The sequence below is a fragment of the Mobula hypostoma genome, chromosome 22, assembly GCF_963921235.1.
Source record: "Mobula hypostoma chromosome 22, sMobHyp1.1, whole genome shotgun sequence".
Lineage (NCBI taxonomy): Eukaryota > Metazoa > Chordata > Chondrichthyes > Myliobatiformes > Myliobatidae > Mobula > Mobula hypostoma.
The window spans coordinates 52306516-52441804 of NC_086118.1; the positions used below are offsets into that span (position 1 = coordinate 52306516).

Consider the following 135289-nt stretch of genomic DNA (forward strand, 5'->3'; position numbering starts at 1 on the left):
TTTCTGTGAACTGGACTCTGGCAAATGTAGAGGTATGGCTGGGGTGGCCATTGCTGAGGGTGGGTGCTGCATCGAGGCCTGATAGCAGGAGGTGAACCCATGGTTGGCAGTATTTCACTGCACCTATTAAATCATTGAGCAAGATTAAAATCGTCAAGGATGAGAGCAAAAAACAGACAGGTGTCCAGTGTCCTGCCTGCGTTTGACTGGCCTCCCTCTCTTGTCACTGCTACCATTGGATGGGAGGTGCAGGAGTCTTGGGTATCACACCGCCAGGTTCAGGGGCAGTTGTTGCCCCCCCCCAGCCATCGGCCTTGCGTCGCCCCAGCACTGGAACAGGCTCCGCGGCTGTGGACTCATTTTTTGGGACTCGAGTCCGTGTGCCTTGTGTTTTTGTTGACATTTTTTTCCCAACTATTTGCGCAATTTTTCCTCTTCCAGAAGGAGCCATCTTGTGTGTGTGTTGAATTGTATTATGTTTGTTTTGTGGGTGCCTGCAAGAAGATGAATGTCTAGGTTGTATAAGATGTACTTACTGTACCCTGAGAATAAATTTGAACTTTGACTCACCATGGGGAAACACAATCTGCCAGAGGAACTCAGCAAGACAAGAAGCTCGGTCAGGGGAACTAAATCATCAGTCGTTTTGTGTTGAAACATGTCCTGCAAACTCCCATCATCCTGTCCACTTACTTGTAAAGTGTTTTTAACGTACAGGGCCTCAACCACTTCCTCTGGCAGTTGGCTCCATATATTTATCACCCACTGTGTACAGCACTTGTATTTCAGGTTTTGCAGCAGCCTTTCAACCGGAAATGGAGATGATTTCTTTCTTCTCACTGATGGTGCTTGACCTGCTGAGTTCTTCCAGCAGATCGTGTGTTGCTCCATATCCCGGCATCGGCCGTCTCTCCAGCGTGGGGAGACCTCTCCTGGGTCAACCCGTACAACCCAGGAGCAGAATTAGGTCGATCGGACTATTGCGTCTGCTCCGCCTCCCATCGTGGCTGATTTATTTTCCCGATCAGCCTCGACTTTAAATGCACCCAGTGACCCGGCCTCCACAGCCGTGTTCGGCAACAAATTTCACACATTCACCACCCTCTGCTCAGAAGTTCTTCCTCATCTCTGTTCTAACTGAGTGTGCCTCTATTCTGAGATTGTGCCCTCTGGTCCTAGACTCCCCCACTTTAGGAAACATCCTCCCCAATTTCACCTAGAGAGAGAAGGGGGTGCTGGAGGGAGTAGGGAGTGTGCATGTAACTTCTAGACCAGTCCCACTGTATGGACATAGAAAGACTTGTCAGAGAGACTCGCTCTGACCTTCGACCCTGCTTCAGAGAAAAACAAGTTTCCACTCCATCTGAGGAAGGGGTGTGGGAGCAGATTCAACTATCCTCAGCCAATAGGGAGTGATACCCCAGAGAGAAATTCTCCTAGAACGGAGGGGGAGGGTTTCTTTTGACCAACTTCTCCCTACCGAGATAGTCAAATGTAAATTGGGTGAAGATTAGACTACAAGTTTACATACAGCTGTGCACATCTATCTCAAGGCTGCTGAGACATTTGCTTTTTTTTAAAATACAAAACTTGCAAACAAGAGAGGAAGTCGAAAATGCTGAAAGTTGAAAGATGGGTTTTGGTTTGATCTGTCACTGGAAGTGGGGACTAGTTGGGGAAGCCCCTTTAAGGGTTTAACCAAAACAAACACAAGCGGCAGAACTAGAAGAAGGTGTGGTGAAAGTATGAGAACAGTTGCCGAAAGTAATCATCTGCGCACGGTAACTGCACAGAGCTGGGCTGTGAAACGGCGTCCATTTCTGGGCCTTGGGTTTCACCTGAGACATTTGAACGAAACAGTTCCTCCATCATAAAAGCTTTCTCCACAGAGTATCAATTGGATCAGTCACTTACCTTGCTTCATTATCACAGGTGCGCGTGGGTTGAGACGTAAATAAGTTTCCTGATTCACAGTCCACACGTTGCTGTCAAACATCACTCCTTTTTGCTGAATACCATGGCAGGACTTTCATACGATGAAAGACTGGATTGACTAGGCTTATACTCACTGAAATTTAGAAGATTGAGGGAGGATCTTATTGAAACGTATAAAATCCTAAAGGGATTGGACAGGTTAGATGCAGGAAGATTGTTCCTGATGTTGGGGAAGTCCAGAACGAGGGGTCACAGTTTGAGGATAAAGGGGAAGCCTTTTAGGACCGAGATGAGGAAAAACTTCTTCACACAGAGAGTGGTGAATCTGTGGAATTCTCTGCCACAGGAAACAGTTGAGGCCAGTTCATTGGCTATGTTTAATAGGGAGTTAGATATGGGCCTTGTGGATAAAGGAATCGGGGGTATGGAGAGAAGGCAGGTACAGGGTTCTGAGTTGGATGATTAGCCATGATCATACTGAATGGCGGTGCAGGCTCGAAGGGCCGAATGGCCTACTCCTGCACCTATTTTATATGCTTCTATATTAACATAAAGTGAGCCTGCTTCCCACTTTTGAACAATGATGAACTATTCTCCCTACTACCAGCCTCCTTAACGCTACTCCACTCCGCTCATTCAGATCATCCATGGTTACAGCCCTCGACCTTGCCTTTGGCAAATGCAGTGGATCAATGCTCCTCTCGCCTGCATCGTTACTGATGACTCAGAAAATGTGAAAATGTTGATAGAACTTCATTGGCCCAGAACGTTAACTCCATTTCTCTTGCAGCAGTATTGCCTTGACCCACTGAGGATCTGCAACATTTAAGATGAAGATCTCAAGATTAGCTTTATTTGTCACGTGTACATCAAAATATACAGGGAAATGCGTTGTTTGCATCAAATCAAATCAGCAAGGATTGTGCTGGGGCAGCCCACAAGTGCCACTCCAGTTCCATCTTGAACATAGCATGGCCACAACTTACTAACCCCAACCTGTACGCCTTTGGACTGTGGCAGGAACCCAGAGCACCCGGGGAAATCCGGCACGGTCATTGGGAGAAATGTACAAAATCCTTACCGACAGTGGTGGGAATCGAACCCTGATTAGCTACTGTACTAACTGTTATGCTAATGTGCAAACCGTTAGTAAGCGCCAAATTCTGAAAAACTCTATGTTGCCTAAGAGGAAATTCACAAACACGTTGTGATAGGAATATCAACGGTTAAAGAGAATCAAAATCGGCTTTAATATCACCGGCACGTGTTGCGAAATTGTTAACTTAGCAGCAGCAGTTCGATACATGAAATATAGAAAAAAAGTAAATCAATTACAGTAAGTATATGTACATTAAATAGTTAAATTAAAAATAGTGCAAAAACAAAAATTTAATGAGTGAGGTAGTGTCCATGGGTTCAATGTCCATTTAGAAACGGGATGGCTGAGGGGAAGAAGCTGTTCCTGAATTGTTGAGTGTGCACTTTCAGGCTTCTGTACCTCCTTCCTGATGGTAACAGTGAGAAGAAGGCATGTCCTGGGTGATGGGGGTCCTTAATAATGGACACCACTGTTCTGAGGCACCGCTCCTTGAAGATGTCTTGGGTATTACAGAGCTGACTAACAACTTTCTGTAGCTCCTTTCGATCCTGTGCCGTAGCTCCTCACCCCCTGCCCCCATATCAGACAGTGATGTAGTCAGTCAGAATACTCCCCACGGTACATCTATAGAAGTTCTTGAGTGTTTTGGGCAACAAACCAATCTCCTTAAACTCCTAATGAAATATAGCTGCTGTCTTGCCTTCTTTATAGCTGCATTGATATGTTGGAACCAGGTTAGATCCTCGGAGATTCCCAGGAGCTTGAGATTACTCACTCTCTCCACCTCTGATCCCTCTATGAGGATTGGTTCATGTTCCCTCATCGTACCCTTTCTGAAATCAGCTCTTTGGTCTTATGGACATTGAGTGCCAGGTTGTTGCTGCGACACCACTCAACTGGCTGTCATATCTCGCTCCTGTACGCCCTCTCGGCGCCATCTGAGATTTTGCCAGTAATGGTTGTATCATCAGCAAATTTATGGATGGCATTTGAGCTATTCCTAGCCACACAGTCATGGGTATAGAGGGAGTAGAGCAGAGGGCTAGGCACACACCCCTGAGGTGCGCCAGTGTTGATCGTCAGCAAAGAGGAGATATTATCACCAATCTGCACAGATTGTGGTCTTCTGGTTCAGAAGTCGAGGATGCAGTTGCAGGGGGAGGTACAGAAGCCCAAGTTCTGTAGCTTACCAATCAGGACTGTAGGGATGATTGTATTAAACGCTGAACTATAGTCAATGAACTCCATCCTGACATAGGTCAAGATGATTTAAGGCCATGTGAAGAGGCATTGAGTTTGCATCTACCAGAGACCTATTGTGGCAATATGCATATTGCAGTGGGTCCAGATCCTTGCTGAGGCAGGAATTGATTCTGGCCATGACCAACCTCTCAAAGCATTTCATCACATAGATGTGAGTTACTGGGCAATAGTCATTACAGCAGCTCAGTCCATTCTTCCTGGGCACTGGTATAATTGTTGCCTTTTTGAAACAGGTGGGAACTTCCACCCATAGCAGTAAGAGGTGGAAAATGTCCTTGAATACTCCCGCCAGTTGGCTGGCACAAGTTTTCATAGCCTTACCGGGTACTCCATCGGGGCCTGCTGGAAGACTGCCAGACATCGGCCTCCAAGACAGAGATCACAGTGTCACCTGGTGCAGCAGGGATCTTCTGTAGCTATATTTTCCATTTCAAAGCGGGTATAGGGGGCGTTGAGCTCATCTGGTAGTGAAGCATCGCTGCCTTTCATCCTATTGGGTTTTGCATTGTAAAAAGTAATGTTCTGCAAATCCTGCCAAAGTTGACGTGCACTTGATGTTTCATCTCTTGGCCATCAGCAGCCCACCTCTCTTCCCCTTCCAGTCCCTCATGGTTATCACTGCTCCACTGTCCCTTTCCCTCACCTGTATGCCTTGCTCACCTAATCTCCCCGTATCAATGTCAATTTGCCTATGACTCTGGCAGGAAGGCAGAAATAGCTTACCTTTGCAGCACGCCTCTTTGTTTTATTCAAATCCTGATCTGGAGGTGAACCTAAGCATGTTATCTTCAGGGACACAGCTACCACGCAGCTCCACTGGTCCAGTTTCAACACCACCCTCCAGTGCTGCCTGCGTGAAGTTTGCACGTTCCCCCTGTGACAGTGAGGACTGCCTCTGGATGCTCCAGTTTCTTCCTGCATCCTAAAGAAGAGTGGGTAGATAGGTCAGTTGCCCCCTAATGAGTTCTTACTTATTTATTGGGATACAGTGTGGAATAGACCCTTCTGGCTTGTCAAGCTGCACCACTCAACAAATCCCGATTTAGCTTTAGCCTATTTACAACAACCAATTAACTTAGTAACTGGTACATCGTTGGACTGTGGGATGAAATTCGCCCGTTCACAAGGAGGGCATACAAACTCCTTATAGATGACATTAGAATTGGACTCGGAAATCTGGCGCCCCGACCTGTGACAGTGTTGTGCTAACTGCTATGCTATTGTGGCGCCCCGAGTAGGGTGGGGCGTAGAGACCCCACCCAGCCTGAACATTCTCTCCTCTCCCCTCTGCCATCAGTCAGCAGGCACAAAGCCTGAAATCAAGTACCACAAGGCTCCATCCCAGTGTTGCTTTGCTTCTTCAGATGGCCCCACGGATCCCTGTTGTGACCTTCCCTCCCTGGGAAGTCTGGATGTCCAGCTTCTTCCCCTTTACCATCAGTCTCCTGATCCAGTTACCTCTGAGGTGCTGCCGCATTAACTCTAACATCTGTAAGGGGGTTTCGTCTCTTATGTTACTGTGTAGGCTAATTAAAATGGCTTCTTTGTTATGTTATACTTGGGAATGCTTCTTTGTTATGTTAAACGCTGAGAAAGTTTTTGCGCTAGCAGCTTGTTTTGGGTTAGGCGGTGATAAGAAGATGTTACGAACCAATTGGGATAGTTGTTATGTTTTTGGTGTATTTGAAGATACTGTATGCGTGGGGTTTTGGGGCAGAAGGCGGGAGAGCGAGACAGAGGATGGACCAGGTGCTGTGATGTCCGCTAACGGGGTCAGACCCCGAGGAGGGCGTTCGGCGAGGAGACGAAGACGGACTCATGTGGAGCGTCCGGTCGACCACCGTTGTTGATCCCAGGCAGCCAGTTGAGGTGGTCCGAGGGGTCGCAGGGTGAAGAAGAAGGTCCTGAGCTCCAACTGTTTGTGCATGAAGAGATTGAACTTTGATAAGTGTGGCGCCTTTTATCTTCCTTTTATATTTTATTCTCTATTAATTATATAGTTCCAGTAATATCTATAAACCGTAAATCATTTAAACGTATCCGGTGTATTGTCTGTTATTTGGGCGGGGTCACACAGCATCCACACAAACTATTACCCAGTTTGCCGGGGCCAAAGGCTATTTCCCTAGACGTCAGCGAGCCGAGCGACCCTGAGGTTGGCCGGGGGGCTACACATCTCTCAGTTATTCCATTACAGTCACTTCAGCATTTCTTTATTTTTAAATTTATTTATTGAGATAATCATGCCCCTCCAGCCCTTTGAGCCTCGCCGCTCAGCAGTCTTCCAATTGTTAATCCTAGTCTAATCGATTAATCTGCCAATTGAAAGGTCTTTGGACTGTGGGAGGAAACCAGAGCACCCGGAGGAAACCCACACGTACAGAAGAACATGCAAACTGCTTACAGACAGCGGTGGGAATCGAACCCAGGTCGCCCGAACTGTAAAGCATTTTGCTAACCACTAGGCTACCATGTCGCCACATATTTTTGTCACGACTTCAGACTGCACTACAGTCCTCGCATTATCCTACTGAACTATGCACCATTCTGTCGTCTTGTGCTCCGCTTCGTATTTAACATTACTTCATACACTGCTTACCCTGGTCTTCACGGGAGCAAGGAATTTCATGCCGGTCTAAGCTAATCTGAATCCAGAGAATTCCAAACATTCGTGTCCTTCTGAGTGGGAAGATACCATTCCACACCTCTGCCTAAAATGGCAACCCCTCATTCCGAAGTGGTGCCCTACCCCTGAGTGTAGATACCCCCCACCAGAGGAAACATCCTCCCAGAAACTACCTGTCAATCTCCACGCAACTGCTCAAAGCTGCAGGAAACTGAAGAGAGTTGTGGACCCAGCTCAGCACTTCATGCAAACCAGCTTCCCCTTCATTATCTCTATTTTTATTTTATTTAGAGATACAGACTCATTCCAGCCCAACGAGCCCAGCAACCCACCTACTTACCACTAACCTAGTCACGGGACAATTTACAACGACCAATTAACCTACCAACCCATATGTCCTTTGGATAATGGGGGGAAACCTGAGCACCCAGAGGAAACCCACATGGTCACGGGGAGAACATACAAACTCCTTAGAGACGAAGCCGGACTTGAACCCGGGAGAGAGGCGTTGGAGTCGGCACGCTCTATCGGAGTGCCGGGGCTGGTGTGGCATGGCGTCCAGTGCTGCCCCCCACTGTTCACTTGGCAGAAGACAAGTCTGATTGTGTTCGACTGCAGACTGCTGCAACGTTCACGGACCCAGGGTCCAGGGCTAGGTTCATTTTACCAATATCCACGTGCTTGTTATGTAATGTGCACCTTGAGCTGTGTGTGACTGTTGGTAATGAGTTTTGCACTTTGGCCCCAGAGTAACGCTATATTCATGGGTACTTACGTATGGTTGGATGACAATTAAGCTTGAACTCTGATCTACTTTGTCCTGATCTGTGATAGTGTTGTACTAACTGCAACATTACCATGGTGCCACGTGGCATCTAGACTTCCCGTTGCCTCAGGAAAGCAGCCAGAATAATCATGGACCCCTCCCACCCCAGTTATTTTTACTTCTGCTCCCCTCCCATCAGGCAGGAGATACAAATGCCTAAGAATACATACCACCAGGCTCAACGACTGCTTCTATCCCGCTGTTATCAGATTATTGAACACTAAAAGACGAACTCTTGATCCCCCTGCACTGTCAGACAAAATATTAAACTGAATCCACCTGCTCCTGTGCCCACAGCCCAACTCTCTCACACTTTTGTTACACTGTGAATGCAAATATCATTTGAAAACAAGAGGCAGTTTTATGAGGAAATAATGTTGAAGTTCACAATATAAAATGCGACTTCATTTAAAGCCATTCTGATTTATTGATCCTCTCTCTGTTTGAGTTAACCATGTTTCACTTGCTGGTCACCAAGGCACCTGCTTATTGCAATACTATACCATTTCTGTATGTAGTAACCTCTTGTGTAATCTATAGCAGTAGTGATTATTTTAAGAATTTTGTTAACATTACATTAATATTTCATTGCATTAAGTGTTCAATACTCAAAGATCAAAGTAAATTTATTATCAAAGTACATATTAGATTAGATTAGATTCGACTTTATTGTCATTGTGCCAAGTACAGATACAAAGCCAATGAAATGCAGTTAGCATCTGACCAGAAATGCAAAGAATAGTGTTATTTACAAAATAACTGAGAATAAAAAGTGCTACAGCACACAAATATAAAAGTACTGAGACAGTACAATATGGGTGCAATACTGCTTAGCGCTGTGATGTGAGGTTCAGCAGTGTCACAACCTCGGGGAAGGAGCTCTTCCTGTGCCTGCTGGTGCGGGAGCGGAGGCTCCTGTAGCACCTACCAGATGGGAGGAGGGTAAAAAGTCCATGGTTAGGGTGAGATGCATCCTTGATGCTTTTCGCCCTGCCCAGGCAGCGTTTATGGTAAATGTTCTCAATGGTGGGCAATTAGCTGCCGATAATCTGCTGGGCAGTTTTCACCATACCGCTTTACAGTCCGATATGGGACAATTGCCATACCACACTGAGATGCAGTTGGTGAGTATGCTCTCAATGGTACAGCGGTAAAAGTCCATCAGTATCCTGGGACAGAGGTGAGCTTTCTTGGTGCTCCCCCCAGGAAATAAAGGTGCTGTTGCACCTTTTTGATCAGGATGGAGGAGTTCAGGGACCAGGTGAGATCATCGGAAATGTGGACACCAAGGAATTTGAAGCTTGATACACGCTCCACTACAGCTCTGTTGATGTAGATGGGGACATGAGTGTGGCTCCTAGCATGCCTGAAGTCCACAATGATCTCCTTGGTCTTCTGGGTGTTATGGGCCAGGTTGTTGTTGGCACACCACATGGCCAGGTGCTGGAACTCGCCCCTGTAGGCCGTCTCGTCATCCCCTCTGATCAGGCCAACCACTGTGGTGTCGTCTGCGAACTTGATTATGGAGTTAGAACCATGTACAGGAACGCAGCCATAGGTGAAAAGGGAGTACAGAAGAGGGCTCAGCACACAGCCTTGAGGGTGAGAGTGGAGGAGGACGGGTTGTATAACCCTGAGGTTCATTTTCTTCTGGGCATGCTCAATAAATCTATAGAATAAAAACCATAATAGAATCAATGAAAGACCACACAGTAATGTAGTTGTTAGCACAATGCTTTACAGTCCAGGCAGCCTGAGTTCAGTTCCTGACGCTGCCTGTAGGAGTTTGTCGTTCACCCCGTGACCACATGGGTTTCCTCCGGGTGCTCTGGTTTCCTCCCACAGTCTAAAGCCATACCAGTTGGTAGGTGAATTGGCTTTGTAAATTGTCCCGTGATTGGGCTAGGATTAAATCGGGGGATCGGTGGCTGGCACAGCTCGAAGGGCCGTTTGAGCTGTAATTTGCTCTCAATAAATAAAATAAAGAACTTGGGTGTTCAACCAGTGCACAATAAAACAACAAATTGCGCAAATACAAAAAGAAAATAATAATAATAAATAAGCAACAAATATCAAGAGCATGAGATGGAGAGTCCTTGAAAGTGAATCTATTGGTTGTGGGAACATTTGGAAGATTGGCCAAGTGAAGTTATCCCCCCTGGTTCAAGAGCCTGATGGTTGAGCAGTGATAACTGTTCCTGAACCTGGTGATGCACATCCTGAGGCTCCTGTACTGTCTTCCTGATGGCAGCAGTGAGAAGAGAGCATGTCCTGGGTGGTGATGGGGTCTCTGATGATGGATGCTGCTTTCCTGCTGCAGCATTTCATGTAGATACAAGGTTACAATAATATGTTTAGCTAAAATTTAAGACCACAAAACTTCTAAGCAGAATTGGGCCATTTGGCCCATCGAGTCTTCTTCATCACTCACAACACGCTGGAGGAACTCAACAGGTCGGGCAGCATCCGTGGAAAAGATCGGTCGACGTTTCGGGCCGGAACCCTTCGTCAGGTCTGTAGAGGGAAGGGACAGAGCCCCTATAAAGAAGGTGGGGGGAGGGTGGGAAGGAGAAAGCTGGTAGGTTCCAGGTGAAAAACCAGTAAGGGGAAAGATAAAGGGGTGGGGGAGGGGAAGCAGGGAGGGGATAGGCAGGAAAGGTGAAGAAAGAATAGGGGAAAACACAATGGGTAGTAGAAGGAGGCGGAACCATGAGGGAGGTGATAGGCAGCTGGGGAAGGGGGCAGAGTGACATAGGGACAGAGGAAGGGAGGGGGAGGGAATTACCGGAAGTTGGAGAATTCTACGTTCATACCAAGGGGCTGGAGACTACCTAGACGGTATATGAGGTGTTGCTCCTCCAACCATTTCATCATGGCTAATATATTTTTCCTCAAAATCCCACTCTCCTGCCTTCTCCCCATAACCTTTGACACTCTTACTAATCAAGAACCTATCGACGTCTGCTGTAAATACACCCAGTGACTTTTCCTCCACAGCAGTTTGTGCCATTAATTCCACAGATTCAGAATCACATTCATTATCGCTGACATACACTCAGTGGCCACTTTATTATGAACTTCCTGTACCTAATAAAGTGGCCTCTGGGTGCTTCTTCCTGGTCTTTTGCTGCCGTAGCCCATCCACTTCGAGGTTTGACGTGTTGTCTGTTCAGAGAAGCTCTTCTGCACACCGCTGTGGTTATTTGAGTTCCTGTCACCTTCCTGTCAGCTTGAACCAGTCAGGCCATTCTCCTCTGACCTCTCTCATTAACAAGGCATTCTTGCCCACAGAACTGCTGTTCATTTGGATTTTTTTGTTTCTTGCACCATTCTCTGTAGACTCCAGGGACTGTTGTGCGTGAAAATTCCAGGAGATCAGCAGGTTCTTCGATACTCAAACCACCCCGTCTGGCACCAACAATCATTCCACAATCAAAGTGATTTAGAATCACATTTCTTCCCCATTCTGATGTTTGCTCTGAACAACAACACAACCTCTTGGCCATGTCTGCATGTTTTTATGTATTGAGTGGCTGTCACATCATTGGCTGATTAGATACTTGCATTAACGTGCAGATGTACTGGTGTACCTCACGAAGAGGCCACAGAGAGTTCGTCGTGCGATATGCTGCTTTGGAGCAGCAGCAGGGTGTAGTACAACAAATATTACCGATAGTTAGAATAAGAAATGCAAAATAAATGTACGGTGCAGAGATAGAGCAAAATAGGGAGGTAGTGTTCATGGGTTCATTGTCTGTTCAGAAATCTGATAGCAGAAGGAAAAAAGCTTTTCCTAAACCATTGAGTGTGTGTTTCCAGGCTTCTGTACCTCACCACCCTCTACCTAAAGAAATTCCTCCTTATCTCTATTCTAAAGGGACGTCCCTCTATTCTGAGGCCGTGCCCCCTGGTCCTTTTAAAGTAGTTACATTAAAAGATGAGTAAATACTGTTCAGAATTATGTGTGCTTTAGTGGGCTGCGTTGTTAATTTGACTATCGGGAACACAATAAATCCATCCAGACTTGATAAAACAATAGAGTCTTACACAATTACACACTGTTAACATGGTATAAAATTCCAAGGAACATTGTGGGAAGCTTATCTAAACAAATTTGACCTTGAGCGACAAACGGACTGAGCAAAGAGGGGGTGCAAGGTGATGGTTGTCTGTCATATCGGACAGTGGCGGGAGACCGGTGCGGGAGGGCTTTTAAAGAGGAAAAGCCGCTGCACTGGGGCAGTTCCACTCTCGCGACCTTGGAGGTGTGGTCCAGTGGTACGAACAAGCGTCACAAACTGGGGCCTTCCTTGGTTGCGGTGGATGACCGTTTCTGCTACCGTCACAAAGAGTTTGCACTTTCTCCCCGTGACCGCATGGGTTTCCTCCGGGTGCCCTGGTTTCCTCCCAAAGAAAGACTTAAGGGGAACCAGAGGGGGAGCTTCTTCACTCAGAACGTGGAACGGGTGTGGTGAACGCGGGTTTGATCGCAACATCTACTGTAGGAGAAGTTTGGATAGGTACGCTCATCAGAGGGGTCTGGAGAGCTGTGGTCCAAGCGCAGTCGATGGGAATAAGGGTTTGGCACGAACTAGATCGTGGCTGCTGGACAGCACAGCACAAAGGGCCGATTCCCTGCTCTGTCTCAATAAATAAAGTGAAACAGGTGATGATATGAGAACGGTCAAGCAAGGTCCCTGCAGACCTGCAGTCGGAAGTACGAATTCAGCTGCAGCAACTCAGCACATTAAATTCACTCTAGTCACAGAATCGTAGAACACCACAGCACAGAAACAGGCCCTCTGGCCCTTCTAGTTCATGCCAAACTATTCATCTTCCTAGTCCCATTGACCTCTACCCAAATCATAGCCCTCCATACCCTACCCATCCATGTACCTATCCAAATTTCTCTTCGATGTTGAAATTGAACCCACACCCACCACTTCAGCTGGCAGCTCGTTCCACACTCTGAGTGGAAAACGTTCCCCCTCAGGTTCCCCTTGAACATTTCACCTTTCACCTTCAACCCATCACCTCTAGTTCTATTCTCACCCAACCTGAGCGGAAAAAGCCTGTTTGCGTTTACCTGTCATAATTTTGTATATCTCTTTCAGATCTCCCCTCATTTTCCTACACTCCAAGGAACAAAGTCCAAACCTATTCAACCTTCCCTCAATTAAATCAAAATTTAAGCTTTTGAAATGAAAATCTCCTATTGGTAAAGATGGGTGAATGGTTTTAGGGAAGGAAAGTGGTATTAATAATTGGTTTATTATAAAGATAAAGATTATCTTTGGAATTTCCTGAGGTCGAGACAGTTGTAATGGAGACACAACTCTGTCATCCTTTTTCTGGTCCCCGGGGAGAGTGCGGATAATGATCCCAGGAATGAAAGGGTTAATATATGAGGAGAGTCTGATGAAAACCCACTTGGTCACAGGGAGTGTCTGTGGAATTCATTACTTTGACAGCTGTGGAGGCCAAGTCACTGGATATTTTTAAAACAGGGGTTGAAAAGTTCTTGATTAGTAAGAGTGTCAAAGGTTACAAAGAGAAAGCGGAAGAATGGGGTTGAGAAGGATAATAAATCAGCCATGATAGAATGGCAGAACAGATTCAATGGGCTGAATGGCCTCACTCTGCTTCTATGTCTTATGTTCTTTCCATGGTTCTCCTTGGCAATGTCGCAACAAAGAAACCAACGTGAACGGATTGCAGACTTCTCATCAACATATTCCTAATTCCATTTAATCAGGACCCTGCTTTTCCTTCCCACGTCCTCTTTAAACACAGGTCTCTGTCGACACCATCCTTACAGGTTGACAATAGCTAATCCAGACTGTGCCCATTGGCATCTGCCAGTCTCTGCCCCACACTTCTTGATCAGAATCCGATTTGATATCACTGGCATTTGTCGTGGAATTTGTTAACCTTGCGGCAGCAGTACAATGCGATACATGATAATAGAAGGAAAAACTGTGGATTACAGTAAGTATATATATATAGTAGTTAAATTAAATAAGTAGTGCAAAAATATAAATTTAAAAAATAGTGAGGTAATGTTCACGTGTTCAACATCCATTCAGAAAATAGAGAGCAGGGGGAAAAAGCTGTTCCAGAATCATTGAGTGTGTGACTTCAGACTTCTGTACCTCCTTCCTGATGGTAGCAATGAGAACAGGGCATGACCTGGGTGATGGGGGTCCTTAATGATGGATGCCACCTTTCTGAGGCATCGCTCCTTGAGGCTGACCTGGATACTACAGAGGCCAGTGTCCATGATGGAGCTGACTAAGTTTACACCTGTCTGCAGCTTATTTCGATCCTGTGCAGTAGCACCCCCCCACCACCTCTCCCCAGCACCAAATGGTAATGCAGCCAGTCAGAATGCTCTCCACCATACATCTGTCGAAACTTTCAAGTGTTTTCTGGAGACATACCAAATCTTTTCAAGCTCTTAATGAAATATAGCCACTGTTGTGCCTTCTTTGTAGCTACATCAATATATTGGGTCCAAGTTAGATTCTCAGAGATATTGACACCCAGGAATTTGAAATTGCAAATTCTTTCCACCTCTGATCCCCCTACGAGGACTGATGCGTGTTTCCTCATCTGACCCCTTCTGAAGTCCACAATCAGTTCTTACTGACGTTGAGGTAAGGTTATTGCTACGACACCACTCCACTAGCTAGTGTATCTCGCTCCTGTACACCCTCCCGTCACCGTCTGAAATTCTGCCAACAGTGGTTGTAACATCTGCCAATTTATAGATGGTATTTGAGCTATGCCTAGCCACACTGTCATGGGTGTAGAGCAGGTTGGGCAGTGGGCAAAGCACACATTCCTGAGGTGCGTCAGTGTTCACTGTTAGCGAAGTGGAGATGTTGTTTCTGGTCCACGTAGATGTGGTCTTCTGGTTAGGAAGTCGAGAATCAAGTTGCAGACAGAGGAACAGAGGCCCATAATAAGATAATAACCAGAATAGAATCAATGAAAGACCACACCAACTGGGTGTTTAACCAGTGTGTAAAGACACAAACCGTACAAATACTGAAAAGAGATAACAATAATAATAAATAAATAAGAATAAATATTGAGAACATGAGATGAAGAGTTTTTGAAAGTGAGTCAAAACTTTGTGACTACAGGGACACCTCCCCCCACTCCACCTGGTGCTTTGGCGTCCTCCCACATCTGAAAGACATGTGGGGCGGAGGCTTAACTGGCCACCATAAGTTGCCCCAGAGTGTGGGTGAGTGGTGGCTAACAGGAATGTAAAGTCAAACTCAGATTCAGATTCAGATTTACTTATCACGTGGACGTCGAAACACACAGTGAAATGTGCCGTTTGCGTTAGCAACCAGCAAAGAGTTCGCCGGGGGGGGCAGCCCGCAAGCGTTGCCACACGTTCTGTCGGCCACATAGCGTGCCGACGATGCTGGGCAGGGCTGCACAGAACACAACAAGCAACAAAACAACAACAGCAAAACAAGCCTTGTTCCTCCCTCCATCCTTCACAGTCAGTGTAGGAATGGGGGGGCAGGGGTCAGCACGGACTGGGTGGGCTGAATGGTCTGTTTCCCTGCTGTATTCATCATTCTGAGACACAGTCTGATACTGACATGTCAGATATGAGTTGTAAGACAAACAGTGCAGCAAAAGGAGGCATTTGTTCTCTCGAAGCTGCGTGAGTGAAATACTCCTGTGCACATAGCCTTTATTGTGCAACTGGAATGCTCTTTTTATATAATATTAATATAATTTAGAAACTATGCTAATATTTGCCAGCTATGTTAATATAATTGTGAAAAACCCTGGTCATAAATTTTCTATATAATAAACATGTCACAACCTTTACTTTGAAACAGTTTAGAGCTTCAACATATTTACATCATCAGTGTTTCAAGTTACAACTCTGTTACAAATTGTAACAATAAACACAGAATGGAAGTCGATAGCTCATTGTTATTAAACCGTCAGCCCGCTAAACACCGACGCTGTCTAGTCAAAACATTTTCCTTTTGCCATTGGACATTGTCGATTGTTTTGACAGCCTGACATTGTTTACTTGTGTGGCGAGTTGTGGTTTGTGTTTGTTTGATGTGTATTTTACAAAAAAATACATTTAAAATGCTGTGCAGTGTTCAGGCCACGTGAAAATTTCCTGGTCAGAGCAATGGTTGGTCCGTACAGCTGTAAAGAAAAATTAGAGGAATGTTGGAAGGATATCTCTGCTGGGAGAGGATCCAGCAAGTGAGCTGCCCTGAGAAGCAGAAGACTCTGGAACTGGATCAGAATTCTCAGGAGCTGGATAGACCGTTTGATTAATGTGCTACTGATCTGAGTCTTGAAAGTTAACGAAAACTGTCCTGTAACTGCCAAGTTGCATAGCTGGTCCAATCAGTCCTCACCAGCTCAGCACTCTGTGTGAGTGGAGCCTTATCTGATTCAGACGTCCTGATTGTAGCTCAGCAGGGATGTTGGGGAACGCAGATGCAGCTTGTCAGGAGTGTTTTAACTTCAAAGATGATTGCAGTGTCAGCTGTGCCTGGCCAGGAGACAGTGCAGTCGGCTCCAAAGCAGTGGGTCTGCCCTGGCAGTTTCAGATTCAGGTTTATCTATCACACGTACATTGAAACATACAGAGGAATGCGTCGTTTGCATTAACAACCAACACATTCATGGGGCGCGCCCGCAATATCGCCACACATTCTGGTGCCAACATAGCACACCCACGGTGTTCAGCAGAACACAAAATGACAACGGAACAAGCCCCAAGTTATGTATTGATGTATATTTTGACCCTTAGGGGTTGCTGCTTCCCTGGGTGTTTCGTACTGAACATACTGGGGAGGGCGTTCTGGCTGGATGACTTACAAGTAAGATACTCTGCGCATGTTTGTTCCTCGCCTCTCTGTCTCTCGTGTGTGTTACTCACGGCCGCCTGGCTTCCCAGTAACACAAACTTAACACCACTTTCCTCCCTCCCACCTCCTTACGCACACCAGGCATACCTCCAACCCCAGCACAGGCTAGTCCAGGCTTCCAACGTCCAGCCCCTGGCCCGGACTCGCAGACATTGGGCCTCTGACTTCTGGACACGCCCATCCAGGAGCTTCGCCCCCTGGGCCTCGACTTCCTGTCTTGCTCGCTTTGGTCTGTGACCGTCAGCCTCCAGTGTCGACCCCAGGACTCGCCGACCATGGGGCTTCAAACTCCAGAGTTGCACGGACCTCTGACCTCAGGACTTGCCAGCCCGGGCTGTCCCCGGCCTTTGTGCCTCCTGGCCGAGGGGACCTCCGACCCTGAAACTGGGGGACCTTGCCAACCTTGGGGGAGGGCAGCTCACCAGCCCTTGTCCTCAGAGCCCGCTGACCTGGGGTGTGTGTGGGGGTGGGGGGGGGCGCGGTCACTGGCATTTGTGCCTCCTGTTCGTGAGGACTTCTGATCCCAGAACTGGGGGATCTTTCTTTGGAGGAGGGTGGGGTAGCAAGTCGCTGGTCCTTGTCCACATGGTCAACATCTGCTGTCCATAGAGATCATGGCCTCCTACTCCAGAGAACTCTGAAATCGACTTCAGCTCCCACCCTGGCTCTTCATTTACTGCCCCTGACCTCCAATTCCATCCAATCCGGATAAGATCCAGTGCATCTGTAAACTCTATTGAGGGTGTTGGGGACTTGCCAAATCTCCTCAGCTTTCTAGGAAGTAGAGGCAGTGGTGTCGAAATGCAGCAGTGATACAACTGAACCCAGGACTCCTGGTAAGATCATTAACTCAAGAGATTCTGCAGATATTGGAAACCTCGAGGATCACACACAAAATGCTGGAGGAACTCAGCAGGTCCGGCAGCATTTATGGAGAGGAAGAAACAGAGACCTTTCATCAGGTCCAAAACATCAACTGTTTATTCCCCTTCATAGATGCTGCCTGACCTGCTGAGTTCCTCCAGCGTTTTGTGTGTGAGATCTTCAAGATTTCCAGCATAGAACGTGGAAGATAGAACCTAGAAATCATTACAGGCCCTTTGTCCCACAATGTTGTGCCGACCATGTACCCTACTCTAGAAACCGCCTAGAATTTCCCTACCACATAGCCCTCTGTTCTTCTAAGCTGCATGTGCCTATCCAAGAGTCTTTTAAAAGACCCTTTTGTATCCACCTCTAACACCACTGCAGGCAATGTATTCCACGCAGCCACCACTCTCCATCTGAAAAATTTACCCCTGACGTCCCCTTGGTATCTATTCCCAAGCACCTTAAAACTATGCCCCCTCGTGTCAGCCATTTCAGCCCTGGGAAAAAGCCTCTGGCTATCCACAAGATCAATGACCCTCGTCATCTTATACACCTCTGTCAGGTCACCTCTCATCCTCAGTCGCTCCAAGGAGAAAAGGCCGAGTTCACTCAATCTATTCTCATAAGGTACGCCTTCCAATCCAGGATCCTCGTAAATCTCCTCTGCACTCTCTATAGTATCCACATCTTTCCTGTAGTGAGGTGACCAGAACTGAGCACAGGACTCCAAGTGGGGTCTGACCAAGATCTTTATAGCTAAATACAGCTTATATAGCAGAATCTCTTGCGTTTATGATGGTAACACAGAATCTTTCAGGTGGCGTGATGTGCTCTGGAGCATAAACCAGAAATAACACTGCAACTGGGGCAAGGAGGAAGGATGGAAGGAGCTCCCCACAAAGGGAGGGGAGGATGGGAGGTGGGCTTGGGAGGGAACTCCATCACACAAGGGTGGGACTAGAGTGAGGGAGAGTGAGTGGAATAGATGTTACAATGGGAATCCAACAATGAACAGGCATGGGGTACCTTGTCCTTTCTGTAGGTCAGACTCTCACCTTCACAACACCACCTTCAGGACTCAGGCACCTGGGAAAGTTTATAGTCTGATTAGTGAACATGCAGACTGGTTAATCAGTGTTTATCATTGGAGCCAGTGCTTTAACAGAGCACAGGAGTCAGGAGATTGTGCTACCGGCTGGGAAGGACATGACGATTTTTGGAGAGGAGGAGGAAGAGAGTTATTGGAAGGATCTCGGCCGCAGGGATTCCGGTTACACAGTCGAGAAGTCAAACTGTTCTCCTTAGAGCAAAGAAGGTTACCAGGAGATTTGATAGAAGTACTTAATAGCCTAAAGACTGAAGATAAAGTAAATAAAGATAAAGGGCTGATAATCAGAGAGCGGAGACTTAAGGTAAAGGAAAATATTTGTTTCATCACCTAAACTACAGAGGAAGGTTGAACAAGTTGGGTCTTTATTCTTTGGAACGTAGAAGGTTGAGGGGGGACTTGACAGAGGTATTTAAGATTATGAGGGGGATAGATAGAGTTGATGTGGATAGGCTTTTTCCATTGAGAATGGGGGAGATTCAAACAAGAGGACATGAGTTGAGAGTTAAAGGGCAAAAGTTTAGGGGTAACATGAGGGGGAACTTCTTTACTCAGAGAGTGGTGATTGTGTGGAACGAGCTTCCAGCAGAAGTGGTTGAGGCAGGTTCGATGTTGTCATTTAAAGTTAAATTGGATAGATATATGGACAGGAAAGGAATGGAGGGTTATGAGCTGAGTGCAGGTCGGTGGGACTAGGTGAGAGTAAGAGTTCAGCATGGACTAGAAGGGCCGAGATGGCCTGTTTCCGTGCTGTAATTGTTATATGGTTATATGGATTATGGTTCGATTGCTCTCCCTGAAGTGGTGGAGGATAGAGATTCAACTTTAGAGCTTAAATTGTAGGTGGGGAAGTGATAAGAGGGCTGTGAGATGGAGTTAGAAGGAACGATTAAGGGCTGATAATCAGAGGGCAGAGATTGAAGATAAAGGAAATTATTAACACGTTGAGCGTTCTGATCACACTCCTAAAAGTGGTGGACAGAGATTCGACTTTCAAGCATAAATCGGGCAGATGCAGAATCTGAGGATGTATCAAGGAGTGGTGACAGAAGCTGGAGGGTGGGGTGAATGGTGTTTCACTGGATGGGCTTCCATAGTCACTATGTTGTGTATTTAATGAGCCAGTTATGAAATACAGTTCCTTAAGGTTGTCACAGCCAGGGTGTGGGGTGGGGGGAGGAAGTGGGGATAAGCTCCCAATACCTATTAAATGCTCCCAGTGGTGTGTGTCTCAAATAGCCTCTGACATCTAAGTCTTGCTCCTGGTCTTGATGTGTGGCTTAGCTACCAAGCCTAGTGGAACTGCTTCTACTGCTAGACGGGGCTTTGGGCAGACTGGGCTCATCAGCTGTGGCTAGAAGTAAACTCTGATCTCAAACCCCTGCTGCCTTGTAGCTATACTGTACCCATTCATGGGAGAGGCTTTGGGAGCAAAACCTGAGGAAAAATCCAGACTGTCCTGACGAAGGGTCCCGGCCTGAAACATGGACTGTACCTCTTCCTAGAGATGCTGCCTGGCCTGCTGCGTTCACCAGCAACTTTGATGTGTGTTGCTGGAAAAATCCAGAGTTAGATTCCCTAAGACAGACCTATTTTTTGTTTGGTAGAAAAATTCAAGTTGGGATTGGATCAGAATGATCAAATCAGTACATAGTGGGAAATGGCACACCTCAAGATAGTGTGATTAGCCCGTTACTTTTCATCATTATGATCAATGATGTCTTCACAAAGGTACCAGTGGATATAGGTAGGTCACTGTTTGCGGATGATGGGGCCTTGTAGAAAAGAGGCAGGAACTTGGAGCATATACAGTAATCAGGAAACTACAAGGAGCAATTGATGATGTGGTGGAGTGGGGTTATGATTGGGGATGTAGATTTTCAGCAGAAAAAACTCAAACTGTATTTTTCACCAGGAAAGGAATTGAGGTAGGGAAGAAGTTAAGGATGTATGGGATTGAATTAGAAAGGGTTGGCTCATTTAGATTTCTGGGAGTTATATTTGATTCACGATTAAAATCGGCAGACCATATCAGAAAAGTTGAGGAGAAATGTAAAAAAGTAATAAATGTGATGAGATGTTTGACTGGTAGGGAATGGGGAGCAAGTTGTTCAGCTTTTAAGAGAATGTATGTGGCTTTAGTGAGATCTGTGTCGGACTATGGAAATATAGTATATGGATCAGCAGCTAGGTCTCTTATAAGGAAACTGGATGTGATTCAGGCTCAGGCTTTCAGAGTGTGCAGTGGGGCTTTTAAAACATCACCAGTGTCAGCCCTACAGGTAGAAGTGGGAGTAATGCCTTTGGAACTAAGTTGATGGCAAACTACTGGGCTAATTTGCAGGGGCACAATGATTCTCACCCTACTAAAGGAGTGTTGCAGGAGTGCTGGAAAAATGGGAGGTTTCAGAGGAATAACTTTAGTCGGGTAGGGAATGATATTGCTAAAGAATGTGGAGTGTTTGATTTAAGGATAAGTCCTTCAGTAGTTTATCCGGTTGTAGCTCCATGGAAGCTTGTATGGCCTGACGTAGACTGGCATTTGTTTGAGGTAAAAAGGAAAGAAAGATATAAAACAGATTTGGTAAATGCATTTAACTGTCATGTGATGAAAAAGTATAGTGATTATACTCAGATTTATACGGATGGTGCTAAGGAACCTGAAACAGGAGTGGCAGGGTTTGGGGTGACTATACCAACAAAAGAAATTGGAATCAGCAGAAGAACATCTAATAAGTTAGGGGTGTTTACAGTGGAGATGCTGGCAGTGTTGGTTGCGTTGCGATAGGTGGAGAAAGCTAGACAAGTCAAAGTGTTGATATGCTCAGATTCATCCTCAGTTCTAGCAAGTTTAAGGTCTTTTCACTCAAACAGTTGGCAAAATGTACTTTATGAAGTCCTTCAGTCAGTCACAAGAATTGCAAATCAGGGAGGTCAGGTAAAATTTCTATGGGTTCCAGCACATGTAGGGGTGAAGGGGAATGAGACGGTGGATGAGTTGGCAAAGAGGGCGTTAAAGAAAGAAAATATAGAAATGCACATTAGTATCAGTAAAGCAGAGGTTAAGTGTGTAATTTGGGAAAAAATCAACCGAATGTGGCAATAAAGATTGGACAGGGAAGGGAAAGGGAGGCATTTATATCAAATACAAAAGAGTATTGCAGGTACTAGGGTAGGTAGTGGATACAGAAGAGAGGAAATTGTGTGGACTAGGTTAAAGCTGGGGCACTGTGCATTAAACACAACATTGAAAATGATAGGGAAACACCAGACAGGATTGTGTGAGGAATGTCAGGAAGAGGAGTCAGTAGAACATGTAGTTCTGAGTTGCAGGAAATATGGGATACAGAGAGAGATGATGAGAATTAATCTAAGGGAATTGGGGATGCAGGAATTTACATTAAAAGGGTTGCTGGGCATGGGTGAGAAAGCACAGGTCAGGGTATTTTTAGCTTTCTTAAGGGATACAGGAGTTTTTTTTATAGAATATGATGGATAAGCAGGGATAGGGTACCGGGATGGCCAAAGATGGGAGGATAAAGTGTAGGTTAGGGTATGTGTGTGTGTGTATGTGTGTGTGTGTGTGTGTGTGTGTGTGTGTGTGTGTGTGTGTGTGTGTGTGTATGTGTGTGTAATTGGGTGAAGGGATTTAGAATGTAAGTCTATTGCACACTCTGGAGCAGAAGGTGGTGGTAATGCACCACTAAGCTGGGTGCCAACTGCCGTAAAACAAGATGGAGGAGAAGAAGAAGACCTATGTTAAGTTCAACACTGACTGGCAACTCCTGCGACCCGCTGGTGCCAAGTGGTATCAATCTTTGCTTTTCCTTTGGGCTCAGCAGCTGTGTGGAGAGAGGAAGCCTGCTGCATGGGCAACAGTTTGCCCTCCACATCGCACTTCACTGGGTTGCATATCAGCATTTAGGGCACAACGTCCATGGTCGACAAACCAACGGAGGCCATCTATCAAATACGGAAGTGGAAGTTGTTCTGGAAGTCCATTTGAAGTGGGACATTGGAAAATTTACATCTGTGGGACTCGTTGAAGACCCCTTGCAACACCATCTGGTATGGAGGGTCCACTGCACAGGACCAGGAAAAAGCTTCAGAGGGTTGCAAACTCAACCAGCTCCATCAGGGGCTCTAGCCTCCCAGCACCGAGGACATCTTCAAAAGACAATGCCTGAAGAAGGTGGTATCCATCATGAGGATCCTCACTATCCAGGACACGCCCTCAAGCCCTCTTCTCCCTACTACTCATCAAGGAGGAGGTACAGGAGCCTGAAGACACGCACTCAACAATTTAGTCTGTCCTGAGCCTAATAGGCTCATTAGGCCGGTGCTTCTGCCGGTTTCCGTGGCGTGAAGCGACTAAGAGTACGAGACTCCCCCCCCCCCCCGGAGAGGACGCCAGTCTATCGCGAGATTAACCCCCAGCATCTGCTGGTACCCATTTTCAGCTAGGTGGACTGGAGCAGGGTGTGGTGAAGTGCCTTGCTCAAGGACACAACCCGCTGCCTCGGCCGTGGCTCGAACTCACGACCTGCAGATCGCTAGTCCAATGCCTTAACCACTTGGCCACACACCGCTCAACAATTTCGGGGCAACTTTTTCCCCTCCGCCATCAGAATTCTGAATGGACAAAAGGACAATGAACGAACCCGTGAAAACAACCTCACTATTTTTTGATTCTTGTTTTGCACTACTTATTTGTTTTAATTATATATATATTTTTAAAATTGTAATTTATAATACATTTTACGTATTGTACTGTATTGGTGGCGTAAAACAACAAATTTCCTGGCGTATGCCAGTGGTGCGGAGCCAGTGGGCAAAGGAGTGGCCATGGTACTGCCCGTGTTCAAGGACCCATCTGTGAATCTGAACGAACATAACATGGCTGTCACGGGCTTTATATAAACAGCTGTGGATGAGTGTGTCCCCACACAATCATTCAGAGTCTTTGTCAGCTAGAAGCCCTGGACAAACCATGACACCCACAATCTGCTGAGGGCCAGGTCAGAGGCATTCAAGTCTGGTAACCAAGAAAATTACAAGACCTCTAGATATGATGTGAAATGGCAATTCTGGGCTAAACTCCAATCAACGAAGGATACTTGACAGCTGTGTCAGGGCTTGACTGCTATCACCTCTTATAAATTAAAATCGAGCCACATAGTCAACAACAGGGCTTCGCTTCCAGATGAGCTCAACACCTTCTATGCTCGCTTTGACCATCAAAATATAGAGGAACCATCATGAACTCCCGCAGCCCCTGATGACCCTGTGATTTCAGTCTAAGGCCAACATGTGAGCGCCCTTCAGGAGGATGAACAGGTGAAAAAGCATCTGGCCCAGATGGGGTACACGGTCAAGTACTAAAGAGCTGAGCTGATCAACTATCTGGGGAGTTCACTGAGATCTTTAACCTCTCGCTTCGGCAGTCTGAGGTACCCAGCAGCTTCAATGATACAGCACGGGACCATAGAGGGAGGGAAGGTAGGAAGAATGCCCAGGAGAGAGGTGTCAGAGTCAGTGTACTCCATAAAGAGCTGTGTGGCGCGGCGTCCAAGCTGGAGTCAGTGCTGCCCCCCGGTGTTCACTCAGCAGAAAACAAGCTGTGTTGTGTTCGACTGCAGACTGCGCAACATTCATGGACTGGGGTCTTGGACGATATTATTCCTGTGTGACTGTATTTTACTGATACTACGCTATATGTGCATTGTGCTGTTTGTGACTGCTGGTTCTGCGTTTTGCACCTTGGCCCCGGAGCAATGCTGTTTTGTTTGCTCTACTCATGGGTATTCACATATGGTTGAATAACAAGTAAACTTGAACTTGAACAATGGCGGCAATTGTCAATCATTACCTGAAGCGTGATCACCTTGGCATCTACAAAGTACAGTCAGTCCAAAGTGTAAACACACAGTGATAAGAGCAAGGTGTAATTAAACAGTCCTCTTATACAAAGTCCATTTATTACTAATAAGCCTCGTATCAGTACCAGGCAGTGGGTGAACACTGATTGAAGCCCTGTCCAGGACCATACCCAGTCAAGCTCTGATGATGAGGCCACCCTCAGGGTGGAGGAGCAACACCTTATATTCAATCTGTGTACCCTCCAGCCCGATGGCATGAATATCGATTCCTCCTTCCAGGGAACAAATTTCCCCTGCCTTCCTCTATTCCCCACTCTTTCTACTTCTCACCTGCTATTACTTCCCCCTGAAAGTAATCTTTCTCCTCCTCCTTCCCGTTCTCCCATGTCCACTCTTCTCTTTTATCAGATTCCTTCTTCTCCAGCCCTTGACCTTTCTCACCCACCTGGCTTCACCCATCACCTTCCAGCTCGCCCCTTTCCCTCCCCCCACTTTTTATTCTGGCATCTTCCCCCCTCACAAATAGAGAAAGCTTGGACACAGTGCGAGAGGGAGGATAGGCAGGTGACAGAGAAGGGACGCGCTCAGACCGGAGGTTTGAGATGTGTCCATTTTAATGCGAGGAGTATTATGAACAAAGCTGATGAGTTTAGAGCGTAGATCAGCACTTGGAGCTATGATGTTGTGGCCATTACAGAGACTTGGATGGTTCAGGGGCAGGAATGGCTACTTCAAGTGCCAGGCTTTAGATGTTTCAGAAAGAACAGGGAGGGAGGCAAAAGAGGTGGGGGCGTGGTACTGTTGATCAGAGATAGTGTCACAGCTGCAGAAAAGGAGGAAGTCATGAAGGGGTTGTCTACGGAGTCTCTGTGGTTGGAAGTTAGGAACAGGAGGAGGTCAATAACTCTACTGGGTGTTTTTCACAGACCACCCAATAGTAACAGGGATATCGAGGAGCAGATAGGGAGACAGATTCTGGAAAGGTGTTGTGGTGGGAGATTTTAATTTCCCAAATATTGATTGGCAATATTTGAGGGTTTAGATGGGGTGAAATTTGATAGGTGTGTTCAGGAAGGTTTCTTGACACAATATGTAGATAAGCCTACAAGAGGAGTGGCTGTACTTGATCTGGTATTGGGAAATGAACCTGGTCAAGTGTCAGATCTCTCAGTAGGAGAGCATTTTGGAGATAATGATCACAATTCTATCTCCTTTACCATAGCATTGGAGAGGGATAGGAACAGACAAGTTAGGGAAACGTTTAATTGGAGTAAGAGGAATATGAGGCTGTCAGGCAGGAACTTTGAAGCGTAAATTGGAAACAGATGCTCTTGGGGAAATGTACGGAAGAAATGAAGCAAATATTTAGGGGATATTTGCGTGGGGTTCTGCGTAGATATGTTCCAATGAGACAAGGAAAGGATAGTAGGGTACAGGAACTGTGGTGTACACAGGCTGTTGTAAATCTAGTCAAGAAGAAAAGAAGAGCTTATGAAAGGTTCAAAAAACTAGGTAGTTATAGAGATCTAGAAGATTATTAGGCTGACAGGAAGGAGCTTAAGAAGGAAATTAGGAGAGCCAGAAGGGGCCATGAGAAGGCCTTGGTGGACAGGATTAAGGAAAACCCCAAGGCATTCTACAAGTATGTGAAGAGCAAGAGGATAAGACGTAAGAATAGGACCAATCATGTGTGACATTGGAAAAGTGTGTGGGACTGGAGGAGATGGCAGAGGTACTTAATGAATACTTTGTTTCAGTATTCACTATGGAAAAGGATCTTGCTGATTGTAGTGATGACTTGCAGCGGACTGAAAAGCTTGAGCATGTAAATATTAAGGAAGAGGATGTGCAGGAGCTTTTGGAAAGCATCAAGTTGGATAAGTCACTGGGACCAGATGAGATGTACCCCAGGTTACTGTGGGAAGGGAGGGAGGAGATTGCTGAGCCTCTGGCGATGATCTTTGCATCATCAATGGGGACGGGAGAGGTTCCAGAGGTTTGGAGGGTTGCGGATGCTGTTCCCTTATTCAAAAAAGGGAGGAGGGATTGCCCAGGAAATTATAGACCAGTGAGTCTTACTTCAGTGGTCGATAAGTTGACGGAGAAGATCCTAAGAGGCAGGATTTGTGAACATTTGGAGAAGCATAATATGATTAGGAATAGTCAGCATGGCTTTGTCAAAGGCAGGTCGTGACTTACGAGCCTGATTGAATTTTTTGAGGATGTGACTAAACACATTGATGAGGGTAGAGCCGTAGATGTAGTGTATATGGATTTTAGCACGGCATTTGATAAGGTACCCCATGCAAGGCTTATTGAGAAAGTAAGGAGGCATGGGATCCAAGGGGTCATTGCTTTGTGGATCCAGAACTGGCTTGCCCACAGAAGGCAAAGAATGGTTGTAGGTGGGTCATATTCTGCATGGAGGCCGGTGACCTGTGGTGTGCCTCTGACTATCCACACGATCAATGCCTCTCATCATCTTATACACCTCTATCAGGTCACCTCTCATCCTCCATCGCTCCAAGGAGAAAAGGCCGAGTTCACTCAACCTATTCTCATAAGGCATGCTCACCAATCCAGGCATCATCCTTGTAAATCTCCTCTGCACCCATTCTATGGTTTCCACGTCCTTCCTGTAGTGAAGTGGGATTTGTTCTGGGACCCCTACTCTTTGTGATTTTTATAAATGATCTGGATGAGGAAGTGGAGGGATGGGTTAGTAAATTTGCTGATGACTCAAAGGTTGAGGGTGTTGTGGATAGTGTGGAGGGCTGTCAGAGGTTACAGCGGGACATCGATAGGATGCAAAACTGGGCTGAGTAGTGGCAGATGGAATTCAACCCAGATAAGTGTGAGGTGGTTCATTTTGGTAGGCCAGATATGATGGCAGAATATAGCATTAGTGGCAAGACTCTTGGCAGTGTGGAGGATCAGAGGGATCTTGAGGTCCGAGTCCATAAGACACTCAAAGCTGCTGTGCAGGTTGACTCTGTGGTTAAGAAGAAAAACAGTGCATTGGCCTTCATCAATCGTGGGATTGAGTTTAAGAGCCGAGAGGTAATGTTACAGCTATATAGGACCCTGGTCAGACCCCACTTGGAGTACTGTGCTCAATTCTGGTCACCTCACTACAGGAAGGACGTGGAAACCATAGAATGGGTGCAGAGGAGATTTACAAGGATGATGCCTGGATTGGGGAGCATGCCTTATGAGAATAGGTTGAGTGAACTCGGCCTTTTCTCCTTGGAGCGATGGAGGATGAGAGGTGACCTGATAGAGGTGTATAAGATGATGAGAGGCATTGATCGTGTGGATAGTCAGAGGCTTTTTCCCAGGGCTGAAATGGCTAGCATGAGAGGGCACAGTTTTAAGGTGCTTGGAAGTAGGCGCAGAGGAGATGTCGGGGTAAGTTTTTTACGCAGAGAGTGGTGAGTGCGTGGAATGGGCTGCCGGCGGCGGTGGTGGAGGTGGAAACGATGGGGTCTTTTAAGAGACTCCTGGATGGATACATGGAGCTTAGAAAAATAGACGGCTTTGGGTAAGCCTAGGTAGTTCTAAGGTAAGGACATGTTCTGCATAGCTTTGTGGGCCGAAGGGCCTGTATTGTGCTGTAAGTTTTCTATGTTTCTGTGTTTCCTTCTCAGAAGGGTCTTGGCCTGAAACATCAACTGTTTACTCTTTTCCATAGATGCTGCCTGACCTGCAGAGTACCTCCAGTGTTTTTGTGTGTGTTGCTTAAGATTTCCAGCATCTGCAGAATCTCTTGTGTTAAGGATGTGCTGCTGAGGCTTTATAAGATGTCGATCAGACCGCATCTGGAATAACTGAGCAATTGTGGGCCCCTGGAGATTCACTGGCCCTGGAGAAGGTCCAGAGGAGGTTCACAGGAAGGATCCAGGGAATGAGGAATGTTTCATATCTCTGGGCCTGGCGTTCTTATTTAATTTTTCATTGAGGTACAACGTGGAGTGGGCCCTTCTGGCTCTTTGAGCCATGCTACCCAGGAACCCACCAATTTAGTGCTAGCCTAATCACAGGACAATTTACAACAAGCAGTTAACCTACGTCATTGGGCTGTGGGAGGAAACCAGAGGAAACTGGCATGTGTCCTGATCCAGTCCGTGAACTCCGCATTCCGGTTCACGGTCTGGTCCGTCAATTCCTTATTCCGGGTTTTCCTGTTTTCCCTTGTTCCATTGGATGCCTTAATTGAGGCACCTGATTCTCATTTTGGGCTGGCACATAAGTACCTCTCAAACCAAGGATTCCCTACTGGACTGTTCCCTTCCCCTTCCTTCTGAAGCCTCGCCTGCATCCCTGTCAAGTTCAACCGCTGGAGTGAGACCAGAACCTTGCCACACCATGATAAGGAACTATCTATCGTTGAGTTTGGAACTATCCCTTTATGTCCCCGTGTTTAGTGTCCGTGTCAAAGAAGAGTCCCGGCCCTAGGTCCTGTTCCCAAGGAGGGGTCCTGACTCTGTGTAAAGCCCTGGCCCTAAGTCCTGTTCCCAAGGAGGGGTCCCGGCTCTGTGTACTGTGTTTCTGTGTTCCAAGTTCCAGGCGCCATGTTCCAGTCCTGTCCAAGTCAAGGCTTCGTGTTCTCGTCCAGTCCAGGAGTCCCTCGGCAGTTTACCTCGGCAAGTGTCCTCGGCCGTCATCCCAGCCCTGCGTCCTAGAAGGGGTCCCAGCCCTGTGCTCCAAGGAGGAGTCCTGGCTCCGTAGCCAAGAGCCTAACCAAACCTAATCCAAGAGCCTCGTCCTGCCCTGGAGTACCTTGTCCAGTCCATGTCCAAGGCTCTGTGTTCCAAGACCAAGTCCAGGTGCTGTGTTCCAGTCCTGTCCAAATCTGAGCTTTGTGTCCTCATCTAGTTCCGGTGCCTCGGCCAGCCTGGTGCTGGAGTACCTCGTCCTGTCCTGTAGCCACGTCTTGTCCTTGCCAAGATCCTAGTCCCGAGTCCTCGCCTAGATCTGGGGTCCGAGCCCAAGTCAAGACCCAGGTTCCGGGTCCCTGTCCAGTCTCTGGTTTGGAGTCCTAGCCCAGGCTCCTAGTTCCAAGTTCCTTGTCCTGGTCCTGCTTTCCTAGTCTTAGTCCTAGCCCAGGCCCAGTGTCCTTGTCTCATCCAGGGCCTGTGTCAATGTCCAGCGTAGTTTCTTCCTTACTCACCTTGCTATCTCAATAAACCTAGTCCTGTTCCTAGTACTTCAGTGTCTGTGTCTTGTATTTGGGTCCGCCATCAACGCCCCCTTATGACAACACGGTCACGGGGAGAATGTACAAACTCCTTGCAGGCAGTGGTGGGAATTGAACCCGGGGTTGCTTGTACTGTAAAGCGCTGTGCTAACCACTACACTACCATGCTGCCTCAGAACTCAGAGGGATGGGCAGAGGGTTCTCATTGAAACCTACTGGATATAGAAAGGCTTAGGAAAGAATAATAGCTTATTATAGAGCACCTTTCATACAGGCAATATAGTTCAAAGTGTTTTACAAATGGGATAAAGCGCAAACATAAAAATAAGAGACAAACAGATGTTCGTCGAAAGCAAGGTTTAAAAAAGTCAGTATTGAGTTGCTGTTTAAAAGTGTCAACTGGGTCTGCATCCCTTATAGTTTTAAGTATTGAACTCTGCAGTTTAGGAGCATAGTTCAATAAAACTGACCTGCCATTTGTAGGAGAGTCTTGGACCTGAAGAGGCGGCCACAGAATTAAGGGAGGTCCTACAGGACACAGATGAGGAGGAATTTCTTCAGCTTGTGGAATTCAGATAGCTGTGGAGGCCAGGTCATTGGGTGTATGTAAGGCAAATATTAATAGGTTTTTGATCGGTAAGTGGGTGAAGGATTGCTGGGAGAAGGCGGGAGAATGAGGTTAAAAGAATTCAGCCACGGTTGAATGGTAGGACAGATTTGATGGGCTGAATAGTCTAATTTAACTCCAAGATATGTTGGGCACCTCCAAGAGGACCACAACCTTGTCTAGGGTTTGGAGGCTTGTGTGCCTCAATGACCTGCACAGCTATGCTGGCTGGGGTCAGGGCCTTGTGCTTTGATTACTGGTAGGGTCACCCATGCCAAACAGGTCAAAGGGTAGAGGCCACAGTAAGAGGGGTCCACCGGTCCTCCAGGTTCGGGGGTTCAGCTCAGGGCTAACAACCCTGACTGGTAAAACAAAACTGTTTACAGAAACAGCAATGAAGAATCCTACATCTGAGGGCGATGGTATTCCCCAGTCTCCACCTGGGATTTGCGTGACTCACCAAGAGGTTGCGACCGACACGATGATCACCGCCAGGGGAGGGAGACTTTCATTGCTGCGCTGCACACTGGAAGCCCGAGGAGTGTTTATTTGTCATATACGCCGGGAAAGCACGAGATCCTTCTTAAATTGGCAGCAGCTTCGCAGGAGGTTGAGTCAGAAATAAAGTGCGTTTGAATGGCTCCAAAACCGAGCTGTTAGATTTGGAATTCTGGCTGCAGAATTCAGCCTTAAAAGGTCAGAACATGAATTAAAAAAGGAGTTCTCCCGCGAGTTGTCTGCAAAAGGTCACCTCCCTGTAGCGCCTCTCCGGTAACTCCACCAATCCACAACTAAGAAAGGTTATGAATCATGTGTCAGAACTGGGATTTGGTGACAGAGATCGGTGCGTGCTGGGTCAGCTGGCCTTTGGCTCGGGGAATAGAGGGTCAGGGGACGGGGAAACAGGACAGGATGAGTGTTACTCAGTGGGAGCCGTGAGTGTGTGTGGTCTATTGTCTGTGAATGTGTATGTCTGAGACTATGTATGTGTGTACGGTGTGCGTGTGTGTGTCTCTATATCTCTATGTGTATGTGTGTGTTTGTCTGTGTGTGTTGTGTCTGTATTGTTTGTGTTCCGGCACGGTCTAGAAGGGCCGAGATGGCCTGTTTCCGTGTTGTAATTGTTAATATGGTTAAATGTATGTGTCTGTGTCTGTGTGCGCGCTGTCAAAATTCGTATCACAGCGCCACCTGAAGACTATACCTGCAATTACAACCGAAGCCGCAGATTTTATCACTGGAGTTTTCTAAAAATGTAAATTTAATCAAAAAATTCATGGAAACCTCAGCCCCAGTGTCTATTGTTAATACGCTGCAGGTTGTTTCTGCGCACTCATTTCTGTTTTGGTTCCCAGGTCGGTCTCAGAGCCACTGAAAGCCACTTCAGAAAGGCACTAAAGCACGGGCCAGGAGGGGGAGACTCTCCACATGCTGAGCGCCCTTTGACAGACGCCGGGGTGTCCCAGGCTTGAGGATCAGCGGCTGCAGCGTGCCCTCTGGCTCCAGACAATAACCTGTCGTTCACCAGCCTAATCTGGCAAAATATGCGCTTCTTTTGTCGAGGTCATCTTTCATTCTTCTAAACTCTGGGGGCCATAAACACATTCATCTTAATCTCGTTTCAAACTGTTCACAGGAATAAATCTCGGTTGTTTCCCCCTCTACTGTAGGCAGGTCCTTCCTCAGGGAGAGAGACCAGCCCGGAAACGCCGCTCCAGCTGGCGTATCTCTACCCGAATTCACATTCCAGTTATTCTCAATATTATTTATTTACTGTTGGTTAAACTTGCACAGTTTGTATTCTTTTGCATATCCGTTGTTTCTCAGTCTTTATGTATAGTTTTCTTCATAAATTATATTGTATTTCTATTGTTTTTCTGTAAATGCCTGCCAGAAAATGAATTTCAAGGTCGTATATGGTGACCTACACCCTGTGGCCACTTTATTAGGTACACCTATCCATCTGCTCATTAATGTAAATGTCTAATTGGCCAATCATGTGGCAGCAACTCAATCTATAAACGCATGCAGACATGGTCAAGAGGTTCAGTTGTTGTCCAGAGCAAACATCAGAGCAGGGAAGAAACGTGTTTTGGATCACATTGACCCTGGAATGATGGTCGGTGCCAGATGGGGTGGTGTGAGTATCTCAGAAATTGTTGACCTCCTGGGATTTTCACACACATCAGTTTCTAGAGTTTACCGAGAGTGGTGCAAAAAGCAAAGTTAAAAAATCATCCAGTGAGCAGCGGTTATGTGTGTGAAATGCCTTGTTAATGAGAGAGGTCAGAGGAGAATGGCCAGTCTGGTTCAAGCTGACAGGAGGGTGACAGTAACTCAGATAACCACACGTTACAACAGTGGTGTGCAGAAGAGCATCTTGAAGTGGATGGGTTACAACAGCAGAAGGCTACACCGGGTTCCACTCCTGTACCTGATAAAGTGGCCACTGGGTGTATATGTACTTGGATAATAAATTTATTTTGAACTTCAAAATTTGTGGTTGAGGCAATAGGAGAGTGGAACCTGTGAAGTTACTGAGGAGATGCAGGTAGGATGTAGTGGCACTGAAAATTCTCTGGAAGGACAAGTGCTTGTCTTCAGCCCAAGTGACCAGCCTTGTCCAAAATACCTCCACTAACAGGAGTGCTGCTGACAGGCCACTGGCAGAACCAGCCATGGAAGGGTTAATTCAGGTGCTGAAGGAAGCATATTCCTGTGGCCCTCTGGGGACAGAGGTTGCTGAAGTAGAGGACTGTCAGTTGTAGAGCTGCTTTCCCATACCAGCAGGGTGCGGTTAAGCTGCCAAACCAGCGGAAATGGGCAAGGTGTGAACAGCGAGGCTGATTCATCTGACGCGGGTAGAGGCCAGATACACAAGTGTGAATTGTCCGGGCCTCCTTTGCAATGGTGTGCTTTCACCAGGAAACACCCTCACTGATAAATACAGCTCTTTGCAATCTGCTTGCTGAGGGCAACCCGCTAAAGTTCCTTTGCTCCAGGAGTCAGTCATTCAGCCAGACTCTCAGCCCACCTGCACAGAATCAGACTCAGGCTCAGGACTTTAACACTGGCATATGTTGTGTGATGTGTTGTTTTGTGGCAATACATAAAATATACTATAAAATGCAATAAATATATATTTAAAAGATTAAATAGCACAAAAAGAACAGAAGTAATGAAGTAGTGTTCATATGTTCATAGACCATTCAGAAATCTGATGGCAGAGAAGGAATTGTTCCTAAGATGTTGAGTGTGTATCTTCAGGCCTCTGTACCTCCTACAGTATTAATGAGAAGAGAGCATGTCCTAGGGTGTGAGTCCTAATGATGCATGCTGCCTTTGTGTGGCATGGCCTTTTGAAGATGCTCTCTCACTAGAGGAGGCTAGTGCCTATGATGGAGCTGGCCATCAACCCCTCACTCACGCCGCTTAATTCTCCCCATGCATCCTGCCGAGTCCAAGACACAGGACTGAGTCACTACTACCTGACGACCAGAGAGAGGGAGGAGGGGGTTGCAGTAGTTCTGAAAAACAGGCAATTGCTGTCACCTGGACAATGAGCCAACTGGAACTGATGAACTAGACAAAGTATTGGAGACTTTTCATTCCATCACAATGGGCTGTGGGCTACATGGTAGCACAACAGCTAAAGCACCAGTGATTACTAACCATGGTTCAATTCTCACTACTGTCCATAATCTCTGTGACCACATGGGTTTCCTCCAGATGTTCCCATTTCCTCCTACATTCTAGAGGTTTGGGCCAGTGAGTTATTGGTGTCATAAGCAAGACAACACTTCAAGTTCAAACTAAATTTATTATCAAAGTTCATATACGTCATCAGATACAACCCTTAACCTCACGATCATAAGTGTAAAGTGAATAGAGCAGGGGGCTAAACACACAGCCTTGAGGTGCAACCTGTGCTGATGGAGATTGTGGAGGACATGTTCTTGCCAATCCAAACTGACTGGGGTCTGCAAGTGAGGAAATCATGGATCCAATTGCACTATTGTAAGTATTGAGGCCAAAGTCTTGAAACTTATTGATTAGTTTTGAGGGGATGATAGTATTGAATGCCAAGCTGTAATCGACAAAGAGCAGCTGGATGTATGTATCGTCACTGTCCTAATGTTCCAGGGTTGAGTAAAGAGCCAATGAAATGACACCTGTTATGGACCTATTGTCAGTAGGCAAATTGGAGTAGATTCAAGTTACTTCTCCAGCAGGAGTTGATATGTTTCATCACTAACCTCTCAAAACACTTCATCACAGTGGATGTTAGTGCTACTGGATGATAGTCATTGAGGCAGGTTACTATGTTCTTCTTAGGCACCGGTATAAATTGAAGCTTGTTTGAAGCAGACTGCTGAAGGGAGAGGTTAAAGATCTCAGTGAACACTCCAGCCAGTTGATCACCACGGGTATTTAATACTCGGCCAGGTACCCCATCTGCCAGATGCTTTCTGTAGGTTCACTCTGCTGACGGATGCTCTCATGTCAACCTCAGAGACTGAAGTCACAGGGTCATTGGGGGCTGTGGGAGTTCATGAAGGTTCCTCCATGTTTTGATAGTCAAAGTGAGCATGGAAGGCATTGAGCTTACTTGAGAGCGAAGATTTGTTGTCAGCTATGTCGCTTGGTTTCACTTTGCAAGAAGTGATAGTATTCAAGTCCTGCCATAGCTGTCGAGTATCTTTCAGTTAATCAAGTTTGCCACTTCGCACATGAGATGGTTTTCCTGAGATCGTACTTGTGAGCTGCCCCAGCAATCCTCAGACTGCGTCGGCCTTCAACACAAACGAGGCATTTCACTGTATGTTTAAATCTATAAAACTGAGAGGACACAATGGAAGCAGACAGGCACGTGGCAAAGTATCTCCTGATCTCACTACAGGTCTATCATGTGTTGCTTTGCTTTCCAAACTACGAGATTCAGCTTTTGTGACACTCTAGGTTGTTGGTAACCAGATGAAGTCAGTTCCTGGGAACTCTGGATGAGGTCCTGCTAACCTAACATGGAAGTGAAGTAACCCAACAATTGGTCAGGCATACCAGTAACCACGGCACACGCGAGGAAGACCAGCCAGTGGCCCAGACGTTCAGCGGGAGAGAGCAGCCAGTGACCCTGGCACACAGTTGGGGAGAGGAGCCAGTGACTCTGTCGAAAGACCACTAGAAGGGAAGACGACGTGCATTCCTCCAGTGCCTTCCCTAACATGAGGTGACCTTTCAGGAAGTGACAGAAGTATTGGTGGTTGGGGGTGCAGAGCGGTGGGTTAGTGGTGTTGATCAGCCTGATGGATTGGGGAAAGTAATTGTTTTAGTCGGTGGTCCTGGTGTGCATGGTATGTAGCCTCCTCCCTGATGGGAGTGGGACGAACAGTCCATGAGCAGAGTGGGTGGGTGGGATCCTTATGGTGTTACTGGCCCTTTCCAGCACCTTTCTGTACGTACAGCATGTCCTTGATGGCAGAGGTTGGCCACCTTCCTTCCCTCCTGACCAGCTCAGCAAAACACCATCGTGACCTCATCCAAAATCCTATTGTCCGTGATCTAACTTACGCACAAGACACAGACTATTCACACGCAACTGACTTATACCATTTCCTGATCAGAAAATGCCTCAGACTTAAACCTGTCGCTCTTATCATGTCCTTCCAATAGTTAACAGTCAGTGATCAAAGTGAATTGTTGACAATTCCCAGTAGACTCCACAGGCCAGCTATCAGATGATTTTGACATACAAAATGCTGGCTAAACTGAACAGGTCAGCAACATCCATGCAGGGAAATAAACAGTCAAAATTTGGGCCAAGACCTTTCATCAGGACTGGAAAGGAAGGGGGGAGAAGCCAGAATAAGATGGGGGGTGGGGAAGGAAGGAGTATAAGTTGGCAGGTGATAGGTGAGATCAGGTGAAAGGGAGGTCGGTGGGGAGGGGAGTGAAGTAGGATGGGAGGTGATAGGTGGAAGAGGTAAAGGGCTGAAGGAGGAGGATTCTGAGAGGGGAGAACAGTGGACCGTGGGGGATCAGAGGAAGACCACCAGAGTGAAGTCACGGGCAGGTGAGAAGGGGTGAAAGGTGAGTCAGAACCGGGGGTGGGGGGAGAAGTGGAGAAAAATCAATGTTCATACCAACATGTTGGAGGCAACCCAGACGGAACAGGAGGTGTTGCTCCTCCAACCTGAGAGTGACTCATCGTGGGAGTAGAGGAGGCCGTGGACCAACAATCGGAATGGGAATGGAAAGCAGAATGAAGATGGATGGCCGCTGGGAGTTTCTGTCTGTTGTGGCAGACCCCAATCTGCAAAGAATAGTCCAATAAATTACCCTGAAATAAACAGCAGCTTATCATCTTCCAGTTAGTCGTTCGGCTTGCTTTGGGGCTCTGACACCACTGGCAAAATGCCAACAATTTAACACGCGGGAGCCAACCTTTGCACGTGGAGTTGGTGATTCAAGATGGAAATGCAGACCCCCCCCCCCCCGGAGGTTGTGTGTTGGGCAGAGTTCAATGCAGCCTCTTTCGCTGCGTCCTGTTTGGAGGCCAGTGCTAAGAGGATGTGAAAGTATTAAGAGAACACAGCACTTCATTATTTTGTTTGTTTGCTTGCTTGCTACATTCATTTTTTTTTGCTGCTGGCATAATCCACTTCCAAAAGCAGAATTAAATTATTCTTGCAGAACATTGAAGAGTACAGTACAGGAACAGGACCTTTGGCCCATGATGTGCTGAACTAAAAAGTAAAAAACAAAACTAATCCTTCCATCTTCTTCATTTTCATCTAAACGTCTCTTAAAAGCCTCTAATGTATTTGCTTCTAACATACCAGGCAGCACATTCCAGACATCCACCACTGAGTAAAAAACTTACCCCTCACATCCCCTTTGAACCTACCCCCTCTCACCTTCAATGCCCTCTGGTATTAGACATTTCTACTCCTTAATTTCCACTTTCTCTTTAAAAAGTTGGAAGTACTTTTAACTGATATACAATCAAGAAAATGTTACCATTTTAGTGTAGCACTATTACTGCACCCATGACATGGGTTCAGTTCCTACCACTGTCTGTACAGTGTTTGTACACTCTGCCAGTGACTGTATGGGTCTCCTCTCAGGTTCCAAACACGTACTGGTTAGTAGGTTAATTGGTCAAATGGGTGTTACTGGACAGCACAGACGCGTTGGGCCTGTTCACTGCTTCTCTAACAAGAAACCATGTGTCACCAGTGTTCTGAAGGCTCCTCTCGACCACAGAGAGCCTTCAGATCAGGAGACAGAGGAATTGAAACATGTGCAGAGGGAGCTAAAAGAGAAGATCAAGGTGGCTAAGGAGGAATACAGGAGAGAGCTAGAGAACGAGCGTGGGCAGAGTAGCACACGGGAGGTGTGGAGAGGCACGAAGAGCATCACTGGCTTCAATCAGCCTAGCTGTAGAGCCTCGGAATGCAGCCCTGAATGGGTTAATGAATTCAGGTGGTGGGTGGTCATTTGAACATCTGGTGCATACCACAAGTCCTGATTATGCACCGATGCCTGGCAGACAATCACTGGAGAGTATTGACAATGACTGGGGTCACCCATCTTGTAAAGACACTACCAAGGCAGTACCTAAACATGTCTAATCTTAAAAGGTCACAAGTGGGGATGTTTGAAGATGACTGCACAATGTTCTGCACTATTTGTGACCCCTCAGATGGCGAAGCAGTTCATACCCAAATGCAGCACGACATGGACAATATCCAGGCTTAGGCTGACGAGTGGCAAGTCCACGCAAGTGCCAGGCAATGACCATCTCCAACAAGAAAGGCTCTAACCATCATCCCTTGACATTCAGTGCTAACACCATCACTGAATCCCCTACTATCAACATCCTGGAGGTTACCACTGACAAGAAACTGAACTGGTCTAGCCATATAACACCACGACTACCAGAGCAAGTCAAAAATCTAGAATCCTGTGGTGTGTAACTCACCTCCTGACTCCCCAAAGCCTGTCCACCATCTTCAAGGCTCAGGTCAGGAGTGTAATGGAATACTCGACACTCGCCTGGATGAGTGCAGCTCCAACAATACTCAAGAAGCTTGATGCCCACTTAATTGGTACCCCTTCCACAAGCATCCAATCCCTCCACCATTGACGAACAGCTGCAGCAGTGTGTACAAGATGCACTGCAGCAACACACAAAAGTTCCTAAGGCAGCACCTTCCAGGCTCACGACCACTACCATCTAGAAGGACGAGAACAGCAGATACCTGGGAACACCACCACTTGGAAATCCCCCTCCAAGTCACTCACCATCCTGACTTGGAAACATATCACTGTCCCTTCATTGTTGCTGGGCCAAAATCATGGAATCCCCTCCCTAAGAGCACTGTGGGTGGACCTACACCTCAGGGACTGTAGCAGTTCAAGGCAACTCATCAACACCTTCTCAAGGGCAACTAGGGATGGGCAACAAATGCTGGCTTTGCTGGCAATGCCGACATCCTGTAAATGAAGAAAAGAAACACAGCACTTGAAGAGAATTATCCAAACTATGTTGACTAGAAGATAAGGAGTACAAAAAGCTACACTCATTTGGCATTAATTTACAAATTCAGTTATTTTTCATGTCACTTACTTTGGTTTGGCAGCATCCTTCAGCAACAGTGAACCAATAATAAGATGGAATGTAGAACTGCTGGTTAGTGAGGTGGTGGAGGGGGTAGTGGATAGAAACATGTGCACACAGGACACCCACTGGTCATTCAATAATCTTAAAAGACTGAGCAATCACTGACAACAGTCCTGTGGCAACTCCCTTCTACTCTTTGTCTTTCTATAGCCTCATGTCTTTCCAACCATCAGATCTAGCCAGACTTTCTAGCCTTTTCACAGATACCTTCTCCCCATTACTCAGCTTTCTTATTTGAACTTCTAACCACTCTTCCCTCCCACAATGCTGCACAAACTTACCTCTGCACCACACTGGTCCCCAGTCATGTTTGGGAACATTCCTGCAAGGAACCTTTATTTTTCATTATTTAATATATACCCGGTGGCCAGTTTATTAGGTAACCTACTCAGTAATGCAAATACATACTTGCAAGGTTTCACTGCTAAGGTAATGATTTCTCTGTAGCAGCAATGTTTGGGTTATGACTAGCGATAATGGGGCATGTTAGCCAATGAGCAGGATGTTGTTCTTTCTTGTGTGTCTAGGAGCCAGGAATTCACTATCTTTTACCAGGGAGAGAAGACACGAATGGAGAGTGTTAGTAGACTGCCAGACTGAGTGGACTTGGAGCGAGGGTCCGAAGGTCAGCGATGATTGGAGGAAGTCGATGGTGGACAAACGGCCTTATCAGTGAGCTCCAACATTGCTCATTAGACTGTTTTATGAGAATGGGCACTTTTTTTTGTTTCTTTACTAACCATATAGTCAAATTATAAATCTCACTCGTTTAATCGCATGTTGTGTACTATTTGTTATTTCGTGGTACTGATTTGTAACAGGGGACACATTGCACAGCATCCACCCAAACGAGATTTCTTAAGTTTGGCTGGGCCGGGGGTTATCATTTCCCATATTAAGCCATTAGCTGAACCGAGAGTTACATACTGAATCAGACAATCATGTGGCAGCAACTCAATGCATAAAAGCATGCAGACATGGTCAAGAGCTTCAGTTGTCATTCAGACCAAACATCAGAATGGGGAAGAAATGTAATCTAAGTGACTTGGACTGTACCAGACAGGGTGGTTTCAGTATCTCAGAAACTGCGGATCTCTTTGGATTTTCACAAACAACCGTCTTTAGAGTTTACAGAGAATGGTGCCAAAAAAAAAAAAAAAATCCAGTGAGGGGCATTTCTATGAGCAAAAACGCCTTGTTAATGAAAGGTCAGAAGATAATGGTCGGACTGGTTCAAACAGACGGAAGGTGACAATAACTCAAATACCCACACAGTTCAACAGTGGTGAACTGAAGACCACGCTGGGTTCCACTCCTATGCCTAACAAAGTGGCCACTGAGTGCAAATGCAAGTTTTTGTTGACAGAGAAAATCAAACATCTTAGTCTGAATATTTTATTATACTTGCTGTGAAAACATTGGTATTGTTCTTTCACCTGTTAATGTCCAGTCTACACAGAAGTCAGAAGAGAACATAAAAAAATCCATTACTGTAAAAGGGGAAGACAACTCTGGCAAAACAGATAAAATCACTTTTGGTCCCAGTTCCAACCACAATGGCTACCAATGATATATGCTGGCTGCTTAGAACACTTTCTTAAATATACCAGGTTCAAAAAAAATCAGTAAGTCAAAAATTAGCTGGACAATGGAGCACAGAATCCAGGAATGAAACACTGAGGCAGATTGATGAGTGGCACAAAATACAAAGAGGCATAATATTATCCAGGCCATCTCTTTCCAACATTCAAGACAAGTTTTTTTTAAAAAGAACATTTTTGAACAATATTTTACCAGCACCATTTACAATTGAAAATGTTCAGATAGCTCCCTTCAAACGCAATACAGGACTCCCAACATTCCCCAACATTCCAAGACTTCACAAAAAAAATCCCTCTGAATTGTATGCTTTCAATACATAATTTTATACATAATTTTAACAGGAGTGTATTTATTCAGAAATATTATCACTGATTAGACTAGCTTTATTGTGGATGTACACACAGATCTCCAGACAGGAAAAAAAAGGGTTCTTAATCCATACTCGTATAAAAGATGACTAAGAAATTCATGATTTTTTTTTGATTATTTCCATAACCAACTTTAGCATACATAAGGCAACATGGTTACACACAGAATAAAAAATTACAGGAGTAAATCTGAAAAAACAAATGCGTCTAAAGCTTTATATTATATTCTTCCGCCTAATTTAAACATTGTGATTTTCTAGCTTTCCAAGTTTAGCACTGTGCTAATGAAACAATGGTCAAGTCCCCTAGGTGGGGCGTCAAGCCAAGCCTGATTTACATATCACCTTCTCTTTAAAAAAAAACTGCAGGCCCCCCGCTCCCCCCACCCCCACAAAAGGCAGCTGTCGGCAGAGCAAAGGGGAAGAATCACAAATGGGATAAGGAGAATGAAACATGTAGCCATGCATCTGACCTGTGCCTTACCAGTACGAGGGTTTGATTTTCTTTGCCAATGATCTCACTGTGCAGTATAAATCTAATACAATTTTCTTTTCCAAAAAAAAAAGCTAACTTTGGTACAGAGGGTGTATTTTTGTTTTTTTTTCCTCTCTCTATTGGATTGACTACAGCCGGCCTTGCACTGATTATTCTTTCCAATCCTTCTTGATGTTGAGGTACCACTCCCAGGAGAGGTGATTGAACTGGTCATCATCAGTGAACAGTGATTTGATCGTATAGCTGCCCCTGACCATCATGCCTTTGGGCGCTTCTTCTTGTGTTGTAAGGAACTCGTATTCGGTGTCGCGTGGTCCATAGCTCCCCACCATGTATTCAGTCTTATCAACTGTTCAAAGTGCACAACAGAAAGCAATGTTTTAGTAATCTTTTTGTCATGTAATATCTCATCACACCAATGGAGGCCAAATGGCTTGATTCTGTTCCTGTGTCTTATGGCCCAATCAAATATATTATCACTTATTTGGGTGAAGCAGAATTTGCTGTGGCAGTAGTACAGTGCAAATACTACAAATTAGAAAATTAAATAAAACAAAATAAAGGATCAATGAGAGTGTTCATGGACCATTCAGAAATCTCTAATGGAAGGGAAGAAGTTGTTTCTGAATTGTTGAGTGTGGCTCTGCAGGCTCCCAAGATACTGGGGGAGGGGGACTTTTGCATGCCATCATACAGATACATTGAAGTAGTACAAGGGAGAAGCAACAACAGTATGAAGTATAAAGTATTACAGTTGCACAGAAAGTGCAGTGCAGATAGACAATCAGGTGCAGTTCCACAATGAAGCAGATTGTGAGGTGTAAATTCCATCTTATTGTACTGAGGTTTGTCCAATAATCTTATCACAGGGCATGGCAGCTGTCCTTCAGCCCAGTGGTATGTGCTTTCAGGTTTTTGTATCCGGTCTGCAAACCAGAGACAAAATACAATCTGTAATCAAGATATATGCCACACTTACCACTAAAAAATAGCATATCCTTGCCTGTAAAGCCTTTGCAAAGTGTCACTTAGAAGATACTATAAAGATGTGGAAGAAAGTCTTGTGGTCAGATGAGACTAAAGTGGAATTTTTCATCAACACTAAGCTGAACGTGTGGCATAAATCCAACACTGCACATCAACCAGTAACACAATCTTTACTGTAAAGTACGGTGGAGGAAGCATCACGCTATGGGGATGCTACTCAGTAGCAGGAACTAGAAATCTGGTCAGCATTGATGGGGAGATGAATGATGTTAAACAGTGATTCTGGATAAAAACCTGGTAGCCTCTGCCAGAAAGCTTAAACTGGGGAGGAAGTTAGTCTTCCAGCAGGACTTTGACCTAAAGCACACTGCCATAGCAACATGGAGTTGTTTCAAATGAAGAAAAGTGAGGTCCTTGAGTTGCCCAGTCAGAGTCATGACCTTAGTCCAATCGAATATCTCTGGCAAGACCTCAAGATTTCTGTACACTGCCACTCCCCAACTAACCTGGCACACTTTGAGCAATCTTGCAAGGAGGAATGGGCAAACATTGCTCCAGCACATTTACAAAGCTAATAGAGACATATCTAAAAAGATTGCTGGCTGTAGTAACTGTGAAATGTGGTTTAACTAAGTACTGAGTGGGGGGGGGGGTGCGTTTGGGGTCTACTGTGAAAAAGAAGCATGATTCTCAGTTAAATTGATCACAATTCCTGGTTGTAATACTCACTCATGTGAACAAAGGGTTGGAGACCGAGTACTTTTTCCAAGGTACTGTACTTACATTCAAATTCTTTTCAATATTTCTTACTAATTTATTCTAGTTCTACTTTCCATCCCACATGTGTATTGTTTTTAAACTCTCCTACTCTGCAGGCTATTTTGACTCAGCGTTAATGCCATCCTCCTTGTATTTATGAAACAGTCATAATTTACCCACTTTCCCTAGATGAGTTTTTGAAGGAATATAATTAAAACAAACTGGAATGTGGCCCATACTTCAGACTTTGGGAGTGGAAGGCAGTTCAGCCCATCAGATTCATGCTGTCTTCCAGCAGTGCAATCCCAACAATTCTCTTCGCTTCAATCATGTCAGATGAAATCCTGAATTCCTGGGGATGGGGCTACAGCCTGAACAATACTGATGGCCTTAGATGGAATATCCATTCCCCAATCCTATCCCGCTCTTCTAATTTCATAGAAAGGAACTTCTGAAGTGCTACGGCAGCCACATCAATCTTCTCATACACATTCTATGGAAGACCTAAACACCTTGGAAGTTATAATTTAAATGAGAGCTTCTGCACTAATGGATATACATAGTTAAACATTAACATGCCATTTTCTCAGTCATCTCTCAAGATGTGTTTTTATAAGGCTCTCCTAACAAAAGGAAAGATATTCTTATGTAAGGAAGGAATTACTATGGCAAAAGAAGGGCCATTGAAGAGTTTGTAGACAGATTGTGAGAAGGAAGGTGTATCTGAACAATATGAAACAGCAAATGTTGAAGTACTCAGCAAGTCGTGCAGTATCTGAGGAAGGAGAAACATTTTTATTTCAAACCTTTAATCAGGAGTATAGGGCATTGACAGAATAACTGATAATCAGCCTTTTTCCCCAGGGAGTCTAAAATTAGATAGCATAGGTTTTGGGGAGGAATTTAAAGGGGACTCGAGAGGGCAACTTTTCCCACACCAGGTAGTGTGTTTATTGACCGAAGTACCTGAGGAAGTGGTAGAGGCAGGGACAATTACACTGTTTAAAAGAAACTTGGATGGGTGCATGGATAGCAGAGGTTTAGAGAGATATGGGCAAATGGGTTGTGATTGGCATGGACGGATTGGGCCAAAAGGCCAGTTTCCATGCAGTTCAACTCTTGACTCTTTGCAATCTGCCTTCAAAATTTAGGAAGTATAGTTACTAATTACTCGCATGTTTAGTGACTGGCAATCATCAGTACAGTGCAATAAATAAGAACTTCTCTTCAATTCCTGATTAATGTTGCATTTAACAGTCATCAGATGCTTTTGCCTAGGTAGTAGGCATGAATTACAGGAGTGATCTTTTGACCTGATAATATTTATTTAGAAATACAGCATGGTCACAGACCCTTTTGTAAGGCAACAGACAGAATTAGGCCATTTGGCCCATCGAGTCTGCTCCACCATTCAATCATGGCTGATTTATTATCCCTCTCAACCCCATTCTTCTGCCTTCTCCCCATAACCTTTCATATCTTTACTAATCAAGAACCTATCAACCCCTGCTTTAAAGATACAGAACGACTGGCCTTCACAACTTACAACTATCTATACATTAACAGTCAATATAAATATCTGAAAGCTAACATGTAACAAAACATGCATAATGTTCCTCACTGAATCCTGTACACATCAGCCAACAGGCATTCACTACTTTGACTTATGAAACCCTTATTTAAATAAAACCTTTCCAGATATTTTCCCTCTTCAGAATTGATCTGAGCTGCTATTTGCAGAATTCATTTACATTTCAGATTTGGAGTGCTTACATCTGTGCCAGATATTCCTATTCCACAATTTATCCCTTGTGTGACTTTCAACAAAAATGTCTTTACTCAATCTAATTAACCATGGCCAAGATTCAAGTCAGAGCAAATCTGAACTACAAAACCATCAAGGAGACATTCACTAAAGATAAAGGGTCACTTTATTTGAACTAACACACAAAACATTGTCATATTTGCAACATATTATTTGGGAGAAACAGCATGCAAACAGTTGGCAGAGGCAAATGGAGGAAGAAGCTTCTTTTTGAAAAGAACACATAGAATTTGCAGCTTCACAACGTTATTTTAGACAGGCTTTTAAAGACACATTAAGATCACACAGAATTTGTGGCCATTTGTACTTACTTTTTATTCCTTTTCTTGACGTTGTCTGAATGTACTTCAGCCCAGAAACTATTTCTTTGTTAACCTGGGGAAATAGAAGGTTGAGTGACCTCAGTGGTTGACACAGTGATGTTAGTTCTTCTACACTTCTACAGACTGATTTGACTCATTGCAAGCCACTTGCACAAAATACAGAGTTCTCAGAATAAATGCCTGTATTAGCAACACACTTGCACAACACATCCTAAATGTTGTTTATCGACTGACATGAAATGGCATTGCACAAATGGAGAAAGATCTATAATATTAGAACTATACAGTACATACATTGAACATGGATGAATTTCAAATCACCTCTTCCCCATGCTCCCAACCCCACCCCCTCCATTAGGGATCTAGGGCACTGAAATGTCTATCGGTATAATTTGCAATTATGCAAATTAAATGTTCTTAATGCCAGGGGCAGAAGTGGGGATAAGCACTCACTACCTAGCAAATGCTCCCAAAATAGCCGCTGACAACCAAGTCCAGCTCCTGGCCTTCACACTTGGCTTAGCTACTAAGCCCAGTGGAACCATTACTACAGACAGGAGAAGGGGCAAAGGCAGGTTGCTGGTGCCTTAAAATCAGTCGCTTTGGGCAGATACAGCTTGTCAGCTGTGGTTGGCACTCATCTATGAAAAGGAAAACTCTGGCAACTCCTGCAACGTTGCTGGTGTCAAACTATATTTCCTTTGGATTCATCAGCTGCGTGGAGTGGGAACCTGCTGCAAGGGTGCAGCTTGCTCTCCATACTGCATTGCCCTGAGACGCGTATCCATGGTTGGCTCCAACCATGGAGGGCTTCGCTATTTAGTGCCTATAACGTAGCCAAACAGCCCAAGGTACTTGACCTGATTTTATCAAATGTAAACAGGCAGTTAAGCCAAGGAGATTGCAATAAGGTTAAGATAAGTTTTTAAAATACATCTTAAAAAGAAGCTGAAAATCTCAATAGAATCTAGGCCTTTAACTAGGCAGCTGAAGAAATGATTACTACAAAGTTATTAAAATCAGGAATACACAAGAGGCCAGAAATGGAAGAACTCAAGAGAACAGATTTGTAAGGCAGGGTAAAGTTAGAAACTGGGATGGACAAAAGCAGAGATCTGAATAAAAGGATGTGAATTTTAAAACTATCAAACCACAAGGACGCAACAGTGATCAATGACACTGCCTGGGTGAATTCATTTATGAGCCAAGGAATTTAGTTTAATTTTGGAAGGTAGGAAGCTGACTGGGATATCTCTAGCACTTCAATATTTACCTGTTCCAAATGCACAGATAAGGAATTCAGCTAATGAGCAGAGGCTGAAAAGGGGTAATGCTAAGGCAGGGAATGTGAATAGTTTTGGTGATCAATGGATGAATGGTAGGGTGCTCACCTCAGGGCTGAATGATCTGGTTTAAATGCAAAAATAGTGAAACAATTTGTAGCAGAGACCAAAATGACAGGTTTGATCAGAGGAAACTTTAAACCATCCAGCTTGAGCAAATGAAGAAAGTCAGAAACTGTAGACAGGAGGGGAAAGTTGAGAAAAGCTCAAAATATGCAAGGGACACACATCAAAGTTGCTGGTGAACGCAGCAGGCCAAGCAGCATCTATAGGAAGAGGCGCAGTCGACGTTTCAGGCCGAGACCCTTCGTCAGGACTAGGTAGTCCTGACGAAGGGTCTCGGCCTGAAACGTCGACTGCGCCTCTTCCTATAGATGCTGCTTGGCCTGCTGCGTTCACCAGCAACTTTGATGTGTGTTGCTTGAATTTCCAGCATCTGCAGAATTCCTGTTGTTTACGTTTAAAAATATGCAAGGGAAATCCTTGCATGATCTGACCTTAAACCCATTTTCAGTCTGCACAAAGTGGAGAATCTCAGCAAGAGTTTTCAAAGCCAATTTGAGGTACTACAACTTTAACATCCTTTATTGAGAAACAATAGAAATCACCTGTAAATTGGTTTATGAAACAGCCTGAAGCTCAACTGCATTTCTGCTTTGTAATCACAAAAAAACCCAGTTATTAATTAGTAAATACTAAATATGGTCATTACAAGAACATTATTTTCAAAAATACACAGATCGACAGGTCAAGAATCTTGATGGCAAAGCTGGTCACTGAGGTGCTACTAAGTCTCAGTACCTGCAGATTGGGCATTTCTGCCCAGGGTTACAATCCAGAATGAAAGTAAAAATGCTGGAATACTCAGTAGGTCAGGGAGTATCTACAGAAAGAGAAACTGAGTCAATGTTTCCATTTGAAGATCCTTCTCTGATCAGCTCTGGTTAAGGGTCTTCAGTCTGAAACATTAACTCTTTCCTCTTCAACAGATGCTGCCTGCTGACCGTTTCCAGCATTGTTAAATTTTAATTTGCTATCATATGATGTCTCTTGACCAACAGTCAGGGGACGGGTATAACTTTGATTCAAACCTGCTCTGTAACAAGATGTTCACCTTCTAGAGTGGCCATTTTGTCTAAGCCATCATTAGTGTATTGGCAACTAGTGAACAAATCTTTGAAGAAATAAGAAGCAGGATAGAGAAAGGAGAATTGGTGGATGTTGTGTACTTGGATTTTCAGAAGGTCTTTAACACAAGGCTGCTTCACAAATTAAGAGCCCATGGTATTACAGGAAAAATACTAGCATGGATAAAACAGTGGCTGATTGGCAGAGGCAAAGAGTAGGTATAAAGGGAGCCTTTTCTGGTTGCCTGCCAGTGACTAGTGGTGTTTCGCAGGGGTCTATGTTGGGGCTACTTCTTTTTACATAGGTGACTTGGATGATGGCATTGATGGCTTTGTTGCACAGTTTGTGGATGATATGAAGATAGGGCAGGTAGTTTTGAGGAAGTAGAGAGGCTACAGAAGGACTAAAACAGATTAGGAGAATGGGTAAAGAAGTGGCAAATGGAGTACAATGTCAGGATGTATATGGCCTATGCACTTTGGTACAAGAAAAGGGCAGACTATTTTCTAAATGAGGAGAAAATTCAAACACCTGAGAGACAAAGGGACTTGGGTGCCCTTGTGCAGGATTCTCTAAAGGTTAATTTGCAGGTTGAGTCTGTGGTGAGGAAGGCAAATGCAATGTTAGCACTCACTTCAAGATGACTAAAACATAAAAGGAAGGATGTAATATTGAGGTTTTACAATGCACTGGTGAGGCCTCACTTGGAATATTGAGAGCAGTTTTGGGCCTTTTATCTTGGAAAGGATGTGCTGATACTGGAGAGAGTTCAAAGGAGGTTTACGAAAAAATATTCCAGAATTGAACAGCTTGCCTTATATTTGATGGCTCCGGGCCTGTATTCACTGGAATTCAGAAGAATGAGAGGTGACCTCATTGAAAACTAGAAAGTATTGAAAGGCCTCAATAGAATGAATTATGGAGGGGATGTTTCCTATGGTGAGAGAATCTAGAACCAGAGGACACAGCCTCAGAGATGAGATGTGGAGGAATTTCTTTAGCCAGAGAGTGGTGAATCTGAGGAATTCGTTGCCACAGGCAGCTGTTGAGGTGGTGTTTATATATATTTAAGGCAGAGGGTGATAAATTTCTGATTAGTCATGGCATGAAGGGATATAGGGAGAAGGCAGGAGATTGGGGTTGAGAGGGAAAATGGATCAGCCATGATGAAATGGTGGAGCAGACTCGATGGGCCAAATGGCCTAATTCTTCTCTTATGGTCCAAGTCAAGTGCAGACTTACAGGCAAGCAACAAGCTGGCTACAGTCAGCCACAGTACATGAAATCACACAGGCCCACACAACACACACTATCCTGCTTCAGCTGATGTGGGTGTTCTAAATGCTGTGTTGTTAATGTGAAGTGGAGGCAGTCCCACGAACATGTTTGATGACCTGCCAATTCAGCTTAAGCCAAAAGGACTCCCCCTGTTGCTGATTTCCTCCTTTGTTTAGGGCAGCCTGGGGCTGCAGATACAAGCTGGAGACGATGGGATTGCTCAAATTTTGGAAACCATGTATTGAACATAAAATGAAAATAAGCTAAGATTTCAATTATATACTTCTAAGTGTAGAAACAAACCTTGAAGCAAATTTTAATCTTGTACTCAACGCCCTCTTTCAATACAAAAGGATTCTTTTTAAAGTTCTCAAGGTCACCTGAAAATAAAGACATTTGTTAAAAACACAAACCAAAACATATTTTACTGACTTCCACTGTATTTGTGTTCTACCTTAGTTTAAACATTTGTGTAAATGCGTTGAACTTGGTGTTCTCAATACACCGAAAAATAGAACACTAAATAATACCAGAAACCTTTGGGGAATAGTTAAAGATCATTGAAAGTATAATTGAGAAATTGGGACACACTTTCTGCCAAAAATTGCCTCCTCACAACGTACTATGTTCCAGCATGGTCCACGGGGCAACTTGCCACTAGGAGCCTGACTCTAGGTTACTGTGATGCCCAGTACAGCATAGGAGCTGTCTCAGCATTAGCAGGTGGTTGGTCTTGCAAAAATTACTATCACCACCTAAGATTGAAGAATTTAATGTTTATTTATTTACTTGGAGACACAGCACGGTAACAGGCACTTCTGGCTAATTCCGCCCAATAACTTTCAGCCCAACAAGCCTGTGTCACCCAGTTACTCCCATATAACAATTAACCTACTAACCCACATCTCTTTGGACTGTGGGGGGAAACTGGAGCACCTGGAAGAAATAGTGACACACACAGTCATGGGGAGAACGTACATCTCCTTACAGACAGCACTGGGATTGGACCTGGGTCCTTGGCACTGTAAAGCTTTATGCTAACTGCTACAGTACCTTACTGCCCACAAACAGTATTGGAAAAACAGTCAGCATGCTAATTGACTTTAGTGCTTTTAAAAGCTAAAATGCACTGAAGTCAATTAACATCAAATCTAACAAAGAACACAAATATAACCAACTTCTCACTTCACAGTTATTGTCTCCAAATAATTGGAGTGGTAACCATCAAGTTTACTCAGGCACAAGCCGTGAGCAGATCCCCTTGGTATTGGTGGTGGTGGGGGGGGGGGGGAGGAGGAGGGGGGTGCGGTCACACACACTCTATGGACTCCAGGGAGGAAGTCACTGGAGTGGCACAGGGGCTACTGTAGCTGGTGATAGCCCCGGGCAGATCCTTCCACTGGCAAGGTGATAATTTAGAGTGGGAAAAGACCCATACAAGTAGAACACTTTAATGTTACTACGACTGTCACCCCACAAAAATTTCCTTGAGATTCTAGAAAACGTCTGATTAATTTACCACTCTGCACTTCTCATTTATTTTTCTAACACAGAATTTTTTACATCCTGCACTGCACTCGTAAAACACATTTCATGACATATGTCAATGATAATAAACCTGATTCAGGGACTCTGCTACTGAACAGAGGCATGAACCCATTGGAACAGTAAACACTGTGAGGTGGAACAGAACTGAAGGCCAGAGGGGAATAGAAGAAGAGGGGAGGGGGATGGATTTTTTTTAAATCTGAAGGAAAAAACGATATTCAGGCCATCAGGTTGGAGGCTACCCAGGCGGAATGAATACAAGGGATTTCTCCTCCACCCTGAATGTGGCCTCATCTTGGCACAAGAGGAGGTCAAGGACTGGCATGTCAGAACGGGAAGTTCCACTTTTATATACTTTATACTTTATTGTCACCAAACAATTGGTACTAGAACGTACAATCATCACAGCGATATTTGATTCTGTGCTTCACACTCCCTGGATTACAAATATTAAATATTTAAAATATTAAAAATAGTTAAAATTACTAAATATTAAACATTTAAATGATAAATCATAATGATGATGGATGAAGCAGAAGTGTTTCTTCCAATTTGCAGTGGACCTCACCAGTGTAGAGGAGGCCACATCAAGAGCGCCAGACACAACAGGCGACCCCAACAGATTTGTAGTTGAAATGTTGCCTCATCTGAATGAAGGCGAGTGAGCAGGTGTAGCATCAAGGCCGCTTGTAGGGATAGGTCCCAGGAGGGATATTAGTGGGAGGGATGAATGGACAAGGGGATCATGGAGCGAGCAATCCCTATGGAAAACCAGAGGGAGGGTGGTAGAAAGGGAAGAGCCACCACTCGTATTGGGGAGGGGGAAGAGAAGACCGACCCTAGTATCTGCTGAGAACATGAATGAGAGGCTCAACAGATCAGACCGTGTCTATGGAAATGATAAACAGTCAATGTTTCGGCCCGAGACCCTTCTTCAGGAGTGAAAAGGAAGGTAGAAGACTCCTGGATTCCTTTTTTTTTTGGTATACAAAAACCTTGGCAACAATTCCTTCCTTTTATTGGTATATAGAAACTTAATTGCTATACAGGCTGTCAGAACTGGCTAAAGCAAATTTCCATTCTTGCTTTTGTGGCTTGGATTCAAAAATTCAGTCACAGGCATCAATTCAGGAGGACAAATGAATTTGCTGAGACAATTCAAGAATATAAGATAACTTTTGTTAATGCAGAACACTGGTGGAATCATATTCAGGTTTACTATATACGTTATGCAGCAGCAGTACAGTGAAAGACAAAAATTATGTTGCAAAAATAAAAACTGGTGCAGAAGTGGTAGATTAATAAATTACGACATTATCTACATTCAATGTGACCATTTGAACCTGCATATAAAGCCAACAATGATAATCCATGCCCAGAGAGTCCAAAGAATGAGTCAAGGAAATTATACCAGGCCATAGCATTCCAGGTCATCAAGGCACAAGGAAGATATTCAAACTCTTATTGAAGCAATTGACCCCTAATGTCAAAGAACCATTAGGGAGACAGATGGGAGAAACTGGCACTTCAAAGGACCCAGAAATAGTACAAGGACAAATGGCAGAGCCACTATTTCAAATTAAACAACAAATAAGCATTATACACACTACTTTGAAATTTACATGTGGACGGTTCTATACATTTAACATTATGAGGGTGCCAGGTATGTTGTTTTACTTACCTGTTAAATCCAGGACTAAAGGATAAGGTGCAGCTGCACATACCAATGTTAAACGGGTCACTTGAACATTTGGAACATTAGGATCTGTAAGAAAACACACATTTTATTAAGAACTGTGCTTTCCAAACACACAGTCTCCATACAACATAGCAAACTGAAAACATTAGGTAAAGACTAACTAAGGGTCAAATTGAGTCATCATCTTCTTCATTATGTGCTGTGTGGTGTGATGTGGGTGATCATGGTCTCATGATCTTGGGAAAATTTTCTACAGAATTGGTGTGCCATTGCCTTCTTCTGGGCAGTGTCTTTACAAGACAGGTGACCCCAGCCCTTACCAATACTCTTCAGAGATTGTCTGCCTGGCGTCGGTGGTCGCATAACCAGGACTTATGATCCTGATTGGGGGGGGGGGCGCATTAAGCAGGTGCTACACCTTGCCCAAGGGTGACCTGCAGGCTAGCAGATGGCACTTCCTTTGGTAGAGGCATATCGCCACCCCAATACCCAATTAAGTAGAGTAACACAAACAAAATGGAGGAACTCAGCAGATCAGGCAGCATCTGCGGAGAGGAATAAACAGTCACCGTTCTGGACTGAGACCTTCATAACGTTTAAATATTCTCTCTCTCTCTCTGGTGCATTTGGTTCACTCTGAAGGATTGGATTCACAATGGAGTTTGTGTTTTAAATTGCTTCAAGTTCAACAATTTATAAGAGCATTCCGACCTTAAACCATGGGAGTTACCTGATCTACAGCGCTTGAAATTCTACTTCATTTAGACATTTCAGCTTAAACATTTAATTGTATAAAAGAGTCAAATATTTCTTTGAATGAAAGACAGAAAAACAAAGACTAAGGCCTTTACAAATCAAAATGTAATTTGACAAATGTACTTTGAATCTTTGAATCATAGAAGCAAACAGGGACCATTGCTTTGACAATGGAATCATTTTGACAACTGACCCACAATTTTCAAAGCACAAATTGCACGTCCTAACGTTTCTCCTTTAAGTAGCATCACTGTTCTATCTCTTCTTTTCAAGTGGAAAAGTAACAATCTGGATCTGAACATCTAGTGAACTAGTTCTGAAGCTTCGTATTTTTTTTGGTCACCTTCCAACATTGCTCAAGTGAAAAATCATAGCATACTGGAGATATTTGCAACATCAAATATGTCAAATGTTAAAATTCTCAATATCTTTGAACTGGATCACCAGAGTGAACATCTACAATGAAACAAACAATTCAATGAAATGGAATACAAGCTGTATTTTTTTAAATCAAGTTACTAATTTCTTGGAACTTGAATTAGCCAAAAAAAATCTTAGAATCTGTAGGAATAAGTTCTTAATTTGTTCAGTTGATTTTCCAGTAAATGAATTCCAAGAAAGTGCAACATAAGAATTTTAAATCAGCCACACGTTTGATATTTTCTACCTTCCTCAAAACTTTAGCATCTTTTTACAAAGCTCAGTCACATCAACTTGGAACCATTATGAAATTACAATCAATGTTGTTTAAATAAAATATGCATCAAAATGAATGCTTTAGGTCATTCTGGCAATTAACAAAGGACAGATTAGTTGAATAGTTAATTATTTTACCTCAAAAATGCTTACATTACAAAGATATAATTTTACCTGAATTTCCAAATAAATCAAATAGGAATATGCTATACAACAACTTTAGGGGAAAAATTATAAACATTGTGCTCAAATTTGCAATTATATCAACAGAGTTTTCCACAATATTGAAAGTTCTATACAATGGGATTTAATGTTGCTGTTGAAAAGCCAGTGTTTCACTTTCATGCTCGAAACCATAGTAAGTTGTCCAGATTGCAGCAGATAGGGCCAGGACCAATTGACTGAAGAATAAAAATCATTTTGTATACAACATCATCCATGATAACAACTTTATTTCTCTACATTAGTAACATCAGAGATAATACAACACAAGTTCCCCCTCACTGCTACCATAGCACTTTTGTTTCTGCATCCTGTTTGCAGCAATTGCTCAGAAAGCAGAAATTATACCCCATCAAATGTCAGCTGTCTACACCCTGATATCATTTTTGGATTGCAAAAAGCAAGGAACCAGAAAATCATATCTCTTCCATAGACTATACAAATGCATTCCAATAATAAACGTGCAGTTTACTTCTGAGGAAAAGATACTGTCTTCTCCCTTCATTACTCCCACTCAAAATAGTAAATCAAGCAAAATAAATCTCCCTTGTAACTGCAGCCTTATGCATGATCTATTCTGGGAATGATTAATGCTGATAGTTTGGGAATGATCACTTTCTGCACAGCATGTTCTCAGGACTCTTGCTTAAACTACCAACCCCATTTTAACTACACTGTTTTTCTCTTGGCAGGTGGGTCAACAGCATTCCATTACCTTCCCCTAGTGGTTGGCCTTCAACTATGCAGTGTTCCACTTAGCATCGAGACTCCAGGAGCAAGGAGGTTCAACAACCAAGTCTAACCCAACCTCACCTGACTGCTGAATATACAGTTGTAAAAAAAGCATTGGATAACACATTCTTAAGGTTGTTACAGTTGGGGGTGGTAGATGGGATAAGCTCTCACTACCTATTAAATGCTCCCAATGGTGTGCAAAGGAAGGACCTGGAAGACTAGCGCACCTTCAGGGTGCCAGACTTCCTGGCCCAGGAGACAGGTTGATTCAAAGTCGGTGCCCCTGACTGAGGCATTGCAGGAGAACACTGAACATCTCACGTAGATAGACCAAAAGAGGAACTCATTGGATAACAATCCTGTCAATTCTTCCCAAGGTACTGAGATAATAAAACTTAGTGCCCCTCCTACTCATCCAAAAATAAGCTCAGTACTGATTGAATTTTGGGATGTTCAAAGGTTCATTTTTATTGTCGAAAGTATGCATGTACAACTCTGATACCTGTCTACTCCAGATAGTCAATAAATGCAGGAAGACTATGGTTGTTGAAGAAAAGACATCAACTGCACCCCCCATAACCGGCACGACAAAGAAGCAAGACCCGCAGACCCCAAAATACCCCCCTCGCCTGCAGCGAAAAAACAGCCACAATAACAATCAACAACCCCCTACACATAATCCACGATTCCTTCAATCACAGAAAAGAACAGCGACAGCAGCACTAAACCCCGATCCCCCCTCTTATACACAAAAAAATTAACAGATCACCTACCTGCCAATCATCCACTGGTTTCAGTATTACACAACTGGCAGATTTATTACACACCATTGAGTGTTTGGCAAGTTTGAGTACTATCAGAAACACTAACAGTCATACAGCAGATTATGGAAAAATGAGTGAATTTTGTGGTAAATAATATCAATGAAATGCCAATTATGTCACATTGCATTAACCCAAGTAGTAATATCGGGAAAGGCATCAGGCTGGATTTATGTACCATCTCTGAAAAGCCACACTGGCAGTTTATCCAATCTAACAATGTTTAATGATGGTAAGTCATCATAAATCAAATCACCTCAACCTAAGCTGGGGGACGCTGATATGTGCAAATTCACAACCAATTGCATACATTGCATTTCTGGTGCCAAATGGGTCACAGATCACTCAGCAAATACACTTCAAATTTTATATCAATCTCCACACTCACTTCAAGTGAGCTGACCAGTGTGGCCCATTGGAGAATACAAACCATTTACAAAGTAAGGCCCAAGCAACATGCTTCCATTACTGGCACTAACATTGTAAAAAGAAAAGCCAAGGCCCCCCAGATATTCTGTTTAAATCAGGGGTCCCCAACCTTCTTTATGCCATGGATTCCATGGTTTATAAGGCTCCATGTACTGAGGGCAGATGATTGGTGATTCTGTCGACCCTGCTTGCTAACCACAATGTGTTAAGTGGCAGACTTATTTCTGCACTTGCTTTGCATGTAACCAGCGTCACTTGCTGAAATGTTCTGAAGACATTGCTCACTTTCAGTAAAAGTTGCTGCAACTGTTTCCTCTGCACTTCAAAACCAGCTCTAATTTTGTAAGTTAAAAGTAATGGGAAAAAATGCAGAAATCTGAAATAATCTGAAATTCAGAAATCTGAAATAAAAACAAAAATGCTTGAAGTGCCACCCTTGACACTGTTCAATCTCCTGCCATCTGGTAGGAGATACAAAAACATCTTAGCCAAAACAGTAAGACTGAAAGACAGCTTCTTCCTGAGGGCTATTGTGCAGCTGAATAATGCTACACCCCGGCTTGCCACTGTCCTGAGTCTTATGGACTATCAAAGTCACTTATCGCAGGTGAATATGAGAATTTTTTTAAAAATTAAGCCATATTGCATGCATTATAGCTATCTCTTTTGCACAGACTGGAGTAGCACTGCCATCTCATTATTTTGAGCAATGACAATAAAGCTCTATTCTATTCTTTTCTAAACTCAGCAGGTCAAACAGCACATGTGGAAGGAGAGCAACACACATCAAAGTTGCTGGTGAACGCAGCAGGCCAGGCAGCATCTCTAGGAAGAGGTACAGTCCACGTTTCGGGCCAACTTTGATGTGTGTTGCTTGAATTTCCAGCATCTGCAGAATTCCTCGTGTTCATGTGGAAGGAGAGACATTTTTAGGTTGATGATAATTATGAAGAGGTGGTTTTAAGTGACAGGGGTGGGGCGGGGAAGAAACAGAATGATATATAGGACAAAAGGAATCTCACTCATATGCTGAGACCAGGGTCTGTAGCATTAGAGACAAAATGAAGTCTAAAACTTTGCAAAGTACAGGACTGAGAGACATGCCCAACAGTTCAATCTATGCTACAGGAAACAGGTTGAATTGGTATCATAGATACAGCTAGCTCAGATACAGGCTTACAGTTCAAAAGTACATTTGTTATCAAAGTATTAATACTATATATAACCTTGAGATTCATCACCTTACATCAAAGAACCCCAATAGAACCTATTAAAAAGACTGTCAAACACCCAATGTGCAGAAAAAGATTCATGCAAACAATAACAGCAAGTAACGTTTAGAAGTGAAGCTCATGGAACTGAGTCCACAGCCACAAAGTCAGTCACAGCTGATCCAAGAGCCCATTAGTTGCAGGCCACAGTCTCAGTTAGTGCAGAGAAGAGTAAACCTTACTGAACTGAAAAGCAGCCTGTCTCTCGCCTCTGGCCCCAACAGCCTGACCTTTTCAATTTACTCCAGCCCTTAAATCAGCCAAACAGTGGGTCATTCTTTGCTCTTGGGCCCAGGCCCTGTTGCCTTGCCGCCTTGCCGCCTTGCCAAGGTTTTGCTGCTTTGAATCGCTTCCCAGTCCGCTCCAGCAATGGCCATATATTGGCTCGTTCCCCACTCTCAGACCAAGGTCCTGACTTCTCCATCCATTCATTGTTTTGGTTTTATTTTCATTTTTGTATTTGCACAGTATGTTTTCTTTTGCACATTGGTTACTTATCTGTCTGTGTGAAGCTTTCCAATGATTCTATTGTGTTTTATTAGTAAGTATTTACTTTTAATGCCACAAGAAAATGAATCTCAGGGTAGGATACATACTTATATTTTTATTTTATATTTATTGAGATACAGCACAGAATAGGCACTTCTGACCTTTCGAATCATGCCATCCAGCAAACCCCAATTTAACCGTAGTCTAACCACGGGGCAATTTACAATGACCAATTAACCTACCATTCTGCAAGTCTTTAGACTGTAGGAGGAAACCCACACAGTCATGAGGAAAACATAAAAACCCATTACTGACAGCGGCAGGATGTACTTTGATAATAAATTTACTTTCAACTTCGAAACGTTGACTGCTTTTCTTTCCACAGATGCTGTTTGACCTGAGTGTTTGCTTCAAATTTTTCTGACACAAAAACAGACATTTTACAGCAAATGATCAAAAATTTAATCAAAAGGGTAGATTTAAAATAACTTCTTAAGGGCTAGACAAAAGCTTAAGTGGAGAATACTAGACCCTGGGGCTAGGCATGTGATGGTCCAGCAATAAACAGAAATCCCCAAGAGGAAAGAGTTGTAGGACAGTTGTTTGTTGCATCTTGTAGGCCTGAACAGGTTCTCCAGAAGTATGGGCTGTTACAGAGATGGGCAAGGCTATGGAGAGATTAGGAAAAATTAAAGATAATTTAAAATATATTAGCAGGAGAAGTCAACATGAGAAGGGGTCATTGGAGAATATGTTGAGATCTGGGCAGAATCCTAGGCAAAATCAAGTATGCATGCCATTTAGCTCACATTTTAAGGTGCATCACATTCCAACTGCAGATATAAATAGGCCAGAGTCCAACGACTATATTAACGCCTAAGATTTATCCAGTCACCAACTTGAAGAACTGTTTTCAAATGGTTATAGCATATTAACTCTATGTGTTTTGAATTGAAAGGTGATTCATTCTTTGGACAAAGGAATTGATTTTACTGTGGTAGCAGTAGACTAGCTATAAGCACACAGGATTTCAAGATTTCAAGATCTTGAAATCTCATTTCCAGTGCACAACAGTAAAGGAGAACAAAACAATTGTTACTCTGGATCCAATGCAACACATAAGAAATGCATTGAGACAAGGAACACAATAACTTTAAAAAAAACACAATAAATATAAATACCTAAGATAACTTATATACATAGATTGATAATCTGAACATAAAGTGATGCTAGGTACAGGAGTGATAGGCAATGATAAAGTAGTGGTGGTGGGGTGGAGGTGTTCGTCAGCTTACTGATTCAGAAAAGCAACTAATTTTGAGTCTTGGCATGGATGCTATCTTATCTGATGGGAGTGGGACAAACAGTTCATGAGCTGGATGGGTGGAATCCTTCACAATATCACTAGCCTTCTTCCAGCACATTTCTGTATACATGTTCTTCATGGCAAAGTAGGCTGATGCCAGTAATGTGTTGGGCAGTTTTGACTACCCATTCTAAAGCCTAGTAATGTTAATGAAGATTGTGCTGGCCAGTCACAAGTGTTGCTAGGCTTCTGGCACCAACAGAGTACACCTACAACTCACAAACCTTACCTGTATGTCTTTGGAATGTGGGAGGAAACCAGAGCACTCAGAAGCCCATGTGGTCTCGGGGAGAAGGAACAAACTCCTTACAGAAAGCAGCAGAAATTGAAGCTCGATCTTACAGCTGGTGCTGTAATGTGTTGTATGCTGCCCCACAGATTTGAACCTATCACCTACCCACAATACTGCAAATGATTTCAACTCAAACCACTTTCACTTCATGCCAGTCATTGTACATAAAAGACATCCCAGTGCCTCACACTATTTCAAACTTGGAAACTGTGTGGGACTCACACAAAATCAACACACATAAAAGTTGCTGGTGAACACAGCAGGCCAGGCAGCATCTCTAGGAAGAGGTACAGTCGACGTTTCGGGCCGAGACCCTTCGTCAGGACTAACTGAAAGAAGGGCTAGTAAGAGATTTGAAAGTGGGAGGGGGAGGGGAGATCCAAAATGATAGGAGAAGACAGGAGGGGGAGGGATGGAGCCGAGAGCTGCGTTCACCAGCAACTTCTATGTGTATTGCTTGAATTTCCAGCATCTGCAGATTTCCTCGTGTTTGCGTCACACAAAATCATATAGTTTTTAGGTGGCAGAGGAATAAGTCCTTGCTTGAGCTATATGCAAATGCTCTGAATGCAAACTAACATTGAGAAATCACATTAGGTCCACTCAGCAAAAATACTGCAGCTGGGATCACACTGAACACTCATTTGACTGCTGCAAACTGCAGCACTGGCTTTTGCATTTGTGGAATAATGCTTGAGCTGTTCAGCAGTCATGAGATTCAATATCCAGGTTACTTTTGTCCACATTGGCCAAAGCACACATGAACTTCCATGCAAATACACAGCTTTAAAGCACAAAGTTACGTGGGGGGGGGGGGGCGGGGGAAAGTATCCAAAAACAGTAATTAAAAGAATCAAGCAGGCTTATTATCATCATGTGACATGAAAATTGTTAACTTAGCAGCAGTTCAATGCAATACATAATATAGCAGAGAAAATAATGATAAATAAAATAAAAATAATAAACAAGTAAATTAATTACATATAGTGAATAGATTTTAAAGAAATATAAAAACAGAGAAAGCAGGATCTCCCAGTGGCCACACATTTTAATTCCACATCCCATTCCCATTCTGACATGTCTATCCACGGCTTCCTCTACTGTAAAGATGAAGCCACACTCAGGTTGGAGGAACAACACCTTATATTCCCTCTGGGTAGCCTCCAACCTGATGGCATGAACATTGACTTCTCAAGCTTCCGCTAATGCCCCACCTCCCCCTCGTACCCCATCCGTTATTTATTTATATACACACATTCTCTCTCTCTCTCTCTCCTTTTTCTCCCTCTGACTTTACCCCTTGCCCATCCTCTGGGTTTTCCCCCCTCCCCCTTTTCCTTCTCCCTGGGCCTCCTGTCCCATGATCCTCTCATATTCCTTTTGCCAATCACTTGTCCAGCTCTTGGCTCCATCCCTCCCCCTCCTGTCTTCAATCATTTTGGATCTCCCCCTCCCACTTTCAAATCTCTTACTAGCTCTTCCTTCAGTTAGCCCTGACGAAGGGTCTCAGCCCGAAACGTCGACTGTACCTCTTCCTAGAGATGCTGCCTGGCCTGCTGCGTTCACCAGCAACTTTGATGTGTGTTGCTTGAATTTCCAGCATCTGCAGAATTCCTCGTGTTTGTGGACCTTTAGTATAAATTGGTAAAAAGATCAGCACGACATTGTTGGCCAAATGGCCTGTCCCTTACGGTATTTTTCCATGTTCTAACCTTTCAGGAACTCCACCACGGACAGTCCAAGCCCAGCTGCAAAAGGAGAGTGGAGCATGGGGCTAGCAGCCCCATCCCATAAAAACTCAGTGCTACAGAAACATCAACAGAAGCTGCAAAACCATTTCCGGGAGAGGAAGGATACACCAACAAGATGAGCTACAGTTGGGGACAACGTGAAAGACTGGGTGAGGACAGAGTACTATGGTGAGCTACTGTCAGCAGTATGCCTCATAGTGCTGGGCTTAAGTAAACTTTCAGAGTGATGATCAAAAATTAATTTCAGAATCCCAACAAGAACAATGTTAATGCCACTTTTTGTTCCAGGTTCCATGCATCTGCAGTCTCTTTTGTCATCATTTTAAATCTTGCTGTTATTGCTACAAAAACTATCAGCTTACCAAAGTTTGAATAGGATGACATATCGTAGTACTCCTAGTCAGACCCCATTAAAATAATCCTCCAAGTAACTGTATTCCACATTCTGTTCTAGAGGGGCAAATAAAAGAGCACTTTTGGTACATAGACCAACTGTTAAAATGTCTATAACCAGTCTCCGCTATTAGGTTTATAACTGAAATAAATAATTACAGGACATTGGTCTTTACCCTCAAGAGTTCTAGGAAAACAATGTTGAAGAGCCATACTTCAGCCAGCCCCATAGAAGAATCTGGTTGTAGACAACATTCACAATATCTGGCATAGAAAAGACAACTCTCATAATTATCTATTTTTTAAGGGTTTAGTTAGAGGACAGACTGCATGAATCTGAACTTACAGGATCTGAAATGGGAAATGGAAAGGAGTTAATGTGTTTCAGTGGCCAAATGCATTCTAAAAGGACCGAGCTGAAAGTTAGGGAGAGGAAGCAGGAAACAGAATCATACAAATCTGCAAAGACTCTAGATTAACCAATTTCAGATCACTATAGAAACAACTGGATAAACGTAACATTTCAGTACTCTGAGGAGGGTTGTCATGCTTTGTTTAATATTGGTCAGTATACTCTTCATTCTCGTAAAGGTGTCTTTTGCCATTCCTATTTTTCTTTTGACGTCCATGTCACACCTGCCATCTGATGTCACCCAGCTTCCTAAGTAGCAAAAGTTCTGTACTTGTTTATATCTTCCCCGTTTATTCTCAGCCTGCAGATAGTGCAATCTTCCAGTATTCCTTCATTTTGTTAGGTAGCTATTAATAAGTCTATTCTCAAATTTCCTAACTTCCACTACCTAGAACAGGAGTTCCTCCAGCGTGTTGTGAGTGTTGCTTTGATCCCAGCACCCACAGATTATTTTGTGTTTACAGGAGTTCCCAACCTTTTTTATGCCATGGACCCCGACCATTAACTGAGGGTCTGCGGACACCAGGTTGGGAGCCCCTGACCTAGAGCAACAAAATCAAAGGCACAAGAATGCCACCACTGGTTGCCAGTTCCAGCCAATTCTCATTAACTGCATCTTGGAAGTACACCTTTGACACCAATGACTTCAGATCCTGGGACTAAAAGTATCACAGGAGTTGATTCACTTTATAAACTCACTGCCTTGAAACCGCTTAAAGGCAGGCTCTAAATGCTGGCCTTCAAGATACTCATACCATCCATGAGCCTTAAACAAAAACAAAATGCTCCGTTAGAAATGAACACATATTTGCCTCATCTACCTACATTAGTGAACTGCAACTTCTGCTTTTGTTTATAAATTTGTGAAAAAAAATTTCCCTAAAATACTTATTAAAATTCAATTTCCAGTCTACCCTTACTGGATCTCCTAACATACAGTACTGTGCAAAAGTCTCAGGCACACATATATATAGCTAAGATGCCCAAGACTTTTGCACAGTATTGTATGTATCAACGTGGAGCAGAGAGCGAGTTTGTAATCTGGCTGGAGCAAAGGATATCAGGAATGTTGAGGGTGGTGCACTGTGGAAAGGGTGTGGGACAGGTGGTAGAGAATGTGTGCCAGGGGCCAGGGATGGCACGGGTACAGACACACCCAGCCCTGAGACACCAGGCAGGGTTATTTGATTGCAAGCAATTGGTTTATTGATCATTACAGAATGTCTCTCTGGTGCTTTCTGCTCCCTCCGCTTTTCCCAATCATGATTCCCCCTTCCCAGCTCCCTTCCCACTGTCAATCCACAATAGAGGCCCATATCAGAATCAGGTTTATCATCACTCACGTAGGTCATAAAATTTGTTCTTTTATTTGGTGTGGCAGTACAGTGCAATACATAAATTACTACAGTACTATGCGAAAGTCTTTAAGTACCCTAGCTACATACATGTGCCTAAGACTTTCGTACAGTACTGTAATGTTCTAATGAAAATGGTGCTATGTTCTGAGTTAATCAAATCTGTAATGACACAAAAAGGATTTTTATATTCCATAATACACTGAATTCCTGACCAGTGTGTATATTTGTTAATCTATTGTTACAATGGAACACAGTGAGAGAGATCTGCAGTTATTACAAGCTGGAACCATTGGGTTCCCTTCTGGTTGCAAAAACTAAACATTAAAAGCTGCCCAAGCACATGGGGGAAGGGAAGAGGTGGTGGCAAAGCCAGAACTAAGTGCACATTAAGTGATTCTCAAAGCACGTATTGCCCTATTCCCAGCAGTGGTCAGAAAGCTCAGCAGATCATTTTCACTCCATTCCATTCACAGGGACTAGAGCCATGTGCCAGCTGAGAACTCTCGTTCACTTGCCACATAATATTTTGGCAGCTAAGAGACTCTGAAGATGCATAGCAACTAGATTTTTCTCCAGGGAATACTCTCCCTCAAGCATGCTTTGTTTTGTTAGTTAGATGGGAGGCAAAATATTTTTGATTCTCAATAATCTTGGTTTGATTCTTCCAAATCAAATTGACTCAGAATTAATGAGGTCTCATTTACTGAAATAGAGTTTCTAATTTTAATTAGTCTCAAAAAAGGTAGAGAAGTGCCTCAATACAACATAGAATTTTTTTAAAAAACCGATCTTTGCCACAATAGATTTAAAAAATTGCATATATAACACCTAGATTCGTTGGTCAAATATAGACATTTTTCTAACATGTCCTTGGCACAATTACTATATATGCAAAACCTTAACTGAAGTGAAAATCAACAGGAACAAACTGAAACTGAGTGGTTACTGATACAATTAACAAAAGACCATTAAAATAATTTACCTAGATACTGAGATTCACATGTTATCTATTGTAGGGTTTTAGTCAGTTTTCCATGTGGGGATTATTCTGCCTTCCTAAGGATCTGTTCAGTATGATATCCTATAAAAACTGACAGTGTCCCTTCATTCAGAAGAAAACACACGGTTGACAGTACCAATTTACACATTACTAAATGCTTTCATTCACTGGAGGAATTGACTGGATAGTTAACATAAAAGGAGCTAGTCAACTTTCCTATCCTTAAGGGATAGATATCAATTCTATTGTCTCTTTTTTAAAAGATGAGGGTCATATTTACCAACAAATTTAGGCTGCTCCAGTTATTAAGCATGCAGCATGGGAACAAGCGCTTTGCCATTACGCTTGCAGTAAACACAATGGCAAATTACTAAATCTCTTCTGCCTGCACATTATCCATATCCCTCCATTCCCTAAATATTAATACGTCTACCTAAAAGCCTCTTAAACATGACTATTGCATCTGCTTCCACCACTACCTCTGGCAACCCATTTCAGGCATCTATCACTGTGTGGGGGGGGGAAAAAATTACCCCACACATCTCTTTTCAATTTAACATTTCGTAAGACCATAAGACACTGGAGCACAGTTAGGTCATTTGGTCTATTAATTCAGCTCCAATATTCCATCATGACTAATTTATTATCGCTCTCAACCCCCACACTCCTGCCTTCTCCCTGTAACTTCTGATGCCCTGATTAATCAAGAACATTTCAACATCTGCTTTAAATATACTCAATCACTTGGCCCACACAGCTGTCCATGGCAATAAATTCCATGGAGTCCACCACTCTCTGGCTAAAGAAATTCCTCATTAATGGATGTCCCTCTATTCTAAGGCTGCGTCCTCTGCTCCTAAACTATCTCACTCTATGAAGCATCCTCTCCCATTCATTCGACCTCGGTCTTTCAATATTTAATAGATTTTAAGGAGACATGCCCTTATTCTAAACTCCAGCGAGTACAGGTCCAGAGCCATCAAATGCTCATATGTAAACCCTTTCATTCCCGGAACCATTCTTGTGAATTTCCTCTGGACCCTGTACAATACTAGCACATCTTTTCTTAAACAAGGAGCCCAAAACTGCTCACAATACTCCCAAGTGCAGTCTGACCAATGCTTTATAAAGCTTTAACATTATATCATTGCTCTCATATTCTAGTCCTTTCGAAATGAATGCTTACAGTGCATTTGCCTTCCTTACCACTGACTCAACCTGCAAGTTTATATCATCCTCAAACTTGGCCACAAAGTCATCAATTCCTTCATTCAAATCATTGACATACAACATGAAAAGAAGGGGTCCCAACACCAACCACTGCAGAACATCACCAGTCACTGACAGCCAACCAGAATAGGCCTCCTTTGTTCCCAGTCTTTGCCTCCTGTCAGTAAGCAATCCTATCCATGCTAGTACTTTTCCTGAAATACCATGGGCTCTTATCTTGTTTAGCAGCCTCTTGTGTAGCACTTTGTCAAAGGGCTTCTGGAAGTCTAAATAAATAACATCCACTGATTCTCCTTTGTCTATCCCGCTTGTTGATTCCTCAAAGAATTCCAACAGATTTGTCAGACAAGATTTACCCTTTACAACAGATATGCTGGAAATGGAAGCAATGCTTTCAGTGATTTCGTGGCTATCTCAGGATATTTAGCCTTGACTTTGATCCGGAATACCGGCAGAGAAGTTATGTCAAACATACTTTTCAGCCCGCCGTCATTTGCAAGCTCAAGGAGTTGATCTTCTTCCCGCACTGACATGGATGACACGTGGGTAATGACCTCGCATGTGTTCAAGTTCAACAGTGGGCGTGACAGGGAATGAGGAAAGGTGCAGCTGACTCATATTGCCAAATCATATCGTTTCCTCGTGGCCCAGTGGTTGGGGACCACTGCTTTAGAAAACCATGCTGACTTTAGCCTATTAAACCATTAAACCAAGTACTCCGAAACCTCATCCTTAGTAATGGACTTCAACATCTTCCCAACCACTGAAGTCAAGCTAACCAGCCGAGAATTTCCTTTCTTCTGCCTCCCTCCCTTCTTAAAGAGTGGAGTGATATTTGCAATTTTCCAGTCCTCCTGAACCATTCTAGAATCTAGTGATTCTTGAAAGATCATATTAGTAATGTCACAATCTCTTCAGCCACCTGTTCAGAATCCTGGGGTGAATTCCATCTGGCCCAGATATCTACCTTCAGAGCTTTCAGCTCCCCAAGCACCTTCTCCTCAGTAACTACACTCACTTCTGCCCAGACGCTCTTCCACTTCTGGCATACTGCCATTGTTTTCCACAGTAAAGAATGAAATAAAACACTCATTGAGTTCGTCCACCTTTTGTTTGTCCCCCATTACTACTTCTCCAGCATCATTTTCCAGTGGTCTGATATCCACTCTCGCCTCTCATACTCTGTATATACATCTAAACGACATTTGAATATCCTCTGTTATTGGTTAGTATATCTTCATATATCATTTTTTCCTCTCCTTATGGCCTTCCTTTGGTTTTAAAAGCTTTCCAATCTTCTAACATTCTACAAATTTTTGCTATTATGTCCTCTCTTTTGTTTTTATCCTATCTTTAACTTCCCTTGTCAGCCACAGTTGTGTCATTCTCCCTTTAGAATACTACTACATCTTGGGATGTATATATCCTACGCCTTCCAAAGTGCCCCCAGAATCTCCGGTTACTCCTGTTCTACTATTATCTCTGTTGGGGTCCCCTTCTAATCAACTTTGGCCAGCTCTTCTCTTATCTTCTGTAATTTCCTTTACTCCACTGTAATACTGATACTTCTGACTTTATCTTGTACCTGTCAAGCTGCAGGGAGAATTATCACTGCCTACTAAAGGTTCCTTTACCTTAAGCTCCCTAATCAAATCTGGTTCATTACACACCCAATCCAGAATTGCCTCTCTCAGTGGGCTCAACCACAAACTGCTTTGAAAATCATCTCATACACATTCTATATAAACTCCCTCTCTTGGGATCCAGCACCAACCTAATTTTCTCAATTTACCTGCATATTGAAATCGCCCATGACTATAGTAACATTGTCCTTATTACACGCCTTTTCTATCTTCTCTTGTAATTTATGTCCCACATCCTGGCTACAGTTCAGAGGCCTGTATATAACTCCCAGTAGTGTTTTTTTTTACCTTTGCAGTTTCTTAACTCTGTCCACAAGGATTATACCTCTTTGGATCCTACGTCACTTTTCTAAAGATTTGATTTCATTTTTGCCAACAGGGCCATCCTACTCCTCTGTCCTATTGATACAACATGTATTCTTGGAAGTTAAACTCCCAACTATGTTACTTCAGTCATTCAGTGATGCTCATGTCAAGATTATCTACATTATTCTGTATACTGCGTGCATTCAAATATAATACCTAAAATCCTGTATTCTTCACTCTTTTCCATTTTGCCTGCATGTTACACTTCAATTCATTCCACTGATTGCAATTATGCCCTATCACCATAGAACCATAGAAACTACAGCACAGAAACAGGCCCTTTGGCCCTTCTTGGCTGTGCCGAACCATTTTCTGCCTAGTCCCACTGACCTGCACACGGACCATATCCCTCCATACACCTCCCATCCATGTATCTGTCCAATTTATTCTTAAATGTTAAAAAAGAACCCGCATTTACCACCTTGTCTGGCAGCTCATTCCATACTCCCACCACTCTGTGTGAAGAAGCCCCCCCTAATGTTCCCTTTAAACTCCCCCCCCCCACCCTTAACCCATGTCCTCTGGTTTTTTTTCTCCCCTTGCCTCAGTGGAAAAAGCCTGCTTGCATTCACTCTATCTATACCCATCATAATTTTATATACCTCTATCAAATCTCCCCTCATTCTTCTACGCTCCAGGGAATAAAGTCCCAACCTATTCAACCTTTCTCTGTAACTGAGTTTCTCAAGTCCCGGCAACATCCTTGTAAACCTTCTCTGCACTCTTTCAACCTTATTTATATCCTTCCTGTAATTTGGTGACCAAAACTGAACACAATACTCCAGATTCGGCCTCACCAATGCCTTATACAACCTCATCATAACATTCCAGCTCTTATACTCAATACTATGATTAATAAAGGCCAATGTACCAAAAGCTCTCTTTACGACCCTATCTACCTGTGACGACACTTTTAGGAAATTTTGTATCTGTATTCCCAGATCCCTCTATTCCACTGCACTCCTCAGTGCCTTACCATTAACCCTGTATGTTCTACGTTGGTTTGTCCTTCCAATGTGCAATACCTCACACTTGTCAGTATTAAACTCCATCTGCCATTTTTCAGCCCATTTTTCCAGCTGGTCCAAGTCCCTCTGCAGGCTCTGAAAACCTTCCCCACTGTCTACTACACCTCCAATCTTTGTATCATCAGCAAACTTGCTGATCCAATTTACCACATTATCATCCAGATCATTCATATAGATGACAAATAACAATGGACCCAGCACTGATCCCTGTGGCACACCACTAGTCACAGGCCTCCACTCAGAGAAGCAATTTTCTACCACCACTCTCTGGCTTCTTCCATCGAGCCAATGTCCAATCCAATTTACCACCTCTCCATGTATACCTAGCGACTGAATTTTCCTAACTAACCTCCCATGCGGGACCTTGTCAAAGGCCTTATTGAAGTCCATGTAGACAATATCCACTGCCTTCCCTTCATCCACTTTCCTGGTAACCTCCTCGAAAAACTCCAATAGATTGGTCAAACATGACCTACCACGCACAAAGTCATGTTGACTCTCCCTAATAAGCCCCTGTCTATCCAAATGCTTGTAGATTCTGTCTCTTTAGTACTCCCTCCAATAACTTACCTACTACTGACGTTAAACTCACCGGCCTATAATTTCCCGGATTACTTTTCGATCCTTTTTTAAACAACGGAACAACATGAGCCACTCTTCAATCCTCTGGCACTTCACCCATAGACAGCAACATTTTAAATATTTCTGCCAGGGCCCTCGCAATTTCAACACTAGTCTCCTTCAAGGTCCGAGGGAACGCCTTGTCAGGTCCCGGGGATTTATCCACTTTAATTTTCCTCAAGACAGCAAGCACCTCTTCCTTTTCAATCTGTACAGTTGCCATGGTCTCACTACTTGATTCCCTCAATTCCATAGATTTCATGCCACCTTCCTTAGTAAATACAGACGCAAAAAAACCTATTTAAGATCTCCCCCATTTCCTTTGGTTCCGCACAAAGCCGACCACTCTGATCTTCAAGAGGACCAATTTTATCCCTTACAATCCTTTTGCTCTTAATATACTTGTAAAAGCTCTTTGGATTATCCTTCACTTTGACTGCCAAGGCAACCTCATGTCTTCTTTTTGCCCTCCTGATTTCTTTCTTAAGTATTTTCTTGCACTTCTTATACTCCTCAAGCACCTGATTTACCCCCCCCCCATTTCCTATACATTTCATACAACTCCCTCTTCTTCTTTATCAGAGTTGCAATATCCCTTGAGAACCAAGGTTCCTTATTCCTATTCAATTTGCCTTTAATCCTGACAGGAACATACAAACTCTGCACTCTCAAAATTTCCCCTTTGAAGGCTTCCCACCTACCAATCACATCTTTGCCAGAGAACAACCTGTCCCAATCCACACTTTTTAGATCCTTTCCCATTTCTTCAAATTTGGCCTTCTTCCAGTTCAGAACCTCAACCCTAGGACCAGATCTATCCTTGTCCATGATCAAATTGAAACTAATGGCGTTATGATCACTGGAACCAAAGTGCTCCCCTACACAGACTTCTGTCACTTGCCCTAATTCGTTTTCTAACAGGAGATCCACCTGCCTGCTCTTCCTTAGTCTCACTACACAATGCATCCATTTGTATAACTGCCCCATCCTCAGCCTTGTACTTCAGTTCCCATTCCCCTGCTGAATTTGTTTAAATCCTCACCAACAGCTCTAACAAACCTGCCCATAAGGATATTTGTCTCCCTCTGATTCAGGTGTAACTGTCCTTCCCTGGAGAGATCCCAATGATCCAGAAATCTAAAACCCTACCTCCTGCACCACTTCTTCAGCAATACATTCATCTGTACTATCACCCTATTCCTTCCCTAACTAGCACTTATCACTGGGAGTAATCCACAGATTAATGTCTTGGAGGTCCTGCCCTTCAGCCTCCCTATACTCACTGTGACCTCTTCCCCCTTTCTGCTCATGTCAATGATGCCAGTGTACACCATGACCTCTGGCTGCTCACCCTCCCTCTTGAGAATCTTCTGCAGCTGCTCTGAGACAACCTGGACCTAGCACATGGGAGGCCACAGACCATTCTAGCATCATTTTCACAGGTTCAGGATTCCTATCTGTCCCCCTAACTAGTGAGTCTTTTATTACTATCACTCAGCCTGACTTTATCCTTCCCTGCTGAGACTCAGACTCAGAGCCAGCCACAGTGTCACTAGCCTGGCTGCTGCTGGTGTGCCCAGCTCCCCACCTTTTCTCCCAGCAGTATCCAAAGGGGTATACTTGTTGCTGAGGGGAATGGCCACATGTGAACCCTGCACTAATTGCTTACTCCTTTTACCTCTCTGGAGGTCCCCCATACCTGCACTCAGGGTGCGACCACATCAGTATGTCTCAGCTACGAGGTTTTCAGCCTCCCAGATGGTCCTGAGTTCACCCAACTCCAGCTCCAGTTCTTTGACCTTGTCAGTCAGGATCTGCAGTTGGATGCACCTTCTGAAAATGCAGTCATCAGGGAGATTGTCAGATACCCTGAAATCCCATATCTCACAGGAGGAGCATTCAACTGACTGAATTACCACCCTGCTTACACTTGTTATACCTCTAATTTCTCAGTCTTCAGTTCTAACCTGCACCTGTTCTCGCCTAAGCCCGGGAAAGGATTCTGACTGTTTGCTCTATCTATGCCTTATATTATTTTATAAATTTCTACCAGTGAACACAACCCAGGTTTGTCCACAAATCCTCCAGTCCAAGCAACATCTTCTGTACCCTTTCCAAAGCCTCCACACCCTTGGATCACTATTAATGTAGAATTAATTTTGGGAGGGGTAGAGGAGGAAGTGGCTGAATGTAATGGTGCTCACAGATCAGCCATAGTTCTGAAAATACATTTTACAGCCCAGCAAAAACAAAATCAAATAATACACAGAAAAACAATAGAGACCATAATAAGACAAAGCAGCAGAATTAGAGCTTTCAGCCCATCAAGTGTCTTCTGCCATTTCATCATGACTAATTACTTTCTCTCAACCCCATTTTCCTATCTCCTCCCTAAAACCTTTGACACACTCAAGAACATTTAAGGGGGGGGGCGTCACATGACGATGTGGGATTGAGACGTGTAAGTCCAGCTCTCCCGTAAAAAATCAGCAAAGTACCGCTTAAACAAAGTAAAGTTAATAAATACTTTCCGAAAACTACTTATAAACCTCGTAAGACTACTCTACGATATGCCTCGTAAACCGCAACAGAAGAAGTCTGTTGTTGTGAAGTCGTCGCGAGATGGGAAGAAAAAAGGGCCTACTGCAGCGATGGAGCCTCGGATTCAGGTTGGATCTCCTTCGGAGGAGACGCATTTTATCTCTGGCGTAGAAGAACAGGGAGCAATGGCGGTGGTAGCGATCTCTTGAAAGAAGATGCTGGAAATGCGCATGCACAAATCGACACAACTTAAACTACAAGAACCGACGGCCACTGAAACTGACTCAGAGTCAGAATTGGATACCGCAGAGAATACAGATGAAGAAGAGGAGGAAGAACTGGAAGAGACTGGAAGTAAAGGAGACGACGGAGACATAAGAGAGGCTTTATTGCAATTAACGGCTGAACTAAGAAAATTAAGAACAGAGCTTAGAGACGTGAAGATGTGCTATGATAAAGCTATGAAAAGACAGGATAAAATGGATAAGAAACTTCAGAAGATGAAAAGAACAATGGAGCATATTAACGATAGAGTGGAAAAAACAGAAAATGATGTGCTTGTCTGGAACACGGAAAGAAATCGACTCTTGGAGAAAGTGGACGTGTTGGAAAATTTTAGTAGATGTAATAATATTTAAATTGTTGGTCTTAAAGAAGGTATAGAGGGAGATAATCCAATAGAATTTTTTCAAAGATGGATCCCAAAAACCTTGTGAATGAAAGAGGAAGACCGATCAATTGAAATTGAGCGGGTACATAGAGCTCTAAGACCAAAACCACAAGATGACCAATATCCACGATCAATTTTAATAAAATTCTTAAGATTTCAAGACAAAGAAAGGATTCTACAGGCGGCTGCCCAAGCTGCCAAGAAGAGAAAAGGGCCACTGATGATAGAAGGGAAGAAAATTTTTTTCAACCCTGACATAAGTTATGAACTTTTGAAGTGAAGGAAGAAATTTAATCCAGGTAAAAAAGCCCTATGGGATCACGGTTATCAATTTATATTGCGTTATCCTGCAACCTTGAAGACTTTTTGGGCTGGTGGAGAAAAAAGATTTTTTGATGATTACCGGAAAGCGGAGGAGCGAGATTCTTTGAATATTCACCAGATACAAGAACAGACCCAGGGGAGCGAGATGGATTGAAGATGAAGACTGGATCAAGGATTAGGCCTGTTAGATTTTTAGGCGGATGAATATATAAATATATTATTAATTATATGAGGGTGGGGAAGAAAGGTTAAAATTTGAGGAATACTAGCTGGGAATAATGACATTAATTTTTTTTATATATATACAATTTTTTGTTACGGGGGAGCTGGAAGAAATACTGACCAATCGCTACGTTATTCATGTGTGCAAGCGTGGCAATAGCTACGACCCGCAAAATGAAGGGGGGTAGTGTTGTGTATCTTTTCATTCACAACATTAGTGGGGGGATATTTTGTTTTTTCTTTTTTTGTATCTTATCTATTTTTTTTTCTTTTTACCTGGATGATTGGGAGGAAAACACATAGCAACATGGTGAAATTCAAAGAGATTCCCCAGGGAACTATGAATAGAGCTGAGAAGCTAAGTAATGTTTTAGATTTTAAGAGATAAATATGAAACATATTTGAATATTTGGAGCCCTTATTTACAGCTCCAATGATAAAGATCTTGGTTCCTTGGGGAAAGTAACAAATATATATTAAATTTATTTTTAATCCCATGGAGCATGTGCAAACCTTCCAATATTCAGGCGGTTCTTTTTTTTCTTTTTTTTTCTTTCCTCTTTAGGTAGGAGTACATATCGGGGGGGGGGAGGGTAGATATTATTTTCTCATGTATTCACTTTGAAAACTCAATAAAAATTATATATATAAAAAAAAATTTAAGGATAAGTTAGACAAATTGGTAAAGCAGGGGTTCCCAACCTTTTGTTTTAAAATGCCATGGACCAATACCATTAAGAAAAAGGTACGTGGAGCCCAAGTTGGGAATCCCTGGTATAAAAGGGAATAAAAGGACTAGACCAATAGATTTAAACAAGCAGAGAAAGCTTGAGAAGAATATAAACACTAACTAGTGCTGATTAATTCAGCCAAGTGGTCCGAGGCATGAAACATATATAAACCACATGAGTTAGAAAATAATGATAAAGGGTGTTAAGGTTCAGGTTGGGCAGAAAATCTGGCTGCTGTATATCCTACCATACTTATAAGAATGAGAATTCCTTCAGCTGCCAATGTCCAACTAGGATCTGTTAATAGAAGAGAACTCGTCTGAATGGTGAAACCACTTCTTTACTCACCAAGCATCCCGAGGATTTATAGAGGGCAAATCTATCAACTTTCCACCCAGAATCGAAGGACAGAAAAGAGGTATCCAATACAACTACCACATTCTTGAACAAAAGCGGACCTACCAGTGACTTTAGCGCGGTTTCCCAGCAGTATCTCCTTGTACTTCCTGAGGCTCTCATCATCTTTGTCCAGTTCTTCAATCTCCTGCAGACTTTTCTGTGCTGGTGCTTTGTAGCTCACTGGGGTTTCCTCCTCCTGATTCTCAGCAGCAATTGCTGCCAGCTGTTCTGCGGTTGGCTCCTGCTCTGCCATTTCGCCTTTCACACAACTATATTAAAATAAAACGGCACAATGTGGAGATCCCGGTGTTTCAATACATAATTCAATATTTAAAGACAGAAATTAAACACTGGGGCCGAACATTCAATAACTAATAATTATTTCAAAGGCAGTAAAAATTGAATATTGAATTAATTTATTTACTGAGATACAGCATGGAATTGGCCCTTAAGCCGTGCTACCCAGCAATCCCCAGATGAGGACTTGATAGAGGGATCAGAAGTGAAGAGAGTAAATTTCAAGTTTTTGGGTGTCATTATCTCTGAGGAGCTAACCTGGAAAACAACATATCGATGCAGCTATAAAGGAAGCAAGACAGCACCTATATTTCATTATGAGTTTGAGATTTGGTATGTCACAAAAACACTCACAAATTTCTATAGGCGTCAAGGAGTGGTGCCTCAGAAAGGCGACAGTCATCATTAAAGACCTCCACCACCCAGGACATGCCCTCTTCTCATTGCTACCATCAGGACAGAGGTACAGAAGCCTGAAGGCACATGCTCAACAATTCAGGAACAGCTTCTTCCTCTCTGCCATCCAATTTCTAAATGAACATTGAGCCCATGAACACTACCTCACTACTTTTTTTTTATTTCCTGTTTATTTAACACTACTTATTTAACTAATACCACACCAAATTTAAGGTAGGACAATAAAATTTTTCAGAGTTTATATTAGTGATTCAGCCAACGAGGCAGTTTAAATGCCCAGATTTTTAAGAATGGGATGCCGGGGTTGGCAGTGCAGCAACTCTTTACTTGTGTTTGTGGACCTACCCACCCGCTCACTATACAAAATCAAAGCATACCTCATAGTATACATCTTTCAATAGAAAAAAAGTCAGCAAAAGACGATCCAGTCAACGTTTACAAGGCAGTCACTGTAGAACACAACTAGCACATAAAATGCAGGAAACCTCAGCCTCTGCTTTTATTCTTCCATATATGGCAGTAGAATTAACAAGGTTTCTCGATGAGTTTCAAGAACTCAGTTTCAGATGAATTTGACCCAATAACTCCCCTCAAGCAAAGACTGGTATTACTAAATGTCAGGCTTTTAATTGTTAAAACAGCATGTACAACATTAAGCAGATGGCAGATTGTGGCTATTTCTAACAATGTGAAGAACAAAAACATTAACTGTAAGATTTAGCAATCAATGAGATTTTGCAAATGTGACTAGTTTCGATTATAATCCTTTCAATCACATGCCACAGAATCTATTATTTCACCTATAGTCAGTTATTAACCAGTCACTGCATCACATGACTACCAAGGCAGCAGAGAAAAAAAATCAGATCACTGTTGTGTTTTGCTCTCCTACTTCTCCAAACTGCACCCTCTATAATAAGAGGCAAGTGGGTTCCAAGTTATATCCAAAACATTATTTAATCTGATAATAGGCCTAGAATGGATATCTGTTGAGCATGAACTATTTTGGATCTGTGATACAACAGATTTTTCGCTATCTTTTGAAACAAGATTACTTCAATGAGCTGCATTGTAGAGATCTGTAAAGTACACAGAAAAGTGAATTAGCAAAGTCATGGGTAACAATTGCAATCACACAGATTGATTTAAAGTTTTTTTAAAAAATCAAACAATTTATTAGAGTCTCTAATCAATTTACACCTTTAATCTGATACACATTGGTAAACATTTGGTGAAGCATGTTCATCAGAAGCAATGCTTCCAGTCTGAGAGTTATGAACTAGGTACTGTACTATAATCATTGAACAGCAGAAACAGACCATTAAGTCTGCCAAGTTTGCTCAAGAACAGCCCTAGTTGGTCCAACTCCCATAACTCTGAAAATACTTCTGAGATTCCTATCTTGTACACTTATGAATGGTGCAATTAAACGTGCCTCCACTACACCACGGACGAGTTCACGGCTCAAAAGCCTTTCTTTGATGCCACTTTTCATTATTGAACCTTTCATCACCAGGTTCACACCATCTACCTAGTCTCTACTCAACATCAGGGGTTCCCAGCTCGGGGTCCATGGCATAAAAAAGGTTGAGAAACCTTGTTCTACAAGATTCTGAATTCCTCTGTTACAACCATCAATTAAAAAAAAACAAAAATAAACCCTACTGCAAATTAAGGAGAAATTTCTTTTACAGTTCTCAGAACCTAGGACTTGCTACCACAATGAACAGTCAAGGTGAGTAACATTGAATCATGCAATGGAAACCAGAAAAGCACAAGGCGAAAGAGATAAAGATAGGAGAAAGCTCAGTTAGAACACAAACATCAAATAGTCCATTTTTCTGGATTGCAAAGGCTATGCAATACTATTGAATTGCTAACATTATAAACTATATCCTGTGTTCTTACATAACAGAAGATCACAGAGCCCCACAATTAGTGTCCCAAGTGTATAACCCCACTTATAAATGTAACCTCACTGACCATGTTAACCAGTAGCCCCTCAACAACCAATGATTCTCCAGCAAAACATTCACTTGTGGATTGTGTTCTGATTTTTTTTCCCCCTCCAATGCCCCAAAAAACTGTAGGCACCTACAGATACAGAAGAGTGAGGAAGTCAGTAGTTAGAGAAGGTAGACGGAAAGGCAAAATAAATGGATTTCAGCACAGGAATTGTTAAAAATGGCATACTAAAAAGCACATCAAGGAAGAGGGCAAAATAAAAGAGCCCAAGAGTTGAAATTTCTGTACGACGAAATAAAGATTCTTGGAAATAGTAGTCCATAAAAGCTTTGTGAACAAGTTAACAGGAAATGTTCTGGGAATGGAATTAGAATAAGACTAACAGTTGATTCAGATTTGGAAAAAAGCTAACTTTAATTTATCATACGCTTACCCATTCAACCACATAACATCCTCAAATGCAAGGGTTAGTCAGACTGGTTTTGCTTTCATAAAATCATACTGACTATGCTCAATCCAATCGTTAATTTCTAGATCTGGTTAACTCATCCTTCAGCATAGACTCTACTTTCTCTACTACTGATGTTATGAAATCACTATCTTCTGTCCTTCTCTTCCTAAAACAGTGGGATTATATTTGCTGCACACCAATATACAGGAACAATTCCAGAATCTACAGAATTTCAAAAGATGATAACCAGACCATCTCTACAGTGGCCTCTTTCACAGCTCTGGAACGTAGGCCATTTATCAGCTTTCAGTTTTTATGGTAGGCACCGAATAAGATAAATATTAAACATAAGACTGTGAGATCTTTTATAAAGGGTAACTTAAATTTGTTTTTCCCCATGAAGGCAAGTTTTAAAATGGAACTTACTTTAAAACAAAGAGGAATTAAAAGGTACAGGGAGCAAGCTGGAGAAAATGATCCAATTAGATGACTCAGAGAATATAACCTGTTGAGATTTGTTCAGATGAATAGCTCAGAGCTCCTACATTCTATCAGATGTTAGAGCTGAAAGGTAACAATGAATAAAAGGCCTATTTCTCAATTCAGGGCATACTGTAAGACAGATTCAGATTTATTTATCACAATGGTTTAATTTATTTCTGCAGCCATTTCTTGGAAGAGAATCTGAAGGTGAGACCTTTCATCATTTGCGAAGTTCTTCATTTGTGTGAAACTGTAATGAAAAACGTTTGCCCTAGTGAAAAGGGAAAGTTGACCAGGTAGAACTTGGAGAAATTGAGGCTAATTATCTTCTTTGCATTATGAACAAACTGTATGTGTCCAGAACAAAGACTAGTGGGACAAAATTCCTAGGGGCTGCAGCTGGGGTAACTGTAGCATCTTAGGGAGATCTCAGATTCAGATATTTATCACACATCCATGAAAAACATGCAGCAAAATGCTTCATCTGCATTAACAACCAACACACCCCAAGGATCTGCTGGGATAAACAAGTGTTGCCACACATTCCGGTATCTTAAAGGTTTATTTGAAGTGCAAACCAGTTTTGCTGGTATCCCAGACCACACTTCACCACCTCAAGCACTGAAATTCCTCATGAACAAATTGACAATGAGTCAATGTGAACAGTATGTGTGAAACACTGAAGGTTCCAAGGCATTTGATAATCAAATTTCAATTCATCATGACATATCACAGAGCCACACATTGAGGGCAAAGGTTATAATCAAATATTTCCAGCCATTACAATATCAGCATGAAATAACCATTCATGCACAAAGCTGTTGTAGTTGGTCTAAAGCCTATAATGCAGCTTTCAGCAGCAAAACAAATCTTCAGATGGTGTTAAACAAACAGAAAATTGCTTTTCAAACCTTATTTCACATTTACTAATTAAAGCCTAAGTGGGTGGAAGCAATTTTGAATCACAACATTCTACAAAAATATCAGCAAAAGCTGCCAAAAAAAGTAACAATTTCAAGATGAGGATAACAAGATAGAAAATTAAGAGGGTTGGTGTTGCAATATATTTAGGAAATTGTTATACACTAAAGGTGTTAATATGTGCATAAGAACAGATCTGAAACTGTTTGGCCACGCTTTTATAAAACCAGTAAGCCAGATAGGCGAGCTGTTTAGGAGCAGACCACACACAGGGATACTGGCCTTCATCAGTTACTACAAAGAACACAAGAATAGGAAGATCAAACTGAAATTTTCACAACACTAATTATGCAACAGTGCTGGTCACCATAAATGATATGATAGCATCAGAGATTGTCCAGAGGAAATTAACAAACATTTTTCAGACTAGAGGATTTCTGCTATGAATGATTAACTAGACTAAGGGAGTGTTTTTCAGATCAGCAACTGAGAGGTTAGTGATTTCATATGAATAAAATCATCAGTACTTTGCTTAACTATCATTTGATTGAGGATAAGTGGATTTTCTTTACATGCAAGGAGGGCCTGAAAGGTACTGTATCCCACAAGTTTATGTGTCAAGACTGTGGAAAAGAGATTGACATCAACAGCTTTCGTAGCCCATGTGGATATAACAGTCTCACCTACGCTGTAATTTTTTTATTCTCCTAAGTGCCAGTTAACTAGAAGCCAACGAATGCGAGTTATGACCAACTGAACAGGATAAGCTGCAGTTACACTGCAAACCCAGACACAGCTTAAAAAAAGACTGTGGCACAGAAATCTTTCCTAAGAGAAGGGAAAGCAAACATGAAAGACACATCTGCACTTGGCTTCAAGGTTTAAGCATAGAAATAGGAAAAAAATCTGCTCTCTAATTTGTAGCCAACTATTCTACGTGTTTATTTTCTTAAAACCCAAAAGGCCTAGTAAAATGAGAACTATTTGTCACATGGAATGTTCCTGCACATAACAAATATTATGGAGAAAGGGTCGTCAAAGTGATCACCCAGGAATTATCTGTGCCACAAAAATTATTTGATGATCATAACTCTGTTTGGTTTCAAGTTAGTCCATTGCTTTGCTTTGCTTTCAGTTAGTTGCACGGTGGGTTTTTTGGGGGTTTTTTTTCCTTTTCTCTATTGATATATATATAAAAATTAGTATACTATTATGTTACCTTGGTATGTTATGTTTAAATTACATTGTTTGTAGTATTTTTTTGTATTAATATCTTCTGTAATTTTATTATATTCTAACAGTGTATTAGTGCCTATATGGCTTACCTTTTTGTACACTTATTCAATAAAAAGATTTAAAGATAATCAGGGAAAGGTGCATAAAGTAGAACATGAATTCACCAAGTAATTTCTTCTTTCCTAATGTTTCTGCAAACTTTATATAAAAAAAAATCCAAAACCATCCTATTTGCTTCTGCTTGAGGATAGTTCATCAGAGATTACTGACTGACTGTGCTCCTGACCTATGTGACCAGCGCAATAGCCATTGATCAAACATTAGACACTGAACAGCGAGTAAGAACTCTCCGGAATAATACAAATATAGTCATTCAGAGATCAATTTTTTGTGGCTTTAAAGCTCTTCTGTGGATATTAATTTCTTGGAAACAAACTCAGTGGAACAAAAATAAGGCTCCCCAATGTGAAACAGTAAAGGGAATGGAAGCCAAGCAAATGAATTAATAAAATTGTTTTGACATTTTCCATTTATCAGAAGGAATTCCAAAAGAATTCTGTGCTTTGTAGAGTTACGTGACTTGAAATATAACACATCTTAAAGATAGACAGAGAAAAGGAAGCAACTTTTTGACCAACGTTTCACTGCAATGCATGTTTTAACTTGGTCAGAGAACACACAGAAAAACAGAAGTAGAAATATGTCACAAGGCCCCATGGCGGTTAAGTGAGAAGAGTATTACTATCATTTAGAACATTATATGTAAAAAAAATCTTTTCACATCAGTCCTAAATGTCCCGTATACCAAGTCTAGGATTCTCCATCCAACAAGAGGAAAGAGCTTTAAGTATTCATTCTCAAAATATTTATTACCCCACCAACTACTCCATCAAGCAGAGGGCAACTTTAGGTATCCTTTTCCTCAAAGTACAATTGCTCTTGGTTTAGGGAAAGATCTAGTGACTTAATGCTGCACCAGCTTCAAGTATATTTTGTTTTAAGTCACATGGTTTAAGTGTGTCACACAGCTCAATATAACCTTTAACAAAGAAGCATACAAATTAGCCAGAGAAAGTGGCTCACCTGAGGACTGGGAGAAATTCAGAGTTCAGCAGAGGAGGACAAAGGGCTTAATTAGGAAGGGGGGAAAAGATTATGAGAGAAAACTGGCAGGGAACATAAAAACTGACTGTAAAAGCTTTTATAGATATGTAAAAAGGAAAAGACTGGTAAAGACAAATGTAGGTCCCCTGCAGACAGAAACAGGTGAATTGATTATGGGGAGCAAGGACATGGCAGACCAATTGAATAGTTACTTTGGTTCTGTCTTCACTAAGGAGGACATAAATAATCTTCCAAAAATAGTAAGGGACAGAGGGTCCAGTGAGATGGAGGAACTGAGCGAAATACATGTTAGTAGGGAAGTGGTGTTAGGTAAATTGAAGGGATTAAAGGCAGATAAATCCCCAGGGCCAGATGATCTGCATCCTAGAGTGCTTAGGGAAGTAGCCCAAGAAATAGTGGATGCATTAGTGATAATTTTTCAAAACTCATTAGATTCTGGACTAGTTCCTGAGGATTGGAGGGTGGCTAATGTAACCCCACTTTTTAAAAAAGGAGGGAGAGAGAAACCGGGGAATTATAGACCGGTTAGCCTAACGTCGGTGGTGGGGAAACTGCTGGAGTCAGTTATCAAAGATGTGATAACAGCACATTTGGAAAGCGGTGAAATCATCAGACAAAGTCAGCATGGATTTGTGAAAGGAAAATCATGTCTGACGAATCTCATAGAATTTTTTGAGGATGTAACTAGTGGAGTGGATAGGGGAGAACCAGTGGATGTGGTATATTTGGATTTTCAAAAGGCTTTTGACAAGGTCCCACACAGGAGATTAGTGTGCAAACTTAAAGCACACGGTATTGGGGGTAAGGTATTGATGTGGATGGAGAATTGGTTAGCAGACAGGAAGCAAAGAGTGGGAGTAAACGGGACCTTTTCAGACTAGTGGGGTACCGCAAGGCTCAGTGCTGGGACCCCAGTTGTTTACAATATATATTAATGACTTGGATGAGGGAATTAAATGCAGCATCTCCAAGTTTGCGGATGACACGAAGCTGGGTGGCAGTGTTAGCTGTGAGGAGGATGCTAAGAGGATGCAGAGTGACTTGGATAGGTTGGGTGAGTGGGCAAATTCATGGCAGATGCAATTTAATGTGGATAAATGTGAAGCTATCCACTTTGGTGGCAAAAATAGGAAAACAGATTATTATCTGAATGGTGGCCGATTAGGAAAAGGGGAGGTGCAACGAGACCTGGGTGTCATTATACACCAGTCATTGAAAGTGGGCATGCAGGTACAGCAGGCGGTGAAAAAGGCAAATGGTATGCTGGCATTTATAGCGAGAGGATTCGAGTACAGGAGCAGGGAGGTACTACTGCAGTTGTACAAGGCCTTGGTGAGACCACACCTGGAGTATTGTGTGCAGTTTTGGTCCCCTAATCTGAGGAAAGACATCTTTGTCATAGAGGGAGTACAAAGAAGGTTCACCAGATTGATTCCTGGGATGGCAGGACTTTCATATGAAGAAAGACTGGATGAACTGGGCTTGTACTCGTTGGAATTTAGAAGATTGAGGGGGGATCTTATTCAAACGTATAAAATCCTAAAGGGATTGGACAGGCTAGATGCAGGAAGATTGTTCCCGATGTTGGGGAAGTCCAGAACGAGGGGTCACAGTTTGAGGATAAAGGGGAAGCCTTTTAGGACCGAGATTAGGATCTTCACACAGAGAGTGGTGAATCTGTGGAATTCTCTGCCACAGGAAACAGTTGAGGTCAGTTCATTGGCTATATTTAAGAGGGAGTTAGATATGGCCCTTGTGGCTACGGGGATCAGGGGGTACGGAGGGAAGGCTGGGGTGGGGTTCTGAATTGGATGATCAGCCATGATCATAATAAATGGCGGTGCAGGCTCAAAGGGCCGAATGGCCTACTCCTGCACCTATTTTCTATGTTTCTATGTTTCTATAAAACTTGCTTCCTTTTGTACTCCAACTTTCTTGCAATAAAACTCTTTGTACTATTGATCTTCTTGTACATCTATTTTCTTTGCATCTCATGAACTAGCATACTAGGGTTAAGAGTCAGGTAGCATGCAAATAAGCCCTTTGGCTCAACTCATCCACACTGACCAAGCTGTCTACTTGAACTAGACTCAATTGGCCCATCACTGGTAAAGCCCTCCCCACCATTAAGCACATCTACATAGAGCATTGTTGTAGGAAAGCAGCATCAATCATCAGGGACACCAACCACCCAGGTCATGCTTTCTTCTCACTGCTGTCATTGGGAAGGTGATACAAGAGCCTCAGGACTCACACCACCTGGTTCAGGAACAGTTATTACCTCTCAACCATCAAGCACCTGAACCAAAGGGGATAAACTTCAATTACCTCATCACTGAACTGTTCTCAAAACCTAAGGACTCAATTTCAAGGACTCCTCATCTCATGGTCTCAATACATTTATTGCTTACTTATATATTTTTTAAAATTATCTTTTCACTTTCTTTTTGTATTTGCAGTTTGTCTTTTGCATGCTGGTTGTTCACCTAGTTGACGCAGTCTTTCATTGATTCTATTATGAATCTATTGAATACGTCCGCAAGAAAATGGTGACATACATGTACTTCAATAATAAATTTACTTTGCTATCCCTCCAAACCCTATCCACATTGTCCAAATGTCTTTTACACATTGTAATTGGACCCACCCCATCCCTGCTTCCTCTGGCAGCTCATGCTTACCCACCACCCTCTAGCATGACAAAGCAGCCCCTTAAATCTTTCTCCTCTTTCCTTACACTTATGCCCTTTTGCTTTAAACATCCCTAAACAAGAGAAAGTCCTCACCTTAACTATGCTCCTCATGACTGTATAAACTAAGGTCATTCCTCAGTCTCTACACTTCAGCTGGGGGTGGCGGGGGCGGGGAGAGAGAATGTCCCAGCATCCCAGCATATCCAGTTTCCCTTAGGGGCTCCATGGCAACATTCCACCCACCCCCCCTTTGGTGTGTGGATAGGCTCACTATTACATTTCAGGGGATGAAGTAAGCAAATTTTTGTTTGGCTCAAAGTAAAATGTTTCCATTCAGAATGCCAAAATGCAGCAACCACATGGCCCCAGGATACAAGTATCCTTCAGCTGCACTGAAGTTCTCCAGAACACTTCAAAACAAAAACATTGCGATTTCCAATTTACTAAACCATTTATATTGCAAAGGAAATTTGTGGAGCCCAAAATAAATTTAAGGCAGCTTTCTGGAAACCAGCCACTTAGATTAGTTTACTCCATTACCCATTAACTTACTGCCAGATTATTAAAACTATATCCAATATGATTCAAGTTTTAATCAGTAAATAATTTAATTTCAAACATCAAGAAAAGACATTCCTATTGCTAATACCCCCCAACCATCAGGCTCTTGAACCAGTAGGGATAACTTCACTCCTCATCACTGAACTGTTCCTACAACCTACTTTTGCCTGGAAGAAAACAAATCTCAGGGTACTTTGGTGATAAATCATTTTGATCTTTAATAACCAAAATTCATTAATTTGACCAAATAGGTATTTCAAAATGGAGCAGACAACTCAAAGTTATTTTTAATTTTCACTTATGAATGCTACAAACAAGTTAACATGTTCCAAGGCAGTATTTATTACAGTATTGATTTATGCATTTTGACATGTATCCAAACTTGTAATTGTTTATCAACAAATAGGCAGATTTCAAACATTTTCAACAGGCAAGAATCGCCATTTTTCAGAATTTAGGTTAATTTTATTGATATCAAACTTTCAGATTTACACAATAAAGGGGTGTACTGGGTACCTGTCAAAATACATAATAACATTGTTACCTGATTTGGATTATTACACCAAATTGATGAGAAAAATTCAAGACTCAACAGATAACTAGGAAGAAATTACTTAAGCAAAAAATTCTTGAAAACATACTTCTGAGGGCCGGCTGGTGGCGCAATGACATCGGCGCCGGACCCGGGAGCAGAGGTTCCCGGGTTCGAAACCAGTTGGGTCCGCTCCCGAGTACGCTTCCCATCCGTGCCGGGTTGAGTGTCGAGATCACAACTCAACCTCGTAAAATAAAAAGGGAAAAATACTGCGAAAATGTCTGTGTGAGGAGTGGCCCGCCACACAGTCTCTCTCTCGCTCTGCGCCTTGTAAAAAAAAAAGCCATGAAAAAGGCATCATCACAAACACACGCACAGACTTGCAAGCATGCGCCAAAAAACAGAAAATATACTTCTGAGATTAATTTTGCTTTGTACTTGCAGGTCAACTTTCAAAAGATACTTAACAAGGTGCCACACATGGTGACTTACAACCTTATGGTGTTGAAGACAATATATCACATTAGACAGAAGAGGATTGGCTAGCTAGCAGGGAATAGAGATAAGGGGGTAACTTTAAGATCAGTAACCCATAACCATTGGGATCAGTACTGGCAAGGAGCTGTTCACTAATGATTTAGGAGGAAGTGAATGTATTGTAGTCAAATTTGTTGGAGATGCAAAAATCTACAATATACAAATAATTTGCAACGACATATTACTAGGTTGAATGAGTGGGCAAAAAGTTGGCAACCGAGTACAGAGAGCAGAAGTGTGTAGTTGCTTACTTTGGAAGAAAGAAAATAGATGAAATCAAAGAAAGATAGTAAGCTGCAACACAATGGGATTAGGAGCTCTTCTTATATGAGACAAAGCTAGCAAACAGGTCAGGAAGGTTAATAAAAAAGCTGGTTTTACTTCAAAAAGGTTGGCAAATCAAAACTTAGAAAGTTTTGTTACAACCATACTAGGCACTAGCAAGGCCACAGAGTTTTGGGTCCCCTCATTCAAGGAAACATTTAATCAGTGGAAGCAATTTAGGGAGGGTTCAGGAGGACAATACTGGATTGAACAAGTTGGGTATTAAGGTATGAATGAGATTTATTGAAACACAAGATTCTTTGGTATCTTGACAAGGTAAATGTTAGGGGATGCTTCCCCTCTGGTCAGAGTCCAGGATTAAAGGACATGGTCTCAAAATGTGGATGACTGAGGAAGAACCTTTTTCAAAAAGGTCGAGAGCTTTGCAATTTCTTGCAAAGAAAGACGGAGGATAAATACTTGAGTATATTCAAAGCTGTGATAGATCTTTAACCTCCAAGGAAATCAGGAGTGATAGGTAGAGGGCAAAAAGTAAACTTAAAGAAAGTTGGATCAACCATGATCTTATCGATGGTATAGCAGGCTTAAGCCAAATAGCCTACACCTGTTCCCATTTCTTATTGTCAATATCTGGCCAATGATGGACTGTATTTTGCACGTAAATATCGGTAAACGTACAAAGCAGGATATTCAGGTCACATTTACCAAATGCATTTCAAGTTACATTAACCTGATTTTCTTGGTACTAATTGCAGGGTAATAAATATGACAATGTATCAACTTCAGTGTAAAATAAAAACACTATATTTTGACATTCCATTGACAGGCATATTTATCATAGCTCTTCTCACGGTGAAATGTTCCAAATTTCCTAATGAGCCCATAAAATAATCTAATGAAGAAAACATGCAGAAATGCTTCCAGTACCAATCCATGTACACCCTATCCTTGTTATATGCATCTTCAGACTATGCGGATCCACAGTTATCCGAGGAACCCATTTCAACCAACGTCTCGTTATATGCGTCCAAAATTCACAGTTATGCGAGCAGCACTGCCTTCCCGCCAAAAAAAGTCACGTGCGCACGCCTCACAGACTCACTGTTGGGATGAGAAGCACCGCTTTCCCGCCAATACAAGTTAGGTGCGCGCCTCACAATTTTACTCCCGCCACTCTCGCATTAGTTTTGGCAAGGTGTGGATGCGCAATCTTAAACTTTTGTTGGTTTTACCTATGGTACAGTGATTTTGTGCTTGAAATACTTAACTATGCCTCCTAAGTGTCCGATGTCATGTCTTGGGCCGTCAGCCGAGCGGCAGAGAACCACTTTAACACTTGAAAAGAAGTTGGAAATTATAGACAGCGCAGCATCAGCTGAAGGTAACACAGCTCTGGGACGCTACTGCCAGGAACAGAATCTTGCCTCTAAAGTTCTCTTGTTGCTTGACAATGCACCAGCCCATCCTAAACATTTGGACAGCATTCATCCTAACATAACAGTGCATTTCCTGCTGCCTAGCACAACATCGCTGATTTAACCACTCGACCAGTGTGATCCACATTCAAGGCGTACGTATTTTTTGTTTTTACGGCGAACTATCTCTCAGATGCTGCAAGCAACAGATGATTTTGAAAATCCCGGGAGTTTACCAACGGTGAAGGAATGGTGGAAGTTGGAACACTTGGCACAAATGGCAATGGACATGGACCCAAGTTTAGAACGAAGTCAGCATTTCAGTCGTTCTCTGCCGTCAACCCTTCTTCCCTACAAGCAAATTTATGCTGAAAAACAAAATTGCCGCCAAGCAAACAACCCTCACCACATAATTTGACTTTATTCAAATCGCTGGAATCTTCTGCTGCCGGCAGTTCTAAGAGTTCTGTGAGTCTTCCTTCACCCCTTGCTGTGCTTGATCTGATCCTGATGACCACAACCATCCACCTTATCCGTGCAAAGCTGCCCGACACCACAACAACCACTCATCTTCCGGAGCGAACACACCTGCCACTTTTGGTGAGTACTGTACACCAGAGGATGTTAGCTTTCTATGATTTATTACATTGAATATTACCTTAAATTGATTAAATATAATACAAATGTTGTCTTGTAGTACTGCTTTTGTGTCATATTGGTATGAAAATGTGAATAAATTACAGATAAAACATACTTAGGAAGCCCTCTGGAACGCATCCCTATTTTCTCAATTTAAATAATTATTCACATTATGCAATTTCACATTATGCGTCAACTTCAAGGAACGTACCCCTCGCGTATAACGAGGATAGGGTGTACCATCCTGCAACCCATTAAAATGAATCATTGGACTGTCTGTTCCTAAGTACTGTGTGTCAATGCACAAGTTCAGCTTCTTACTTCTTATGTAGACTTCAAAAAAGAACATGCAATGCTGGAAGTTGCAAGGTGTTTTCTGTTGTGTATTTAATATTTGAGCAATATTACAAGTGAATTGTTTGATTAACCATTCTTTGTTTACATAATGCATTGCTGGTTATCTGTAAAAATAGGTAAACGGCATACATCATCATGCCACTAAGTGATACATGCGCACCTCGCTTAAAGTAAACAGAAATTAGACTCACATTTTGGAATGTCCATCTTTTACTTTAAATTAATTTAATGTTGTAGAGTTACAAAACATAACATTTTCCTGGCCTTCCTGTTTACAAATGTAATCTACCAATAAAGCTAAATTTTGCAAAGCATTAGACAAAGAATGTACGGCATGTGGCACAACCTTCAAGTATTCTGAGGGTCATGGGAAAGTTAGCCTCTGCAGATTTACATGAGTTCCAGGCTTGATGCAAAAGAACAAGTGTCCAGCTATATCAAACTTGAGTAGCTAAATTCCTTATACTTAATACTTGTATATCAAAATGTAAACACTGTTTACAGCACAGAAACCTAGTTCACTGGTCTTCATATATGCAAGCTGAGCTGCTTTAGAAAAAAAAATTAAAACATTTTGAAAAAAAGCTAATTCACAAAACAGGTTCACAATTTCAACTGGCATTGATGATAAAGGGAAAAAAGTCCATGTAGCCATTTCCTCTGTATACCTTGAATAATAAAGATTAAAAGAAGTATCCTTTAAGTTAATGGAAAACATTTTACTTTCAGAACGACTAAGGACTGAATACAACTGTTGATTATTTCCTCAGGATACAATTTCCCTTTTATTTCTAGTAAGTGGCAACATTTCCTCAAAGGTTTCTTCACCTTGCTGAAGAAAATAATTGTGGATTTCAGGAAGGGGAAGTAGGGAAAAATGCACTAGCAGAAAAGACACAACAGCACCTCTTTCACCTCAGATGGTTGAAATTTGGTACGGCCCCCAAATTCCAAGAACTTTCTATAGGGGCATGATTGAGAGCATCCAGACTCGCTGCATCACTGCCTGCTATGGGAACTGTACTTCCCTCAATCGCAGGACTCTGCAGAGTGGTGCAGACAGCCCAGCGCATCTGTAGATGTGAACTTCGCACTATTCAGGATATTTACAATGACAGGTGTGTAAAAAGCGCCTGAAGGATCATTGGAGACCCGAGTCACCCCAACCACAAACTGTTGCAACCGCTACCACACAGGAAACAGTACGTAGCATAAAAGCCAGGTCCAACAGGCTCTGGGACAGCTTCTTCCACCAGGCCATCAAACTGCTGAATCCATGCTGACATTACTGTATTTCTATGTTTATTGACTATCCTGTTGAACATAATATTTATTATAAATTACTATAATTGCACATTTGAACAGAAACGCAACGTATAGATTTTTACTCCTCATGTATTTGAAGGATGTGCATAATAAAGTCAGTTCAAATTCAATTCAATTCAGTCCTCATTGAGAGATCAGCAGTAGAAGGCTAGGCTGCTTTATGCCAACATGGTAGCATAGTGGTTAGCACAATGCTATTGCAGCTTGGGGTATTCCAGAGTTTGGAATCAATTCTGGTGCCGTTCTGTAAGGATTCTCTGCATGTCATCCTTGTGGAATGCGTGGGTTTTCCCTGGGTGCTCCAGCTTCCTCCCACAGTCCAAAGATTGGTCAGTGTAAATTATCCCGTGATTAGGTTAGGATTAATCGGGGCTGGGGGGGTTGCTGGGGTGGCATGGCTCAAAGGGCCTACTCCACACTGTATTACTAAACAAATAAATAAAAATCACAGCGCCTCTGTCCTGCGCACAACACATTGATACAATCATGAAGACACACCAGCGGCTTTACTTCATTAGGAGCTGAAGAGATATGGTATGTCAAAAGACTTGCAAATTTATACAAATGTAGTGGTGAGCATTCTGACTGGTTGCATCAACCTGGTATGGAGGCTGCAATGCACAGGATAGCAAAAGGCTGCAGAGAGTTGTAGACCTAAGTCAGCTTCATCACAGGCACAAACCTCCCCACCAGAGGTCATCTTCAAGAGGTGATGCCTCAACAAAATGGCATTCATCATTAAGGAACCTCACAATCCAGGTCATATCCTCTTCTCATCAGAGAGATAGTACAGGAGCTTAAGGATGCATACTCAACAATTCAGAAGCAGCTATTAGATTTATGAACAGTGCATGAACACTGTCTAATTGTTGCACAAATATTTATTTTGTAATCGATAATAATTTGATTTTTTTGCATGCTACTGCTGATAATAAACTCGATTCTGGAACACTAGAAAATATAGCCACAGCACAATGTCATTCAGCCCATTATACAAGTGACAACCTTAGAGAAAAAAATATACTACTCTACTAATAATAGCTGACATTAAACACAGCAAAAACAGACTTCTCTGATATTAATGGGGTGGTGGAGTGAATGAGACCTAAACCTAGCCAAAAATTTCAGAAAACAGCATCAGGAACTTTAAAAGGGAGCTCTGCAAGGAGGATTAAGAAATATCCCAAAGCATTTTTACATATATTGAAAACAAGAGAAAAGGACTACTCAAGGACAAAAGCATTATGTTTGGAGCCAAAAAAGGTGGAAGTTACGAAAATGAGTAGTTTGCATTTAGTATTCACCAAGATAATATAAAATTGAGAGATCATGGAGATATATGTTGATATTCTAGGGCAAGTTAATCAAGCTATTGCCAAGTATCTTGAGGACTATTAAATTGGAAACATGCCCAGTGCCTGGCGGAATATATCACAGACTGTGAGACAAGAGGACATTACTGGGGCTTTTGCCAGAGATTTTTGTATCCTCTTCAGCAATGGGCAACTGGGACTGGCGTGCTTTTGGTTAAGGGCAATAGTGCTAACAGTGGCATGAAGCATGTACAACTGCAACATCACTTGAAGGCTTTTAAAACTATGTTTAGGCCACATTAGAGTATTGTGCACAGCTTTGCTTCCTGCCTTACAGAAACTAAGGGTTCTGTTCTGGGCTGTTCCCAAAGCAATTTAGTTAAAAATATACATTCAATTAATACCTTGAAATCTGCATTTCTTAATCACTCACTGCAAGGTGATTTTTTAAAAAGTGTCACCATACCCAGTGAATTAGTTCTCAGAATTAAAACTACACAGCTCATAATAAAATTAGCTTAAGGTGACAAATTCAAAATACTGACAGTGGACCAGCAGGCACATTTTAAAATTTCCAGTTGTCCTTTTAAGAACAAGAAATACACCAGTAAACCCATCTAGTACACTAATTAATAAGACTGCAGTAGATGCTTTAGCATTCTGCATTAAGCTCATTGCTCAATTTATTTTAAAAATGACCAATGTCTTTAAATATAGTAAGTAACTGAGACTCCACAATCGTCAGGGAGTTTATTCCAAAGATTCAACACCTTTTGTGTGAAAATTTTTTCTCATCTGTGTACTGAATGACTGGTTCATATATTGAGAGAGGAACCTCTGCTTCTAGACACAGCTACAGCGGAAACTACACAGCTACGCTATCAAGTTAAGAATTCTGTACACCTCACACCGATGCAAAACCCAATGGGGTTTGCAAATTAAACTTCATATAATGATAAATTAGTACAATTGATTATGCTAACTAATATGCACCCACATGAGAGGAAGTTCTCAACCAAGTGATTTACTATGCATATTTTACACACTTGGGTTTAGAAAATATGGTTAAAATTTTCTAGCTGTGAAGAATATGATGCCTATAGAAAAATTTGCACACCTTTTGGCCCATTAACACCCAGAATATCTCAAGGCACCTCACAGCCTAAATTCTAACATTTAGCAAGTGCTATAAATGTTGGCAATTCCACAACAGCACTAGATACAAAAATATAAGAAGACATCATAGGTTTGAAGAAGGGATATTGTTTGAGAAACAGAGCCATCTGGATAGATTTTAATCCAAGGAAATGTGGCTAGTTTATCTGCCTGCTGTATCTAACAGAAACTATAAATGCATTGTTGCAAACAGTCCAAAATTACTGTAGAGACTTTGGCCAGAGAAGCAACATTGAAAAAAACATGTATAATAATAAATTTTAAAGAAAATCTGCACCAGCTGGGGACAACCGCTCTAATTCTTAAATACAACTGACAGCCAATTAAATAATATCTGGAGAACAGTGTCAATGACATACATCTGATTTAATTAAAATAAACTTTTCTATCTGGATTGGATAATCCCCAGAGTAATGAGGAAATGAGCAGAGAAACATCCAATCCAACTTGATCATACATTTAACTGCTGACTCTTCACATGTTTTCCAATGATAGATACCAGTACAAATTAAAAAAATATAAAATACAACTCTTGAAGTACAGATAACTGAAGTGAATTGATCAACAGACTGTGCTTCAATATAATTTCTAGAACAATACACATCTCTTGAAACATTAAACTCTCGTTTAACAATATGATAGCATGCCCAAATGTAGAAGAACTTTGCAGTTTGAAATTCTAAAAAGTATCAAGTTCAGTCAAAATAATTCTTAGTTTTTAACCTTCAGAAATGATTTAAGTTAATACAAACCACTTCAGGATTGTGGATCACATGTTCAGAAAAAGTTAACGACACTTTATCCTCCTAATGCTCCTTGCTCGACAACTTGTTTCCAGAAACAAGTGAGATGAGAAGCATTTGCCAGCTCATGTTCTCATTGCTATAAAAGGTGCTGGAACCAGCAAGACTGCAGTCAGTGGACTCTATTTCTCAGCAATGGGAAATTCTGTCTCTACATAATACTTCCCCCGAATTAAGATTGTGAAATTTACTGGAGGCTAAACCCTATGGCTTAGAAAGTGAGGTGAAGTCAGAAAGTGGCCATATTAGAACAAAGATCTGCTATGAATGCCCAAGAATTAATATTCGAGATTATACTTTTGACAGCAGGAATAAAATCACATTTTCTCATCATCTAACAACAGGAAATTAACGACAATGCAAAACTTTTAGGATCAAACCAATAGATCACAATGGTCACAACTGGAAGTGTATTTTTTTTCAAGACACACCATAGTGGAGCAGCTAGTGGAGTCGCTGGCTCTCAGCGCCAGAAACCCAGGTTCAATGCTCACCCCAGGAGCCAGCTGGGTGGCGTTTGCATATTCTCCCTGTGACTGAGTAGGGTTTCCTCTGCGTCCTGTGCGTGCTCCAGTTCCCTCCCACGTCCCAAAGGTGTGCAAACTATCAGTACACTTGGCTACTGTCAATTACCCCTAATGTGTATTTGAGGGACAGAATCTCAGGGGCTGGGGGGGGGTGTTAATGGCTATGTGGATAAAAAATTATTATTGCAGATTGTTGCAGGAGCAGTGTAAGTAAGTATTTGAGTCAGCATGGACTCAGTGGCTGAATGACCTATTTCCTTACGATATTGTTCAATGTTTCTAAAAATAGTCAACACTGACCAGTTCTATTCACTTTTGCCAATAAAACTGTCCATGGCTTTATTACTTTCAGATACCATTATTCTATTACATTCTTGACAGGTACCTTTAAATGTACTCTCAATAATCTTATCATCCGACAGCTCTGCTACCTGCATTTTACCAAATTGGCTTTTACTAATGGCTTGACCTCACCAAACAGATTGATTGATTGATTGACTGATTGCTGTGCTATTCTAATGCAGTCATATATGTTTAGTTGCAGTTGACAATCTGGGTTTTATACAGTTGAACCTTGTGATTTCAAAATCACTACTTGTAAGTATTAATATATTTAATAAAAGTAGTTTGAAGACTGATTCTTGGTTGAACCAATGGCTTGATTAAACCTATATATAGTTAACAAGTTATTCTTATTGGGTCGCATAATTTAAAGTGGGTCACCTGAAGTTTGAAAGCTGCTGCTCTAATCCACATTGGGTTCTATCCTTTCACAAACATACCTGCCTGCAGAACTACACTAGCTTTAGTTAAACAATTCCTCCATTTTATAAAGCTTACAATCTGATTTCAAGACCAGTTGTTGCTTCATTCCTTCCTCTTTCTGATAAGCTAAAACACAAGTGCACAAGGAACTTGGGGTAATGTACTAGCACCAATTTGTTGACAGACAGGACAGAAAGTAGGAATACACAAGTCTCTTTCCGGGCAGCATTGGTTTCATAATGGTCAGTGTTTGGGCAGTAGCTTTTTGCAACATAATGTGAGTGAGGGAGCAGTAAAAGACCAGACATGGCTGGGAGGCATGGGAAGTAAGAGCAGCAACAAGATAGAAAAGCTGGAATGTGCTTTAAACAAATTTGCCGAGTGGGCAAATGCAGGGCAGATGCTGTTTAATATTGATAAACACGAGATCAGCTTGGTTCTAATGAAGAAAGACAGGTTATTGTCTGAACAGTGACAGATTAGGAAATGGGAAGGTGCAGCAACTCACACTGTGCTTGTACATTAATCACGGGAAGTGAGCCTTCAGGGGCAGCAAACAGTTAGGAAGTATCCTGAAGAAGGGTCTTGGCCTGGAACGTCAACTGTTTATTCATTTCCATAGATGCTGCCTGACCTGCTGAGTTCCTCCAGCATTTTCTGTGTCTTAGTTCAGAAGTATACTTGGCTCCAGTGCAGGAGGACAAGACAGAAGCAAGGATGTCTTGTTTCAGATGTATAGGACCAGAGGGAGACCTATTTGCAGTTTTATCTTAATTGTCTAAAGAAAATTGTTGTGAAGAGATTACAAAGAAAGACTGGAATAGAAAGATTGGATTACAATGAGAGATTGGCCACCCTTATTCGGAGTACAGAAGAGTGAAATGGATCCCAGAAAAATTACCTGCAAAAATAACAGAACTGTGCAGACTAAATACTAGGAGGATCTTCCTACAGATGGAGAGTCCAACTAGGGGGTCACAGCCTTAGGACAGGTTGGAGGAATTGTGCCATTTTGAACCGGAATTTGAAAAAATTTCTTCAGCCAGAAGGTAACGAACATGTGGAGTTTTCTATTAGTAAAGGTAGTAAGGGCCAAGTCATTAAATGAATTTAAGGAGTTAAGCATATTTCTTCATGCCAAAGGGTCAAGGGAAATGGGGTAAAGATAGGAATAGGGCACTGAAGTGAATGATCAGTCATGATCATGGTGAGTGGTGGAGATGAATGGCTTACTTCCGCTATTTTAATGTCCCCCTAATCTCCTCTAAATCTGAACCATCTACATATTTTCAATGAAGGCAGACAACAGTCTCTAAATTCAGCCAACATTTCATTGCTAAATATGCCTTCAAGTACTGAGATTCAAGTCCTAGAATTCCCTTCAACCCTTTAACATGGGGTTCCCAACCTTTTACGCCATGAACTCCTACCATTAACCCAGGGGTCTATGGACCCTAGGTTGGGAACCCCTGCTTTAACATCTTCCTTCTTTGATGAAACTCTAATCCTTGCTTCATTAACCTTTCAAATCTTGGACTGGTATCAATATTGTTTTAAACCAACATAATATCTAGACACGTTTTGTTATGTTGAAAATGCTGCCTAAAACCTTTTTTCCCCCTATAGCTACTAACTACTTATTCTCAATCTGGACTGACAATTTGAACCCTGGGAGACGCTGGCAGCCGACAGCAGAATAGACTGAAAGAAATTCTATGGAAGATTGACAAAAAGAGGTGCAATCTAAAGAAATATCACAGTATAAAACTTAGGCATTCTTAGGAAACAAACTATATTCTACTTAATTAGAATAACTTGCAGATATCAAACTGCATTGAATTCCAGTAAAATGAGGACACCATGTGTCCAGATATTCAAACAAAACCTAGTTTGTTACATAAACCTCTGTTCCAGCCCATTGCCTCTCAGATTCAAGCTGCTTCTCCATCTTTTTCACTGACATTTCATTTCTCCAGACTGTGAATAAGTGGCAACAAGTGACAATCACTGAACTGGCACCCACTTCCAGTTTTCAACTATTCCTTACAATTTGTCTCAATTGCTGTGTAACTCAGTAACTGTAAAAGTGAAAAAATAAGAGAAAACAGTACCAAAAAAAAGCACAATGTTTGAAATTAACCAGTTAATGTGGAAAATAATTTAGAATGGCAAAGGATTTAAGTTAAAAATGCAAAAAAATAAAGGGGAAAAAACAGTTGATGTGATACAAATGGCTTCAATCCAAAAGAGTTTCAATTGCTGAATATGAATAGTGCTTCTGTTGACTACATCTTTGAATTAGACAATTATGGCTAGCAAGTACAACACAAAGCCAACTTAAGCACTTCTAATGCAATACAGCATATCATAAAATATTATGAAAAATCATTCAAATGTACAGAAGACTTACAATAAATCCTTAATAAAGAAACAAAGAGTGTAATTCTTAATTAATCTTATTCACTACTGTGCGAAGATTTGAGTTATAGTATTCATCGGACTGTAACATGGATACAAGTAAGACCCGGTGTTAATTTTACTTGGTGGCTCACTGTTAGTTACAGTATGGCAGCAAGAACACCTTGGATCATTGACATAGCTACAAAAAGTAATTTCCCTGGCAACATTTTTCCATTTGAGACCAAAAGAGATCCACTACTCCATTCGCAACAACTGCAATCAAAAGACTAAACTGAATAATGAGGCAGTCACTAAAAATGTTACAGAAGTGTCAACATTTTTAAAATTTTAAAAAGCTGACGCAAGTGTAAGGTGACAGATGTATCGATGCAAGCACACGAGAAACACTGCATACCAAGCAGATAATTACACATTTATGAAACTAGCTTATAAAAGCAGGCAAAGAGTTCCACCATATTAAACAGAAGATCAGCCTTGCTCCATTTGACCAAATGCTCTCTGCATTAGACTGCTCATTTTAATTACAGAATTAGTGTACACAAATCTTCATTTTCAAAACATTTTGTCTAAGGTACCTTACAGTAACAGTATCAGGTTACAGCCACAACAATAAGCTTTTCTTTGACTTCAGTGTCAACTCTGTAGTCATCAACTTCAACGATGGACACAATTTAAATATTGTTATTACACCTGGCTCAAGGTATATTGCTAAGGATTCATTGTAAAATACCAATAAATGGCAGCACTGAATGTTGAACGATACCATTCAAACTGTGGTCTAAAAAAACTAACAGTTTTATAGAAGATTGTCACCTAATGAGTGACGAGTCCCATCATTTGCAGTGGGTGAACTATACAGGTCATCTGGAAGACCTTTACCCTCATTTTCAACATTCAAAGGATTATCCTCCATAATTTCTGTGACCTCCAATAGGATTGCACCATCGGACATTTTCCTCTCCTTTCTCAGCATTCCCTCTCCATCTTTCTGGCCCACTCTTTTGACTTAATCAACTACCTCTCTCCCCCCCCACCCCCCACCACCCTGTTCACTTCTGCAGGCATCAACAGGAATGTAACCCCTGCTTCCCTTTCCACCACACAGAGAGCCAGATAATACCACCAGATGAAACGGTCAATTTGCACTTCTGCCAATTTAGTGTACTGCATTCATTGTTCATGATGTGGTCTCCTCTACACAGAACACAAATACAAAAAAAAAAGCCTTTCTAGCAACCAAGCATCCAGTCCCGTCACTTTACTTTTATGCTGCACTGCACCCCTGACCTCCTACTTTGCACCAATGGTCCCAAAATAAACCTTTGTATGGAACTTTGAAGCCATCAGGACTTAATGAAATTAATAATTTCAAGTAACCATTCCTTTTTCTTTCCTCTCCACAGATGTGACTATACCTTCCTGTTTTAATTTGTCTCTTTGTTTTGGTTCTCAAACTGTCAAGTCTTTAAAGCCGCTGTTAGCTTGATAACTTTAATCTGAACATCATTCTGCACCCTTCCTCTCTCTACAACTTGGTGTTTGTGTTCTGACTTTTCCAGACTTCAAGGGCCAGAACAGTAACATCCCAGTCCCCTTTCTCTTTGTTTGAGGTACAGATTCATTTCAACATTGCTTTGCAGATTACCCATACCTGCAGTTTTTCCTCTATTCCAGTTTAAACAATATTTCTTTGTCAGTCATCCTTCTCCCATTCATACTGCTGATAGCAGTTCTCAATCTAATGAATAATTAGCATGAAAATTATTCAAGCTAAAAACACAACATATAGTAGCTGCCAGAGCACCATTTAATAACGGAATACCACAGGCCGCATCATCTTGACATCTCACTTCCTTGCGCTGTGCTCGGAGCCCATACCAGCTGAAACTGGTTCCCCACTTGTCACATTTGAGAGCACAAATTTATCCGCATTGTTTCATTATTACTCAACCATTCATTAATCTGACACTTTAGAAAATTGAGGTGTAATTAGTTTTCCATGAAAATTTTGAATGAGGAATTTGCCTTCAAAGGGGGACAAATGGAGCAAAGACCACTAGAACAATAGGTGAAGACGCACAGTGTAGTAAGATGCATTTGAAAATACCTTTGTCTGCAATTTTTTTTTACAAATATGGCAATGGTAGAAATTTACAAAATGCACATGCAAGTTGAGAAATTAATTACAAAACAAATTTAGCTTTATTCAGAGCATAACTTCAAAAAAACATTTTAATGGACAACCACAATTTCAAGTTCAATGATAAGGCAGAGCAGAAAATGCAGCAGAGAGTAATCACTTTTACAAAACCACATTTTCAGCTCAAAACTGGAAGTTGGATATCCTCCCTCCAATGGAAGAAAAGGAAATAGTTGGGAACACTGTAGATCACAAAAATTAAAGGGAAGCATTATCAACGGAGTTGCTCTTTATCATTTAATGTATCAGTGCAATCTATTTCTCCTTTTCATTCAAATGGGGGGATTATGACAAACCATGCGAGCTAACATTTTAATAGCAGACAGCTTGAAGGATTAATTATATGCCACATTTTCTAAACTGAAGTCAGAGTTATGAAGCACAGATACAGGCCATCCACCCCCACCCATCAGGAACTCATTTAATTCTCCCCACATCCCCATTAACTCTTCCTCGATTCCACCACTTGCTTACACAACAGGGAGATTTTACAACAGCCAATTAACCTACCAATCTGTACATCTTTGGCATAGGCAAAAAAAACAACAGAAGAACCCAAAAGAAATGCAGTCACAGTAAGAATGTACAAACTCCACATACAGAACCCAAGTCACTGGAGCAGCATCAGAATCAGATTTAATATTACTGGCTTATGTTGTGAAATTTGCTGTCTTTGCTGAAGCAGTACAACGCAATATATATTAGAAAAAAACTGAATTACAGTAAGTAATAGCTAGCACAACACTTTACAGTCCAGGCGACCCAGGTTCAATTCTTGCCACTGCCTGTAAGGAGCTTGTATGTTCTTTCTGTGACCACATGGCTTTTCTTCCCACAGTCCAAAATGTACCAATTGGTAGGTTAATTTATCATTGTAAATTGTCCCGTGATTAGGCTAGGATAATATCGGGGGATTGCTGGGAGGTGCAGCATGAAGGGCCAGAAGGGCCTATTCCGCACTGCATCTCAATAAATAAAATATATATATTAAATCGTTCAATTAAACAAGTAGTGCAAAAATAGAAATTAAAAAGTAGTGAGGTAGTGTTCATGGGTTCAATTTCCATTCAGAAATCTGATGACAGAGGGGAAGAAGCTGTTCCTGAATCGTTGAGTGTGTGTCTTCAGGCCTCTGTACCTCTATGAGATGAGCCACTGTGTTGCCCAATTGTTTTTAAGTTACTCTGTCCTTAAATATAACCCTAATTTAGTAACGGAAATATTGGATGAAATGCATGACACAGAACATTTCTAGAAATAAAAGGCAAAATCAAAAGTAATTCAGATTTTATAGTAAAATTCATTAGGTTTTCAAATTAACAAAGTTATTTTCACCATTTGCTATCTCAGTCTGAAACATATTCATTACTTAAGTAAGCCAAAAAACATTGTTTCTGTGTGCTTTCATGACCCAACACATTTTATATATTACACCTGATTACTAAAAGTTACTTGTATCATTTCCCAGTTAAGAATTCACAAGTTAAAAGCAGGGGAAAGAAATGGGTCACATTTTGGCAGTTTAAAAATAAGTGGCATAGGAACTTGGCAAAATATTAGTGTTTACTTATATTCATGACATTCATTGCTTTCTAAAGCTATTATTCAAATTAACTGCAAGTCAAAAGTGTACAATTTGACACAGCATACACTTCCTGTTTTTCACTTCCTTTTGGTCTCTCTTGCTTCAAGGTAGCATGCAGGCAGAAAATGCATTTGCTCATTTCCAAAATGAGAGTTCTAAAAAAAAAATCTAAATGCCTCAGACAAGCATCAATAGTTGCTTGAACCTAGAATACTTTTCAGGGAAACACATTTAAGAATTGTACCAGCCTATTAGGGAAGGTCAGAGGAAATTATTTGGTATTGCATCAAAAAGAAATTATTTGGTAATGTCAGACAAGGGGCTAAATAGTTTCATGCTCAAATGCCGTAACATCCAATTTAGTGTGTTCTGAGGCTTCTGTATACATATTAAGGACATATATACAAAAAGATACCAGGGGAAGCCATGTAGCATCCATGCAAGGATCACCAGACTTAGAAACAGTTACTTTCCCCAAGCAGTAGGCTGATCAACACCTCCAGCCACTAACTCACCACCACTTTATCATTTCCTGTCAGAGTCACACCTGTGCCTTGTGTCACTTTAAGAACATAATCTATCTTATGTATTTATATTTATTGTGTTCTTTATCTTGTGTTTTTTTTTGTGCTGCGTCGGATCTGGAGTTTCTCCTTTACACTTGTGTACTGTAAATGCCATTAAACAATCTTGTCTCGTCTTGTGATGAATTAAATACTAAGCCAATGCATTATGTCCTGATATAAGGGAATCAGATTAATTGCAAGAATTCTCCGTGATACAGTAGCGTTTTCACTAGTTTGACGTAAAATAAGAAAGTACTTCCTCTTCAATTTAACCTGTATGCAAATTATTTCAAAAAAATATGCACGATCAACATGGCCGGTCACTTAATTTGCCGCAATCTGCAATTTTTACCTGCTTTAGAAGTCAAAGAAATATTGTACAATGGGAGTCTAATGTCCAATGCAATTTGTTAAGAGGGGCTTCTGTACTCTGTACTAAACAGCACATTTTTTATCCTCGTGATATCAATCGATTAAGCTTATGCAAAGGAAACTTCCTAGCAAAGACCAATGATGCGATTAAAAAAAAACATAAACGGCTAATCGCCGCCATTAAAATGAAAATCTCACTTCCTGGTCGCCGTAAAAGCTGCATCGGGCGCCAAGACACCGCCCTACCCGAAGAAAGAACTAGCGACGGACACAGGAAATGGGGCCATACATGTTTCTTTCACGTGTATGTTAAAAAGCATAAAAAATCCAAATAATTAATTGCACGACTGCTACTTAATTTAAAACTGCCAACTGAATCAGTGTCTAATAATACAGCTCAGGTAGTAATACCCTAGGATTGCTGCAGATCTTACTTAATAACCTTACGGTTATTACACATTATAGTTTTTCCAAAATTGCAAACCAGGAAGTGAGTTGCCTTAATCCTGGTTAATTAAAATCGGTTATAAAGATAGCTTTTAGATACTGTGCAGATCTTTCTAAAATACTTTCACACCTCCGCCCAACCATTTACTCTCACTAGAGCGGGTTGTGTCCTGACTTCCGTACTTTTACAAATGTGGAGAAGCCCCAGTCTGCGAGAACCGAAGGAGCCCCGCGCGCTCCAGCCTTGGACAACCCGAAGGGACTCGGGATGCTGAAGGAGCCCCGCGCGCTCCGGGTTGGGCAGCCGAAGGGACTCGGGATGCCGAAGGAGCCCCGTGCGCTCCAGTCTTGGACAACCCGAAGGAGCTTCGCGAGCTCCAGTCTTGGACAACCGAAGGAGCCTTGCGCGCTCCAGCCTTGGACAACCGAAGGAGCCCCGCGCGCTCCAGCCTTGGACAACCGAAGGAGCCCCGCGAGCTGCAGCCTTGGACAACCGAAGGAGCCCCGCGAGCTCCGGGTTGGGCAGCCGAAGGGACTCGGGATGCCGAAGGAGCCCCGCGCGCTCCAGCCTTGGACAAACCGAAGGGACTCGGGATGCCGAAGGATCCAGAACGCGCTCTCTCTTCCTCCCCTCCCCCACTCATCATTCACAGTTGCCTCACCCCCACCACCCCAACTGACATGCCGGCTCTGCCCTCACCCCTCACAAACAAAGTGTCGCCAGAGCGAAAAGCCCAATGACCCCCACCCCCAGACCGCTGCTTTGCTTTCTTTACCGTGCTCAACCAGAAACGCCCGTAAAGCCTCAGGATAGAAAAGCCGGTCGACTGCACCAGCTCTGCACCGACAGTCGAATGAGCGGAGCTGCTGCTCGGGTGGGGAGGAGCTGCCGCTTCCGGTGGGGGCGGGACTTCCGCCAGGTCATACGGGGTGGGAGGAACGGGGCGGGAGGGTTCTGCCGGTGGTCGAGGGCGAGTTGGGCTTGGGGATTGGGTCAGATCGCGGCAATGGAGTCGAGGTCAGGGCAAGTTCGGGCACCGGCATGGACAGGGTTGGGGTTGTGGTGATTACATTTGGTTCCTGAAGCAACCCGCACAACGATCACTTTGCACTAAATTAGGATACGTTTGTTTGCTCTAATGGTCTTTTTCCCTGTAAAAATCGAGCATATTTTATGTTTCAGTATTTCTTTTGAATCCAACTATGTGCCTCTAATGCTGCTTCAACTAGTTTTTCTTTCATTGCACTTGTGCATCTCTTTCATGGAATCTGGAAGTTTCTATGACTCCCATCACCACCTTTAATGACCATGCTTGATACCTCTTTGGTGGGAATGGTTGTTTCATATGTTTAAAAAACAACAACTTCCTGCTCAGATTATTGCAACAGAGATAAACTGTAAAGAAAACTTAGTTATTTCAACTTTGTAATCGAGTCATTGACCTAAGTGGAGATGTTCTGTGGGCAGGAGAACCGGAAACACACTCCTTGGGAATGTTTATGGTGATTGGCATTCGTTTGTTATCGAAAACATCGGGTACGGCCCATATCGAGGCGGCAGGGCCGGGTGCGAGAGCGAGGGACGCCGCTCTGCCGGGTTTACTCGTCTCTGCGCTGAGCTGAGGCTGTGACCTGCAACTGATGGGCTCCTGCATCGGCTGCAGGGATGACTGGTTTAACGGCCATGAGCTCACTTTTGTGAACTTTACTTCGGAGTGCAATGGAGCTGTAGAGAGACTACCGAGGCACGGACTAGAAGGGCCGAGATGGCCTGTTTCAGTGCTGTAATTATTATATGGTTATGGTTATATAGTTCTGACGGGCTCAAAGGCCAAATATCCTCTTCGTTATAATTAATGAAAACATAGAACATAGAATAAATAGTACAGCACAGTACAGGCCCTTTGGCCCACAATGTTGTGCCGACCCCTAAACCCTGCCTCCCACATAACCCCCCACCTTAAATTCCTCCATATACCTGTCTAGTAGTCTCTTAAATTTCACTAGTGTGTCTGCCTCCACCACTGACTCAGGCAGTGCATTCCACACACCAACCTCTCTCTGTGTTTAAAAAACCTTCCTCTAATATCCCCCTTGAATTTCCCACCCTTTACCTTAAAACCATGTCCTCTTGTATTGAGCAGTGGTGCCCTGGGGAAGAGGCGCTGTCTCCATTCTATCTATTCCTCTTAATATCTTGTATACTTCTATCATGTCTCTTTTCGTCCTCCTTCTCTCCAAAGAGTAAAGCCCTAGCTCCCTTAACCTCTAATCATAATGCATACTCTCTAAACCAGGCAGCATCCTGGTAAATATTCTCTGTACCCTTTCCAATGCTTCCACATCCTTCCTATAGTGAGGCGACCAGAACTGGACACAGTACTCCAAGTGTGGCCTAACCAGAGTTTTATAGAGCTGCATCATTACCTCACGACTCTTAAACTCTATCCCTCGACTTATGAAAGTTTACACCCCATAAGCTTTCTTAACTACCCTATCTACCTGTGAGGCAACTTTCAGGGATCTGTGGACATGTACCCCCATATCCCTCTGCTCCTCTACACTACCAAGTATCCTGCCATTTACTTTGTACTCTGCCTTGGAGTTTGTCCTTCCAAAGTGTACCACCTCACACTTCTCAGAGTTGAGCTCCATCTGTCACTTCTCAGCCCACTTCTGCATCCTATCAATGTCTCTCTGCAATCTTCAACAATCCTCTACACTATCTACAACACCACCAACCTTTGTGTTGTCTGCAAACTTGTCAACCCACCCTTCTACCCCCACATCCAGGTTGTTAATAAAAATCATGAAAAGTAGAGGTCCCAGAACCAATCCTTGTGGGACACCACTGGTCACAGCTGTCCAATCCGAATGTACTCCCTCCATCACGACCCTTTGCTTTCTGCAGGCAAGCCAATTCTGAATCCACCTGGCCAAACCTCCTTGGATCCCATGCCTTCTGACTTTCTGAATAAGCCTACCATGTGGAACCTTGTCAAATGCCTTACTAAAATCCATGTAGATCGCATCCACTGCACTACCCTCATCTATATGCCTGGTCACCTCCTCAAAGAACTCTATCAGGCTTGTTAGACACTATCTGCCCTTCACAAAGCTATGCTGACTGTCCCTGATCAGACCATGATTCTCTAAATGCCCATAGATCCTATCTCTAAGCATCTTTTCCAACAGCTTTCCCACCACAGACGTAAGGCTCACTGGTCTATAATTACCCGGACTGTCCCTACTACCTTTTTTGAACAAGGGGACGACAATCGCCTCCCTCCAATCCTCCGGTACCATTCCCGTGGACAACGAGGACATAAAGATCCTAGCCAGAGGCTCAGCAATCTCTTCCCTCGCCTCGTGGAGCAGCCTGGGGAATATTCCATCAGGCCCCGAGGACTTATCCATCCTAATGTATTTTAACAAATCCAACACCTCCTCTCCCTTAATATCAACATGCTCCAGATCATCAACCTCACTCATATTATCCTCACCATCAAGTTCCCTGTCATTGGTGAATACCGAAGAGAAGTATTCATTGAGAACCTTGTTCACTTCCACAGCCTCCAGGCACATCTTCCCACCTTTATCTCTAATCGGTCCTACCTTCACTCCTGTCATCCTTTTGTTCTTCACATAATTGAAGAATGTCTTGGGGTTTTCCTTTACCCTACCTGCCAAGGCCTTCTCATGCCCCCTTCTTGCTCTTCTCAGCCCCTTCTTAAGCTCCTTTCTTGCTACCCTATATTCCTCAGTAGACCCATCTGATCCTTACTTCCTAAACCTCATGTATGTTGCCTTCTTCCACCTGACTAGATTTTCCACCTCACTTGTCACCCATGGTTCCTTCACCCTACCATTCTTTATCTTCCTCACCAGGACAAATTTATCCCTAACATCTTGCAAGAGATCCCTAAACATTGACCACATATCCATAGTACATTTCCCTGCAAAAACATCATCCCAATTCACACCACAAGTTCTAGCCTTATAGCCTCATAATTTGCCCTTCCCCAATTAAAAATTTTACTGTCCTCCCTGATTCTATCCTTTTCCATGATAATGCTCAAGGCCAGGGAGCAATGGTCACTGTCCCCCAGATGCTCACCCACTGAGAGATCTGTGACCTGACCCGGTTCGTTACCTAATACTACATCTAGTATGGCATTCTCCCAAGTTGGTCTGTCAACATACTGTGACAGGAATCCATCCTGGACACACTTAACAAACTCTGCCCCATCTAAACCCTTGGAACTAATCAGGTGCCAATCAATATTAGGGAATCTTGTTAAATCCACACGTTGGATTTTTTGTTTTTGTTTTTGGCACCATTCTTTGTAAACTCCAGAGTCTGTTGTGCGTAAAAATCCCAGGAGATCAGCAGTTTCTGAGATACTCAAATCACCCTGGGCGGCACCTAATTAATTAGTTTGTTTATTTCGGCTTTTTTCTTAAAGATGTGCTGGACGTGCTCCGGCTAACACTGCACCACTGATTACTACCCCTCCAGCATTGTTTTCCAGTGATCTGATATCCATTCTCACCTCTCTTAACACTTTATGTATCTGAAGGAATTTTTGGTATTCTCTTTACTACTATTGGCTAGCTTACTTTCGTATTCCATCTTTACCTTAATGACTTTTTAGTTGTCTTCTGTTGGTTTTTAAAATCTTCCCAATCCTCTTTTTGTTGTTCAGTTGTTAAGTCATGTCCGACTTTTTGTGACCTCATAGACCATAGGGTTTTTGTGGCAAGAGTACGGAAGTAGATTTCCAGGCCTTTCTTCTGCTGCTGCCCAGGTTGGGACCTGGCTGAGTTTGAAGTCAATCCTCTAACTTCCCATTAATCTTCACTCTATTATATTCCCTCTCTTTGGCTTCTATGTTGGCTTTGACTTCTCTTGTTAGCCACAGTTGTGTCATCTTTCCTTTGGAATACTTCATCCACTTTGGGATGTAGAAATTCCAGCCACTGCTGCTCTGTCATCATCCCTGCCAGTGTTTTTTTTTCCCAGTCAGTTCTGGCCATCTCCTCTGTTGTATCTGTAGTTCCCTTTATTGCCTTTACTCTTGTCACATGTACAAAGGTGCCGTGAAAAACTTTATTTTGCATGCCATCCATACAGAACATTCCATTATAACAGCAGATTTACACAGTGAAATGGAAAACAAGAACAGAGTGCAGAATAAAGTGTCTATGCGTTTAAAGGAAAGATATATCGCATCCGAAGTTTCTCTAGTTAGCGGACGATTTCCCTCCACGCCTCTCTTGACATAGTGGGGAACCGCGTACGAGGCAAGTTACAGCAGTGGATTAACAAGCTAAAAATTGCCTCAGATGCTAAGAACTGGCTAAACCCTAATCATCACAGTTTATCAACACTATGACCACATTGATCACTTTGCACTAAAACGGACTTTGTAAGAGTTGTTGAAAAATTTATCTTTGTTTTTCTTGAGAATGCTGCTTATGTGATGCTATGTCCTTGTGACCAACCACACATAATTTTTTTCATTGCACCTGTGCATACATGTTTCAAAGATACATTTAATGTCAGAGAAATGTATACAATATACATCCTGAAATTCTTTTTCTTCACAGCCATCCACAAAGACAGAGAAGTGCCCCAAGGAATGAATGACAGTTAAATGTTAGAACCCCAAAGCCCCCCAGCTCCCTGCTCTCAAGCGTAAGCAGCTGCAAAGCAATGATACCCCCTCCCCCACCAGCAAAAAAAGCATTGGCACCCCCCACCAAGGACTCAAGCATGCAGCAAGGTATCAGTAAAGACACAGACTTGCAGTATCCCAAAGACTACTTATTCACCCGGTAATTCGACATACCACAGGCTCTCTCTCTCTCCCTAATAAGGGATAAGGGGGTGCCCCCATTTCACAGCAAGAGGGGAGACATGACAAACAACTCGCTGATTTATTATGTTAAAAGTCTGTTGAGTTGCTTTTTCTGAGCTCCGTGCCCAAAGAACTTGGGTCTCTGGGAACACAGTCAGTAGCCAGCTCGCTGCTTTCGATCCTCCGTGTACTCCCATGACACACCAGACAGCGGTCCGCCTGCCTCTAGAGCCACGAAATCCTGAAACTCTGAAGGCGTGCCAATCTCCTAGGCCACACCCTTGGCATATCAAATGGCAACCAGTCGTGAGACCCCGAGAGCGGGTCCCATTCCCACAAAGAACCGAAGTCAGTGTGTAGCTTCAGGTCAGGGTCTTCAAAAAAACCCTGAGAGGGAAAAATAGGGATATTAAAGATAGAAATAGAGCTGTTTCTGAAGATGCAAGCAAAGCAGTCACCATTAGGATATGATATAGAAAAATCAAAGTCAGAAAAACTCGATTTTGAACCAGTTAAAATGAAAATAATTTAAATTATAACAATTTAACTGCTTACATTTCTATTCATTGGAATAGGTACAGGGTGGCACAGAGTTTAATCCACAGTGAGTAGATTTCCTCCATCTGAGAGATTGTGCATTGTTCCAACCCTGTGGGACTCAGCAGTGCAATGTGCTATTGCTGACTTGGACCAATGCCGTCAACTGAAACTGAGGCCTCTGCGGGGAAACCAGGATAAGTCCAGATATTAATGCTGTGGTTAGGGCAAAAGGTGTGCCCCAGAATATGTGGTCATTGTTACCTGTGGGAGCTTGATGAGACATTGGCTGAAATATGTCCCATCATACAGATATGCTTGCCATAAGACACAGAGCAGAATTGAGTGAAAACAAGGTAAAGCACTAATAGTACACAGAATAAAGTGTAATAGCCACAGATAAAGTGCAGTGCAGGTAAGAAATAAGGTGTGAAATCATAATGAGGTAGATTGTGAGATCAAATGCCTAATTTATCATACTCGAGAACTATTTAATAGTCTTTTAATGATGGTGTAGAAGCTGTCCTTGAGCCTGGTGGTACATGCTTTCAGGCTTTTATATCTTCTGCCTAATGGGAGAAGAAGGAAGAGAGAACGTCCTGAGTCGGGGGGTGGGGGGTGGGTGTCTTTGATTATGCTGCTTGAGAAGTGTAGACAGAGTCCATACAGAGGAGGCTGGATTTTGTGATGTGCTGGGCTGTGTTCACAGCTCTCTGCAGTTACTGTTGATGAGGCTGCTCCTTATGAATTGAAGAAAGGCTTTGTGTACAAATCAATGTACAATACTTATTTCACTTTAGCTACAAACGACGATTTCATTGCAAGCCTCTACCATTTCCTCACTCACATCATAAAGAGGTACAGCATGGAAGCAGGACCTTTGGCCTACTGAGGCCATGCTGACCACCAGCCACCCATTAACACTAATCCTGTAGATGTTTTACTCTCCCCACTTTCCAGTCTATCACTCACCTACACACTAGGGGCAATTTATAGCAGCCATTTAATCCAACAGCCAATTAATCTTTGGGATATAACAGGAATGGGAAACACCCTGAGAAAATCCATGTGGTTATGGGCTGGATGTGCAAACCCCACACAGACAGGACTGGAGTTCAGGAGTGTAAAGCAGTGGCTCTAGTATCTGAGCCTCTGGGCTGCATGATAATTTTATGTGAGATTAAACTGCAACATCAGTTCATACACAGATAGAGCAATTTACTACGGGAAATTATACAGCAATAATTGTAGAATTCTGAAACTTCTTTTCATTTCACTCTTTCTGTAACCTGTAGTTTCACAACCTCTGAGATATCTGTCCTCCCTCTATTCTAGATACTCCATACTCACCACTTGGTCCAAGTACGGCTAATATCAGTTTCTGTGATATTATGTTGGGAGTAAACATTTGCTGAACAGTTAATGGGAAGCAATTTTTTTTTAAGGATTAGTCCTTTCTCCAAATGTGGATTAAGGAGCTGAATTCCAGAGGGCAGCGCAGTAGCACAGTAGTTAGTGCAATGCTCTACAGTGCCAACGATCGTCCGGCAGGGTTTAATTCCTGCAGCTGTCTATAAGGAGTTTGTACGTTTTCCCCATGAACATGTGGGTTTCCTGCCACGGTCTAGGTAGCAAGTTGTAGGTATATTATGTTGGCGTCAGAACTATGGGGACATGTGGGCTGCCCCCAGCACATCCTCAGAGTGTGTTGGTCCTTGATGCAAATGGTGCATTTCACTTTGTTTCAATGTACGTGTGACAAATAAAGCTAACCTTGAGCCAATCTTTAAAAATGTGACAACGACAGCACTTGACTGAATCGAGGATAACATATTTCCATTCAAGATTAGTGAGTCCCATGGTGGCTCATAAAGTCGAGTCAGGTACTGTAAGCTGCCCCACAGATGGGAAGAGCCTTCTAAATGTAGGAAATCACAGGAGGCCTGAGGATTGGGAGCATAAGACCAAGAAGCTGAGAAGGAAAACCAAGGCAGAGCTTGTTCAGTCTCACCATGTGCTGCCACTCATGTCAGGAAGGTGCTGTGCATTTTGAGGAGATTGCCATACAAAGATCTGCTCAATGTGGACAAGTGAACTTAGTGGATAAGAAATTCCTGTCTATAGCTAATGTTTTGAAGTGATACTTTGACAGCTTGTGTGACCAACTTGTACTGAATTGGATGGAGATCAGCAATTTCTGAGATACTCAAACTACCCCATCTGGCAACAACAATCGTTGACAGTCAAAGTCATTTAGATTGCACTTCTTCCCCATTCTGATGTTTAGTCTGAACAACAACTGAACTTCTTGGCCATGTCTGCATGCTTGTATACATTGATGGCTGTTCTGTTGCTTGTTGAGCTTTGTGAGTATGCTGTATTGGCTTCGGAATGTGCGGCAACACTTGCGGGTTGCCTGCAGCACCTCCCATGTTTCGATGTACATGTGATAAATCTGAATATAAATGTGAATCTGATCTGAATCTGAATATGGCATCAAGGTGATTGGTAAATGAGCATCAAAGGCAATACATTCAATTGGTAGGAGTAATAGTGTACACAGAGGAAGATGACCATGCTTGTTGGAGGTCAAAATTCGCAGCCCCAGTTCATGCAGTTCCTCAGAACAGTGTCCTAGTCCCAACCATCGTTATCTGCTTCATCAGTGACCTTCCTTCCTTCCTTCATAAGATTGAAAGTGAGAAGGTTCGCCTATAATTACATAGTTCAATTTAATTTGCATCTCCTCAGCAAAAGAAGCAGTCTCTTCCCACATGCAGCAAGACCTAGAATACGTTTGCCCATGGGGCTGATTGATGACAAGCAACATTCACACCTCTGAAGCCACAGTATTTATGTGACTGGTCTAACAGAGTTTCTGATCAATGGATGGGTATTTGGTAATAGCAATGCCACTGAATTTTAAGGGTAGCTCTTTAGACTGTCTCTTGTTGTTAGACCAGCTGCATAAGTACTGGGACTACAAGGGTGGGCTGGAGACTTGGTGTTCTGCAGCAAGAGGCTGAGCCCAAAGTTGTAACGTCATCTCAACCTGCCTGGCTGAATACACATCCAACAATTCTCAAGAAGCTTGACAGCAGCGAGGACAAAGCAGCCCACTTGAATGATATTCCATCCACTCTCCTGAGCATACATGCCCTCTGCTACAGTGTACACCATCTGCAAAATGAAGTGCAGTTACTCACTCTGCTACTGCAACTTCACAACTGCTACCACCAAGAAAGACGAGGGCAGCGGGCATGTGGAAACACTACTATCCACAGGTTACCCTCCAAGTCGTACACTATCCTGACTTGGGAATCTGTCACCACTTTTTCCTTGTCATTGGTTAACATAGAACACTACAGCACGTGTTTGCGTTTTTTAAAAAAACTACAGCACTGTACAGGTCCTTCAGCCCACACTGTTGTGCTGACCCTTTAAGCTATTCCAAGATCAAATTAACCCTCCCCTTACACATAGCCCCCATTTTTATTTCATCCACAAGTCTATCGTAAATATCTTTAATGAATCTGCCTCTACCACCACCCCTGATAGTGTGTTCCATCCTGAAAATCTCTTTAAACTGTTTGGCGGGAGTTCCTTCAGTGAAACAATTACAGTGGTTCAGGAAGACCTCCTCTCAAGCACAATGAAGGTGGGTCAGTAAATGTTGCCTGGCAGGGGGAGGGGGTGAAGAGCAGCATTTTCAGAAAGTCTGTCTGCCAATCTGAGACTTTGCTTGAACTCAAAAACTGACTAAGATCCCGCTGCGGAAGTCCCTGCAGGACTGATACCTAAGGCCAAGCTGGCCAAAGGGGCGGCATTTTCGGGTGGACTACTGGAGCTCCCCTGCTGGCCTGAGATTTGCCTGAACTCGGAAAATGACAAAGTCAGTCCCGCCATGGAAGTTGGCTATGCCACTGATGCCCAAATCCCAAAAAGGGAATGAATTCAAAGCAAATTAATTGTTTATAAGAATTCGATAATCTGTACATTCACAGATCGGGTTAGAAGTTCAGGCCTGTCTTTGAGAAGCCACTGTGATTCATACGGTGAAATGGAAGTCCCTATATGGCCATGCAAATTGCCACCTGTGGCAGTATGATCTGACAGTAGCTATTTATATCATTTCTTGTTCCAGAATTGGAGAGTGATGCACATTAACTGGTATATCAAAAATATGTTTTATCAGATATACACTGAGTGGCCACTTTATTAGGTACAGGATGGACCGTGGTCTGCTGCACACCACTGTTGTAATGCGTGGTTGTATCAGTACTATCGCCTTCCTGTCAGTTTGAACCAGTCTGGCCGTTCTCCTCTGACCTCTCTCATTAACAGTGTGTTTTCACCCAGAGAACTGCTAATCACTAGATGTTCTTTTGTTTCTCGCACCATTCTCTGTAAACTCTCGAGCAGGAATTCCCAACCTGGGGTTCACAGATCCCTCTGTTAATGGTAGATGTCCATGGCATAAAAAAAAGTTGGGATGCCCTGCTCTAGAAACTGTTATGCGTGAAAACCCCAAGAGATCAGCAGTTTCTGAGATACTCAAACCACCCCACCTGGCACCAACAATCATTCCAGGGTCAAAGTTACTTAGATCACATTTCTTCTCCATTTTGATGTTTGGTCTGAATGACAACTGAACCTCTTGACCATGTCTGCATGCTTTTATGCATTGAGTTGCTGCCACATTGATTGGCCGATTAGATAGTTACATTAATGAGCAGGTGGCCACTGATGATATATCTGCTTTAATCAAGAGTATTAAACTCGTTTGGACAACTACAGATGTGAAACTATGTAGGAATTGTTGTGTTGGAATGCACTGTCAATTCAATGTCAAGAATAGAAACTTTTGTAAAAGAACGTGTGCTACGAAGCACATAGAGAGGAATCCAAAAACTAAAGTTAAGTATCCCACTTTCTCACTAAATTATTGAAGTACTGACCCATTTCCAAGATGAAATGTGTCCCCCTGTTTCATTGTTAACTGAGTTAAATACAGACCAATAAGTGCTGGAGATACTCAGCTGGTCAGACAGCGCCTGTGATGGAGAAGCTGAGTTAATGTTTCAAGCTAATGCCCTTTCATCAGAATTCAGAAACGTTAAAATAAACTTAAAACACAGAGAGTTGTAGTGAGAAGGCCATTCAGCCCCTCATGTCTGCTGCATCATTCTACATGATCATTGTTGACACTTTAACTCAATGCTGCCTTCCTGTGTTAATCTCACATCCTTTGTTTCCCATTAAATCTTAGAATCTATCAAACTCCATCTTCAATATATTCAGTGAGCCTCTGCAATACTCTAGAAAATTCTACAGGTTTACTAGAAGAAATTTCTTCTCATTTTTTGTCCCAGTGGGCCAACACTTGATTACAGATAAAAAAGGAAAGAGCAGAGAGGACAAAAGGGAAGATCTGAGATACGGTGGAGACTACAAGAAAGTAAAGTACAGATAAGGAATGAAATATACATAAATACCAGAATGTGTTTACAGCATTATAAAAATACTTTTGAAGTGTTTACAATGCAGTGACTGAGGTAATAGATAGAGGCGGTGGAGACCAACTAGAATGATTGATCAGATTAACTGCCTTTGGGGGAAAGAAACTTTTAAGATAACATGAAGTTTTTTGTTTAGGTAGCCCTATACAATGCTTTCAGAAGGGAGCTTTTGGAAAAGGCAGTTTGCAGGATGGGTAGCGTCCACTCAGCCTATGAAGCCCACATCCCTTGAATGAAAAAAATACAGGAATAGGCCATTCAGCCCCTCAAGCCTGTTTGAGAATTCAGTAGAATCATAGCTGATCCAACGCCCTTCAAATCCACTCTCTGTCTTTCCTCATGAAGATTAGCTTTATTTGTCACATGTACATTGAAATATTGCATTTTTGCAAATGACCACCACAGATCGAGGATGTGATGAGGGCAGCAACTGTTGCTGTAGTCCCTATGTCAACATCTCATATGCCTAACCCTAACCCATATGTTGTTGGAATGCTGGAGGAAACTGGAGCTTCTGACAGAAACCCACATGGCCATGGGGAGAATCACTGATCTCTAGTGTTGTAAAGTGGTACACTAACCACATGCTAATTAGGAATCTATCTCAGTCGTACGCTATTCTATCTTAGCAGAATTGGGCCATTCGGCGTATCATGTCTGCTCAGCCACTCCGTCATGGCTGGTTGATTTTCCCTCTCATTTCCTGCCTTACCCATTCCCCCACCCGTAACCTTTTTAACCTTGCTAATTAAGACTCTATTAACCTCTGCTTTAAATATACCCCATGATTTTGCCTCCACAGCTGTCCATGGCAATGAATTCCACAGATTCACCACCCCCGGCTAAAGAAATTCCTCCTCATCTCTGTTCTAAAGGGACGTCCTTCTATCCTGAGTCCGTACTCTCTGGTCCTAGACTCATCCGCTATAGTAAACATTCTCTCCACTTCCACTCTATCTAAGCCTTTCAATATTAATAGGTAATTGAAACAATCATCAAGAGAACACAGTGTAAGAAATAATTAAAGTATATTACCAGCTAATTATAAAACACCATTCAGGCAGGTGAGGGAGTGTTAGGCTCTATGAGTTCCGGAAGTATATCTATCCCCGTTTATCATCTCCTGTGGGATATATATATGAAATCTACACAGGTGATTGAGGGAGCTCAGATGTGACTAATGTTAATTCAAAAAAGTTGATGTATTAACAAGAGATTCTGTAGATGCTGGAAATATTGACCAACATGCACAAAATGCTGGAGGAACTCAGCAAGTCAGGCAACATCTATGGAAATGAATGAACAGTTGATGTTTTGGGCTGAGGCCCTTCATCACGACTGGAAAGGAAGGGGACAGAAGCCAGAATAAGAAGCTAGGGTGGTAGGACTACAAGCTGGCAGGTGAAAGGTGGAACCAGGTGAGGAGGAGGGTGTGTGAGTGAGGAAGGAGCTGCGAGATGTTAGATGGAATAGGTTCCCCTCTCCTTCCCTTTCCTCCATGGTCCACTGTCATCTCCTATTAGATTCCTTCTTCTTCAACCCTTTACTTCCATCTATCCCATCCTGAGGTTTTGCAAAGCATTGGTTAGGCTGCACTTGGAGTATTGTGGGCAATTTTGGGCCCCTTAACTAAGAAAGGATGTGCTGGCATTGGAGAGGGTCCAGACGAGGCCCATGAGAATGATCCTGTGAATTAAAGGGTTAGTGTGTGAGGAGCATTTGATGGCTCTGGGCCTGTACTTGTTAGAGTTTAGAAGAATGAGGGGAGATCTCATTGAAACCTATTGAATATTGAAAGGCCTAGGTAGAGAGAAAGTGGAGGGGATGTTTCCTAAAGTGAGTGAGTCTTGGACCAGCGTCACAGCCTCAGAATCGCATGTCCCTTTAGAATAGAGATGAGGATGGTGGTGAATCTGTGGAATTCATTGCCGTAAATGACTATGGCGGCCAACTCATTGGGTATATTTAAAGTAGAGGTTGATAGATTTTAGGCTGTAAAGATTACAGGGAGAAGGCAGGAGAATGGGGTTGTGAGGGATAGTAAATCAGCCATGAAGGAATGGCAGAGCAGCCTCAATGGGCTGAATGGCCTGATTCTGCTCCTATGCCTTAGGGTCTATCCCCTCTGGCAGTGATACACAGCCCTCACTCTCAGCATTGCACTCAGATTGGAGTTCGTAGTGTAGCTTCCATACAGAATGGAATTTGAACCCATAGCCTTCCTGCTCACCGGCACAGGCTGATAACGATTGAATAGAGCTATCTGCTGTTGGCTTGGTGCTTCTTTGCCAATAGATCGTGCAGCTTATCCGCGCAAACCTGGGATCAATTCTGAGCTGTACCCTCACTGTAGGCTTGGGTCCAAGAACACAGCACACACACTGTGCAGAGTGCACAACTCAGTTTTCTGATTGGTGGATGGTTAAGAGTCTGACTCACCAAGAGTTGGAACAGTGAGATCATAAAAACCCTCAGCACAGCAGTGGCTCCTTTCTGGCACTTGTTTAGTCAGTTCCAAAGACCTGGCCATCGCAAGCAACTAATCAGAATCGGACTCGGGTTTATTGTCACTGACATACAAAATGTCAGGAAGTTTGTTGTTTTACAGCAGCAGTACAGAGGAATATATAAAATATACAATAAATTTTAATAATAAATATAAAAAGACAAAAACATGGCAGAAAGAGAGCAAAAAATAGTGAGGTAATGTTCATGGGTTTATTGTCTGTTCAGAAATCTGATCTCAGAGGGGAAGAATCTATTCCTAAAATGTTGAGTGTGTGTCTTCAGGCTCCTGTATTTCCTCTCTGATAATGATAAAGAAAAAAGTACATGGCCCTCACCCACCTTCCCCCTACACTCATCTCCCCTATCACCATCTGTACTCCTCCCTCCCCAATCTTCTTGTCCTGACTTCTTTTCCCATTCTGCGTGAAGGTCTCAGCCTGAAATGTTGACTGTTTATTCCTCTCCATAGATAACACTACTAACTTATTTATAGAGCTCTTGTCATACAGACCAAGTAGATCAAAATGATTTACAATGGGCTAAAGTGCAAACATAAAAATAAAAGATAAAAAGATGTTGGTTAAAAGCAAGGTTAAATCAATAGGTTTTGAGCTGATGTTTAAAAGCATCAACTGAGTCTGCATCCTTATAGTTTTAGGGATTGAGTTCCACAGTTTAGGAGCGTAGTTCAGGAAAGCTGACCAGCCAATCATCTATTGAAGGAGATTGTGTAAGTTTAAGAGACCGGTGGAAGAAGACCTGAGAGCTCGAGCAGGATTATAAAACGAAAACGATACTGTGATGTACTCCAGGCCCAGACCATTGAGAGCTTTAAAAACAAATAAGGGAACCTTAAAATCATTCTAAAAGTTACAGGAAACCAATTCAGAGTAGTTACGACAGGAGTGATGTGCTACCTTCATCCTGACCTACTGAGTTCCTCCAGCACTTTGCATGAGTTCCTCAAGATTTCCAGCATCTGCAGAATCTGTTTCTCTTTATTAATTGAGTATAAAGGCACATTTAATGTCAGAGAAATGTATACAATATACATCCTGAAATTCTTTTTCTTCGCAACCATCCACAATAACAGGAGTGCCCCCAAAGAATGAATGACAGTTAAATGTTAGAACCCCAGAGACCCCCCGGCTTCCCCCTCCCAGGCATAAGCAGCAGCAAAGCAATGATCCCACCTCCCCCACCAGCAAAAAAAAAGCATTCCCCCCCCCCCGGCACTGAGCACTCAGGAGTGCAGCAAAGCATCAATAAAGACACAGACTTGCAGTACCCCAAAGATATTTGTTCACCTGGTAATTCGACATACTACAGGCACTCTATCTCCCTAATAAGGGAAAAAGAGGTGTCTCTGTTTCTCAGTGAGTGGGGAGACATAACAAACAACTTGCTGATTTACAATGTTAAAAGTCTGTTGCATCGCTTTTTCCGAGCTCTGTGCCCAAAGAACTCGGGTCTCTGACCACACAGCCAGAGATCTTCTGTCTCCCATGACACACCGATTTCCTGCAGAGGCACCAACCTCGAGTCTGCCCGCTTCCAGAGCCACAAAATCCCAAAACTATGAAGGCAAGCTAATCTTCCAGGCCACGTCCTTGGTATATCGAATAACAGCCAGTTGCAAGACCCTGAGAGCAGGTCCCATTCCCACAAAGAACTAAAATCAGTGTCCAGGTCAGGGTCTTCAAAAGAACCCTGAAAGGGAAAAATAGAGATATTAAAGATGGAAATAGAGCTGTTTCCAAAGATGCAAACAAAGGAGTTGCCGTTAGGGACCATTGTCTCCTAAGTTCCATATCTCCACCTTGTTAATGTATCCTTGGATTAGCACAGCTATTATTCCAATACTCCCAACAGATTTCAAACTCTTACTCACGTGGGTTTGCTACCAAGGTCTGCAGACCTTAAATCACTGTCCCAGTGTTATCCCGCTCAAGTTCACAGTTTGCACTCCTCGTTTACCTGGCATATTGCTCCTCAGATGTGACTTTTGACCTCAAAATTCCAAGTAAAGTTCAAAGTACATTTATGTCACCGTATACAATCCTGAGACTCAGTTTCTTGTAGGCATACTCAGTAAGTCTATAGAATAATAACCATAACAGAATCAATGGAAGACCACCCAACTAGGGCGTTCAACCAGAGTGCAGAAGACAACAAACTGTGCACTCTGAATCTCTGATCTCATTGTAGTCTCTGCAGATGCTGCAGTAACAGACACCTTCTGCCCCAGTATCTTGCTGAACTCGGTGCCCAACGGCAGGGTAAGCACACTTGTAGCTCTTGCTGGCAGACCCCTGGGTTTCAGAAAATTTCTGCAGTGAAATTACTAACCTCTCTACATTACCGTAGAGAATATCACCTCTCCATCCAGCACACCATAACTTCCCCTTAACTCTGTATCACCAAGTTCCTTTTCCTTATCTCTGGCACCCAACCATGACTTACATTAGTCAAATTCCTATGCACTGCATGCAAAATAATATCAAATTAACTCTTTGGCTCACCTTTAAGCCCATGCTTCCCTTTCATCTTTAGGTGGGCAATCATCAAACCCCACCCATCTGCAAAATGGTACTGAAGTCTGCTTGATTACTAGAAAACATCATGGGTTCACGGGGGAACATTAGTCCTCATCAAGGGGTCTGCATTAGAAAGGGTGAACAGCTTCAAACTCCTGGGTTCCAAGATCTATCCTGGGCCCAACATATTGATGCAATTACGAAGAAGGCACATCAGTGCCATTACTGTATTTCATTAGGAGTTTGAGGGGATTTGTTATGTCACCAAATACATAGCAAACTGCAGATGTACTATAATTTTAGACCATCTCTGTCCCCTGGGTCACGGTGTCTCTTCAAGCTACTTACAGTGTTTTCACTTAGTGGTGCTGTTAAACCCACTATTTTCATGCTTCTTGGGCTCTGTTACTAGCAATAATATCCCATAACATTCCTAGTAAGTGCCCTGCCATTTTGACCCAGATCAAGTGTGATCTTCCCAGCTTTGGTACTCCTAGAGTATCTGGTTTTCTAAGGCCACTTGTGGTATCCGTGGCCATGGCTATTACCTTCTCTGCGAGTCTGTTACCTCCCCACATCAGCATCAGCACACATACTCATTATTGTGCCCCCAGTAAAATTGCTTTCAGTACCTTCTCCCTACAGGTGATATTCTGCTCATAGGTTCAGTATGTCAATCCATTTTGCTTCAACCGTCTCAATTGCCTGCCTAGACACTAACAAAGCAAAAAATAAAATGCTGCAGAAACTCAGCAGGGCCAGCAGCATCTGTAGAGGGGAATTGACTGTCAACATATAGGATTTAGGTCAGGGGTTCCCAACTTATTTTTATGTCATGGACCCCTATCATTAACAGAGGGGTCCATGGACCCCAGGTTAGGAACCCCTAATCTAGGAGATTCCTGTGCTTCATCTAAAGAAGTCTGAAAGTTGCATCTTCAGTGGGAGCCTTTAGGTTGTCCATATGTTCACCAATCATGCCCTCTGCTCCCCGTAACTCCCAAAAACTTCCTAAGGTGGTGCATTAAAATCTCACATATACTTTATTGTCGCCAAACAATTGATACTAGAGCATACAATCATCACAGCGATATTTGATTCTGCGCTTCACGCTCCCTGGAGTACAAATCAATAGTAAATATTAAAAATTTAAATTATAAATCATAAATAGAAAAGGGAAAGTAAAGCAGTGCAAAAAAACCGAGAGGCAGGTCCGGATATTTGGAGGTTACAGCCCAGATCCGGGTCAGGATCCGTTCAGCAGTCTTATTACAGTTGGAAGGAAGCTGTTCCCAAATCTGGCTGTACAAGTCTTCAAGCTCCTGAGCCTTCTCCCTGAGGGAAGAGGGACGAGGAGTGTGTTGGCTGGGTGAGTCGTGTCCTTGATTACCCTGGCAGCACTGCTCCGACATCGTGCGGTGTAAAGTGAGTCCGAGGACGGAAGATTGGTTTGTGTGATGTGCTGGGCTGTGTTCATGATCTTCTGCAGCTTCTTCTGGTCTTGGACAGGACAACTTCCATACCAGGTTGAGATGCACCCTAGAAGAATGCTTTCTACGGTGCATCTATAAAAATTAGTGAGGGTTTTAGGGGACAGGCCAAATTTCTTCAGCTTTCTCAGGAAGTAAAGGTGCTGGTGGGCCTTCTTGGCAGTGGACTGTGCTTGGTTGGACCAAGTCAGGTCATTTGTGATATTGACCCCGAGGAACTTAAAGCTTTTGACCTATTCCACTTGTGCACCACCGATGTAAATGGGGTTGTGCGGTCCACTACTCCTTCTGAAGTCAACAACCAATTCCTTCGTCTTGCTCATGTTGAGGGATAGGTTATTGTCTTCGCACCATGCCACCAGGTTCTTAATTTCCTCTCTGTACTCCAACTCATCATTACCCGAGATACGGCCTACAATTGTTGTGTCATCAGCAAACTTATATATTGAGATTGATGGAAACTTGGCTACACAATCATGGGTGTACAGTGAGTACAGCATCATCTCATCATCCGTGATTCCGGAGTTCAAGTCGTAGAGTTTGGGGTTCCGTCATTAGCTATTCCCGGGGTCATTTGGAATTTAAATCTCTGGCTCTACAAGTTTGAAGTTCACTGGGAAAGTTGGAGGCCTGTTGTCTACAAGTCTACTGGATGTTGGAGGCCTGTCCTGGGGTTGGAGGACTCTCTGTGTGAGGGAGAGACGAACAGGGCTTGTTTAGCTGTTGTTTTTTTTACTAGTTGTGTCCCGTCTTGTGTTCTGTGTTGTTCTGCCGAGCACTGTGGGTGTGCTGGGTTAGCGATGGAATGTGTGGCAACACTTATGGTTGAACCCAGCACATTCTTGGGCTGCATTGGATATTATTGCAAACAACATATTTCATTGTATGTTTCAAAGTACACATGATAAATAAATGAACCTGAATCTCTTGTGTCTCCAAACCAAGTTACAGTATCACCTTTCTCATCACATTGTTCTGAGTCCTATTTGCGACCTAAAGATCAGCTTTATTTGTCACCTGTACATTGAAACATCAAAACATTCAGTGAAATGCATCGTTTGCGTCAACACCCGACAAAGTGTGAATATGTGCTGGGTGCCCATGAGTGCTTCTGACACCAACATATCATGCCCACAACTTTTAAACTTATCCGTACATCTTTGGAATGTGGAGGGCAACTAGAGCACCTGGAGGAAATCCATGTGTTTACAGGTAGGATGTACAACCTCCTTACAGGCAGCGGCGGGAATTGAACCTTAATGACTCGCGCTGTTGTAAACATGGTGAAGGCGTTTCTATTCTTGGTTGGTGCGGCTGTAATGAAACCAAATTTCCCTCGGGATTAATAAAGTATATCTATCTATCTATGTTTAGGGAAATCCATAACAACTCGTTTATTGTACTCCAAACACTGAACACCAAGGGTGGTAAAAAAAATCTTTACGAGATTACATCATCACATCAGACCAGCCTCTTAAAATGAAACCCCAACTCAGTGTCGGTGGTTGTGAATTATTTTACCCTGCACAGTTGCACAGCCCCCCCGCCCCACCCCCCAAAGTTTACTAAAACGGGCATTGCAAGCCTGTCCGGAGCTCAGACGAGCTGCCCGACTCAGGCCCTATGTTCCACAGGTGAAGTAACAGCAGGTGCCTCCGGCACATCCAGAGGTATGGCGGCACCCTCATGGTCGTGATGTGACAGCAGGTGCACGGTAGCTGAATCCCCCGAATCTTGGTGGGTCAGCTTACAGGCGATCTACAGAAATATGTTCAGATTTATCTCTCTTATCTACGATAAAAGTCTTTTCTCCCCGTTCCACAGCATGGAACAGGCCATCGTGAGGGGGGCTAAGGGGATGTTGGTATGTATTATGCCGGACGAAAACAAACAAGGTGGAATGTAGGTCAACAGGAACCCAAGAGCGCTGTATACCATGATGGGAGGTAGGAATAGGTGAAAAGGAATTGAAGTTACTGAGGCACCATTCAGAGGCTGACAGGGTGGTCGTGACATCTGGAATGAAATCACCTGGCACTTGTAATGGCTGCCCGAATACCTACTCTGCAGTCAACTGCGGCAGGTCCTCTCTTGGAGCCCCAGCAGGGTCTGTGGGAGATGATCATGCCAGCACTCGTTGGCCATGGATTCCCTCAGAGCAGCTTTTAAGGAGCGATGAAACTGCTCACAGTTCACCACTGGACTGCGGGTGATAAACCGTGGTGCGATGAGGCCTAACACCAAGGTTCTGATACGAATTAGGGACCGCAGTCAGCGGAACTATCAGACGGGGTGCCAAACTGAGGAACCCAGGTGCTGATGAACGCCCGACGCACGTCTGTGGCTGTTGTTGATGCTGGAGGGACGACCTCGGACCACCTGGTGGTACAGGCCGCCATAGTAAGAAGGTGTGTGAAACCACGGGAGGGAGGAAGAGGACCAACAAGGTCCACATTTACGTGGTCAAACCTTCACTCAGGGACCTCAAAAGGCACCAGTGGTCCCTGAACATGATGTTTAATTTCTGCCCACTTGCACTCCACACAGGCTGCTCCCCAGACTCGCACGCCCTTTATGAAGCTGTACCACACAAACTTTAGAGCAAGTAGTTTCTGTGAGGCCTTCCAACCGAGATGCAAGAGGCTATGTGGAGTCAAAAACAGTCTACCTCCAGTTTGTGGGCACTACTGGGCAAGAGCGACCGGATGAGACATTGCACAGGAGAGAGACCCCAGCTTCCCCGAACTTAAGGTCAGCCAACCGCAGGCCCGTGACTGCTGTTCAGTAAGCCTGGACCTCTGGGTCAGTGGCTTGGTCAGCTGCCATGTCAGCACAATCAACCCCGATGTGTATAGCCTCAGCGGCTGGCCTTGAGAGGTTGTACATCAGTTGTGAACTCTGATATGCAGGCCAGTTTGTGTTGCTGCCGTGCAAGCAAAGGGTCCGATATTTTGGCCATCACATGCACGAGGGGTTTGTGGTCAATGAATGCGGTGAATTGGCGACCCTCTAGAAGAAAACAAAAATGGTGGACGGCCAGATAGAGACTGAGAAACTCTCACAGTCAAACATGCTGTACTTCCCTTCTGGGGGACAGAGCTACCGACTGAAGAAGGCGAGTGGCTGCCACGTGCCTCCGACCAACTGTTCGTGCACTGGCATCCACAGCATAGTCCGAAGTGTTAGTGCTAATGGCTATGGGTGCATTGGGGAGCAGGTACACCAGTAGGGTCGCGTTGGGAAGAGCTCAGTTAGTATCATCAAATGCCCTGGTCATGTCCGCTGACCAATCAAGCATGTGATTAGGGGTGTTGTCCTTAAACACGATGTACAGGGTAAGAATAAGTTGGGCACCTTACAGAATGAAATGGTGATAGAAATTCACCATACCTAAAAACTCGTGTAATTTTTTAGTAGTGCAGGGCAGTAGGAAATCCATAATAGCGACTACTTTTAATGGGAAGGGTTTCACACCTTCTATGGGGATGCGATGGCTGAGAAAGACAATGGTTGACCACCCGCTCTGGCACTTTGCAGGGTTAATAATCAACCTGTCTTGGTTTAAGCACTCAAAAAGTGTACAGAGATGAAATACACGTTTGGATTTTGATGCACTGACAACATGTATGAAATCCAGCTAAACAAAAAGAAAATCTAAGTCTTTTAATAAAGAGTCCATCAGCCGTTAGAAAATCTGTGCTGCATTTCTCAGCCCTAATGGCACGTGCAGGAAGTCAAAGAGGCAAAACAGGGCTATCAGAGCTGTTTTGGGAATATTTTCCAAGCACACAGCAACCTGATGGTAGCCACTAACTAGATCGACTGTGGGTAAAAATAGCTTTCCGGCTGAACGTGCCGAAAAGTCTTGGGTGTGTGGGACTGGGTAACGATCCGATCAGGTGTGGTGACCTTGTTAAGTCAGTGGTAATCACAGCATAGGCGGCAACCACCCTCGGACTTAGGGACCATATGGAGGAGCGATGCCCAGGGGCTACTTAACTGATGTACAATGCCAAGTCTTTCCACGTTGGCAAACACAGCCTTTGCGGTTGCTAGCTTTTTTTGGGTCTAGCCTACACGTGCAGGCATGGACTGGCAGGCCAGTTGTAGAAATATGGTGCTCGACCCCATGTTTTGCACTGTGGTGGAGAATACGGGCTTGGTGAGGTTTGGGGATTTGGGCAGCAGTCGAGTATGCTGTTTCGGTGCCCTTTGCCTTCTCATCACCAAGTGATATCGACAGCACCCAGCTGATCACCCTTGTCATACAGGAAGTGTCACCCTGAAAGGGTGCCTATACTGAATAGTAGACGTCCCTGGCAGCTGGAACCCACACACCTGTGATGTCCCAGTGTGCTGGCACTGTTGCAGCTGCAAAGCATTTGGCTCTTCCCAGCGTTCATACCAAAGCGAGCGTGGTAAAAACATAGGCCCAGCATCATCTGTTTCACAGCCCCGGGGTGTCCTTGAGGTAGAGAAAGGAGGAGGAATGATGCACCGCTGCCTGGCTGAGTGTAGACTATCAGCCATTTTAGCACACTTCCTCATGGGTGTATTAGCGAGGGCTTTGCAAACTCAATCAGGCATTTGCTGCATAAAGAATTCTTCAAAAATAAAACAAAGTTGGTGATTTCCCAAGAGAGACAGCATGTGGTCTATTAGCTTTGAAGGATTAGCATTGCCAAGGCTGGACAAGGAGAGCAACTGTTTGCCGTGCTCAGACTCCAATAGTCCAAAAGTCTGTAAATGGTGAGTTTTCTAGTGATCAGTATTTATCTATCATGTTCGGTAGACTCACCACTCTCGCAGCCGTGGAGCTGCTGAGTGACACTACCACAAAGAAATATTTGGTGGTGTCGTCAGTGATTTCTCGAGTCACGAATTCGGCTTGGTTTGTACCAAGCAGGCAGTGACATTTTGCTCCCAAAACCCCAGCAGTTTCAAAGCGACCGTTGGCTGATATGTTCAATAACTCCTGAATCATCCTGGTGCATCAAGGTCACCAATGTAGATTTTTACAAATAAAAACGGCCGAGGCGTCTTATGTTTAAGGAAAACCTTAACAATTCATTTATTGTATTCCAAGTGCTGAAGACAAAGTGAAAACTTTACATAAACACGTCAGACCATCCTCTTAAAGTGAAACCCCAACTCAGTGTTGATGGTTGTGAATGATGTACATTTCCACCGATTACACGGTAAAGCGTTGCACCAACTTTTCGATGACCACACATTTCTCAATCCTACTAACACACCCAACACGTTGCTCTAGCTGGAGAACCCGTCCCTCTGTTACCCCACACGTGATCTCTGTCATGTACCCGATGCCCCAAACTCCTCATCAACATAACACCTACAGATTCTTTTATGCTGTGCTCACAGAGCTCCCTGCAGAACCTCCCTTACTGAAGGAAGTCAACACTCAGCCAGTCATGGCTTGTATAATATTGCATACCACATGGCATGCACAGTTGCTAAAGGCATGCACATATTCACCTATTCTGCAGTATCAAAACCACTGTGACAAACGGTAAAAATGTCTCCATTTCAATAATGAGTAGGATAAGTGTTGTACAACCATCTAAGCCTAGCCACTTCCTGCATTGCAGAACACATACAAACCCACAACGTATTTCCTGTTTTTTGTCTGCTCTGAGGCTCATAGAAGCCAATGTTTTACTGGCACATTGCTGTTCAGTACGTTTTAAACCCATAATTTTGCAATCAATTTGTAACTAATATATATAAAAGAGATGTGTTTTCACCAGCTACTTTGTTTGCAGGTCAAAATGCATAAAATTATCTTCAAACACTGATTGTCCTCAGCATCCTACTCCCTGTACGCTCGTGACTCCGTGGCCAAATTCTGCTCTAACTCCATGTACAAGTTCTCAACTGACACCACCACAGAGAATAGATAGAGAGCCCAGTGATATGGTGTCATGATAACAACATTCCCCTCAATATCAGCAAAACAAAAGAGTTAGTTATAGACTTTAGGAAGTACACACCCTTGTTTGCATCAGCGGTGCTGAGGTGGTGACCTTTTAGATTTAGGGATATGTTCCTTTAATATCAGAGAATGGATACTGTATCCAACCTGAAGCTCATACTCTTTGCTGGCATCCACAAAACAAGAGACCCATAGAGTGAATGATAGAACATTGAAACCCCTCACCTGACTCAGACCAGTAAAAGCACTGACCCCCATCCCCCCCCATCACCATGGAGGCAACAGCAAAAACCCCGAAAGAGATAATGAACCAGAGTCGATCAAAACTGCAGTCCATAACCAAGGACTTCAATATCTCTCCCTCCCCCTCTGATAGCTTCAAGTTCCTAGGTGTACAGTAAATATCACCACTAACTTACCTTGGTCCAACCACATGAACCCCGTAACCAAGAAGACCCACCAACGCCAATACGTTTGCAAACAGCCAAGGAAGTTTGACATGTCCTAACTGACCCACGCCAATGTTTATCAAGGCACCATGGAAAGCATCCTGTCTGGCTGCATTACAGCTTGGGTATGGCAACTGATCTGCCCAGGACGAGAGGAAACTGCAGAGGTTTGCAGACATGGCTCAGCATATCACGGAAGCCAGCCTCCCCCTCCGTGCTGTTACTACTTGCTGCCTCAGAAAAGCAGCCAAAGTAATTAAACATCCTTTCCACCCTGGAAATTCTGTCTCCTCACCCCCTTTTGGGCAGACGATACAAAAGCCTGAAAGCATGAATCATCAGCCTCATGGACAGCTTCTGTTGTGCTGTTAGAAGACCAGTGAATGGACCTGTTGTAGAATAAGATGGACTCCCGATCTGACAATTTATCTCATCATGGCCTTGCACCTCATTGACTACTTGCACTGAACTTGTCTGATTGTCTTTTCTCTTGTGCTGATCTGTATGGATGGCATTCAAAACAATGTTTTTTCACTGTCCCTCAGTACATGTGACAATAACAAATAAATGACCTATTTCCTTAGCAACACACACAAAATGCTGGAGGAACAGCAGGCCAGGAGAAGAGTAAACAGTTGACATTTTGGGCCGAGACCCTTCAACAGGACTGGAAAGGGAGGGGGGAAGTCAATAAGGTGGGGGCAGAGGAGGCAGAAGTACAAGGTGGTAGGTGATAGATGAAACCGGGATAGGGGAAGTTGATAGGTGAAAGAGATAAAGGGCTGGAGGAGGGGGAATCTGAGAGGAGAGGATAGAAGACCATAGCAAACAGGAAGGGGAGGAGCACCAGATGGAGGTGATGGGCAAATAAGAAAAGATGGCGTGAGAGGGAAACAGGAATGGGGAATGCTGAAGCAGAGAGGAGGAGGGCAGTTACCGGAAGTTCGAGAAATAATGTCCATGCCATCAGGTTGGAGACTACCCAGAAGGAATACAAGACGTTGCTTCTCTAACCTGAGTGTGGCTTCATCCTGGCAGTAGAGGAAGCCATGGACTGACATGTCGGAATGCAAAGTAGAATTGAAATGGGTGGCCACCGGGAAATCTTTCTTTCTGTGGACAATAGAGCGTAGGGGCTCAATGAAGCAGTCTCCCAATCTGTGTCAGGTCTCACCAATATGCAGGAGGCCACATCAGAAGCACCAGATGAAGTAGAGGACCCCAATAGACTCGCAGGTGAAGTGTTGCCTCGCCTGAAAGGACTGTTTGGGGTCTGAATGGTAGTGAGGGAGGAGGTGGAAGGGCAGGTGTGGTGCTTGTTCTGCTTGCAAAGGTAAGTGCCAGGAGGGATATCAGCAAGGAGGGACGAGTGGACAAGGGAGTCACATAGGGCATGATCCCTGCAGAAAGTTGGGGGGAGGAACAGTTGTGCTTAGTGGTGGTATCCCGTTAGAGATGACAGAAATTAGGGAGAATTATGTGCTGGACGCGGAGGCTTGTGGCGTGGTAGTTGAGGACAAGAGGAACCCTATCCCTGGTGTAACAGCAGGAGGATGGGGTGAGAGCAGATGCCCATGAAATGGAAGAGATGCAGTTGAGGGCAGTGTTGTTGGTGGAGAAAGGGAAAACACATCTCAGGACATCTCAGTTGTTCTGGAATGAAAAACCTCATCCCGAGAGCAGATGTGGTGGAGACAGAAGAACTGAGAAAAGGGAATGGCAGTTTTACAAGTAACAGTGTGGGAAGAGGTATAGGCCAGATATCTGTGAGAATCAGTGGGTCTGTAAAAGGTATCAGTGGATAGACTGTCTCTAGAGATGGAGACAGAAAATTCGAGAAAGGAGAGAGAGGTGTTAGAAATAGACCAAGTAAATTTGAGGGCGGGGTGGGAATTGGTGGCAAAGTTGATGAAATTGACGAGCTCAGCATGGATGCAGGAAGCTGCACCAATGCAGTCATCAATGTAGCATAGTAAGAGTTAAGGAGCAATGCAGGTGAAGGCTTGGAACACAGACATATTCGTCAAAAATGCAGGCATAACTGGGATCCATACGGATTCCCATGGCTATACCTTGGGTGTGAAGGAAATGGGAGGAGCCGAAGGAGAAATTGTGGGTGAGGACCAGTTCCACCAGATGGAGGAGAGTGGTGTTGGAGGGGAACTGGTTGGGTCTGTTGTCCAGAAAGAAGCAAAGTGCTTTAAGGCCCTACTGAGAGGGGACAGAAGTGTGTAAGGACTGGACATCCATAGTGAAAATGAGACGACTGGGGCCAGGGATTTTAGAGTCACTGAAAAGATCAAGAGTGTGTGAAATGTCATAGATGTAGTTAGGAAGGGACTGAACCAAGGGGGATAAAACAGAGTTGAGGTATACAGACACGAGTTCTGTGGGACAGGAGCAGGCAGAAGCAATGTCCTGGACTGTCAAGTGTGTTCTCATGCTTGTGACCAATTTCCTTTTTAATTTTATTAATTTTCACAAGATCTAGATGTTGCTAGCAAGGCCAGCATTTAATACCTATCCCCAATTTATCTTGGGAAGTTGGTAATGTCCATTGAGCAAGGTGCTGTGCTGCAGCAGGGTAGTCCAGGATAAGGAAGGGTCATGCCATATTGATGTGCGACATGGAGAGAAAACTGCAGTTGGCGGTGTTTTCATGCCACCTGCCATCCTTGTCCAATTTGGTGGGGACAGTGAAGGTTTGGAAGGTGTTGTCCAATTAACTTTTAAAATCAGTTCTAAAAGATACAGGAAGCCAATGCAGAGAAGCTAAGATAGGAGTGATGTGTTCCCATATCCTGGTTTTATTTATAAGTCCAGTAGTGACATGCTGAATGGGTTTAAGTTTTCCAATAGATTGCTTTGGAAGGCCAGTGAAAAGTAGGTTGTAGTAACCTAGCGTATTTGATATAAAGGCGTGAAAAGTGAATTTGTTTATCAACATCATGACGTGATAGGAACAGATGTACATTTGCAATATTTCTTAAATGTAGAAATACTGCTCTGGTCACGCTCATTATGTGGGATTTAAAATGCAAATCTGAATCAAGGATAAAACCCAGGCTTGTTCCTTCTGATTTTATAAAAGGAGACAAATTCCCAAGTTTATCAAGAAGTTTATCTCTTTTGGCTTTGGGACCAAACAGAAGTATCTCAGTTTTATCTTCATTTAGTTTTAGGAAATTATTGCTCATCCAATTATTTATTGCAGCTATACCTCAAGTCAGAGAAGATGGGGTGTTATCATTAACAGGCTCAACCAAGATATGCAATTGTGCGTCATCTGCATAACTGTGGAAATCAAGTTTATGCTCTCTTATGTCTCCTAAGGAGAGTAGGGAGACCAAGACAACACTTCCCTTAGCAACACCAAAGGGTATATCATATCTCGTAGAAAATTGGTCTCCAAGACAGACAAAAAAAATTTCTCTCTAAGATATGTGAACAAAACCAATTAAGGATACTACCAAAGAGGCCAACTCAGTTCTCAAGGCAATGTAGGAGAATATTGTGATCATTTGGGTTGACTTTAACCTAGGAGAATTAGATCTGAGACTCTTGGCATCAGTGCAGTCAATGGTCGCTGGCAATTCTAGTGAGGGCCATCTCTGTGCTGTTGTTTGCTCTTAAACCCAACTGAAACTTTTCCAGAATATTGTTCTCCTTCAGAAAGTTTGTGAGTTTGTTAAAAATTACTTTCTCAAGAATCTTCCCAGGAAAGGAAGATCTGATATAGGCCTGGAGTTAGCTAGCACCTCACAATCCTTAACTGCTGCAATTTTGAAGGCCCCTGGAAAAACTCCAGTTTCAGGGGATGCCTTAATAATTTTCCTAACAGGATTAAAAACACTACTTGCAGACTCCTTAAAAAGTGTGGTAGAGACAGGGTCAAGACAAGAAGTAGCCAGTTTGCTATTTGTTACAATCTTATAAAGTTCTGAATCAGAAACACTTGTAAATTTTGACATGCTGTCTTTTTACGAGGTTGGCTGTAGAGTGTACCAATATCTATAGCTATACTCTCCCTGTTAGATGTAGTAAAAAATATTGCAAATTCCCTACATTTTTGTGGCAGATGTTCTGAGGACATTGTAGGTTGGGGCAGGGTTCAACAGTCATTTTATAGTTGAGAACAATTTTCTTGAATCACCACTATTTTCTGTAAATAATCTTGCAAAAGTAGGCTATTCTTGCAGAGCGTATACCAGTGTTAAAGGAAGCTAGTTTTTCCTTGAAAATATTACGGTGGACTTCCAGCCTAGTTTTCCTCCATTTTCTCTTTTTCCTGCATGATCCCTTGAGTTTATGGACAGAATTGTTTAACTTTGGCAACGTTTTACTAAGTGATTTATTTGTCCAAGTTATTGTCAAAGGAATCAACCATTTCATTTACTGTGCAGTTTAGGTCTCAAGGGTCAAGATAAACTAGCCAGCTCTGAGAATTTAGGTTGTGTTGCAGCATCAAGAAACCATTTTTATAACTGTAATTTCTTTTGTGGTCTTGGTTACAGATGGGAGGGCATCAAAGTACACACAAAAATAATCAGAGATTGTGGCATCAGACAGAGGCATTACTAATAGTTAACCCTTTTGTCATTACTAAATTGGGTGTATTTCCAAGTCAATGGGTGGGCTCAGTGACATACAGTCCTGGATAAGATCTAGGCTTTCTTATAAATGCATCAATTCAGCTGCCATAGAGTTTGCATTTGAGAAATCATTAATATAAATATTGAAATCATCAGAGATGAGAATCCTGTCGTAGTGCAGTATAACAGAGGATAAGAATTCTGAGATTTCCTAGAGAAAGCAGGCATTGGATTTAGGCAGCGAACATGATAAAGCAGAGGACAGGATCATGTTACAGATTTAAACCTACTTTATACTTTATTGTCACAAAACAATTGATACTAGAATGTACAATCATCACTGCGATATTTGATTCTGCGCTTCACACTCCCTGGATTACAAATATTAAATATTAAAAATAGTTAAAATTAGTAAATATTAAAAATTTAAATTATAAATCATAAATAGAAAATAGAAAAATGGGAAGTAAGGTAGTGCAAAAAAACTGAGAGGCAGGTCCAGATATTTGGAGGGTACGGCCCAGATCTGGGCCAGGATCCATTCAGCAGTCATATCACAGTTGGAAGGAAGTTGTTCCCAAATCTGGCCGTACGAGTCTTCAAGCTCCTGAGCCTTCTCCCGGAGGGAAGAGGGACGAAAAGTCTGTTGGCTGGGTGGGTCTTGTCCTTGATTATCCTAGCAGCACTGCTCGGACAGCGTGCAATGTAAAGTGAGTCCATGGATGGAAGATTGGTTTGTGTGATGTGCTATGCCGTGTTCACGATCTTCTGCAGCTTCTTTCGGTCTTGGACAGGACAACTTCCATACCAGGTTGAGATGCACCCTAGAAGAATGCTTTCTACGGTGCATCTATAAAAATTAGTGAGGGTTTTAAGGGACAGGCCAAATTTCTTTAGTTTTCTCAGAAGTAAAGGTGCTGGTGGGCCTTCTTGGCAGTGAACTCTGCTTGGTTGGACCAAGTCAGGTCATTTGTGATATTGACCCCGAGGAACTTAAAGCTTTTGACCTGTTCCACTTGTGCACCACCGATGTAAATTGGGTTGTGCGGTCCGCTACTCCTTCTGAAGTCAACAACCAATTCCTTCATCTTGCTGACATTGAGGGATAGGTTATTGTCTTCGCACCATGCCACCAGGTTCTTAATTTCCTCTCTGTACTCAAACTCATCATTACCCGAGATACGGCCTACAATTGTTGTGTCATCAGCAAACTTATATATTGAGTTTGATGGAAACTTGGCTACACAATCATGGGTGTACAGTGAGTACAGCAGGGGCTGAGTACACAGCCTTGTGGGGCACCAGTGCCTAGAGTGATTGTAGAGGAGAGCTTGTCCCCTATTTTTACAGCCTGGGTCCTGTCTGTGAGGAAGTTGAAGATGCAGCTGCAGATCTGAGTGCTAAGGCCCAGGTTCTGGAGCTTAGGAATCAGTTTATTTGGAATGATGGTATTAAAGGCAGAGCTGTAGTCAATGAAAAGGAGCCTTACGTATGCGTCTTTATTCTCCAGGTGTTCTATGGAGGAATGTAGGGCCAGAGAGATGGCATCTGCTGTTGACCTGTTGCTCCAGTAGGCGAATTGCAAAGCGTCGAGGTTGACCTCGTCGAGGTTGACCGGTAGGCTGTGGTTGATGTGTGCCATAACCAATCTCTCGAAGCACTTCATAACAATTGATGTCAGAGCCACAGGTCGATAGTCATCCAGGCACGCCACCTTGCTCTTCTTCGGCACTGGGATTATCGTTGCCTTCTTAAAACACGAGGGGATCTTAGACTGAAGCAAGGAGCAGCTGAAGATGTCAGCAAACACTCCAGCTAGCTTGCTTGCACAGGGCTGGAGAACCCGTCCTGGGACGCCATCTGGGCCCGTTGCCTTCCTTGGATTTATCTTCAGGAAGGCCCTTCTAACGTCCTCCTCGGTGACGATAAATCTCGATGCCACCAGGTCCAGTTCATCCAGAGGGAGCGGGATGCTCTTCTTCTGTTCGAATCTTGCGTAGAATACGTTTTCGTCAGGAAGTGTAGCGCCACAGTTATTGATATTCCCAGCCTTTTCTTTGCGCCCAGTGATCTCATTTAGACCCTGCCATAGTCTACTGGCATCCCTTTGGTTAGCCTGGGCTTCCAACTTGGCTCGATATTGCCTCTTGGCGCCCTTAATGGCTAAAAGTATCTCAAAGAGTATAATATGACAAAGAGTATATTGTAACTTGTTACATACACCTGTTAGGGTGCATTCTCCAGTTACCTTATAAGGTAACTGTAGCCTTCAGCCAGGAGCAGGTGTCATCAGGTGGTTCCCAACCTTCATCGAGTGTTTCGACCCTTAACCACGACACTCTCCAGTTGGTGGGCCGGCAGTGGTAGCCAAATCACTGCCCATCTGCTCCCGGCTTTCAGCTTCCCTTCTCTCGCCTACTCCAAATCCAACAAGAGGCTGGTTCTGCCTCTTCCCCCATCCTACGAGCTGCTTGTTTTTTTGCTCCTTTCATCCAGGCCCAGATCTGACAACGACTGCCATGCTGATTTGGCTGGGAAACCTCTGCAGCTGATCTCCACAGGGAACAACCATGCCTGCCATCCCTTGTCTTTACACTCCTGTACTAAGGGCTGGTACTTCAAGGCCTTTCTCTCATGGGCCTCTTCCCATCCCTCCTCCCACGGCACAGTCAGCTCAACCAGAATTATTTTCTTGTCTTCAGCTGACCACAGTACAATGTTCAGGCGTAGGGTTGTGTGCACCACATCTGTAAAATGCTTTTTGGACACGGTGGCAAGGCTACCCCACCAGGCCTTGGTACGCTGAAATTGTCATAGTCAGTGGGCACAGTTCAGATTCATTTGGCTTTAAACAGGTCTCAGTTAAGATCATACAATCAAGGTCTGTAGAGGCAATAAAATAATTCAAGGTAAAATTTTTATTTGGAAGGGATCTCACATTTAGAAAAGCCAGCTTAAACAGAGCAGTTTGCAGTGGTGCAACAGGGGAGGTCGATTTTACGTGTAGGTTATTTTCTGTTAACGCCTTTGCTAGGACAGTTTAATCTGCAGGCCCTTGCTGTGACAATGGTTTGAATAGGATGGGTAACATTTCCACAACTGGTGGATGATGAGGAGGAAGTAGTAAGGGAATCATTGATTGTAAATTGTCATACATGTCAGTTTGCTAGAGATCAGTGGAATATGTTTGCAGACAACATCCGTGAGCCCAGACTAGGATCATTGGCTTTGAAAACTGTGGCATGTCGATAAAATAGATTAAGATTGTCAATGAAGCCGAAGTTCAGCAATCTATTTTGCATCTGAAGCCAATCATGCAGACTGCTAAAGCCCAGAGCCACGAACCAGCTTGGGAATTAGTTCAGAGATAAAAATGCCTTGCCATTGATTTTTAGAGATTCAAAGAGACCACTAAGGTCACATTGGAACAACTCAAATTGTTGCTGAACAATGTCAATTGTGCCAATGTAGACAATGGTCCTTTTTGTAGAGTTTTAATTGATTCTTGATTAGTAAGGGTATCAAAGGTTACATACAGGGAGAAGACAGGAGAATAGGGTTGACATAGAGAAAATAAATAAGCCATGGTGGAATGACAAATGGGCTGAATGGACTAATTCTTCTCCAAAAGTATGCCTTATGGTCTTCTATCTATGATGCATTTAATATAGAACACACCATCGTTTACTAATGGTGGAAGGAATGAAGAGGGAAGAGTATGTTAATTAGCTTTCTAATTAAAAGGCGGCAAGTTTCTTGAGTGTTCTGGGAGGTCTACACATCCAGGGGAGTGAAAAATATTTCACCATGTTGATGCCTGTCCTTCACAGAATCATTTAAAAGTTACAACCCATTTGGCCTACAAAGTCCTATCAAGTTTAATACTTCTTTTCCAGCTCTCGGTCTGTAGTGAGGGCTCCTCTCCATCATCCTTTTGGGCCCCTACAACCACACTCCTTTCCTCTAATTCCTGTAGCAGCTGTAGTCTTGTGCATATATATAGATAGGGTGCCTACGACTCTTGCATACTGCATTTGTCAATGTGGAGTGGAGAGCAAGTTTATAAGTCTGGCAGGAGCAGAGGATGTGGGAATGGTGAGGTGTGGAGTGCCCTGGGAGGGGTGTGGAACAGGAGGCGGAGAAGGAATGGCAAGGGCGGTTGAGTGGTCAGGTGGAGACACACATAGCTCTGAGACACCAGGCAAGGTCATTTTATTTATATATATATATATACACACACACATATTATATATAAAAGACTTTTGTACAGTACAGTATTTTAAA

General features: G+C 43.0%; 1 protein-coding gene across 1 annotated transcript; it reads right to left on the reverse strand.

Annotated features, from left to right (window-relative positions):
* Positions 1–40381: 40381 nt before the first annotated feature.
* On the reverse strand, positions 40382–102448 carry arhgdia (Rho GDP dissociation inhibitor (GDI) alpha). The gene is made up of 6 exons (XM_063030592.1): positions 102336–102448; positions 74205–74410; positions 52358–52441; positions 49432–49508; positions 45368–45431; positions 40382–41834 (listed from the first exon to the last, which is right to left on the reverse strand). The coding sequence occupies exons 2-6, from the start codon at positions 74392–74394 to the stop codon at positions 41635–41637; spliced, it is 615 nt and encodes a 204-aa protein (XP_062886662.1). The 5' UTR covers positions 74395–74410; positions 102336–102448; the 3' UTR covers positions 40382–41634.
* Positions 102449–135289: the final 32841 nt, after the last annotated feature.

What these genes read in the sequence shown, in the direction of transcription:
- arhgdia (XM_063030592.1), bottom strand. Translation starts at nt 74,394, where the DNA reads ATGGCAGAGCAGGAGCCAACCGCAGAACAGCTGGCAGCAATTGCTGCT. An exon ending in TTTAGTCCTGGATTTAACAG is followed by an intron (nt 49,509 to 52,357) that starts GTAAGTAAAACA and finishes CTTTATTTTCAG; the next exon opens with GTGACCTTGAGAACTTTAAA. An exon ending in GTCAAGAAAAGGAATAAAAA is followed by an intron (nt 41,835 to 45,367) that starts GTAAGTACAAAT and finishes CACTTTGAACAG; the next exon opens with TTGATAAGACTGAATACATG.